General features: G+C 37.0%; 1 protein-coding gene, 1 long non-coding RNA gene and 1 pseudogene across 4 annotated transcripts, besides 5 other annotated features; 2 read left to right on the plus strand and 1 right to left on the minus strand.

Moving 5' to 3' along the window:
• TNFSF13B (TNF superfamily member 13b) lies at nucleotides 8,621-47,476 on the plus strand. 3 transcript variants are annotated; one of them, NM_006573.5, is made up of 6 exons: nucleotides 8,710-9,226; nucleotides 9,332-9,416; nucleotides 25,795-25,851; nucleotides 42,245-42,357; nucleotides 42,446-42,596; nucleotides 45,818-47,470. In NM_006573.5, the coding sequence occupies exons 1-6, from the start codon at nucleotides 8,888-8,890 to the stop codon at nucleotides 45,928-45,930; spliced, it is 858 nt and encodes a 285-aa protein (NP_006564.1). In that variant the 5' UTR covers nucleotides 8,710-8,887; the 3' UTR covers nucleotides 45,931-47,470. The 3 variants fall into 3 exon arrangements, with proteins under 3 accessions (NP_001139117.1, XP_047286011.1, NP_006564.1); NM_001145645.2 differs by lacking the exon at nucleotides 25,795-25,851 and having other exon boundaries at nucleotides 8,621-9,226; nucleotides 45,818-47,476; XM_047430055.1 differs by lacking the exons at nucleotides 42,446-42,596; nucleotides 45,818-47,470 and adding an exon at nucleotides 41,768-41,885 and having other exon boundaries at nucleotides 8,621-9,226; nucleotides 42,245-42,323.
• Nucleotides 8,746-9,175: an enhancer, noted in NCBI's record as "active region_7988". NCBI's record gives its function as "activates an Ori minimal core promoter by ATAC-STARR-seq in GM12878 lymphoblastoid cells {active_cell/tissue: GM12878}" and the evidence as "EXISTENCE:reporter gene assay evidence [ECO:0000049][PMID:35858748]".
• Nucleotides 9,127-9,635: an enhancer, noted in NCBI's record as "H3K4me1 hESC enhancer chr13:108922483-108922991 (GRCh37/hg19 assembly coordinates)". NCBI's record gives its function as "activates a minimal SCP1, AML or CMV promoter by ChIP-STARR-seq in primed H9 embryonic stem cells {active_cell/tissue: H9 hESC(primed)}" and the evidence as "EXISTENCE:reporter gene assay evidence [ECO:0000049][PMID:30033119]".
• Nucleotides 9,536-9,615: a silencer, noted in NCBI's record as "silent region_5496". NCBI's record gives its function as "represses an Ori minimal core promoter by ATAC-STARR-seq in GM12878 lymphoblastoid cells {active_cell/tissue: GM12878}" and the evidence as "EXISTENCE:reporter gene assay evidence [ECO:0000049][PMID:35858748]".
• On the minus strand, nucleotides 40,204-40,323 carry RNA5SP39 (RNA, 5S ribosomal pseudogene 39; annotated as a pseudogene).
• Nucleotides 65,611-66,243: an enhancer, noted in NCBI's record as "NANOG hESC enhancer chr13:108978967-108979599 (GRCh37/hg19 assembly coordinates)". NCBI's record gives its function as "activates a minimal SCP1, AML or CMV promoter by ChIP-STARR-seq in primed H9 embryonic stem cells {active_cell/tissue: H9 hESC(primed)}" and the evidence as "EXISTENCE:reporter gene assay evidence [ECO:0000049][PMID:30033119]".
• On the plus strand, nucleotides 67,021-104,273 carry LOC105370355 (uncharacterized). Its single transcript, XR_007063863.1, has 3 exons — nucleotides 67,021-67,271; nucleotides 74,374-74,564; nucleotides 104,211-104,273. It is a non-coding gene; the product is annotated as an uncharacterized LOC105370355 (long non-coding RNA).
• Nucleotides 74,376-74,545: an enhancer, noted in NCBI's record as "experimental_32209 CRE fragment used in MPRA reporter constructs". NCBI's record gives its function as "activates a minimal promoter by MPRAs in K562 erythroleukemia cells, with activity observed for both the introgressed and non-introgressed 13:108987817 variant alleles {active_cell/tissue: K562}" and the evidence as "EXISTENCE:reporter gene assay evidence [ECO:0000049][PMID:34662402]".
• Nucleotides 104,274-144,179: the final 39,906 nt, after the last annotated feature.

Raw genomic sequence — 144,179 nt, forward strand, 5'->3', positions numbered from 1 at the left:
TCAAATAACCAATTTTTAATTCTCTTTATTGTAAAGTTATTATTTATTTCATTAATCTCTTTTATATTTTTTACTCCAATCTTTAAGCTTAATTTGTTTTCACCTTTTAACTTGTTAGGGCTTTGTGACCTGTATGCTCAGATTATTTCTTTCCATTCTTCTTTTTAAAACATGCCATCAAAGATATGATTTTTCTCATAAAAATAGCTTTAAATGCATTTTACAAGATTTTATATACTTTATTTTCATCATATCCCAACAACTCTTTCTATATTCAGTAATACCATCAGACCTTACCTGGGTCGATTTTTCTCAGCATCCTTTCCTTCCTTCCTCCCGTCCTCCCTTCCTTTCTTTCTTTTCTTTCTCGGAGTCTCCCTCTGTAGCCCAGGCTGGAGTGCAGCGGCGCGATCTCTGTTCACTGCAAGCTCCGCCTCCCGCGTTCACACCATTCTCCTGCCTCAGCCTCCTGAGTAGCTGGGACTACAGGCGCCCGCCACCACGCCCGGCTAATTTTTTGTATTTTTTTAAATAGAGACGGGGTTTCACCATGTTAGCCAGGATGGTCTCGATCTCCTGACCTCGTGATCCGCCCAACTCGGCCTCCCAAAGTGCTGGGATTACAGGCGTGAGCCACCGCGCCCGACCTACTTGCTTATTTTTCTTTTCCAAAAAGCTACCCATACAGATTTTCTCAGCATTTTAACCTAGGACTTGATAAGCTAATTCAAACTGTAGTTTCAGCTCTTTCATAGATTAAGAAGCATTATTCTTTTCTCCTGTAAGTTTTTATGTCATTGCCTCTATTTAGTCTATATCCTCTCCCTCCTTTTATGTTCCCATTTTTCTTGCATGTGAGTTGCAAAACACTCTTGAGTTTTGAGATTTTACTTCTATTTGAGCCTGCAGGCCAGTAACTCAGTGCTCAAAAGTGACCATCCTTTTCTTCAATGCATGTATTAAATTATTTAATTGAAAACTATAGAGATATTTTTTAGTTCCTAAAAAGTTTCTTCAGTTGAATCTTAAGTCCTCTATTAGTTTTTAAAATTCAAGTTGTCTCCATCCCTTTGTGTTGTGTGTATGCTGGGATGTTCTGTGCTCTCCTTCTTTGATGGTTTATCTCTCCCTCTCTCTCTCTTTTTTTTAATTTTCATTGGAAGACGTTTATTTAGTCAGCATTTAACAGAGAATAGCAGAATCCATGAAGGACAAGTGTTCCAGGCACTAGAGATACAATAGGCTAGAAACCACACATTTCTGCACTCATGGAGCTGAACACTCTTAGTTTATCATTTCTTTCTGTACATATCTTCCCTACTTCCACCCTACCCTCTGCCATAATCTTTTTAAAATATATATATAAATGGCTTCATTTTCACATTTCACACAACCACAGCTGTGCATGCAAAAACACTGCAGTCTAGCCACTATTTATACGTCCAGCCACTTCTTGCATCTCTCCCGATATCCCAATTTCAAGCTTTCTCTCTTCAACACCTCCTGTGTTTGATTTGATGGCTCAGCTGGGGCAGTCTAGCCTCAGGAGGTGGGAAATCAAGTCCTGTCTAACCCTATGAGCCAGGATTGGACTAACAGGGAAACTTCTAGTCTACTCTGAGGCATTTGGGGGAGGCTTTTGTTTCTTGTGATCCCCTGATAGTCTCTCAGCTTTAGGGGCAGGGAGGACTAACCCCAAGCACTTACTCCCTTTGTGGGTACTCAGAGGCCCGGGAAACTTGGCATATTCCTGTGAGGCTGATGTTAGCCACTGCCTGGGGCCCACAGATTTCTGCTCAACCATTCTATCTAAGACCCATTGAGACTTGGGTCTCACATATAGTACTGCAAATACTCTCGAGAAATAAACCTCAAACATTATTTTTCTCTATCTAGGGCCAATTAGAGCAAAAAGCCCCTCGCTAACACCCAATTACCTCTAAGTTCTACTGCAATTTGGCTCAGAGAAGAAAGATAATTTACAGTTGTTAGTAAAGGAGAAGAAAGATGCATTCATGTTGCAGTTTTCTCAGAATACACTATATCTCTCTTACTTTTTCTTAGTTTGAAATTATTCCCTTCTTACACGGAGATGCACAAATTCTAATTTTGCATTTTTTTTTCTGAAAGAGTTGACTACGTTTTTTTGGTTCCACATAGAAAAGACAGATTCATTAAACACATCTTCACATAATAATAATTTTTCTTAAGATTCCTAACATATTAAAGAGCTTAAATTATTAAAAAATAGCTATATTAAAACTGGATGTAAGACTCTTTTTTTTTTTTTTTTTGAGATGGAGTCTTGCTCTGTCGCCCAGGCTGCAGTGCAGTGGCACAATCTCGGCTCACTGCAAGCTCCACCTCCCGGGTTCACGCCATTCTCCTGCCTCAGCCTCCCAAGTAGCTGGGACTACAGGCGCCCGCCACCGCGCCTGGCTAATTTTTTGTATTTTTAGTAGAGACGGGGTTCACCGTGGTCTCGATCTCCTGACCTCGTGATCCACCCGCCTCGGTCTCCCAAAGTGCTGGGATTACAGGCATGAGCCACCGCGCCCGGTCAAGACTCTTCTTAACAAATGAATTAGTTTTTCTAGCTTGTGGGTGTTGACCTTTTCTCTTTACACCGTAGTTTCAAAAAGTGGACATTTGGAAAATTTCTGAAAGAACATTTAAAACTCTCTTATACAAAGTTCTTTGGTTGTAAGAATACAATTCTTACAACTAGCAGAATTAGTATGTCTTTGGATCCTAATCAACTGCTAATCTAACTAGCAGATTTAGGATGTCTTTGGATGAATTAACACCTAATCTTGTCTCACATTGGCGTAAACAGTTAGGAAATAGTATGATCCAAATAACAAGCATGAAGAGTTGAGTAATCCAGCAGGACAATTATGTCCTTACAGAGCCAGGTTCCCTCCAGAATCCTGTTCTTGCCGTCACTGTTTCAGTCTGGGCCTGACGGCAGTTGCAGGATGGCAGTTCTCGGTGATCACAGACAGGCTTGTAATGTCTAGTGGAAGAAGAGCATCTCTTTCTTGTCAATCTCTTTAAGAATGAGGAACTCTTTCTTAGCAGTGCCCCCAGGAGACCACCTCACAACCAACTGTAAAAAGCCTCTCTCATTTGTCCCTCCTTAGCAATCAGTGGTGATGTAGATGGAGTCATCGTGAGTAGATTTCATGATTAGGACTTCCCTAAAGTGTGAGATTATGTCGGCATCCCACAGAGATAGATATCTAAACAAAGTCAGCGTCTAGATTTGGGGCAAGAAAGATTCTGTTAAGATGGCGAAGCAGAATTGGGCATACAGATGCTTCTGGCTTCAGAGCCTACACTCCTAAACCCATCCTCTTCTCAACATTCAATAAGCGAAATTTCAAATAAATCATTAAAATATTTGCAGTCCATTTAATTTTAATTTATTTGTTTTATTGATACAAAACAGATGCACATATTTTCAGAGTATATGTGATAATTTGATACATCATATAATATGAAAAGAACAATTCAGAGTAACTGGGAAGTTAATCACCTTCAATATTTATCCTTTTGTTTTGTGGGAACATTAAAATGATTCTCTTCTAGCTATTTTGAAATGTAGAACAGATTAATGCTAACTCTAGTTGCCCTACTAATCTATCAAGCATTAGGTTTTATTTTTTCTAACATAAATCAACCTCTCTTCATCCCTCCACCCTTCTTCCTACTCTTCCTGGCCTCTGGTAACCACCTATCTACTCTCTATATTCATAAGACCTACCTTTTTAGCTCCCACATATGAATGAGAACATGTGATATTTGTCTTTTTATGCTTGGCTTATTTCATTTAGCATTAGTGACCTCTAGCTGGTGAGAATGTGGAGAAAGGGAACGCTGGTGCACTGTTAGTGAGAATGTCAATGAGTACAGCCACTATGGAAAACAGTATGGAGGTTCCTCAAAAAACTGAAAACAGAACTACCATACTTAAGCAATTCTATCACTAGGTCTATATCCAAAAGAAAGCAATCAATGTATCCAAGAAATGGATCCAAGAAATGGATTCATTCATCCAATCAATGAATCATGTTGATTCAGCACTATTCACAATAGCCAAAATATGGACTCAACCTAAGTGCCCATCAATAGATGAATGAATTTTAAAAATGTGGTATAATACAGTGGCCTACTATTCAGCCATAAAAAGTAAAATCCTGTCATTTGTAGCCACCTGGATGAGCCTGGACGACATTATATTAAGTGAAATAAGCTAGGCACAGAGAGACAAATACTGTGTAATCTCACTTATATATGCAATCTTACAAAGTTGATTTTATTGAAGTAGAGAGTAGGAGAGTGGTTACCGGAGGTATTGGGGTGGAGGTTTGTCACCTGGTACAAAGTCAGGGTTAGATAGGAAGAACGATTTCCAGTGTTCCATTGTACAGTAGGGCGGCTATAGTTAACAATAATATATTATATATTTCAATAGAGCTAGAAGACAGGATTTTCAAAGTTCTCACCAGATAGAAATGATAAATGTCTAAGGTGATGGATATGCTAATTTTCCTAATTTGATCATTACACATTGTATACATATATCAAAACATGACACTGTATCTCATAAATATATATGTGTCAATTAAAAATTTTTTAAATTAAAAATTATATACAGTGATTAACATTTAGCCTTTCAAATCAAATTTAACTATATAATAACTTAACACACATACTCTCTCTCTCTCCATTATATATAATATATATATAAAATATATAATATATAAATATTTTATATATATATAATATTTCTACTGGAAAACAGCATATTTTCCTGAAATGCAATACTTAACCTATATCATAAATCTTCCATATTCTGAGTGCTTTAGGATACCAATTTTATCTAGATGTAATTTTAGGTACATTTACAGATCGAGTACATTCACAGATCTAGAAGAGCTGTTGTCGCCATGCTTGACTGGTCTAAATCCTTTTCCTCAAAGGATTTTGAGGAAAACACGCTTTTCCTCAAAGAAAAAGGGCAAAGGAGAGATTCCTCAAACCTGTAATTCTTTATAGCACTATTTAGCCAGAAATTTATAATTCATTTTTAAAAATATTTTTGAGGTTGTCAATGTAAGAACATAGTCAGAGAGTGAATGTTTATTTTCTGCTGTTTCTGACTCCCGGACAAACTCACAAGTTATATTCTTTTGAATCCTATCTGCCTATTTCTGAGTGGATAGAACAGTTTCGTCAGTCACAAAGTCCTAGTATCTCAGTTTGTTTATTGAATGACAGAAGAATGCTTTACACTTACATTGAGAAAAAGATGTGTGTAAAAAGCAGCTAAATACTGTCAATAAACACTGAATGTATAATAAGATCGCTGCACAATCTGTGGCTCAGATACAGTGGCCTTTTGTCCCTGAATAAACTTGTGATGTGGTGTATTATTCAATGAACGTGAACATGCTTCTTGTTTAACAGAATTTCTGTTAAATTATTGCCAAACCATTTCCTCTTCCGGAAACAGATTCTTGATTTATGGAGTAATGACTTCCTTTTGTTCATCTAATAAGAGATTCAAGAGTCATGAATGTCACTTCGTTTTCTACCTGTCTTTAGAGAAAATGCAGCTGTCAGATCCCTGTGGAGGATGTGCACATTGCCATCCCTGCTTGCTGTCCCTCTAGCCAGAGGGACATGATGGCTGCCCTTTGTGGAAGAAGAACTTGCCCATTTTATGCATGGCACGGCTCACTGCCGCAACAAACATCGGCACTGGTTTAAAAATGGCTGCGTGCAGGCTGGCCAGTGACTCTCTTTTGAGATGTTCAGGCATGAAAGTCTCTGCCCAACACAGTGACGAAGGCAGAGGGAATTCCCTAAAGCAGTCAAATCATTCCCTGTCTTCAGAATTTTCTCTGAGGGATATAGAGGGGAACGACTCACCAGAAGAGGGAGAATGTCCATGGATGGAGAGAAGCAGTGGCTACAGGAAACCCTGAGTGAAACGCAGAGAGAAATTGCTTTCTAGCACTGCGTTGCATCCTTTCATTTCTGCATGTATTTAAATCATAAGAATACACAAACACATCATCTAAAGGATCTCAATGACTTTCAGTAAGAAGGCCTTCATACAATTCCCATACGAATTCCATTTTTTATGGCAAGGTTACTCCGTATGACTCACCCTAATTGTTCTGGAACAAGAACTGACAGAAAAGAATTGGACTGTCATTCCTGATGCAAAAGGGTTTACAAACATCCTTCTAAAAGAAGACTTCCACCTGAGAAGGTTGATGGAGGACCTCTTGTCTACGTACCTGTTAGACTGGGGCACGGTCACCTTATTGTGGGAGTTATAGGTAAGAAAAATTAGAGAGCAGCTTATTTTGGGGGCCAGGATAATAACAAGTTATTTTTAAAAGGTCTTGGAAACTTGCAGATGCAAAGGGAAAAAAACAAAAAACAAAAAACAATCCTAATGGTAAAAACAAGTAAGTCTGACTGCGTCATTTTGTAGTAAGACAATGAGGAAATGGGAACTCGTCAGAGGGTAACTGGGTGGTGCCTGTAAAAGTGAAGATGTGCTTCTCCCTCAGCAGGCATTTGCTGGGAAACCCTTGCAGACGTTACAAGCACAGTTGTAGAAAATATCTATTAGAGCACTGTTTGTAACTGAAAAATGTTTCATTCATACTTTGAATGTAAAGAATAAAAGTGAATGAAAAAATGGAAGCATTGCACCGTGCTTTTGATTTACATTTCCCTGATCATTTAGTACAACCACCATGGAAAACAGTGTGGAGATTCCTTAAAGAACTAAAAGTAGAACTACCATTTGATCCAGCAATCCCACTACTGGGTATCTACCCAGAGGAAAAGAAGTTGTTATACGAAAAACATACTTGCACACACATGTTTATGGCAGCACAATTCACAACTGCAAAAATATAGAACCAGCCCAAATGCCCGTCAATCAATGAGTGGATAAAGAAACTATGATACATATATATGATGGAATACTACTCACCCATAAAAAGGAATGAATTAATGATGTTCGCATCAGCCTGGATGGGATTGGAGACAATTATTCTAAGTGAAGTAACTCAGGAATGGAAAACCAAACATTGTATGTTCTAACTCACAGTGGGAGCTAAATTACAAAGATGCAAAGACATAGGAATGATCTAATGGACTTTAGGGACTCAGGGGAAAGGGTGGGAGGGGGGTGAGGAATAAAAGACTAAAAAATGGGTTCAATGTGTACACTGCTCGGGTGATGGGTGCACCAAAATCTCACAAATCACCACTAAATAACTTAACCATGTAATCAAATACCACCTATTCCCCAAAAACCTGTGGAAATAATTTTTTTTTAAATGGAAGCATCCAAAATGTAATTTGTTTCCACATTCTTGTAAGCCTCATTATGTATCCCAGGGACAGTTAATATCGTCATACGAATTCACAGGTGAGGAAATGGAATCACAGAGAGATTATGTACTTTGCATAAGGAGAGCGAGGGTGAGGCAGGATTTGCAGTCTAGAAGCCTGGGTCTGGAGTTCTCCACTTTGCACTATATCATTTCTGTAAACTTCTTACTTAAGACTGTGTGGAAATGTAGAGTGAGACAGAACTAAAGCTCACTATTCTTAGTCCACAGGGGAGTAGTGACTACCCAGGGCTTGGTAAGTGCTCAGTAACGTTTGTTGAAAGATGAATCAATATTTCAATGCTGGGGCAAAGCAGTGAAAAACTGGGGAATGTCCAGGAACCAGCCATCAGGATAAGGCAGGACTAGAATGAATGCAACAGTCCTCACAGGTCCACCAAGTCAACAACAGAAAAATCCAAAGCTAAGGTGGCTCTTGTGTGATCAAGGACCTCTTGTACACCGACCTGTTAGGCTGTGGCACAGTCAACATGGGAGTTGTAGACAAGCTACTTGAGAGTGGTTAATGGTAGCAGTCAGGCATTTGGAGCTGGAGGCAAGGCTGATTCTCCTCAACTAGTATCATATTGAGCGGGGACTTAAAGCCTCAGAAGTCTGAGCAGAAAAGCTGAGACCAGGCTCCTTGGGACAGGCTGTTCATATGCATGATTGAGTTTCAGTGATGAGTCCCAGAAGGAAAAAGTTTATGCATGTTTTCCTTAAAAATATATTCACTTATATTTAGAGAATCCTTCAGATATCTAACCTAAATACGTCTGTAACATTTACTCTCATTCTTTTTATGACATTATTAGTATAATAATATGAATAATTCCCAGTGGACTTACTTCCACACTTCCTTCAAGGATTCTCCATTTTATTTCATAATTGAAGACTGTTAATAAATCACTCTCTAGCTAAGAACAATTCAATGCTAAAACACTTAGCTTATCTGACCTTCACATTAATTATTTTTATGACAGCAGCAGGAACTTTCAGCTGCTTTTCCCCCTTCCTTATGAAGCCATGTGGTCCCAAGCAGACAGAGTTCCCTTGCTACACTTAAGGGTGGGCTTCTCAGACCTGAGCATATCTTAAAAGCTTTCCCTTGACTGTGCCAATCCAAACTCCAAGTTTCCTCAGCAGATTTAAGGGGTTTTAAATCTACTTGAGCATGAGTGTTATGAGAAGACTTTGAAATTCTTACAAAAACTGAAAGTGAAATGAGGAAGACAGATTGAGCAATCCAATCGGAGGGTAAATGCCAGCAAACCTACTGTACAGTAGGGGTAGAGATGCAGAAAGGCAGAAAGGAGAAAATTCAGGATAACTCTCCTGAGGGGTGAGCCAAGCCCTGCCATGTAGTGCACGCAGGACATCAACAAACACAGATAACAGGAAATGATCCATTCCCTGTGGTCACTTATTCTAAAGGCCCCAACCTTCAAAGTTCAAGTAGTGATATGGATGACTCCACAGAAAGGGAGCAGTCACGCCTTACTTCTTGCCTTAAGAAAAGAGAAGAAATGAAACTGAAGGAGTGTGTTTCCATCCTCCCACGGAAGGAAAGCCCCTCTGTCCGATCCTCCAAAGACGGAAAGCTGCTGGCTGCAACCTTGCTGCTGGCACTGCTGTCTTGCTGCCTCACGGTGGTGTCTTTCTACCAGGTGGCCGCCCTGCAAGGGGACCTGGCCAGCCTCCGGGCAGAGCTGCAGGGCCACCACGCGGAGAAGCTGCCAGCAGGAGCAGGAGCCCCCAAGGCCGGCCTGGAGGAAGCTCCAGCTGTCACCGCGGGACTGAAAGTGAGTTTGCAGCAGCTGCAAGACGCAGGCAAGATCCTGCCTACACTGCTGCCTCTCCCTCGCCTCAGCTGTCTTTCTAATAACTTGAAGTTTTTCTGTTCATAGATCTTTGAACCACCAGCTCCAGGAGAAGGCAACTCCAGTCAGAACAGCAGAAATAAGCGTGCCGTTCAGGGTCCAGAAGAAACAGGTATGTTTTGGGCACAGACACTTTTAGGAGTCAGGGATTAGAGAATAACATCCAGTCTGGGGGAGCTGGAGGTGAGTATCCCCTCTATGAACCTATTAAATAGAGACTATGAAATTTGCCATCCAAAGCAGACATTGCTTTAGAGCAAAGCCCCAGCGCTGGCAAATGTAACAGGCTGCATGGGTGTGCTTTTTCCTCCAATGAGCAGATCGTGTGACTGGAAGCATTTCTCTGTGCGTGTGTAAGTATTTATCTGTGCATTAAGCATAGAGGAGATAAAAGGGCCATATGTGTTTCCTCAGGTAGATAATGCCCTCCCATGTGAGAAGCATTATTCATCACTCCAGAAAAATAAAAAAAAGCATTACATGTTAGAATTAGACTTTGCTTACTACCTGGGTCATAGAAAGTTAAAGACATCTGTTTTCTGAATGTACATTACATGTTGTGAAACCAGGTGAAGGTTGTAATGAAAGGCCCTGTATGTTGTACTTTAATTTTGTTTATTTGTTAAAAAGGTTATTTTACACACACACACACACACACGCACAGACACACACACAGATTTTAAAGCTTCTCTTTAAGGTACGCTTTTCCAGGGGATCCATGCATTTATCGTCTTCTTATAATCGTCCTTTACTGATTTCTGACTTTCTTCATGTTCTGCTCATTCCACGGAACTTTACAGAGTTGGTGGGGCCTACCAAAATGATCGATTCTAGTTCTTTCATTTGAAGGTGAAAAAAAGAATCTTTGTATACATTTATTAAAGTTATAATATAACAAATTCTTAATATTATTGTCCTTTTATTAAATATATTGAAAGAATATTTTTTGAGCACCTGGAACGTATCGTACAGCTATAGACCAGAATAGGCATTTTCAAACATACTATTTCGTTTAACCTTCACAGTGACGCTATGAAGTCCACAGAATACATGCAATAATTTATGTATATTTTCACTTCTGAAGAGAATTGCATAAGAAATGTAGTGAGAGATAGACCAGGGACCCTTCTATCACACACACACACACACACACACACACACACACACACACACACACGCATGAGGTACCCTGACTATAAACTTATTTTTTGACTATATGCTTTATTCATAAAAAATTGTTTCTTATTTTATAAAACCATAATTTTTGGTATCTGGTTATTGTATCTTTATACTAGTTATCAGGAATAACTGGGCTTAAACATTTTTAAATTAGGAAACATGCACATTTTTATTATTTTAACACATCAATTATTTTTATCGTCTGCATTTTATAGTCTATATTTCCTACATAATTGAAAATAATACGGAATATATACTATAATATTTTTTGTTTTGACTTATACAATAAGGATTTTTCCTATTTCTAAGTATTTTTCATATATCTGTATTAATTTATCTAACAATTGTTTTAAATGGTTATTTCCATTCTCTTTGCTATAATACAACATGCAAAAGTTTTGCACAGAACTCTTTTATTTCTGTGAAATTATATATTCAATATAAAATTCATATAGTGGAATATCTGAGCTAGGGAGAAGAAACATCTTCATCACCCTTGCTTCCGACTGCCATATTGTTTTCAAAATGAGTTATACATGCAATCAAAAATGTGGTGTACCGGTTCTCCACATTCTTGCTTGCATGTTATTTTTAAAGTGTATTTTGACTAGTTTAGTAGTTGTAAAACAATATCTCACATTTATTTTGATGTGTTGCTTGTTTACTAATATGAATAAACTTTCTGCATATTTTGATTATTTATAATTTTATCTTTTGCTAATTTTTATTTATAACTGTCTCCACTTGTCTGTCCCATGTTTTTATAATTTTGGATAAGCTCTTCCTAATTAGACATATTGATAATTGATCAAAATTTTGATGTAAATATTTTAACAGTTTTGCTTCTTTTTTTACTTGAACATTTTGCATTTCTCTATAGTAAAGTGATAATCTTTAAAAAATTTTCCCTAATATTAAAGCTAAAAATACATTTGTTCATGTTTTCTTAAGTAGTTGACTCCCTGCCACTTTGACTTTTTCATAGTTGAGTGTTTTGTTTTAACTCATTAGTCCTTCTGTTGTTTATTTTGATGAATCATCTCACATTGGCTTTAACTTCCCCCTCTCTCTTTTTTCCTTTCTAACTGGTATCTCAACCAAATGTATTAAATAGTTCTTTTTAACTCCTTGGTGTTGAAAAGCTTACTGTGTTTTATTAAGTTCCTCATAAGAGTTGAATCTATTTGAGACTCTTTTTTTTAATTGATTATTCTATTTATATGCTTTAAAGAATATTTTTAAGGTAATTTGTATTATAAGAGGCTTCAATAACTAGTAGGGTCAGGATCCTTCAATCTCCTTAACCTTCACTGCTAATATCCCCGTTTCTAAATATTAGTTTTAAAAATAAACTTTAACTTTACAATTAAAAAAAAAGATGTAGACTCATTTCAGCAGATTTAAGAAGAAAAGAATAATAGAGTAGGAAAGAAATAACTTCTTGGGTCACATTTTCCCAAAATTCTCCTATTAATACTTTTATGTATTTGTGTTTTAATGGCATCCAGGAATAGTATACTGATGAGAATCTTTCACCAAATAATTTGCAATTTGTAGATTCTAACAAAGTGAAAAAAAATTTGCCCAGATTTCCACAGCCCAGAAGTAGCTACTATTATTATTTCATGGTTTGCCCTAGACTTTTTAATAAACCTTAATACAGTGTGCATATAGGTATATATTGCACACAGTTGAGCCTTGAACAACACAAGTTTTAACAGCATGGATACACTTACAGGTGGATTTTTTTTTTCAATAAACCTATTGGAAAATTATCTGTAGATTTGTGATAATTTGAAAAAACTCATGGAAGAACTGTGTATCTTTGAAATGTTGAAAATATTAAGATTAATTAGCCATGTCATGAATGTATAAAATATATGTAGATACTGGTCTATTTTCTTATTACTATCATAAAATATACACAAAAGTTAAAAATTCTCAAAACATATGCATACAAACAGACTGTACATAGCGCCCTTTGTAGTCTAGAGAAATGGAAACAAACATAAACATGCAGTATTAAGTCATCACTGCATAAAATTAACTGTGGTACATACTGTACTACTGTAATAATTTCATAGCCACCTCCTGTTGCTACTGCAGTGAGCTCAAGTGCTGTGAGTATCTGCTTAAAACACCATGTGATGCTAATCATCTCTGCATGAGCCAGTTGTATCTCCAATCAGTTGGATATTGCAGTAAAAATGATTTCTCATGATTTGTGTGTATTTTTCTTCTTGTGTAATGCAATATCATAAACCTTGAATAACACCATGAGACCTATAGAAAATGCGATAGTGATGCTGGAAATGCTCCCAGGAAGCAAAGAAGAGTCATGACATTATAGTTGACCCTTGAACAACACAGGTTTGAACCGCGAGGGTCCCCTTGTATGTGGATTTTCTTCCACTTTCCACCCTTGAGATAGCAAGACCAACGCCTCCTTTCCCTCCTCCCCCTTAGCTTACTCAATGTGAAGAATGAAGAACTCTATAATGATCCACTTCCACTTAATGAATAGTAAATGCATTTTCTCTTCCTTATGATTTTTTAAAATAACATTTTCTTTTCTCTAGCTTATTTTATTGTAAGAATACACTACATAATACATATAATTTATGAAATGCGTATTGATTGAGTTTTTGTTATCAGAAAGGCTTCTGGTCAACAGTGGGCTGTTAGTAATTAAGATTTGGGAGTCAAAAGTTAAGCACAAAGTTTTGACTGCATGGGGTCAGTGACCCTAATTCCTGTGTTGTTCAAGGATCAACTGTATTTGTTCATATACATATGAACAATACATATGAACAATACATATATGAACAAATACATATATTTATACAAATATATGTACAAATATATACACATACAAATATATATATATATACATATATATACATACATAGTGTGCATATGTGTTATGTGTATATATTCAAATAGGACATAGTATACACACTCATAACTTTCACAAATCCAAGGTGGAAGATTTGAAGATAAGAATCTTAATGACATCATGTCTACTATTCCTTGTTAATAAAATTAGGAAATTCATTTGAATGTTGTTCTAGATACTATTCTTTGGTGGAGGGAAAGTTTATTTTATTTAGCATACTCCAAAATTAATGTTTATATTCCCAAAAAAGTTGTCTGTAACACAAGGACGTTTTTTAGTAGGAATTTTTTGGCATTGAGAAAATTCTATGCAGCTTTCTTTGATTTTTGTTTTCATTCAAGTTCTGATTTATTTTCAGTAAGACTCAAAACCTTAAGTTGTCCTTTTTACTTTTAAAGTGTTTATTTATGTTCATATTTATTAATTGTCTACATGTTTTAGAACCAAGTATTTTTATTGGAACTTCACACAAACTGTAGAAGAAGGGAGGGGAATTACCATCAGCCAACATGTCCCAATGATACTCTCTTCCAGGCATCCCATGGGTAAACAGTGGTTTTACTTAATGTTTTAATTTTAGAATTTAGTACTTTGGCTTTAGTTTTGTTTTTCTTAATTACTTTGTGTTTCAAACCAAAATCTCATTAAGCTTAATGTATTTCATAATATCATTTTTGATTGTAGTATAATAAACAGAAATGTGGGGAAATCCAGGATTAAAAAATTGCCAAATAGCTCATATTAGCCAAAAATTCACTTTTAAGCCCGTAACTGTGTTTGGAGATATTCCCAATTTAAAAATTAACTAAAACAATATGGCTTTGAAAATATTACGTAATAAAATTTATTTACAAATGGAATCATGAAGATCCACATTTTGAACATCACTTAACTATAATTTTATTAATTTTAAGAACCTAAAGATGAATGTCTTTAGAGTCTATCAAGAAAGTGAATTCTTTCAAATGGGTATCACTGACCTAAAAAGGTTCATTGTTAAAATTAGGTAACCATTGTATTTTCTTTCCTGTTAATTAATAACTATTAGAAATTTATGTGTTTTAGGATACAGAAAGACAAAATTATTTTTATTGATAATGTTTATTATAATTGTCTCAATTTTAATAATAAAATAATAGTAAAAATATGGACAATTCAAAGTAATGTAAAGCAAGAATAGAAAAAATTGTCCGTATTTCACCTTCCAAATAATTATCATGAGATTTTTGGTCAATCTACTTTAAGGTATATTTTTCTTCATTTTTAAGTGAGCTTGGGATTGTTTAAGAATTACACACAGCTTGCAAAGAATACAGTGTGTTGGCATGTACCCCTATCCAGCTTCCCTAATACTAACATCTTATATGAACATGGTATTTCATTACAAAAAGGAAACCAACATTAAGACTTAACTATTAGCTAAATTCTAGACTTAATTTGAATTTCACGAGTTTTTCTACTAATGATTTTATGTTTTAGGATCCATCAGGATATCACATTGTATTTAACATTTTTTAAATTAAAATTTTGAATGTAGCATATATAAACACCAAATATTATACCTTAAGTTTTCTATCGGATAAACCTTTCTAATTGCTAAAAGTGAAGATATCAATACTATTTTTGAGTCTTCTTTTTTGAAATCCAAAGTCCAACTCCTTTGCAAGGAAAGATGAGATGTTTGACAAGTCTGTAATGTCCAGTCTTTGCCCGGTTGGCATTTCTGGCTTAGCTGTGAGTTCCAGGCTGTAACATGAGTGTTGGAAGCGTGCAATGTAGAACTTGACCATCCAGCCCTTATCAAAATTAGGCTGACTTGAGCCTCTTACCCAGCAAGGGTGTGTTCCTTCGTGGAACAGAACCAGCTGGCTGCTGCTTAGGCGATCTTTGACCAGAGCTTTCCCTGAGAGTTATTTTTTCTTTCCCCCTGCTTCAATAGTGAGACTTTTCTTCAGTGTTGCAAGAACTGGCTTCTGTTCAACTTCTGGAAAAGCATTTAAAATTGAAAACGTTGACCTTCCAACCAAATCTTTGACCTGTTCTTGTTAAGCTTGAGATTTTGGGAAACGGAAGAGCTAGGAAACAAATCAGTCAACACAGCCAAATGTGATATTGTGTCTCTTTTACACAATCTTACATTATCGTGAGTTGAAGAGAAACAGAAAAATGATAGTACATATAGTTAATTAGCAAATTAAAATACAAAAAAATGGTAAATATGTTGAAAAAGTGAAAAGGTTAGGGCAGGTGAATGAGTATCAGGAATGTGAAGGGTGAGGAAGGGAAAGAAATGCGTTTTCATTTTGAATGGAGAGGCCAGGTTCATTAAGCCTTTTTATCTTTTCTTGAAAGCTCAATAATTCTTTATACTTTTGACTATTTTTTTTAACATTGCAGACATGGGTAGGTGATTTTTAAAATAAATTCAAAATGTTTATACCTGTGTTGTTTTTATTAGTAATTCCATATGAATGGAAAATGTTAGTTTTAATGCTTATTCTTTTTATAGATCAACTCCTACTTAAAAGAACTGCATTGAGCAGCTGCATTTTTGTTGTGGTGATATTTTTTTTTTAAAAGACATTCCCATTTCTGAAGAGTTAGAGAAACAGAAGGTTTCTCTTCAAATAGATTTATCACCCACTGTTTCTGCAAATATCTGAGGTAGGCACTCCATAATATACAGAGAAGAGGACAGCGAAGCTAACAATTATCAGGCGTGTTTCATGTGCAAACACTGTGTTGGGCTCTGGGAATGTATATCATTTACTTTCTCAACAACTCTGTTAGTTGGGCATTATTGTTTTCATTTTAGATGAGAAAGCTGCAACCCAGAGAATCAATTGCCTCTCTCAGCAAGCTAATTATTTAATAGTTGGAGAAGTTAAGCCAAATTGATGCAAAATTTAAAAGAACAATAAAATAGACAAGTTATTTACAATTCATAAAACACATCTAAATGATGACTTCAATCTATTTTCGCAGCAGTATGAAATGGATATTGCTATTCCCATTGTTACAGGACCCAACACTCACCCAAAGTTAACCTTTGGGTCGGGGGTTTCTGTACTATATTCCCTTCTGTGGTCGCCAGAGAAATGTTACAGGAAAGGAGTCCCGATCCAGACCCCCGGAGAGGGTTCTTGGATCTGACGCCAGAAAAAATTCGGGGCGAATCCACAGGGTAAAGTGAAAGCAAGTTTATTAGGAAAGTAAAGGAGTAAAAGAATGCCGAAACCATAGACAGAGCAGCCCTCAGGGCTGCTAGTTGCCCATTTTTATGGCTATTTCTTGATGATATGCTAAACAAGGGGTGGATTATTCATGCCTCCCCTTTTTAGACCATATAGTGTAACTTCCTGACATTGCCATGGCATCATGACGCTGGCGGGAGTGTAGCAGTGAGAACCACCAGAGGTCACTCCTCGCCATCTTGGTTTTGGTGGGTTTTGGCTGGCTTCTTTACTGCAGTCTGTTTTGTCAGCAACGCCTTTGTGACCTGTATTTTGTGCTGATCTCCTATCCCATCCTGTGACTTAGAATGCCTTAACCATCTGGGAATACAGCCCAGTAGGTCTCAGTTATTTTACCCAGCTCCTATCCAAGATGGAGGTTCTCTGGTTCACCTGCCTCTGACATCATTATACAGATTTAAAATGCTTCAAAATTAAGTGTCAAACTCATGGTTTGACAACTAATTGATAGGAGAGGTAAGGTTTGAATTCATTATCTATTGATTATAAATTCTGATTTTTTTCAATGATAATGGCTGTACATGCTTAATTTTCAAGTGTGCCACCAGATTTGAGAAAAAATATTGGGTCTGACAAGGCCCAGGGTATTACGATTAATGCCAGTGAGAGAGACATCAAGTTAAGGAATCAGAGAATGTTGTTAGTGGTAGAGATCACAGACTGCGAGATTATCTAGACAGTGGTCAAGAGAGCTGAAGTGGGTTTGAAGATGGAGCAGACTTGGGTAAGAGGACAGAATAACTGAGGTTATGAGGACAAGGTAGAAATAGGAAACAGAAATAATTCAAGAAAAGGCCTTGTTTTAGTAGGCATAGAGGCTTATCCCATACAAACATCTTTATATTATCCCTTTCCTCTTCTAAATTTGTAAATTTTTGCAAGTGCTGATCTGTTGAAGTGTTTTTGCAAATGCAAGCTTTCTTCCTACCCCCTCCTCTCCTCCTCCTCCCCTTCTCTTCCTCCTCCTCCCCTTCTCTTCCTCCTCCTCCCTTTCCTCCTCCTCCACTTCTCTTTCTCCTCCTCCTCTCCTCCTCTCCTCCTTTCCTCCTCCTCTTCCTCCTCCTCCCCTTCTCTTCCTCCTCCTCCTCCTTCTGATCAGGTTATTTGAGACAGGGAAGGGTAAGAGAAAAGGGAATAACTGCGCTGTGACAGCTCCTGACAGCAGCTATGAAGTCTCACTTTCAGGCCTTTTTCTCTTCTATCTGCCCCACTGGAGCCTCTGGAAATTACAAAATAAGACATTTTAGGAAAATGGTGCACAACTACTTACTTTAAAAATATTATAGAGTGCTACACTTCTGTGGATAGAGATTCAAAAATGTATTATTAAGGTTTTCTCTTGAGGAAAATGTTTCCTATATAACTGAGGGTTCAAAGCCTATTATGAGAGAGTCCACAATTCATGGAAATTGTTTTGTTTTATGGAACCCCTTTTCCCTCAAGCAATGACTTGATTTAACACATTTCATAAAGCTGGATTTAGTGACTGGTTTTTAAGAATTGTTTGGAAAAGTTGAGTGCTATTTTTTATGTAAATTGTTTCATATATTATTCCACGGATTTTTTTTTAAGTCTGCTGTAAATCAGACACTGAAAATTTGTGAATGGTTGTCCTTAATATCAAGTGATTCACAATCTAGGGAGAGAAACAGTTACAGAAACAATTGCGTGTATAGTAACATGTATTTCAATAGATGATATGCAAAGTATAGTGGGATCAAATATTTTGCTAGAAGTATTGTAGAAAAAGTTTGTATTTGATTTCAGTACTGAAGGATGAATGGAGTTCCACTGGATAGAAGGTAAAGTATATTTAGTAGGAGGGAACAGCAGACATACAGTCATGGAAGCATGGAAGATGACCTCTCATTCTGAGATGTGTTTAAGTACAACTGGGTTTGGGTGGGTGACACGCATGAGACTGTGAATGTTGGCTGGGCCGGGGCATGGAGGAACTGTTTTGTATTCCAGGGAGATGCAGTGAGTGAATTGTAAGCATTAGAATGAGAAGAACAAATTTGCACTTAGAAAGATAATTCAGGAGGAAATGCAAATGATGGGCTAGGAATTGTGAAAAAGAGGCACAACTTGGTAGGCTAATGGAATTGTCAAGAATGGTGAGGTAGGGATTCGAATTTAGGCTGCTATGCTCCTCATCTTCCTTCCTCTCTCTCTGTGTCCCTCCCAACATCACCCTCTGCATAGATTCATGAGCTGTTAATTTTGTCCGTGATGCTCCTATTGCTCCTCTTTTTTTCTGATTTTAGTTGAAGTGTCACCTCCCAGAGAAGCCTTCCTGATTGGATCAAATGCCCGGCCCGGGCACCAAGAATTAAAGTTGAAACTTTAATTCTGTCCGTGTGATGTTGAGTAATACCCATTTCTTCCACTGGATTGTAAACTCCCTGGGGGCAGGGATGGCGTCTGCTTTTTTTTTTTTTTTTTTGCTGTTCTTAGCACAACACCTGACGTAGATTAAGTCCTTAGTAAATTTGTTAAAATGAAATGAATGAGAGATGGAATCTAAATTGAAAAAAAGTTAAAAATTTAAACCATTCGAACTTGATTATTAGTTGAACTCCAAGATTGAGAAGGCAGAAATCAGGAATGTTTATAAAGTTTGTAGCTTGGGCAACTCAGAGGATAGTTATATATCCACTCAGAGAGAAAATAAGTATGCATGAGAAAGATAAAGCATTATATTTGAGACATGTTGAATCTGAAGTATCACTAAGGCATCCAAATGGAAAGGTCCAAGGGGAAAGTGAAGATTTAATTGCTGATTGGGGAATTCATTAGTAACTTCATACATTCAACTGTTTTTCTATTTTTGGCTTTATCTTCCTTGACATCAGGTTGGTTTACACGTGATATTGTGAAGCTACTGTTCTTCACTGGCAAGCTCCTGATATTCAGTGCGTTCCAAGAATATATTATTAATAAATTGAAATATTCTAACATAATTCAGTGAAGTCATGGAGAAACACAGATGATGATTCAAGTATAAAATTATCAATTTAAAATTAAAATATTAGATGAATAGTAAACTGAAGCAACATTAAGTCATGATAATGCTTTTTTTTTTTTTACTCTTAGTGCCTATGAGGCAATACAAAAGGCTTGCAATTTTACATCTCCTATATTGCTTTAAGCACAAAACATAGTTAAAATATGAGTGGATATGTGACAATGATCAATTAGTGCTTAAGATTCTGTCTATACAAACACACACACACGCAAGTTACAGAAAATTATCATTTGAGGCCGGGCGTGGTACCTCGGCCTCTAATGCCGAGGTATTTAGAGGTATTAGAGGTATTAGAGGTAATTAGAGGTAGCTCACACCTCTAATGCCAGCACTTCAGGAGGCTGAGGTAGGTGGATCACCTGAGGTCAGGAGTTCGAGACCAGCCTGACCAACACAGAGAAACCCTGTCTCTACTAAAAATACAAAATTAGCCAGGTGTGGTGGCACATGCCTGTAATCCCAGCTACTCAGAAGGCTGGGAGAATCATGTGAACCTGGGAGGCCGAGTTTGCAATGAGCCAAGATTGTGCCATTGCACTCCAGCCTGGGCAATAAGAGTAGAACTCTGTCTCAAAAAAAAAGAAAAAGAAAGAAAAGAAAATTATCATTTGAAGTATTTGTCATCATTCCATCAGCTGTGGTTTTTTCTATTCTATCAACTCCTTTCCAACACCCGCTTCCAAAAAATACCCAGCACCCCTTTCTTACTTTCTCAGGAACACTATAGTGCTATTATCTTTCTGAATTCTCCAAAATTAAAAACTATTGGTCACGACTTCAATTTTTCTTCACAATGTATCTTAGATGCTGCATTTACATAACTGCATTTGAGACCAAACCATCCTCACCCTATGTCTTTTCCCAGTAGATCACTGAGACCTTTGCTGCCACCCTCCCTTTACAGGAGCTCGCTTCACACACAGACAGGAACATGATTTTCCTCAAGTACAAGGTCTGTCAGGCAGACCCCTCCCAAGATTGAGAACTCTACTTATAAGAATTTCTAGTAGGCCAATATGTACTTCTCGATCTAGTTTTCTCAAAATTCAAAGTTCTCGACTTTTATTACTTTTTTAAGTAAGCAACCAAAGCAAACTGCTTATCGTTGGTCAACCTTATAAACTAGCTTCCCTCCTCTAAATTCATGTGTTTTAATTTCAGTGAAAATGTTAATTCAATACCATGCTTTCCCCATTTTCTTCATAAGTCTTTGTCAAATATTAGGTCAATATTGAGATCTTTAAGTGTTTTTTTTTTCTAGTTAACATTTTTCTGCCACTGATTATTTATTCAAAGCTAGTTCAAGAAAAATTAAACAGCTACATTTGTCATAACTTACGTTTACCAAATGATAAGTTTTGCAGAAATGAAAGTGAGGCATTGCCGTCCAAGATCCTCCTTCTTTAAAAACATATGGTGCAATAAATAAGATGACAGGAAAAAAACCACACAAAGAGATAAGGGAAGATGCAGGACTTACATCTCATCTGGAGGAGGCTTCTTGAATGAGATGAGTGAGAAGCACTATGAAGAATCTGTGGGTGCAGGTGATATGGATGGGATAATCGTAATGGGAATGCTCTGTGTGTAATGTTTTTCATGGGAGACACATATAATCTGCAGTAATTGCGTTATTTATGGTAGTTCATATTAGATTTAGCTTTGTTGAAATAATGAATAATAAACCAGTTTCAAGTTTTAATGGATTCAGTTCCAGTACAGAAAATAGTATAACAGATATTACCAATTCTCTAAACTTTCAAATCACTTTTTCTGATTAAATGGTATTTAGACATTATACTTCAAAAGGTGGCCTTTCAAACTGTAAAAATGTTTCCCATATGGTTAGTATTTAAATTACACTCTAATTGTGAAGTATTGAATTTTATTGTGTTAAATATTGATCAATAGCAAATTATTTTTGTCCTTAAATTCTTATTTTGGTAATTTTATTTTGTAAACATTTTGTGATCATTATAATATTTTGTTTTTAGAAATGTTTTATGTGAAGTTTATTATGATGAGTAAATTCTCTTATGCTGTAAAACGGCATTTTATAAGATTATGTATTTTACACATTATTACATCATAATCCCCAGAAATGTATATTCAGAAATGTGTCTCCATAGGCTCGGAAGGGTTTTAATGTATATTATTGCCTTGCTTAGTTAAAAGAAAAAACAATAACAAACATAAAAAAAACTATTCTTAACCTCTTGTGTAATTCCTTTCAATTGTAGTAGAGGGAGAGATGTGTGAAAGGCATTTGAGAACCAAACAATAATCAATTAATATGATAATTACTATCAAATTGTGTTTCTTATATTAAACTACGCATTTTCAAAACTCTTGTGGTTAGATATCTGTGTTACTGGAAGATATTAAAAATAATATTGCCATTTTTGCTCCTCTCTTTGTGAGGCAAATCTCTAGCTGAGCACTAATCTCCAGCCTAAGACCAGATCTATGTTGAATGAGAAAGAAAGTCTTAAAAGGCTGAATAGGAGATAAGTTGAAATAGCTGAAATAGTTGAAATTCGATAATAGCTATCAAATTTCCTAAAGCGAATTGCCTTGGAAAAGTCGAGTAACTTTGTCTGGAACAAGGACAATTATTCATTCTGCATCCCTAGGCAATTTCACCATTGTGCAAACATCAGAGCATACTTACACAACTTCAGTGGCTGTAATTTAAACCTCATTATTGAAACATCAATTTTATATCTTATTTTCTCTTCTGAAGAACAGTTCTTGAAAGAAACTTTTCTCTTTAAAGCACATTTTCTGCTAAATGTTAGATTTCTGCTACTACATGAGAGAATAGACCACTGTTTTTCAATGTGTAGGTTGTGACTAAGTTTTAATTGGGCTGTGGAGACTAAAAAGGAGACATATTCATGGTGTCAAGTCATTACTTATTAGGTAAACTTCTCTCTGACTACATAGAACATCTAAATCTGCCTTAGTTCATTCAAGGCTGTTATAACAAAATACCATAGACTGAGTGGCTTGTAAACAACAGAGACTTATTTCTCCCAGTTCAGGGGGCCGGAAGTCCAAGACCAAGATGCCTAAAGATTTCGGTATCTGATGAGGACTTGCTTCCTGGCTTGTAGATGATGCCTCCTCACTGGGTTCTCACGTGGGGAAAATAGGGCAAGCTAGCCCTTTGGGATCTCTTTTATAAGGATACTAATTCCATTCATGAGTGCTCTGCCCTCATGGCATAATCACCTCCCCAAAGTCTTCCTAATAGCATCACCTCAGCAGTTAGGTTTCAACATAGGAATTTGGGGGCAACACAGACATTCAGACCATAGCCGTCTCCTACTGAAGTTTTTGGGAAACAGAGAAAGGGTGACTTGAAATAGGAAGTCATGGCCGGGCGCAGTGGCTCACGTCTGTAATCCCAGCACTTTGGGAGGCGAGGTGGGCGGTTCACGAGGTCAGGAGATCGAGACCATCCTGGCTAACACGATGAAAGCCCGTCTCTATTAAAAATACAAAGAATTAGCCAGGCATGGTGGCGGGCACCTGTAGTCCCAGCTACTCGGGAGGCTGAGGCAGGAGAATGGCGTGAGCGCGGGAGGCGGAGCTTGCAGTGAGCTGAGATCGCGCCACTGCACTCCAGCCTGGGCGACAGAGCGAGACTCCGTCTCAAAAAATAAATAAATAAATAAATAAATGAATAAATAAACAAACAAACAAACAAACAAACAATAAAAAAAGACAAAAGAAATAGGAAGTCATACATTCTGTATTTCTTTAGCCTTTATCAGCTGCAGTTGGGCAGCATGTTTCCACGGTGTCCTTCCATGATGTTTTCTAAGTTATTTGCCTTGATATTATTAAGAACAATAATGCTAACACCACTACTGATACAAATAGTCAAGATTTATTTATTTTGCAGGTGTTATGCACTGAGTATAGCGCAAAGTGCTTCCCATGCATTGTGTCATTTACTCTTTACAATATACGTATAACAAAGGAAAGATGCAAAGTTTAAAAATCTGACTTTGACGTTCATCAACATCCTCCCTTGTTTTTGATGTGGAGGAAAGATGAGAGCTTTGTATGCTCTGATTGACCCTAGTGCCACTCAGAAACCTGTCAGGGTGCCTTGTGAATAATAATTACTTAAGAAGGATTTGTTGGAAAAATAAAAACTCTTTTAAAATAGGTTGAATGTGGCTACTACTGTACTACTATAGAGACTGTACGCTTGGGGCTTTAGCTGCCCCGGAGGCTTTGTTATTCCTTTCTTTCATGCTGTCCTCATTCACTACCATTCTTCCTGTTAGGATGCTTTTCCATACTTCCAGCAGAACAGAGTCTGCCATAGTGACTAACGAATCATGTTTTTCCTGGGGCACAGGCATGGATACCTTTCTTGTATAAGATTAATAAAAGAATCCTCAGAGTGGACCAAAATGCTCTGCTCCTATCAAAATATCTGAAAATTGACATAAAAATGTGTTAGAAAAGCTTTATAGTTATAAAGGAATTATAGTTTTTAACAATATATTTTCATCTTTAAATACCAAGAATTTCTTAACAGATTTTCTTATGTGACCACACCCTTTAATAGTATGTATTTATACAAACTCAAACTTATTTAGCTACTGCTATGTTATTTCAAGTTTTAAATACATTCATGTGTTGCTTAATAACAGGGATATAGTCTCAGGGATACATTCTGCATCCCTGGGCAATTTCATCATTGTGCAAACATCAGAGCATACTTACACAAACCTAGGTGGTGTAGCCTTCTACACAACTAGGCTCTGCAGTACAGACCATTGCTCCTAGGCTACCAACTTGTACAGCATGTTACTGTATTGAATATTGTAGGCAATTGTATAATAATGCAATGGTAAGTATTTGTGTATCTAAACATAGAAAAGGTATAGTAAAAACTTGGTATTATAAATAATCCCATTGAACCACCATCAGATATGCAGTTTCTCATTGACCTAAATATTATGCAGTGCATGACTGTATTAGAAATTTTTCAGCTAATCTCCATACAATCACCAACTAGTCACAGTAGAAGTTCCCTACTGTGTCAAGTTCATAAAATGTATACATTGAGAAGCATCTTTATAAAGTATTACTTTAACTCTTAGTAAAATATTTGGTAGATAAAAAACTACACTAATATTTTCTTAATCTAAAACATGCAAGCTTAGATTTCTGTTTCATATTTTTCACAGACATTTACTGCTTTATTGTATCTTCCCTACAGATCCAGCAGGTGTACTTAATTTGCTTTTGCCTAAAGGCATTTCTCCTTATTTAACACAATGTTATTTAGTTTCTTAAATATTGACTGGAATATTCTACATGTAATATGTGATGTGAATTGATGTTTTCAGGAAGCTTTACTAACTATATGCACTTGCATGGAAGTCTTCCATTTTATTTGTAAAAGATGTTCTATCTCTCTTTCTCTCTTTGGTCCAATATATTTTACCAAAAGCTTGACTTTGGATCCAGAGTGAAACAGGTGGGGTTGAAATTCTGGTCCCATCACTTTCTGTCTCTGATTCCTGAACAAGCTGTTTGCACTTTCCGAGCCTTAGTTTCCAATATCTAATTTTTAGGATTCTTGTGAGGGTAAAAGGAAGTGATATATACTGTCTTGGTACACTGTCTGCACTTAAATCTGTTCAATACGTATTAGCATTTTTTTTTTTACTTTCATAAGTGTCAGAAATAGTATTTTCTGTAGTAGTAGGTCATTATTTAATGTTAGATTTTTTAAAACCAAAGATTGTTTAGAATGTTCTTATAAGGTTAACTGTTTCATGTATTTGGTAGACTTGCAAAACAAATGATTAAACTTGCTTTCTCTTCAGCCATTTCTCAGAGCAAATTAGGTTAAACTGTAAGGGTGATATTATATTTTAACAGCACATAGAGCTTTTCTGAAATGTCATGAATTTCATATATATATATCATATATATAAATCAATGGGCAAATATAAAGTAACTTTAAGAATAATGTCATGCAATCAATGTAAAAAGTATAATTGATTTAGTGTTTCTGGAAGAGTGGGTTTCTAGCTTTGTGTTCTCAGTTTCTTTATTATTTCTACTCAAGTAACTAAAATGATAAATTTTTGCTTTTTAGTCACTCAAGACTGCTTGCAACTGATTGCAGACAGTGAAACACCAACTATACAAAAAGGTAATAAAATATAGCAAAGACTTGGAACCAAGCCAAATGTCCATCAATGATAGACTGGATTAAGAAAATGTGGCACATATACGCTATGGAATACTATGCAGCCATAAAAAATGATGAGTTCATGTCCTTTGTAGGGACATGGATGAAGCTGGAAACCATCATTCTCAGCAAGCTATCGCATGTTCTCACTCATAGGTGGGAACTGAACAATGAGAACACATGGATACAGGAAGGGGAACATCACACACCGGGGCCTGTTGTGGGGTGGGGGGAGGGGGGAGGGATAGCATTAGGAGATATACCTACTGTTAAATGACGAGTTAATGGGTGCAGCACACCAACATGGCACATGTATACATATGAAACTAACCTGCATGTTGTGCACATGTACCCTAAAACTTAAAGTATAATAAAAACAAATAAAATATCCCCAGTACTTTTTCCACTTAGAATTCAGTCCACTCCAAATATTTGTAAGTTTCAAGTCTAAAGACTGTATTTGAATTGCATGTAAAATCAATCAGCCATCTCAGAACTTCTTATAATCAGGTAAAAAATAATAAACCTACATTTATTCAAAATGACTTGGGAATAAATAATAATTAAGACCAAAGTAATAATCTAATAAGGAGAATGACCTTAGAGGCACGAATACTTAGAAATGTTAAATAATTAAACTACAATAAAATAAAAACCAATAATAAATCAAATTCCATTTTTATTATTTAGACAGCATTTTATCTTTAAGAATGACTCAAGACCATCTTCACAAATATGAATTCTCCTGTTATATTCAATTGTAAAAATCATAGAAAGAGGAAAATAAAACTGAACAGATTATTAAAAATCTGTATTTTTAAAATAAATTTCCAACATCAAATTATTGCTTGATAATTTACCGTTTTCTCACAGAGGTAGAATGTTTTACATTTTTCAGTTATTTGAAGCCTTTTTTAGTTTTAATTTTAGACAAGTTAAGTGTTTTCCATAATAATGGCCTGAAACCAGGTTTACAAAGAAACAACTTTTAATGTCATTTCCCAATATGTGTCACCTAGAATGTTAATCCAGAGAAATGGTCCTTGAAATAAGAGTTTCAGTGTCGTATAAGTTTGGAAACACAGCATCTTACATATTTTTCTTTGAGTCACAAGGCACATTAGCAAGTTATTGAATCTAAGTAGTCCTACTTTAAAAAATGTTTGTTTAACTTTGTTTCATCCAGTTTTTCACAAATTTTTGTGACTATGCTGCTTTATCATGTATCGACCTCTCTCTGAAAGCAAATGGGAATTGATGCTCTATAATAGCATTTGTTTATATAAGATAACTAGTGAACAAAAATGTACTAAAAAAGAACCATTCGTTCACTCACACATTCATTGATTCATTTAGTTTACATTTATTAATTAAGAATATACAATATTTTAATTACTGTATGTTTACTGGGTGTATCAGTGACTAAAATATGCACAAATGCTCCTTGGCTTACAATGGAGTTATGTCCTGATAAACCCATCCTAAGCTGAAAATAACGGGCCTTGAAAAAAGCAGTTAGGACATCTAACTTACCAAATATCATAGCTTAGTCTAGCCTACCATAAATGTGCTCAGAACACTTACATTAGTCTACAATTGGGCAAAATCATCTAACATGAAGCCCATTTTATAGTAAAGTATTGAGTAGCTCATGTTGTGTTTTGAATACTGGAATGAAGTATGATTTCTCCTGAATGTATGTGGCTTTCACACCTTTGTAAAGTTGAAGATTCTAAGCCAAACCATCGCAAGTCCATATGCATGGTTTTCTACTTTGAAAGAGCTTACCTCTTGATGAGGAGAAAACAAACGAAAGGCCCAACAACCCACAAATGAACAAGTAAAATGTAGATGAGACGAAATGCTGTGGAGGGCAGCAAAGCAGGCGGGGGCAGGAGAAAGTTTTGTGTTGTGAACGAACTACGAGTTCAGGAGTATCTGGAGGTTAGGCTAGGCGATGAGGAATGGGCAAAACAACACTAGCACAGATGATGAATGTGAGTTGGCACTGGTAATGATTCCCTGGCATGCTCTTTTCATCTGTGTTTTTTTCTGCGTGACTTTAATTGTCCTAAATGCAACACAAGTACTAAACTACTTGTAAATCTATTATTTATTGTTCAACATTTTCCTAAATCATGTTTGCAACTTTTAATAAGCAGCACACTGTTTCCTAAGAAGTAAAAGAAAGCCAGAAGATCTTAAGGGCCAAAGTTACAGTTTTTAAAAATTCTTTTGAAAAGGTTTACTTTACACATCTCTCCCCCACCCCCCAAAATGCTATAAATTGCACCAAATTATGCAGCTGCTATACTCCAATGTGCGTGTGAACTGGAGAGTATGCTGTGATCTTCCTGGAGTGGTGACTGCTTGCCACAGATCCAGGGGTGCTGAACTGGGGTGATTACCTGGGATGCTTGCTTGCAGTGCTCCAACCTTTAGGATGGACAGGTTGCCCTTGTGATGTCAGCAAACCCTTGACCAGTATATAAATGTGAGTGTGCATGGGCATTTAGCAGGCAGATTGCATTTAGCAGGTAGGTTGCATTTTGTTAAAAAAGGCTGTACTCACTAAAGCATTTTACTTGCACAGGTCCATAAGAAGACTTCTGGGAAAAGATAATAATATATTATTAATATTATTAGCATATTATATGTAATTATATATTATATAATATATAATGTATTATAATAATTATATATAATAATATATTATTATCTTCTGGGGAAAGAATTTATATATATAAATATTATTAGCATATTGTATATATTATCTTATTGTATTATACATAACATCAGGTCTTGAGATGAAATCATGTTATGTATTCCAGAGACATGGAGATTCAAAGGAGCGGGGCTACGTTCATCTGATATTTTGAGTTCCTATGCTTGCTCTGCCCCATACTTTTGTCCAGACAGTGAGGGCAGAGGTAAACTTCACAAAAGAGAAAAAGACAAGAGGGGTTTATCAGAGTGTAGTCTCATGTCTTTTCTGTTCATTTGTTTTTTTGAATTTTAATCTAGATTTTGAATAGGTAATGCATTCACACGTTGCAAAAAATAAAAAAGCATGAAGAGTGTGGATTGCTCCTTTTCCCATCTGTTCCTGCCCACACTCACCTCACTTTCAGTTTCCTACATAGACTTCAGACTCCCTCTATGTTAACACAAACAAATGCAAATGTAGCTCTGCTTCCCTCCTTTCTTATAGTAAACACTTAAAAACCATATTTTCAATACATATGATTTGAAAATGAGATTATAACCTGCATTCTTTACTTAACAATGTATATTGCAGACATTTTGATGCCTGTGTACAGAGATCCTCATATGAAAAAAAAAGCAGCATAGTATTCCATTGTATGAATTGAATGTATTTAACCAGTCTCCTACCAATAGACTTCTTGGTGTCCATCTTTTGCAATGCAGGTGCTTCGAAAAATAATTGTGTGCATCCGTAACTTCTCATATGTCAGCCTATGTGTGGGACAGATTTTGAATTTTGACAGTTATTGCTAAGTGGTCCTATAGGGGTTGTAAAGTGTTATGCTATCACTTGCAGCAAAAGAGCATCAGGTGAAAAATAGCATCTCTTAATTTGCTTTCTTTCAAGCCATTCTTTTGTATGTTTTAAGAACCATTTGTATTTCTGTCTTTACATTCTTCCAATTTTTCATGTCTATTTTTATTTTTTTCTGTGAGCCATCTGTTCATATTTTTTTCCATTTTTTCGTTGGACTTGGTCATTTTTAAACTGATTTCTGTGAGCACCTTATATCTCAAGCAGATTAATTCTTTATATTACTAATTGCAAGCATTTCCTCCCATACTGTCATTTGTCTTAATTTTGCATACTTTTTTTTTCTGTCAAATTTGTCAATTTTTTTAAAGGATTCTGGATTTGGGTTGTGATTAGAAAGACCTTTTACACTTAAACGTATTAAGGAAAGATCTCGTGTTCCTTCTGAAACCTTTATAGTTATTTTCTACCTTTAAATACTTTATCTATTTGCAATTTATCCTGGTATAAGATGTAAGGTATGAAACCAACTTAATTTTCCCCTGTGAGGGCATCACAGTCTTTTTTTAATCGCCCATCTTTTCCAGACTGCTTGAAGACATTAACTTTAACTTTTATTAAATTCCATGTTTAGTCTATGTTTTTTTCACTTTTTAAATACTTTTCTGTTATACCATATTGACTTAATGTCTATTTATGCACCCCAATAAAATGGCATTTTGGTTACTAGGGCTTTGTATTATTTTCTGGTAAATTTAATTCACTCATTTTTTCTTTTTACTTCTAGAATTTTTCTTTTTTTTCTATTAAATATAGGAACTGTAGAATCAGCTTACTTAGTTAAAAAGAAAAAGAAAAATACGTGCTATTTTTGTTGAATCTCATATTTATAAATTAAGAAAAATACCCTCATGATAACAGATGTACAGATCAAATCCAAGAACATGATATATATTTATATTTTTTTAGTCTCCTTTTTTTTCTTTTAGTATGTATTGAAATTTTCTTCAAGAAGTTCTTGCATATTTCTTATTAATATCATTACAAAGTGTTTTACCTTTTCAAATGCTATGATAAATAGAAACATTTTCTTTCATTATATTTTCCAGCTGGTTGTTCTTTTTGTGTATAAAAGCCTTGAATTCCATGATATATCTTTTCAATATTAAAGTTGAAATGTTTTCTTTTATTTTTGGATTGCATTTCCCTAGCATGACTTTGCCCAAAATTTTACTTTTAACTTCTCTGAAATAATTTTTCTGTGTTTCTCATGTATGCAAAACAGAGTTGCTCTTTGTTTTTTGATATCATCTTAAAATAATTTTCATTTATTGGGTGATATAAATCAATTTACATTTACTTATTTCAGAAATGTATTTGGCTTTTATTCATCATAATGTGCTATACTGTGTATTGTTTTTCATGTTAACAAAAGAGTTTCTATTTTATAGTTTTAAAGAGGTTGCTTACTATGTAGGCTATTTGCTTTGCTTTTTCTGTTAGCGTAGACTTCTAAATGCTAAATACTAGGGGTAGCTACCTTTTCAGTTATATCTTTTTATTGAAATTAAATTCATATAACATAAAATTAAATGCACAATTCATTGTAATGTAGTATTCACAATATTTTACAACCACCAACTCTCTCTAGCTCCAAAATATTTTCTTCAGCCCCAGAGAAAATCCTGTATCCATTAAGCAATCAGTTACCATTTCTCTGTCTCCCCATGCCCCTGTACCAGCAATCTGCTTTATGTCTCTGTGGATTCACCTATTTTAGATGGTTTATATAAAGGCAGTCACACAATACGTGACTTTTAGTGCCTGGCTTCTTTCACTTAGCATGATGTTTTGAGGTTCACCCACATTCTAGCATGTATTCATACTTCATGCCTCTGTATGAATGTATATCATTCTATTATAAGTAAGCCATAATTTCATTAAGGGTATTTGGTTTGTTTCCACCTTTTGGCTATTGTGAGTAGTGATCCTGTGAACATTTGCATAAAGTACTTCCTGAGTGCCTCTTTTCAATTATTTGGAGTATACATCGATGAATCGATGAGTAGAATTGCTGAGAAAATGTCAACCTGTTCTCTACAGTGCTGCAACATTTTGCCTTCCCCCCAGCAATGTACTAGTGTTCTAATTTTTCCACATCCTCACTGACACATCTTATTTTCAATGTTTTTATTAGTATTGCCTTCCTACTGGGTGTGAAGCCATATCTCTGTTATTTATTTGCATTTTCCTTATGACTGATGATGTTGAGCATCTTTTCATGTCCTTTTTGGTGTCTTCTTTGGAAAAATGTCTATTCAAGTACCTTGTCCATGTGTTTTAATTGGGTTGTTTGTCTTTTTGTTGTTGAGTTGTAAAACTTCCTTATATATTATGGATACAAGACCCTTATCAAATATCTGATTTGCAAGTATTTTCTCCTCTTTTGTGGATTATCTTTTTACTTTCTTGAGAATGTCATTTGAGGCACAAGAGTGTTGTACATCAGATAAATGAAGTAAAATTTATCTTTTTTTTGTTTCTTGTGATTTTAGTGTTATCATTGAAGAACTCATTGCCAAATTCAACATCATGATTCACCCATATGTTTTCTTCTAAGAGTCTTGTAGTTTTATGTCTTATATTTAGGTAATTAATCTATTTTAATTCATTTTTGTATATGGTGTGAAGCAGAGGTCCAAAATCATCTTTTAGCATGAGGATATCTAGTTGTCCCAACATCATTTGTTGAAGAAGATGATTTCTTCCACATTGAACGGTCTTGGCACACTTGTTAAAAATCAGTTGTACGTAGATGTATGGGTTTATTTCTGTACTCTCAAATTTATTTTGTTTCTTTATACACCTCGCCTTATGCTGGACCACTATACTATTTGGATTACTGTTATGTTATAGTAAATTTTGAAATTTAGGATAGTGAATCCTTCAATCTTGTTATTTATTTTTAAGATTGTTTTGGCTATTTGATACTCTTTTGCAATAACAAATGAATTGTAAGGCTGGCTTTTTCATTTTGGAGAACAAAAGGTCACTGAAATTTGTATATGGATTAGACTGAATCTGTACATAATACTGAGTATTACTGCCATCTTAAACTAAATCTATCAATCCATGAACACAAGATATCTTCTCTTTTATTTATATGTCCTATCATTTCTTATAGCAATCTTTTGTAGTGTTCAGTGTTAAAGTGTTTTATGTCCTTGGGTAAATTTACTTCTAGGTGTTATGTTCTTTTGAATGCTGTTTAGTCAGTTCAGTTTGCTATAACATATTACACTAGACTGAGTGGATTAAACAATAAAAATGTATTTCTCACACTTCTGGAGGCTGGAAAATTCAAGATTAAGGTGCCAACAGATTTGGTTTGTGAATGGTGGTCTTTTCATTGTGTTTTCACATGGCTGAGAACAGAGACAAAAGCAAGTTCTTGTGTCTTTTCTTATAAGGACATTAACCCATCCTGAAGGCTGTGCTACCACAGCCTAGTTATTTCCCAAAGGCACCACCCCCTAATACCATCACATTGGAAGTTAGAATTTCAACATATCAATTTTGGGTGACAGAAATATTCAATCCATAACGGATGCTACTGTAAATGGGATTCTTTTTTAAAATTTCCTTTTTAGATTATTCATTCCTGGTATATTGAAACACAACAGATTTTTGAGTGTTGATCTTGTACCCTGAAACTTAACTGAATTCATTGATTAGTTTTAGTAGATTTTTTTGTAAATTCATGGATTTTTTTTTTTTTTGAGATGGAGTTTTGCTCTGTTGCCCAAGCTGGAGTGTAATGGCATGATCTTAACTCACAGCAACATCTGCCTCCTGGGTTCAAGTGATTCTCGCACCTCAGCCTCCCGAGTAGCTGGGATTACAGGCGCCTGCCACCACACCCAGCTAATTTTTGTATTTTCAGTAGAAACAGGGTTTCACCATGTTGGCCAGACTGATCTCGAACTTCTGACCTCAAGAGATCTTCCTGCCTCAGCCTCCCAAAGTGTTAGTATTACAGGCGTGAGCCACCATGCCTGGCTGGAAATTTTCTGTATATAGAATTATGATATCTGCAAATAGAGATCGTTTTACTACTCTCCTTGCATTTGGATTTTTTTTTTAATTTCCAGCATATGTTGAATAGCAGTGGTAAATGCAGGCATAGTCTTGTTTCTGATGTTAGGATAATCTTGAGGATTATTACCTTTATATTCATGGTTGATTCTGGCCTGTAGTTTTTTGTGGTGTCTTTGTGTGGCATTGATATCAGTGTAACTCTAGACATACAGAACAAGTTAGGAATGGTTCCCTTCTCTTTTACTGTTTTTTGGAAGAGTTTGAGAAGATTGATGTTAATTTTTCTTTAAATGTCTAGTAAAATTCACCAGTAAAACCATCTAGTTATGAATTTTGAGGGAAGACTTGGATTAATTAAAACTCTACACTGGTTATAGGTCTGTTTAGGTTTTTTATTTATTTTTGAGTCAGTTTTGGTAGTTTGTGTGTTTCTAGGAATTTGTCCCATTTGTCTACATTATCTAATTTGTTGGAGTACAATTATTATAAATAATAAAAAGGTATAGACATTTTATTTCCAATGGGCCATTAATAATACCTCCATTTTCTTTAATGATTTTATTAATTGGAGTATTTTCTCTTTTATTGGTCAATGTAGCTCAATGATTGTCATTTTTGTTCATATTTTTCAAAAAACCAGTTTTCAGTGTTATTGTTTCGTCTTTTTCTGTTCTTTTTTTGAGATGGAGTCTCCGTCACCCAGCCTGGAGTGCAATGGTGCGATCTCGGCTCACTGCAACCTTTGCCTCCCAGGTTCAGGCGATTCTCCTGCCTCAGCCTCCCAAGTAGCTGGGACTACAGGCATGTGCCACCAAGCCTAGCTATTTTTATTTATTTATTTATTTTTTGTATTTTTAGTAGAGACTGGATTTCACCATGTTGGTCAGACTGGTCTCCAACTCCTTACCTCAAATGATTCACCCGCCTTGGCCTCTCAAAATGCTGGGATTGCATGTGAGCCACCGCACCCAGTCCTTTTTGTACTCTTTATTCCATCTACCTTCTTTATTATTACCTTCTTTATTATATTATCTGATCTTTATTATTTTCTTCCTTCTGTCAATTTTGGGCTTAGTTTCTTCTTCTATTTCTATTTCCTTAAGCTGAACTTAGGATATTATGTTGAGATCTTTTTTTAACATAGGCATTTACAGTTGTACATTTCTTTCTGAGTGCTACTTTCACTGCTTCCTATGAATATTGCTATGCTGTGTTTTTATTTTCAATCATCTCAAAGTATTTTCTATTTTCTTCTAGGATTTATTTATAGATCAATTTGTTGTTTAAGAATTTGTTCAATTTTCACTTATTTGTGAGTTTTCCAATTTTCCTTATGTTATTGAAGGTAGCTAAAATGAATGCTTAATAGAGAGCCATTTCAGATTGAAAAACATAAACAGGTTTCAAGGTCAAAGGATGAAAAACATATCTTTTTAAAATACAAGATATTTGTGGAATTCAAATATTTTAAAATTTAATGAGAATTATTTTGTTGCATAACATGGTCTATCTTGGTCGATGTTCATGTGCATTTGAAAATATGTGTTCTGCTGATTTTAGGTGGAGTGTTTTCTATGTGTCTGTTAGGTTCAGTTAGTTTACAGTGTTGTTCAAGTTCACTATTGCCTTATTGATCTCTTACCTAGATGGTCTAGCTATTATTTCAGGTGAGATACTGAAATCTTCAGCTGTTACTATAGAAATGTCTATTTCTCCTTTCGGTTCAGCCAATATCTGCTTATATCTTGAGGTTCTGTTGAGTGATGTTTATAATTATTAGGTATTCTTGATACATTGACTCTGTTATCAATATTTAATACTCTCTTTGTTTCATAAAAATTTTTGGCTTAACATGTATTTATTCTGATATCAGTATTAGCCATCCCTGTTATCTTTGGCTGCTATTTGCAAGGAGGCATATTTGTCATCCTTTAATCTTGAAACCTTGAAACACAAAAACCTGTTTGTGTTTTTGAATCTGAAGTGAGTCTCTGGTAGGCAGAATATAATTAGATCATGAGTTTGGGCTTTTAAAAAAATTATTTTACCAATCTCTGTATTTTAATTGCCAAATTTAAATTTAGCTCATTTATATTTAAAGTGATTACTGATAAGGAAAGAATTACTTATGTTGCTGTTTGTTCTTTTATAAGTTTTGTTCCTCAATTCCTTTATTACCTCTTTATTTTGTTTTTAATAGACTTTTATAAGTACATCATTTTGTTTTTCTCTTAATTTCTTTTTGTGCATTTTTAAAAGTCATTATCATAGTTGTTATTCTGGTGATCACAATAAACATCCTAAATTTATAACAATGTGGTTTGAATTGATAACAACTTAGCTTCTCTCTTATGTTGTTATTGTCACAAAATATACGCTTATACATTGTAAGCCCTTAACATAAATTAATAATTATTATTTTATGTATTTGCCTTTTAAATAGTATAGGAAACAAAAGGAGAAGTTAAAAACTAAAAATACACTTACAATGGCTTTTATATTTGCCTATGTATGTACCTTTACTTGTATTCTTTATTTCTTCATATGTCTTTCAATTCTCACTTAGTGCTTTTTGTTTTATTTCTATCTCCTTTAGCATTTCTCACAGGGTAAGTCTGCTACCAATGAACTCTCTCAGTTTTTCTTTATTTGAGAACATCTTAATTTTTCTTCACATTTTAAGGATATTTTCCCACATATAGAATACATGGTAGACAGTGTTTTTCATTCAGTACTTTAAATATGTAATTCCCCTGGCTTCTGGCCTCCATGGTTTTTGATGACAAATCAGCTATTAATCTTATTCAGCATATTTTATATTTGATGAATTGCCTCTCTTTCTGCTTTCAAGATCTCCTCCTTGTCATTATCTTTTAATAGCTTGATTTTAAGAAGTCTTGGTAGGAATCTTTTGTGTTTACCCTTCTTGGAGTTTACTGAATTTTCTTAGATGTGTACATTCATGACTTTCTTCAGCGTTGGAAAGAGTTTGGCCATTATTTCTCCAAATATTCTTTTTTCAAATTTTCTCTCTCTTCTCCTTCTGTAACTCTCATAATGCCTATGTTCATCTGCTTAATGTATCCTGGGGGTCTCTTATAATCTGTTCACTTTTCTTTTTTCTTTTTTATTTTAACTTTATTTTTAGAGCCATTTTAGATTCACAGAAAAATTGAAAGGAAGGTACAGAGATATCTCATAGACCTCATATTCCCTACGGATGCATATCCTCCCCCATTATCAAAATCCCCCACCAGAGTGATACATTTGTTACAACTGATAAACCTACACTAATATATCATTATCATCCAGAGTCCACAGTTTACATTAGGGTTCACCTTAATGTTTTACTTTCTATAGGTTAGCACAAATGCATAATGGCATGTATCCACCATTGTAGTATTAGAGTATTTTCACTGTCCTAAAAATTCTCTGTGCTTCACTCCAACTACCTTTCCCTTTCCACTGCTTATCCCCTGGAAATGGCATTTTTTAAATGTCTCTGTAGTTTTAACTTTGTTCCAGAGTGCCATGTTGTTGGAATTGCACAGTATGTAACATTTTTATTTTCACTTCTTTTTTTTAGTAATAGCAATTTAAGTTTCCTTCATGATATATCAGTGTAGGTTTATCAATTGTAATAAATGTATCACTCTGGTGGGGGATTTTGATAATGGGAGAGTATCTGTAGGGAGTATGAGGTCTATGAGATATCACTGTACCTTCCTCTCAGTTTTTCTGTGAATCTAAAATGGCTCTAAAAATGAAGTTAAAAAAGAATAACGAAAAGTGAACAGATTATAAGAGACCCCCCAGGATACATTAAACTGATGAACATATGCATTATGAGAGTCACAGAAGGAGAAGAGAGTTAAAATCTGAATAAATAATATTTGGAGAAATAATGGCCAAACTCTTTCCAATGTTGAAGAAAGTCATAAATTTACATATCTAAAAAGTTCAGTAAACTTCAAGGAGGGTAAAGACAAAAAGATTCCAAATCTTATTAAAATCAATTATAGTAAGTCTTGAAGTAGAGTAGTGTTAGTTCTCCCATTTTGTTCTTATCCTTTAATATTATGTTGGCATTTCTGTGTCTTTTGCTTCTCTATATATTCTTTAGACTCAGTTTGTTGATATTCAACTTGCTTTGATTTTGATTAAGATTGCATTGAGTCACCTGGGCACGGTAGCTCATGCCTGTAATCCCAGCACTTTGGGAGGCCAAGGCAGGATCACAAGGTCGGGAGTTTGAGACCAGCCTGGCCAATATGGTGAAACCCCTCTCTACTAAAAATACAAAACTTAGCCCGGCGTAGTGGCACTTGCCTGTAGTCGCAGCTACTCGGGAGGCTGAGGCAGGAGAATCACTCGAACCCCAGAGGCAGAGGTTGCAGTAAGCCAAGATGGCACCCCTGTCTCCAGCCTGGGCGACAGAGCAAGACTTGGGAAAAACAAACAAACAAACAAACAAAAAACAAACAAACAAACAAAACATTGCATTGAATCTACAGGAAGAACTGACATCTTGACAATATTGAGTCTTCCTATTCATAAACATGGAATAGCTCTCCATTTATTTAGTTCTTTAAATCTTTTACATATTTTGTTGGATTATTCCTCAGTATTTCATTTTTTGAGGTAATAATCTCAATGCCATTATGTTTTTAATTTCAAATTCCACTTGTTTATTACTGGTAGAAAAGTGTTAGATCACTGGTAGAAAAGTGATTCGCTATTGAGTATTAATCTTGTAATAATGACTTTATTCTTTTGGTCCGCTGAGTAGTTCATAATTTTCTCTTTCTTTGTATGCCTTGAAGTTTCTTCTTGAAAAGTGAACAGTTAGGCAGTTAGGATGTTACAATGTAGCAAATCTGGAAATCAAAATTACTCCCATCCTCAGGGTTTTCTGTTAATGGATGTGGACTGCAGTTGTTCACTTGTTTAGTAATTTTTCCAAAATACTTTTTTTTTTGTTTGCCTAGACTCTATTCCTTGTCCTGTGTGGACACAGGAGTCCTTCTTCTATTATCTCTTTTGTTGGCCTGGTAGAGATGATTTTATCGCTAATCCTCATCCTGACAGAGATTTCGTTAAACATTAAAAGTCAAAAAATAAAAATAAAAATCTCTCCTGGTATTTACAAACAGCCTCTGAACTGGGGTATTTCTTCAAACTTTCACTAGGCTGTCTGCAGTTAAACTTAGTCTTTACCTCCTGTTTGCAGAGAGCCCAGGTAGGTATGTGGATGTGCGTATGTGTGTGTGTGGATGTTGGAGGAATAAAGACAATATATAAAAATAAGTAAACATGTTCTCTATCACTTTAATAAGATTATTGCCAGAAAGAGATGATAAAATGCCTAAATAAAATGTTAAGAGACAGTAAGAATAGAGACCTACTAAGTATTTGTTTTATTTTCTAGGCTGACAATGCACCAGTGACATTTACTAAGAAGTGGGTCTTTAATTTTATACATATAAATTTAATGTAAAAAATCTAACAAATCAATCTAAATTATTATAAAATTTTAGTAAACAAATATCTCTAGCCAGAATGTAAACAAGTGGTTTTAGAAATTTGTATTTTACTTAAATTTAAGAGAATATACTACCTCTATGATGGAGGGCATTTCATTACCAAGAATTTCAGTAACTTGGTATTAAAATGCTTTTAAAAAAACAATTGAATACCTGTGATTAATTTTTACAGTACATTGCTATTTTGAATTATATTATGTTTAAATTTGAATTCATTAATTTAATAAATATTTGCTGCATGTCTACTGTGGGTCAGTCATGATGTTAAGCCCTGGGAAAATGACAGGGAACCAAACATAAATGGCCCTTTAGCTCAGAAAATTTAGTATCTCTCAAGTATATTATTTTTTTAAAAGCTCTCTTCCCTCCAAGCATCAAATGAATATCATTAAACTATGAAAGCAACTGCCTTGGTGAAGTCATCAGTTTGTGTTTTACAATAATGACAGTAACTGTATTAACTCTTCCTCATTTTTCAGCACTCCAAAAAGTGCTTTGCATACATTATGTCATTTAAACAAAATTAAAAACTATTTTATTATAATCTTTTCACTGAAATTATATCGTAAAAGAGGCGATGATGATTTTGCATTTGTAATTTGTCATTGAGGTGATCTTGTGTTAACTATTACTATACAAGAGGGCTTTTCTTTTAAGGAAAATATTCCCTTCTTTGGGAAAAGCCAATTAGACCTGCCCATATCAAGGCACATTCACCCTTGGTGAGAGACAGTGACAGAGGTGGCTCCTGGGAGTGAGCAAGAAGCACAGGCCGACAAGAACATGTGCTGAAGAAGACCTGGGAAGTTTCTTGATCCACCCATAGATCCTCCATCCTTCCTCTGCACTCTCCCTGACATCTTTCCTCCCTCTGTCTATGGTAATAGGAACTCAAAGATCTGACTAGGGAAATGTTATTTATTTCAACTTGAATTTACAATGTAATTTGCTTGGTTATCACCTAGGATTCTTACTCCTTAGAAACAATCAGAAATATGTGGTTCTTATTTTATATTCTTCCCTCCATAATCTTATTTGGAATGGGAATATAAATTAGTGTAGCCATTATGAAAAATAGTACACAAGTTTCTTTAAAAATTAAAAATAAAATACCATATGATCCAGCAATCCCACTACCAAGTATATATCCAAAGAAAATGAAATCAGTGTGTCAAAGAGATATCTCTCATCCAGGTACTAACCATGCCCAACTCTGCTTAGCTCCTGAGGTCAGACAAGATAGGGTGCATTCGGAGTGGTGTGACCATAGAAGAGATAACTGTACTTCAATGTTTATTGCAGAATTATTCACAATAGCCAAGATATTAAATCAACCTAAGTGTCCATCTGCAGATGAATGGATGAGGAAAATGTGCAATATATACACAGTGGAATACTATTCAGCATAAAAATAAGGAAACCCTGTTGTTTGCAGTAACATGGATGAACTTGGGGGACATTATAACAAGTGAAATAAGCACAGAAAGACAAATACTACATGATCTGACATATATGTGGAATCTAAAAAAAGTCAAATTCAAAGAAGTAGAGAGTAGAATGGTGTTGACCAGTGGCTGGGGTGGCGGGGGTGGAGGTGAAAAGACGTTGGTCAAAGATTACGAAATTTCAGTTAGACTGGAGGAATACGTTCAAGAGATCTCGTGTACAACATGGTGACTACAGTTAATGAAAATGTATTTTTGAAAAATGCTAAATGAGTAGATATTGTGTTCTCACCACAAAAATGACAACTGTACGAGGTAACATATATTTTAATTTACTTGACTCAGTCATTGCACAATGCCTATATATTTCAAGACATCATGTTGTACATGACAAATATGTACAATTTTATCTGTCAATTAAAACATAAGATCAAAAAAGAATTTTATTTGGAAAAAGTTTAAATATGTTTGGTTTGCCTTGGAAACACTATGTGAAGAAGGCATGTACACTTGGCAGTTGTATTTACAGAATGTGAACACACTGTTAGCTACCACATCATCCTGTGCCCCTCATGAAAACCCACAGGAAAAAATATTCTTTAATCTCAATTCTAGAAATATTGTTATCTTCTTGGGCTTCTAGCCTATTGTCTGTTGTGGATTCTGAATTTTATTATCAATTTTGTTTTCATTTTTGCTATGATCAGGATGAAATTTGGAGACAGGTATGGTTCACCATTACCAATTATATAGGGACATTTAAAGTATGATTTTAGACTAACTTCTATAGCTCTATTTTACTATTTTATCCTTATATTACAGTCCCTCAATCTTCTTTTTATTCATTTTACATCATTTAATTTATACTCCCCAAATTTCCCAATCTCCAGCCTTAGGGCTCACCCTTTATTCAACACACCCATGAGAAATCCAGGGAATGTAAAGTATGAATTCACAGGAAAGGAATGTCTCTGCTCTCTTAATGGGTTTTGATGTCTGAACGCACCTACAGATTCTGGCTCAGCAATGTAGTCCCCCCATGTGCCTACTCACTGATGGCTACTGTCTTCTCTCTGTCCCTTTCATCTCACCCTTGAGCACAGTGGTCTCCTTGTCACTACCCAAGTGACTTTTGATGGGTAATGGAGGAGAATTATCACTGAACTGAACAGAAGCCATTGAAACTCAAATATCATAGATGGTTGTTACAAAGTTCCTTGACCGTTCTTAGTAAAGGTTGTGTCTTAGTCACTTTCTTCTTTCTTCCGTAGGCTCCCTTCTGTTGCCACATTTGGGCCAAGGAATGGAGAGATTTCTTCGTCTGGAAACATTTTGCCAAACTCTTCAGATACTCTTTCCTCTCTGGGAATCAAAGGAAAATCTCTACTAGTGTGTTATTCAGAGAAATTTTGTCCACTCTTTGCTTCAAACTCTCTTATCCAGATCAGCCTTTATTATGAAATAGCCGAAATATAGACCAATAAAGGGAAAACCCAGACATTCATATAAAGGGTTAGCTCTCAGGTTCTTGTATCTGATATATTAACCCAGGTTAACATATAAGTGATGGCAAAGAATCCAGTGCAGTAATGTGACTTGTATTCCTTTTTCCTTTTTTTTCTTTCTTTCTTTCTTTTTTTTTTAGGATGGAATTATCTTCTAAGTTTCAGAGGTAGCTTAACAACTAAATGGAGGTGAAAACTGCTTTTCTTGGTTTCTTTCCTTATAAATGATTCTCTTCATTGCAGGATCTTACACATTTGTTCCATGGCTTCTCAGCTTTAAAAGGGGAAGTGCCCTAGAAGAAAAAGAGAATAAAATATTGGTCAAAGAAACTGGTTACTTTTTTATATATGGTCAGGTAGGTTGAAACCCTAATTCTGGTTTTACTGTTCAAAGCCTCCCATTTTGTGTTCATTTCTGACACAGTTTTTTGGTTTGTTTCTTAGGTTTTATATACTGATAAGACCTACGCCATGGGACATCTAATTCAGAGGAAGAAGGTCCATGTCTTTGGGGATGAATTGAGTCTGGTGACTTTGTTTCGATGTATTCAAAATATGCCTGAAACACTACCCAATAATTCCTGCTATTCAGCTGGTAAATATTAGTTCTCACACCCTGCTAATTGTGAAATGAAGAGACTTTGACGAAAAATCTGAGCTGCAAAATGCAAAAATGAAAGGATGGTGCCCTAAAATACAAATAGACAGAAAGACATTCCTCAATATATTGTGTTTTTTAAATCTTGAATAATAAGCTAGTCTGTTTTAATTGAGAAAGATGGAATTATTACTAATAGTTTTACCATTTTTATATACATTTAGAAAGGGTAGTAATTTCATAGCAACTTCTACCTTGTACATAATACATGGTACATAGTACTTCTACATAGTAACTTCTACATTGAGAAAAAATTCTAATGTATTTTCTTCAACACTTAATAACAACAATAATAATATCTGACAAGGATAGAGTGATTACCACTTGCCAGGCACTCTTTTCTGCATGTTATATATGCTTGCTTATTTAATCTTCGCATTTAAGGGAGTTAGGATCTAGGCACAGAGAAGTAACATAACTTGTCCCAGGTTACACAGCTAATTTTTAGACTTGGTTTAAACCAGCCAGTCTGGCTCCGCACCGGGAGCAACCAAAACTCTTCTTGCATGCTGTGGAAGAAATGCCCCTGGCCAGGCTTGAGGGTAAGGGAAAGTTGTACAATGGCTTCTTTCTAAATACAGGTGACATCTTGTGTCAGTGGACACCAGACAGGAGAAATGCCCCTGGCCAGGTTTGAGGGTAAGGGAAAGTTGTACAATGGCTTCTTTCTAAATAGCCACAAGTATTGACAATTCAGATGACATCTTGTGTCAGTGGACACCAGACAGGTGACTTAGGAATGCGAAAGTGTAGGCGCAAACCTACCTTTGCACCCAGGAGCAGTGAGAGGCAGAGAGCACGGCAGATCTTGTAAACTTTAGGTCTGTTTCAGCTGTAATTGCCAACATTTCCTTCATTTTATTTTTCAAGGGTGATTTAAAATTAATCCAGGCTGGTTTTGCAGAAAAATATTTACCTTAAACACATTTATTTTCTCTGTTGATTTTGTAAAAATCCAGAACCCTGAGGAATGGCTTCAGTTCCAGATGGTTACCGTGAATGACCGTGTGACACACAGGAACGGAGGCTGGCTATGCATTTTGAAAAACTGTATTTCAAAGGCATTTACAAACAAATGCCCAATAAGTCAGTTAGAAACTAAGGAAAATAGTTTCTAATAATGGAAATGATGTCATTCTGGATCTGCAGCCACAGATAGCATTGGTGGGGAGATGAGGAAGTTTATAAAATTAGAATTCCCTAACTTTCATAAAGAGATGTTTCCCTTCACCCAGTGCTGACTAGTAGTTTGGAGTTGCAAAATATTTATAAATGGTGAGACTACTCCAATCTGTTATTTATTTATATTTATTAGTACTAAAAATTTTACAAGTAACTCTTTAAAACGTTTTTCTAATCATCTGCTCCTCTAACACTTACTTGCTGTTAGAGGACTCTGCTAGATTTCTTAAGGTGTCTTACTTTTTAAGAATAATTCACCGGACTTTAAAAATATTTTTCATTACTAGTAGCTTACTGTTGTATATGAGTACCATCCTCTAGTAAGTTTCAGGTTTGCAATTTTAATCTGTTTTAGGGCAAATTTATTTAAAGCCATTTAAAACCACACATTAGAGTATATATAAGTACATAAAATGTTTCCATAGCAACCTGAAAAGATGTAAATGGCCAACTTAAGAAACCCAACATAATACCAAAGAACCACTTATATACCTAAAGCTGAATCTTATTATTTATTGTATTAATAAAATGTTTATTAGAAAAATTATACCTGATTGCTGTAATCTGGAAGAATTGAAGTAGCCGATAATTTAGTGTTAAAATGTTAAATGGACTCTATAGTTGTTCACACCCACCTAATCCTTAGAGTTAATATTACTTAATGCTTTGTGAGCTATGGTCTTTGTCAAAATGTTAGGTCATTTCCAATCTCTATGAAAATGACAAGTCTGTTCAACAAATAAATCTCAATCTTTTTATTCTTACTACTTAAGGTAGTCCTCAAAGGCTTTGTCAATTCTAGAAAGTGTACACATAACCTTTAATAAGTCCTGAAAAACTTTCTTTTGCTTGTATTCTGTCTTTGCCCATTACAAAAAAGCATACCCAGTGGGGATGGAAATTCTGTCATCCTTGATCACTACTGTGTGTTTGTCTAGAAGGGTGGCTGGTACATAGTAAATGTTCAATAAATAAACTCCCCCTGGCTGCTGCCTGAGCAAATTTGCATGCTTTGGGCTTTAGGTTAGAATAGACATGAACATACATGTGTTTATGTAGGTACATTTTCACTATGCTAATGAAACAATGAAACTATTCTAAAAATAGCCACAAGTATTGACAATTCAGATGACAGTTTTAATGTTTGTTAGTTTCTTTATTTCTTCTCTTCCCCCATTTCCTCCTCTTTCTTCTTCATATTTTTGTTTTGAAGTGGGGTAAATAATTACCTGATACATTGAGTGTAGTCCCTGAATGTATTTTGTATTACTAATTCACAGATGCATTTGTCCTTGTAAATTAGTTGCACACAGATTTATTAGTCATTTTTGAAGAGTTAATTACACTGTTGTTTTTGATTATAAAGACAAACATGGTCATCTAAGAAAACAAAATATAAGAGGTTGTGAAAAGTAATCCAGATAATGCTTAAATCCATAGTCGGGACTCTCAAGAAAAACTATATTAATGAATGTGGTATGTTAAGAAATGGTGTTTTCTTCAGTTTTTAATATTTATGCTTTTCATTTGTATGTTTAAAACTATAATTAGGAATATCTAGTATATATATGTGTGTGTAATTTTTCACATTTTTATTTAACATTATTATAAAAACTTTCCCTGTCAACAAAATTAAACAAAACTCATCACTAATAATTTAATATTCTATCAAGGGATGTTCCATGATTTACCTAATTGTTTAAAAAGTTATATATTGGGCTTCTTTTGGGGAAGTCCATTTTTTAATGAGTAGGTGATAAATGCATACATATCTGTTGTAACTCCTTTTGCTTATTTCTTCTAAATTTTTTTTTAGGCTAAGATAATTGCAATGGTTTAGAAGTCCGTTGGTGTATTTTGAAGTGTGAATGCCTATGTTAACATTTTTTTTTTACAGAACAAAATAGTTTTATTTAAGATTCTTTTCTTTTCTGTTGTATAACCACTTATAGTTCTTGTAAATCATTTTTTCCCAGGCATTGCAAAACTGGAAGAAGGAGATGAACTCCAACTTGCAATACCAAGAGAAAATGCACAAATATCACTGGATGGAGATGTCACATTTTTTGGTGCATTGAAACTGCTGTGACCTACTTACACCATGTCTGTAGCTATTTTCCTCCCTTTCTCTGTACCTCTAAGAAGAAAGAATCTAACTGAAAATACCAAAAAAAAAAAAAAAAAAAAAAAAAAAAAAAGTAGTTACCATTGCCTTTTCTGTGAGCTATTTGTTTTGGTTTGCTGAAACTAGTCCAAAACAGGAAATTTAACAGACAGCCACAGCCAAAGAGTGTCATGTGAATTACAAGAAATAGAGCCCATTTAGGGAAAGATAGAACTAGAAAGGCTTTTCATTATAATTCCATGTTGAACAATTGAGTCATAGCTTCTTATCTTGGAGGAAGGACACAATTCAAAGGGGCAGTAAGGATTTTGTAAAACGTGGCATCCATAATTTACTATGGAGCAAGTGCCCACATCTCTAGGACATTAAGACATTTATGAGAAATCTCAGGATTCATCTTCTGTTTTTATGTTAAATGCACTCCCTCCTTTTCAGTTAACATTATAAAAAGTAAAAAATGAAAATTTTAGAAATCTTGCATTAGACACATGAAAAAATAACTAAAAGTTTAAATTTAAATATGAAACAATTTTGCTGAAAATAGTATCCATATACTATTTAAGTCTTTTATGGTTATTTCAAGTATACAATTTCTATCTGTAATGTAATATATTACCCACACATTTTTTTCACAGGAGAGAGAGAATATCCTCATTTGTTTATGCTCATGTGTATTTTCTATAGTGAATTTCAGAAACTTTTAATATCAGGTAATTTCAATTTATGCCTATAAAGCATTGATTGAAAAATAACTAGAATTGTGCATATATAACACATAATCTCCAACAGAAGTTACTGAATACATTCATACTAATGTAATGTAATTTCCCTTTATTTCTTGCTCTTCTGTTTCAAACTGCTGCTATTGTAGTTTACATATCCCAACCTTTAAAAATATTCCTCTTATTAGCTTTATATTCACTTTATAGAAGTTGAGTTTTAATTAAAATTCTTGGCATCCTGAAGTATGTCACATAGCATGTGCTCCTTATAAATATGTTGATATCTCAGAAGACAGCATCCCGGTTTTCATTTTATAAAGTACCATACTTAAGAATGCTGTAATACTTATCTTTTATAACATGTTTCCTTCGCTTTGCTTGTCTTTTATGTCATCAGTTTTAACTGTTTACTTCATTTAACAGTTTACATCATTCAACAGTTTACTTCATTAAACAGTAGGTGGAAAAATAGATGCCAGTCTATGAAAATCTTCCCATCTATATCAAAATACTTTTCAAGGATATACTTTTCAAAACAAACGATTTAAATTTTATGTTTAAAATATAAACTTTAGATTTAAACTTTATTTAAATATCTGGTTCCTATGATTTTGACTTCAGTAAGTTCAAATAAAATATATTTTGCAATTCATTTTTACATTATAATTTAAAAAGAAGAAGCGATAAGTGGAGTCAGTTTCAATGCTAGGTGGGGTGGTTAATGATTTTTCTGGTGTTGCTGCTAATGTGGATTAACAAATAAAAACATTCATTGCCTTTTGCCTCATTGTCTGACTGAGTTTGTCTAGCAACACCCACCTTTTGAATTCTCGCTGTATAATTAAATGTTATTTTTAAAATCAGGTGAAACATGATAAATTAATTTGTGTTAGGATATGATAGTTTGGAAATGTGAGTATGTTCCATATCTGAAAAAGAATCTGTTCACATCTGTATCTGTCTAACTACCTAATTTTAAACTTTTTAGAACCGACATCAATTATGTTATTACCTTTAGAGTTGAATTTATCCAACAGTACAGTATATTTTGTGAGATTTTTAGTACAATATTAAGTATATATTATTGGTATAATATCAAGTATTTATATATTACTTATAATATTAAGTAGATGTATAACTGAGAAAAGCTAATAGCAGGCCAAGCATTCTTCTCCTAAGGAGCTGACTATGAGGTGGTGAAATTCCACCAGGACAAGCATCTTGTAGGGATCACGAAAGGCATCATTGAGGGCAATCTTGTTGGCAGCAACCTCATTACATCTTGGGCCCGACCCCCACTCTGCTGTAATTAGAAGGTTGTATTAGTCTGTTTTCACACTGCTGATAAAGGCTTACTCAAGATTGGGTAATTTATAGAGAAAAAAGGTTTAATGGACTCACAGATCCACATAGCTGGGGAGGCCTCATAATCACAGTAGAAGGCAAAAGGCACATCTTACATGGTGGCAGGCAAAGAGTGAATGAGAGCCAAGTGGAGGAGGAAACCCCTTATAAAACCATCAGATCTCATGAGACTTATCACTACCACAGGACAATATGGGGGAAACGGTCCCCATGATTCAATTATCTCCCACCAGGTCCCTCCCACAACACATGGGAATTATGGGAGCTACAATTCAAGATGGGATTTGGGTGGGGACACAGCCAAACCACATCAAAGGTGCAGTGGAGAATTCATAATCCTCACCATTTGAGGTTTGATGATGGTGATGAAGACAACAGGTGGGATTATAGATATAAGAGAAGGGAGGAAATTCTTTACCGTTGAGTTAATCACTTTACATGTTTTTAAAACTTTTTGACTTTTTGTTTTGAAGTAATTTCAGACTTTTAAAAATATGGGAAAGAAAAGTGTAATGAAACCCCTTATATTCTTCACTTATATTCCTAGTGTTAACATCTTACAGCACAAGGGTAAAAGTCAAGACACTAACATTAATACAGCAACTAATGCACAGACCCTTTGAAGACTGACCACATGCTAAGTTATAAAGCAAGATTCAGCACATTTTAAATAGTTGGCTTTATAACAATTACAGTTCCTCTACAGCATCATTAGTAAAAGAAATTGGTGATTAAAAAGTAAGGAAAATATGCACGTGGAAATTAAAGTGGAGAGAAATTACTTCTAAATAATTTATGGCTTAAACAGAAAGCATATGGAAATTAGAAAATGTTTACAACTAGATGACAAAATACTTCACAAGAAACCCTGGGGTGTAGGAAAATCAGTGCATACATAGAGTTTATAAACTTAAATGCTTATATTATATAAGAAAAATGACTGAAAGTTATGAACTAAGCACCAACAGCAAGAAAAAAACAAAAGCAAGACAAAACAAAAGCAAGGTAAAAACAAAATAAACAAAAAAACCTAAGCCAAAGGAATAGAAGAAAGCAATTAAGGATAAGAGCAGAAATTCAGAAACTGGAAAAGGCAGGTAATTAAAAAGGTCAATAAGACCAAAAAATTTATATAGAGGTAAATAAATATAAATATAGACATAAACAAACGTAATGATACTTTTATCATAAAAATAAAGTATTTTTATTTTATCATATTTAAACCTCAAAGTTTCTTGTGAAATATTTCATTATCAATATTTTCAAACAAAAATACAGCAAGCCAGCATAAACAATATTAGAATTGAATATGGGGAGAAAAGTATAGATGCCAAAGAGAAAAATGAAAAAAAAAACGTTTTGTCAAAAAACTTCAGCAAATTAGATGAGAGACAAATTCCTAGATAAATATAAATTGACAAAACTGATCAGTATAAAAGAGACAAAAATGAATCCGTTAGAGACGTTGAAGTAGTTTACAATTTACACATACAAAAATGGTCAGGCCAAGATGGGAAAATTTTCTCAAATATTCAAGGGGTAGACTACTTCTATATTATGTAAATTATTTTAGAGAACAAGAAAAAGAGAATACTCCCAAGTTCAACTTGTATTTTCCTCTATAATCTTGATACCAAAACATTCTGAAGGCAGAATTACAAGTAAAAATTACAAGCCAATCTTACTCATAAATATGTCTTAAAACATTAGCGAATTGAACTCAGCAGTGTATTTAAAAAGAGCATGCATAATAACCATGTTAGATTTGATCCATATGCGAAAATTTATATTAATAACAGATGTAAGTGATTATAACAAAATATTAAAGGAGAATATCATATGATCACCTCAGTAAATCCAAGAAAGAAAGAACAATTCAATATTTATCTATGGTAAACACTTTTAGCAAAGTGAGAATAAAGAAAACTTTAAAAATCTTGTGAACTTGGCAACCAGAACAAGATAATTATCCCTGGATTATTATTACCACTTCTATATTATACTGAAGGGTCTAGACATTTTAACATTTATTCAAATAATATTTATTGAATGTCTAATATTTACGAGGCAATATTCCTGGTAATTATTTAGTGGGAAGGGGGCAAAAAAAAAAAAAAAAAAAGCAGAACATATGGTTTGCTAGATGGTAACAAATACTATGGAGTCCAATCAAGTAGCAGACATAAGGCATTACTGGAAGAAGATGTGGTGCATACTTTAATAACAATCACGAATATTTATTAGGTATTTATATTGTGTGAGAGACTCTTCTAGGTGTTAATTTATTTCAATTTTCCAGCAACTCCAAAATATCAAGCCACTATTAATTTCCTTATTTCATAGATGAGAGTTATTTCATAAACTCAGTTTATTTCATAGACTTATTTCATAAACTCAGAGTCTACATAAATTGGCTGTTTGCTGTAAATGGCAAGGCAAGATGTGAACTCAGGTCCTTTATTTGTAAGTCCTTCAACCTCAGCACTATGTCATACAGCCTTCAGTCAGGGAAGGCCTCACTGAAGAAGGGCATGGAGAGGGTAATGTAAGTGATATGGTTTTGCTGTGTCCCCACCCAAATCTCATCTTGAATTCCCATGTGTTGTGGTAGATAATTGAATGAGAGACAATTGAATCATGGAGGTGGGTCTTTCCCATGCTGTTCTTGTGATAGTGAATTAGTCTCTCGAGACCTGATTATTTTAAAAAGAGGAGTTCCTCTGCACACACTCTCTCTCTCTTTGCCTGCTGCCATCCATGTAAGACGTAACTTGCTCCTCTTTGCCTTCTGCCATGATTGTGAGGCTTCCTCAGCCATGTGGAACTGTAAGTCTAATTAAAACCCTTTCTTTTGTAAATTGCCCAGTCTTGCGTATGTCTTTATCAGCAGCATGAAAACGGACTAATACAGTAAGATTTATGGGGAAGAGTATTTGAGAGAGAGGAAATGGAAAGCAAAATCCCTTCAGTGTGTTTGTGGAGCACAGTGGTCCCAGGATGCCTGGACAGCAGTGATCCATGGAGAAAGTAGAAGATGAAGCTAGAGAGTTAAGGAGGGGAGGGCACTGAGCCTGCAAGAACTTGCTGTGCATTGGGAGGGAATTGCTTTTAGTCTGAGTGAGAAAAGAAACCCTAGAAATTTCTGAGCAGAGAAGTGATGTGATCTGACTTACTTGTAAAAGAACCACTTTGGATTCTGTACTGTTTAGTCTACACGGGAGAATGGGTGAAAGCAGGAGACTAACAGGGGTCTGTAGCCATAATCCAGGCAAGGAATCATGGTAGCTTTGACTAGAGTGGCCGAATTGTGTGTTCTGTGTTGAATGAAATATTCAAGGATAATATCACATGATCACTTCAGCAGATCCAGGAGGCAAAAAGTACAATTTAATATTTACTTACGGTAAACACTTTCAACAAAGCGGGAATGAATAAAACTTTTTAAATCTAATAAAATTTGCAACCAGGAAAAGATAATTATCACTGGATGATTATTACCACTTCTACATTTTCCCCAAATATTTGCTCAAGTCCCAACTCCTGGTACCTGTAAAGGTGACCTTATTTGGAAATAAGGCCTTTGCAGATGTAGTTAAGATGTAACTTAAGTGAAGTCATACTGGAGTAGGGTGGGCCCCTAAATCTAATGTCTGTTGTTTTCATAACAGGAGGAGAAGAAACAGAGACATGCACACAGGGAGAAGGCCATGTGAGTATTAAGGCAGAGATGAGAGAGGTGCTTTTACCAGCCAAGAAACACCAAGGATTGCTGGCAACAACCAAATGCTAAAAGAGGCAAGGAAAGATTCTCACCTAGATCTTTCTGAGTAAGCAAAGACCTCCCGATACCTTGGCCTCAGACTTCTACCTTCCAGAACAGTGAGAAGTACTTGTTTTCAACCACCCAGTTTGTGACACTTTGTTATGGCAGGTCTAATAATCGAACACAGATGTTGACACTGAGAATATTGAAAAAGGTCATATTCTGTATATCTTTAAAAGTGTAACCCACAATATTTGTTTATTCTCTAAACATGGGAGCGGGAAGATAAAAAGAGAGGCATGAAGGATCACTCCCAAGTTTTAGCCAGAGCAACATGAATGATGATGAATATCCCCTAACAGGATGAGGAAGACTAGAAGAAGCAGCTTCAGAGTGGGCAGGAAGGGAGTTCAATTTTGAACATATTAAATTCTAGTTGAAAGGTGAACACCGAAACGGAGATGCTGTCTACGAAGTTAGGACTAGAAACCCTGTATGAGATCACCAGGGGTATAAGACCAAAGAGCAGAGAAGACAGTGAAAGAATGGATTCTGAATGTCAACATTCAGGAGTCCATGAGATGAGGAGGAACAAGCAAGGAAGACTAAAAAGAAATTACAATTAAGAGAGTAAAAACCAGGAGGCCTGAAGCCAAGTCAAAAGAAAAAATCATAAGGGAAGTTTCATTCAGCCTGTTAGTGCTGTTAAATTGCACGAAAGAGGGCGGGGAGGGCATGGTCAGGGAGCAGACTGCAATTGGCATGAGGCCAGGAAACACCCAGATGGGAAAGTGGCCTATATACAAATACTTGATTATATGATTTGGCTGTGTCCCCACCCAAATCTCATCCTGAACTGTAGTTCCCACAATCCTCATGTGTCCTGGGAAAGACTTGGTGGGAGATACTTGAATCATGGGGCTGGTTATCCTCATGCTGTTCTCGTGATAGTGAGTGAGTTCTCACGAGATCTGTTGGTTTTTAAAGGGGCTTCCCTCTTTTGCTTGGCACTTCTCCTTGCTGGTGCCATGTGAAGAAGGACGTATTTTCTTCCCCTTCCACCATGATTATAAGTTTCCTGAGGCCTTCTCAGCCATGCTGAATGCTGAATCCATTAAACCTCTTTCCTTTATAAATTACCCAGTCTCGGGTGCGTCTTTATTGGCAGCTTGAGAACAGACTAATACACTTGAGGATGAGGGTGCAACCTCATTAGAGACCTGCCTTACACTAGGGCCACAGAGATAAGTTGTGAGAGGTGGTCAGGTTCTGTATGCATTTTGAAGGTAAAAGAATCTATCTTCTAACATGAGGTGTGAGATTCACTCTCAAGTTTTTGGACTCATCAACTGAAAAGGCATTATTCACTGAGTTGGGGAAGGTAAGAATTGGAGAAGAAAAAAACATAGATTGTTCTAGCAGGTTTAATTTGGAGATGCCTGTTAGCCATCTGTTGGGCAAACAGTATTTGGCCATGGATACTGGGATTGTTTCTTTTTTCCTTTTACAATCAATACTCCTATACGCATTCTTGTACTTGTCTCCTCGTGTGAATATTTAATTCATTCCAGTTCTCATAACTCCTGGGAACATGGTAGAATGGCACAGCCTTGTCACTGAATGGGGCCATGTGACTATTTCTGACTAACCCGTTGTGAATTGAGCCCTATAGAATACTTCTTTCTCTCTGATCCATGATCAAAAAATTTCAAAACAGCGTATGTTGTTCCATCAGCCTAGATCCCTCAGAAACTATATTGAGCAGAGAACTCCCTCACCCGGCCACTTGCTCTGTGAGATTCATGATGGAAAGGCAATGTGAACAACAAATAAATTTCTATTGTCCAAAGTCACTGATATTATAGGCATGTTTGTTTCTGCAGTGTAATTGAGCCCATCTTGACTGATACTTTCCAGAATTAATTTTATCGTGCCATCTCATTCAACCTCCTACGACTCCCATAAAAAAAAACGCAGCCAGGGCATAGAGCCCATGTATTAATTTCCCCTTAGATAGCCCATTGCCATGCTCTTCTTTGACAACCTTGACATTATCTTCCATATCAGATACTGCTGATCTGAGCTTTGTTCTCAGTGCCCTTGGGCACTGTGTTCTCCTGGTCAGACTATACCCCTCCTCCTCAGGGACAGCTTTATCTGCCCATGCCCTGCTGCCTGAATGAACCAAATTACAGAGAAACTCATCCTGTCTTAGGTGTAATAATTCCCTGACTTCCACTGTAGCCACACACATACAAACAAAATGTACAATTAGAAAGGAATGTTTGAAGAAACAGCTGGCTTCTTGGCATGCCACCTGTGCCCAAGGACCCACACTCAGAAAGCCTCTGTGCTTACTTTAATGCTCCACTGTTGCCATCTTGGAAATCTTAATCATTTTTGAGCAAGGGTGCTGATATGGTTTGACTGTGTCCCCACCCAAATTTCATCTTGAAATGTAACTTCCACAATTCCCACATTTTGTGGGAGGAACCCAGGGGGAGGTGATTGAATTATGGTGGCAGGTCTCTCCTGGGCTGTTCTCCTGATAGTGAATGAATCTCATGAGATCTGGTGGTTTTAAAAAGGGAAGTTTCCCCGCATGAGCTCTATTCTCTTATCTGCCGCATGTGAGACATGCCTTTCACCTTCTGTCATGATTGTGAGGCCTCCCCAGCCATGCGGAACTGTGAGTGTATTAAACTTCTTTCTTTTGTAAATTGCCCAGTCTCGGGTATGTCTTCATCAGAAGTGTGAAAACAGACTAATACGGGCACCTACACTTTTATTTAGTGCTGGGCCCTGAAAATTAGGTAGCAGTTCTATTAGAAGATATTAGAGAGAAGGAGTAGAGGATAAGTTAAGAGCCTCATGTCTTGTGCCAAAAGTCTAGCATTCAAATCCTAATTTGCTTCCTAATTTTATAACATTAGTAACACTGAATTTGTGAAAAAAATGCACATGTAAAAACACTCAGAATAGTACCTTGCATATTATATGTGCTAAATACTTTTGCTTAAAAGATACACATGCCTATACCCACATACACAGACATAACAGGAGGAATTTGAATTTGAATTCAAAAGAAGGAAAGAGAAGTGTACTGTCTGGTTTCATTTTAGCAATGAAAACCAATGTGGAAGCTAAATTGGCCGGAAACTGAGGAATATCTGGTTTTGTTATCTTGTATTGTTGTTTTGTTTTAAGATATCTTGGGTAGACAGGGAAAAAAATGAGAGAGAGAGAGAGAGAAGGCAGAGCAGCACCCTGGAATTTAGAACACCGCTCTGCTCCATCCATCAGGTCATAGAATGACACCCAGCAGTGCGAATGAGAAACAAAACAGCTCTGACTATATCCCACCCCAGAGGCTACATATTTCCAAGATGTAGACAACTGGGGCAAAGACTTCAGCATGAGAGCAGAAGGCTGCCCTAAATTTAACCTTGCAGGAGTGAAAGGGAGCCAGGATTCAGGAATCGGGTGGCAGCAGCAAGAAAACAGAATAAAAGGGAGATGGATGAGGAAGAAAATGTGCAGGAGGAAGATCATTTCTGGGGCCTGGGCGTGACCATATGGGACCACCCTGGAGGTGTTAGCTGGGGACGAGTAGGGAAGACAGGGCTGTTTGGTCTTCACCCCTCAGGACACTCACACCCCCACCCCACAGCCTCCCTTTACAATGATAAGAAGCTGGTGAACCCTCACAGGGGTTTTTCCAAGGGAGGGAGTATATGGTGGAGGCTCCCGCTTGCCCATGGAACAGGAGACACTGTATGGAAAGCACCACATAAGGAAGGATGGTGTAGAGAGTTTGTGAGAATAAAAACACAGCCACGATTGTATTTGCATTTCAGATAAGACTATTGCATAATACATGGCAATCTGACTGTCTTGGAAATTAAGACAAATTGTTTTAATTTTTTCTCAAGCATAAGCCCCAGAATTGACAATGCTTCTAGATAAGAGTCCAAAAATCACAGCGAAAGTGAATAAGATGTTTCTAAAATAACAAACCGCCTAATGAGGAATCCCCTCTACCCCTCTGGAATGTCATCACCCAGTTTCAGAGTGGACATCGCCAGAGGTGACAACTTATCATTGTATTTAAAATCTGTGTCTCATGTACATAACTAAGATGTGGTTTGTACACTCAAAGCCCCATCTCACCACGTTCTAGGAAAGGAAAGCTAGTTCAAAGTAAGTTCCATTTAACCTACATTATCTGAGTGGATACAAGACAAAGAGGTAAGTTCCAACCACTCATGAGTTTGAGAGGCTGTAGTCATTTTCATTTATGACACTGACTAATTGGAATTGTAGTGATTGCTTGAGTGTTAACTCCAGGACGGTACTTGATAGCTCACCTCTGCAAAAGTGTGGTGAAAGGGACCCTACATTTCTCAAGATGAATTACACTTGGTGACTTTTCTGCAGGAAGAGGGGCCAACAAACACTGCTGATTACCTGCTCCATTGCCAACACATTCTATTTCAATAACCACAGTTGGTGCAGTGATAAACAAAAGAAGGCTCTTGCCTTCAAAAAGTTGCATCACGCATTTGTTAAGCCATGTTTGCAAGCCATCTTAGATAATCTCATGCCCATTACTAAATGCCTCAGCAAATGCCACCACTTGTGTTTCCAAAGTAGACTCTTCTTGTTATTTTTACAAATTAAAGAATTAGAAAAACAATGCAGGCATAAGGACTTTACATATGGATAGTTTATGGTAATTTTGTCCACATATTATAACTACAAATTAAGGCAATATGTAGTAAATAATTCTTTATAGATAGGCAGTAAATTTTAGTTTATAAGAAGACAATGAGCAGAGTGGTTTATTGATTACATCGATGGAAAAGAGGTTGCATGTTTGAGATCAGGGTCCCAGGCTTTCTGTTAAATAGTCTTTTTTAAAAAAAAATTATAAGTTTTCATCAAATCAGTGACAAATTCTGCAATATTTAAATAATTTAATGAATGGCAGAATAATCTATTTTTCAGAAGTTTTTTTTTTACATCAACTTTTAAACTATTTATGACACTTCTGTTGAATATATTGCAGATAATGGTTATCTGTTTTTTTCTTTCCAACTTTTAGGTTCAGTGGCTGCATATGCAGGTTTATTGCATGGGGAAATTTCATGTCGCACAGGTTTGGGGTATGGATTATTTCATCACCCAGGTAATGAGCATAGCACCCAATAGGTATTTTTTCAATCCTTACCCTCTTCCCTACATCCACGCTCAAGTAAGCCCTAATGTCTATTGTTCCCTTCTTTGTGTCCACGTGTACTCAATGTTTAGCTCCCACAAATAAGCGAGAACATGTAATATATAGTTTTTTGTTCTTGCATTAGTTTGCTTAGGATAATGGCCTCCAGCTTCATCTATGTTGCTGCAAAGGACATGATTTCATTTTTTATGGCTGTGTAGTATTCCATGGTGTGTATGTACCATATTTCCTTTTTTTTCTTTTCTTTTCTTATTTTTTTGTTGTTTTGAAATGGAGTCTCATACTGTTGCCAGGGCTGGAGTGCAGTGGCGCGATCTTGGCTCACTGCAACCTCTGCCTCCCGGGTTCAAGCAATTCTCCTGCCTCAGCCTATTGAGTAGGTGGGATTACAGGTACCCGCCACCATGCCCAGCTAATTTTTTCTATTTTTAGTAGAGATGGGGTTTCACCATGTTGGCCAGGCTGGTCTCAAGCTCCTGACCTCGTGATGCACCCGTCTCAGCCTCCCAGAGTGCTGGCATTACGTGCATGAGCCACCGTGCCTGGCCCCCATATTTTCTTTATTTAACCTACTGTGGATGGTCATCTAGGTTGATTTCATGTCTTTGCTATTGTGAATAGTGCTGTAATGAACATATGTATGCATGTGTCTTTATGGTAGAATGATTTATATTCCTTTGGGTGTATATCTAGTGATGGAATTGCTGGGTGGAATGGTAGTTCTGTGTTAAGTTCTTTGAGAAATCTCCAAACTGCTTTACACAGTAGCTGAATTAATTTACATTCTTACTAGCAGTGTATAAGCATCCCTTTTCTCCTCAATCTCACCAGCATCTATTGTTTTTTGACTTTTTAGTAATAGCCTTTCTGACTGGTATGAGATGGTATTGCAGCAGGACAAGCCTCAGACAAAACCCCTCAGACACCAAGTTAAAGAAGGAAGGGCTTTATTCAGCCGGGAACTTCGGCAAAACTCACGTCTCCAACAACTGAGCTCCCCGAGTGAGCAATTCCTGTCTCTTTTAAGGGCATCTGTTATTTCTTGACTTTTTAATGTTAGCCATTCTGACTGGTGTGAGATGGTATCCCATTGTCGATTTGATTTGTATTTCTTGATCAGTGATGTCCAACTTTTTTTCATATGCCTTTTGGCCGCATGTATGTCTTCTTTTGAGAAGTATCTATTTATGTTGCACTGTGGTTTGAAAGTGTGGCCGGTATGATTTGATTTTTTGTTTTTAATTTGTTGAGGATTGCTTTATGGTAGAGCATGAGGTCAATTTTAGAGTATGTGCCATGTGCAGATAAGAAGAATGTATATTCTGTTTTGTTTGGTGTAGTGCTCTGTAGATGTCTACTAGGACAATTTGCTCAAATGTTTAGATCCTGAATATTTTTATTAATTTTCTGCCTTGAACATCCACCTAATATTATCAGTGGGCTGTTGAAGTTTCCCACTATTATTGTGTGGTTATCTAAGTTTCTTCATAGGTCTCTATGAATTGTTTTGTGAATCTGGGTGCTCCAGTGTTGGATGCATACATACTTAGGATAGTTAAGTCTTCTTCTTGAATTGAACTCTTTATCATTATGTGATGCCCCTCTTTGTCCTTTCTGATAGTTGTTGGTTTGAAGCCTTTTTGGTTTGAAATAAGAATAGCAACCCCTGCTCTTTTTTGTTGTTGTTGTTTTCCATTTGGTTGATAGATCTTTCCCCAACCCATACTTTGAGCCTATGGGTGTCATTGCATGTGGAATGGGCATCTTGAAGACAGCATACAGTTAGGTCTTGCTTCTTTATCCAATTGCCACTCTGTGCCTTTTAAATGAGGTGTTTAGCATGTTTACATTCACAGTGAATATTGATGTGTGTGCATTTGATCCTGTCACTGTGTTGTCAGCTGGTTGGTATGTAGAATTGATTGTGTAGTTACTTTATAGTGTCGATGTACTTAAGTGTGTTTTTATGATGGCTCTGATCAGTCTTTATTTCCATGGTTAGCACTCCTGCAAGGACCACTTGTAAGGCAGGTCTGGTGGTAACGAATTCCCGTAGCATTTATTTATCTGAAAAGGTAAATAATCATTTAAGGTAGATGAATAGAAGACATGACCAATAGTAGAGAGTAGTATATAAAACCCTGATTAAAAAAAAATGATTTCAAAACCTAGAATCCAGCTTTTTTTTTTTCTAAGTAATTTTTAAAGGTAAATTTGACCTAAACTTGTATTAGTCCATTCTTGCATTGCTATGGAGAAATACATGAGGCCGGGCGCGGTGGCTCACGCCTGTAATCCCAGCACTTTGGGAGGCCAAGGTGGGTGGATCACGAGGTCAGGAGATGGAGACCATCTTGGCTAACACAGTGAAACCCCATCTCTACTAAAAATACAAAAACTTAGCTGGGCGTGGTGGCAGGGGCCTGTAGTCCCAGCTACTCAGGAGGCTGAGGCAGGAGAATGGTGTGAACCCGGAAAGCGGGGCTTGCAGTGAGCTGAGATTGCACCACTGCACGCCAGCCTGGGTGACAGAGCGAGACTCTGTCATTAAAAAAAAAAAAAGAAATACATGATACTGAGTAATTTGTAAAGAAAAGAGGTTTAATTGGCTCATGGTTCTGCAGGCTGTACAGGAAGCATGGTGGCGTCTGCTTCTGGGGGAGCCTCAGGGCACTTTTATTCAAAGCAGAAGGTAAATAAGGAGCAGGCATCTTCCATGGCAGAAGCAAGTGTTGGGAAGGGGCGGTGGTGCTACACACTTTTAAACAACCAGATCTCTTCTGAAAACTTACTATCATGAGCACAGCATCAAGGGGATGGTGCTGAAACATTTATGAGAAACATCTCCTGATCCAGTCACCTCCTACCATGCCCCACTTCCAATATTAGAGGTTCAAATTTGACACAAGATTTGGTGAGGACACAGATCCAAACCATATCAAGACTCTTACTTTTTCTGAAATAATATAGCAAGTAAATGTTTTGACTTTGAGCCTAAAGGTTATGCTCAACCTACTGTATTATGTTTCTCCGTCAATTTCTAGCACTGTATTATTAAGAAGGGAAAATGTTGTTCTCTTATGTTAGAAATAACATTTGAAACTGAAAATAAGACTTTCACTTTAGAATCAATTGATATATTGCATTCAGAATGGGTCACAAATGTGGAAGTGTTTTCAGACTCTGGGACGTGTCTATGAGATAATGACCTGACAGTGAAATTACAGAAACTGTTCAAATAATGAAATGTAAAGACTTAAAAATTTCTCTTCAAAAGGAAGGACATCCCCCTCTCAAATAAAGAATGCAAAAAAAGAGAAAAAAGAAGGAAGGGAATAGTTTCAATATTTAAAGAGCAGTAACATGAGAAGATGAAATTAGAATCAATTGATAGAATGTACCGATTTTAAGACTTTCTTGAGATACAATACACATGCTGTAAAATTTTCCTATTTTAAATGTAAAATTAAATGACTTTAATATGTTTACAAAGTTGTGCAAGAAGTTACAGAATTTAGTTAAAAATATTACGAACTTGATATTAGAATCCTGGGAAGAGAGGACTTAAAGGAATATGCAAAAGAAAGAAAGGAAGGGAGAAAGAGAGAAGGAGAGAGGGAGAGAGGGAGAAAGAAAGAAAAGAAAAGAAAAGTAGGTTGAGAAAAGTTTTGATGTGCTCTTTGAGAGAACATGTCAATTTTAATATCTTTTCAATCTTAGAATATATTTAGATTTACAAAAAGTTACAAAATTTTGCTGATAGTACCTATAATTCCTCACCCAGTTTCTCCTATTTTTAATACATTACTCACAAAATATTTGTCACAGCTAAGAAACAATGATACATTGTTATTAACTAAATGCCATACTCTATTTGGATTTTAATAGTCTTTCCACTTATGTTCTTTTTCTGGTCCTGAGTCTAGTCACCTGTACCTCATTGCATTAACAGACATGTCTCCTTAACATCCCCTGGTCTCTGACAGTTTCTAGTCTTTCCTTGTTTTTCATACCTTGACAGCCTTAAGGAGTATTGGGTGTTTTATAGAGTGACTCTCAGTTTGGGTTTATCTGATATTTTTCTTATGGTTAGAAGGCGGTTATATGTCTTTTGGAAAATAATATCTTACATATTTCATCAAGTCAGGGTACATGATCACCTGGCCAGATAGTATTTGCCAAATTCCCAAGAGATTACTTTGAAATTCAGATTTTTTTTTTTAGTCATGAAACTATTTAACTGTACATGCCACATTAATTTGGAAACAAACCCACAAAATATTCAGGTTAGACAATGTAGCCTATTCCTTCCTTTACAGTGATGTACATGTGTATCACCACTAGAGGGAAGCACTTGAACAACTAAAGTGTACAGTCTGGGTTATTCTTAAACGCAATTAAATTGATGATAGACAAACACCAAAATTTATAAAACCATGAACTGAAAGAATATTAAGAGACCAAACAGATACTTTAAGTGTTTCTTAAAACCATATGCCATGCCTAATGAAAGTTTACGACATGGCAGCTTCTACTTTTTCCTATTTGTTGGAACCCATGGTTCCAGTTCAGTTCCAAATCAGTTGTGTACCTGAGGACTTTGACACACTTACAATCTCCAGACCTTGGGGGCAAAGAGAAGGGATGATGGCAGATAGCAGCTGTAGAGAGGGAGGTTAGAGGGCAAGGTCTACCCTAAATTGGTTCAGTCTTTATAAGAATTTCTTTCCATTTTTGACTTTAAACAGCTCCTCCTCAAATTAGCCTGGATTTCCCAGGAAACGGTTACTGGGATTTTTCCTCCGTCTGACATAATTTTTTCTGGTTCTTCAATGTCTTGACTTCCTAATCCTTTTCTAGATTATGAACACTTTTTTATCTTCAGCCCAAAATATGCACATCCTTGACTGATGTACAATGAGATACACCTGCCCTTTAACTATTGTTTTTATTGATGTATCCTGACACCTACACATAGCACATACTTGTCTCCTTCTGTTTATGTTTTTAGGCTATTTATGTGTCAGTCACTGCTCTAACACAATTTCATCTATTATCTAATTTAATTTTTAAAAATTAATTTCTTAAAACTAGTCAACTTTAGTTTTTTAGAGAAGTTTGTGGTTTATAGAAAAATTGAGCAGAAAGCACAGGGTTTCCACATACTCCCTGTTTCCTAACCCCACCGTTTCCCCATTGATGAAATCTTGCATTAGTTTGGTACATTTGCTACAATTAATGAACATTTTTATGCTTATTGAAAAACGTTGATGTGTTAACTCAAGTCCATAGTTTGCATTAAGAATCACTTTGTGTTGTACAGTTCTGTGAGATTTGACAAGTGCATGAAGTTCTGCATCCACCATTACAGTAATACAGAATATTATCGCTGCCCTAGATAGCCCCTGAGCTCTACCTCATCATCCTCTCTCCTCGCATTCAAACCCATGGCAATCGTTGATATGTTACCACCTCCATCATTTTGCTTTTTTCAGGATGTCATACAGTCGCAATAATTGTATGTAGCCTTTTCAGATTGTCTTCTTTCACTTAGCAATCTTCACTTAATGTTCCTCCATGTCTTTTCATGGTTCGATATCTCATTTCTTTTTATTGCCAAGTAGTATTCCATTGTGTGCATAATCCACAATTTGTTTATCCATTCACCTGTTGAAGGACATCTTGGTTGCTTCTAATTTTCAGCAATTATGAATAAAGCTGCTGTAAAAGTAGGATTTTGTGTGGATGTAAGTTTTTGACTTATTTGGACAAATAACCTCATACTGTGTAGCACGACTGCTGGATCAGATGGCCAGACTACAGTTAGCTTTGCAAGAAACTGCCAACTTGCCTTCCAAAGTAGCTGTTATCATTTTGCATTCCCACAAGCAAGGAATGAGAGTTTCCATTGCTCCACATGTTCACCGGCCTTTAATATTGTTGTTTCAGATTTAAGACATTCTAACAGGTGAAGAGAAGTGTTTTATTGTTGTTTTAATTTGCAATTCTCTAGTGACATATGATGTTAGCATCTTTCATATGCTTTTCTGCCATCTGTATATCTTCTTTGGTGAGATACCAGTTTAGATCTTTTACCCACTTTTTCATTGAGTTGTTTTCTTAGTGTTAAGTTTTAAGAATTCTTTGTATATTTTGGAGGCAAGTTCTTTGTCAGATATGAGTTTTGCAGACTTTTTTCCTCATCCATGACTTTTTATTATTTAAATCTAATTTGATTTTTGTAACAACTCATGGGGCAGATGCTGTTATTAACTGTATTTTACAGATGAGGAAATAGTGCCATAGAGAAGTTATATATCTTGCCCAAGGTCTCAAAAACTAGTGTGAAGTGTATCTAGAATGCAGAGCCAGGCAATCTGAGTGCAGTTTGTTAAGCTTTCTGCTTCATCACCCTTGTCCTAAGCACTCATTACATTTGCATCACAGGCCGCTCATACTCAGCTGAGACCAGTTATGATCATGAGCCCCTGATATTGGTCTGTTTTTCATTTGTGTTACTCTGGACACTAATGCTTACTTAGAAATGCAAGAAAAAAGAAGAGCTATGGGCTAGCAATAGTAAATGTTTAAGAACAGATTTTAAATACTGTAAAATCAGATATAGCCTTTAAAATGTTTGATTGAGACCAACAGGAGGTGATTTTTTACTGTCAGTGACTAATGAGATGGTTTTTTAAAGAATCACATTTTAAAATCTGCTGTAACTTTCACATAGAAAAGAATTTTAGCCTTTTCTTTTGTGGAAGGGAAAATGAAACTTCAGGAGTGAGATCTAGTGTGCAACTATCCTCATTTTAATCACTTTGGCCTAGATATGTTCCACGGAAAGAGAAATAGTGTTCCGTAGTTTGCTTAATCAAAGGACACCCACAGAAGAAAAGGTGTATGGGTGACATCGTGGGTGCCTCACCAACGGAGCCAATCTTTCTCAAAATGTGCTGAGATCACCAACACCTTCTAATATCAAACTATCAAACTGAATGACTTCTTTCAGGCCTTCCCTAGCTTAAATTCGGAAACTTTTCATGATGTTCAGAATCTTCTTACTATTCTTAGGTATACATTAATTTCCAATGCATCTAAGTCTAATATAGTGATAACCATTTAACTATTGATCTGTCTGCCTCTCATCAACTCATCTTTCCATCTGTCCGCCCACCAATCCATCCATCTGTATGCCATCTGGAGCCTCCCTGCCTTTCAGAAATTGCGTACCTTTTCCGGAATCTAATTCCATGGTCCCTAACATCCCAGCGCTCTACCTCATCATGCTTCCTTTTGCTTCTATTTTTCCTTGTCGTAACACTCTTTCCTTCTCCTATTGTAGCCTGGATGCAGGGCTTAATCTCACTCATCAAGTTATATTTCAAATCCACCATTCTTAAGCATTTTGTGATTTCTTTCTTTTTTTTTTTTTGAAAATTCAGAGGATCATGAGGGTTCATGACATTCCCAGATGACAATCACCTCTACGGACTTGTGGCCCACATCTCCCTGGCTTCTTTCCTCACTTTACCTCTCTTCTTTTCCCATTGCCTCCATAGTCTCCAGGGTATCAAGGCAATCACTGGTCTTTTGCTTTGCAGGATATGCTTTTCACCGTATCCTGCCCTCTCTGAGTCTCACCAGCCAACATTTACTTACATTTTTTTTCCCACCAAAATATTTTTGTGTTTCTAGCAGTGGTTCTGGGAGGAAAATATTCATACTTACACACACACACACACACACACACACACACACACACACTCCAGTAAGCAAATATCATTGTTGACACTTTCATATCACCATGAATTTGATATATTAGACAGTTTATCACTTATGGCTACCCTATTTTGCCTTGAAGTGGCACATTTACATCCTGAGAGCTATTATTTCTCTTACAGGAAGAAAAACAGCAAATATGTAAATTGACATCTAAATAAGCTTTGCTTTCCTTAAATAGTTTCCTGGTCTTGCCCAGGAGTCTGTGCTGAAGCTCTGGGTGCAAAGCTCACTAAGTGGCCTTGGGCTGCTCTTCCCTTATTCTTTTCCCCCTGAGCTTTCTTATCCATAAATCTGAATGAAATTCCAATCTTTGTTCCTTACAGAACTGCATAGAGATCCAAAAACAATGTCTGCATAGTGTTTTAAAACTGTCAAATGCTAAGCAAACATAAATTCTTGTATTTGTTCTCAAAAATTAATTAAATAAATGAAATAATGATTATATAACATATTCAATGAAGAAAACATCTCCCAATTCTAAAAGTGCTTTTAAATTTCTCATTTTCACGTATTATACAATATGAAACACTTCTAGGCACTCAGAGATTGTGAATCGTTTTTGTTCTGCTGTGGCTGTGAGTTGTTTAAAACAGGAAGTAGTTTCCACATAGGGCTATAGCAAGGGGGTGGAGGGTGAGAAGCAAAGACTTATTTACCTAAGAAGACAAAGCAAGGACACTGCAGTGGCAGCCTCTGCGTGTCACCCTTTGGTGAGCCTCCTGACTGGATCTCGGCGGTGGGCCCTCACCACTCTGCCAAGTTTCATAGTGTGCTCTGAAGCTTAACGCTTAGTACCAGTTAATCTAATTCCTTAGCCACTCATCAAATTAATTTTAGAATAGCTGGGTTCAGTAAAGCTTTTGAGTTGGGGATACAAAGATGGTGAGGACAAGGTCCCCACTTCCAGGCAATTTGAACTGAGTCCCTCACTTCAAGTCCGTCACCTCTCTTCTCACCTCTTTGGAAATGCAGAGCATACCCTGCTGTCTTTATCCTCCTATTATTATTCACACCAATTAGGAGAAATTTGAGGCCAGAAACTGATGATCCTTTAACTACAGAAATATTCATTAATTGGCAGCTTGCTGGCGAATTGGCTTTGTGAGCTCCATTATAGGGAATTTCCCATGTTTTACATCAATGATAGCATTCATAATAATTCAAATAGGAAGAAAAAATGCTTGCCTTAATGCCACTCCTTGTTTTCTTGATTGCCCTCATTGTCGTGAGTTGCTTGTAAAATCAGCTAATAAGATTGTGTTATGTTTATACTGTGTTGTATGGTATATGTATTCATCTGCGAAGACTGCCATGACAAAATACCACAAACTGGATGGCTTAACTAAAACAGACCTATTATCTTTTTCTTTTTCTTTTCTTTTTTTTTCTTTTTCTTGAAACAGAGTCTCACTCTGTTTCCCAGGCTGGAGTGCAGTGGCAAGATCTTGGTTCAATGCAACCTCCACCTCCCAGGTTCAAGCAATTCTCATGCCACAGCCTCCTGAGTAGCTGGGATTATAGGCACCTGCCACCACGCCTGGCTGATTTTGTATTTTTAGTAGAGACAGGGTTTCACCATGTTGGCCAGCCTGGTCTCAAACTCTTAGCCTCAAGTGATCCACCTGCCTCAGCCTCCCAAAGTGCTGGGATTACAGGTGTGAGCCACCATGCTCAGCCAGAGACTTATTTTCTCATGGTTCCGGAAGCCAGATATCTGAACGCAAGGAGTCACCAGGGTTTGTTTTTTTCTGAGACCTCTCTCCTTGGCTTGCAGATTGCTCTCCTCCTGCTGTGTTCACAAAAGGCTTTTTCTCTGTGCTGCGTCTCTGCTGTCTCTTTCTCAACATTAATCCTATTAGACTAGTGCCCAATCTTATCACCTTTAACCGAAATTACCTCTTTAAAGGTTGTGGCACCAAATATTATCATATTGAGGTTTACAGCTTCAAATACGGATGGGGGCACAATTCAGCCCACAGCAATATATCCATCCGTGTGGGTTTCTGCTGCATACACTCCGGGGGTTCTGCTTCTGCTTACAACCTCCAGGGATTTATTTCCTGGCTCCCAATGTCAACCTTGAATATCAGGAGTTTGCAGCCACCACTGTGGTTTTATTTAGTGATCTATTATGGATCTACTATCCATTAATTCTTAAATTCTTTGAAGCTCTTTATACTGTCAGCTAGTGTTTCCTCTTGGGTAATAAGTTTGACATGTTGTTTTTTTCTAGAGGAAAATGGTGGCTAGGAGGCAGGACTAAATTGCAACTCCCACTTGGATGGAAAAAGCAGCATGTGGAGACTCACATCGCGAACTTTTGCTCCAAGAACTACCACAGGAAAATACCAAGAGAGCCAAGAGAATCCACAGACACTTTGAAGGAAGCAGATTGCTCCTGCAGGCTCCAGGAGGCAGCCCCCAAACTGTGAGTACCCAAAGTGTGAAAGTATACAAGGGGGCCCGTCCATCCCCAAACATGCACCCTCACTGGGGATCCTGACGGTCCAGATCACGGAAGAAGGATTTGGCCTTCCCTAAAGCTGAGACAATTTAGAGAGCTGAGTGAAATACAAAGGTAGAAGAATCAGCAGAAAGCACCCTGTGGGCTCTCTCGGTACCCAGGGAAGCCATTTCTGACTTTTTCTCTCAGAGGTCTTTGGGGAGGGCTGCAAGAAGAACTGGGAAAAGACCACAGGGAGAAGGAAACTTCCAGCTGAATTTTGTAACAATTTCAATGGAACGCAAAGTTTCCTGGACAGAACTCAGGGAAGGGGGTGAATCAGGAGTGCAGACAAAGCACAGAAGCTGCAGTAGGTGGGGAGGCACAAGATCTGAAAGCCCTGCTTGCTTTCACAGCCAGGAGGCTGGTAGCCTGAGGCAAGTTGTCAGCCCTGCTCACCCACTGTCTGGAAACAAACTCCCTGCTGTTGAGGGGAGCACAGTAGGAATGAGACTGGCCCTTGAGTTGCATGGGGAGCTGGGTGAGGGGTGTAATTGCCAACTTTCCCCACTTCCCTGACAACCTGCATGACATAGAAGAGGCAGGCAGAATCCCCCTGGGAGCATAACTCCATTGGCCTGAGGAACCATGCCCCCATCCCCCAGAGCAGCCACAGCAAGCCCCGGTCAAGGAGAGTCTGAGCTCAGGCAGGCCTAACCCTGCTCCCACCTGTTGGTCTTTCTCTACCTGCCCTGGTAACCAAAGACAAAAGACTTATTCTCTTGGGAGCTCTAGGGCCCCACCCACTGCCTGATCCACCCTATACTATCACAGCTGATGCTCTCTTGAAGGCAACACCTCCTGGCAAGAGGTCAACCAGCACAAAAATAGTGCAATAAACAAAACTACAACTCACAGTGTCCATTTCATTCCCCTGCCACCTCCACCAGAGCAGGCACTGCTATTCCCAGCTGAGAGACATGAAGACAGTTCACATTACAGGACTCTGTGCAGACACCCCCTAGTACCAGCCTAGAGCCCGGTAGCTCCTCTGGGTGGTTAGATCAAAAAGAGGCATATCAATTACTACAGTTCAACACGCAGGAAGCCACATCCCTAGGAAAGGGGGAGAGCACTACATCAAGGGAGCACCGTGGCCTGGCGCAATTGCTCATGGCTGTAATCCCAGCACTTTGGGAGGCCGAGGTGGGCGGATCATGAGGTCAGGAGATCAAGATCATCCTGGCTAACACGGTGAAACCCCATCTCTACTAAAAAAAAAAAAATTACAAAAAATTAGCCGGGTGTGGTGGGGGGCACTGTAGTCCCAGCTACTCAGGAGGCTGAGGCAGGAGAATGGCATGAACCCAGGAGGCGGAGCTTGCAGTGAGCAAGATCGCGCCACTGCACTCCAGCCTGGGGGATGGAGCAAGACTCTATCTCAAAAAAAAAAAAAAAAAAAAAAAAAAAAGAGAAAAAGGGAGCACCCTGTTGGACAAAGAAATCTGAACAGTAGCTATTGAGCTCCAGATCTTCCCTCTGACGTAGCCTACCCAAATGAGACGAAACCAGAAAAACAATTCTGGGAATATGATGAAACAAGTTCTTTACCACCCCCAAAAGATCACACTAGCTCATCAGCATTGAATCCAAACCAAGAAGAAATCGCTGAATTGTCAGAAAAAGAATTCAGAAGATCGAGTATTAAGCTAATCAAAAAGGCACCAGAGAAAGGTGAAGTCCAACTTAATGAAATCAAAGAAAGGATACAAGATGTGAAGGGAAAAATCTTCAGTGAAATTGAGAGCATAAATAAAAGGAATCACAACTTCTGGAAATAAAGGGCATGCTTAGAGAAATGCAAAATGCACTGGAAGCACTCAGCAATAGAATCAAACAAACAGAATAAAGAACTGCAGAGCTCGAAGACCAGGTTTTTAAATTAACCCAATCCAACAAAGACAAAATAAAAAAGAACTTTAAAACATGAACGAAGCCTCTAAGAAATTTGAGATTATGTAAAACAACCAGACCTAAGAATAATTGGTGTTCCTGAGGAAGAAGAGAAATGTGAAAGTTCGAAAAACGTATTTTCCTTGAATAATCAAGGAAAACTTTGTCAGCTGGGATAGAGATCTAGACATCCAAATACAATAAGCTCAAAGAATACCTGGTAAATTTATTGCAAAAAGATCACTGCCTAGGTACATAGTCGTCAGCTTATCTAAAGTCAAGATGAAGGAAAGAATCTTAAGAGCTGTGAGACAAAAGCAACAGGTAACCTATAAAGGAAAATCTATCAGATTAACAGTGGATTTATCAGCAGTAACCTTACAGGTTAGAAGGGATTGGGGCCCTATCTTCAGCCTCCTCAAACAAAACAATTATCAGCCAAGAATTTTGTTTCCAGGAAAACTAAACTTCATAAATGAAGGAAAGATACAGTCTTTTTCAGACAAAAAAATGCTGAGAGAATTCACCACTACCAAGCCAACACAACAGGAACTACTAAAAGGAGTCCTAAATCTTGAAACAAATCCTCAAAATACATGAAAATAGAACCTCCTTAAAGCATTAATCTCACAGGACCTATAAAAAAAACACAATAAAAAATAATAAAAAACTCCCAAGGTGTTCAGGCAACAAATAGCACGATGAATAGAACAGTACCTCACATCTCAATACCAACATTGAATGTAAATGGTCTAAAATGCTCCATTTAAAAGATACAGAATAGCAGAATGGATAAGAACTCACCAACCAAGTATCCGCTGTCTTCAGTATCTGCTGTCACCTGACACATAAGGACTCACATAAACTTAAGGTAAAGGGGTGAAAAATGATATTCCATGCAAATGGACACCAAAGCGAGCAGGAGTAGCCACTCTTGTAACACAAAAAAAAAAACAAACTTTAAAGCAACAGCATTTAAAAAAGACAAAGAGGGAGGATAATACAATGATAAAAGAACTAGTCCAACAGGAAAATATCACCATCCTAAATATATGCACCTAACACTGGAGCTCCCAAATTTATAAAACAATTACTACTAGACCTAAGAAATGAGATAGACAACAACGCAATAATAGTGGGGGACTCCAATACTCCACTGACAGAACTACACAGGCCATCAAGGCAGAAAGTCAACAAAGAAACAATGTATTTATACTATACCCAAGAACAAATGGACTTAACAGATATTTACAGAACATTCTACTCAACAACTGCAGAATATACATTCTGTTCATCAGCGCATGGAACATTCTCCAAGCTAGACCATATCATAGGCCACAAAACAAGTCTCAATACATTTAAGAAAATTAAAACTACATCAAGTACTCTCTCAGAACACAGTGGAATAAAATTGGAAATAACTCCCAAAGTAACCTTCAAAACCATGCAAATAAATGGAAATTAACCTGCTCCTGAATGATCATTGGGTCAACAATGAAATCAAGATAAAGATTAAAAAATTCTTTGAACTAAATGGTAATAGTAACACAACCTAGTAAAACCCCTGGGATACAGCAAATGCGGTGTTAAGAGTAAAGCTTATAGCCTTAAATGCCTACATCAAAAAAAGCACAAATAGACAATATAAGGTCACACCCCGAGGAACTAGAGAAATAAGAACAAACCAAACCCAAATCCAGCAGAAGAAAATAGATAACAAAGATTAGAGCAGAACTGAATGAAATTAAAACCAAACAAAACAAAAAATACCAAAGATACATGAAACAAAAGGCTGGTTCTCTTTATGAATGAAATTGATAGACCATTAGTGAGATTAACAAGTAAAGAAGAGAGGAAATCCAAATATGCTCAATTAGAAATGAAATGGGAGATATTGCAACCAATACCACAGAAATACAAAAGATTATTCAGGGGTATTATGAACAGCTGTGTGTGCATAAACTAGGAAACCTAGAGGAGATGAATAAATTCCTGGACATATACTACCCTCCTAGATTAAACCAGGAAGAAATAGAAAGTCTGAACAGACCAACAGCAAGCAGCGAGATTGAAATGGTAATTTTAAAAATTGCCAACAAAAAAAGTCCAAGATCAGATAGATTCACAGCTGAATTCTATCAGACATTCAAAGATTAATTGGTGCCAATTCTATTGACACTATTCCCAAGATAGAAAAAGAGGAAATCCTCCCTAAATCATTCTATAAAGCCAGTATCACCCCAATACCAAAACCAGGAGAGGACATAATAAAAAAAGAAAACTACAGACCAGCATCCCTGATGAACATAGATGCAAAAATCCTTAACAAATTACTAGCTAACTGAATCCAACAGTATATCAAAAAGATAATCCACCATGATCAAATGGGTTTCATACGAGGGATGAAGGGATGGTTTAACATACAGAAATCAATAAATGTAATACACCACATAAACATAATTAAAAACTCAAATCACATGATTATCTCAGTAGATGCAGACAAAGCATTTGACAAGATCCAGCATCACTTTATAATTAAAACCCTCAGTAAAATTGGCATAGAAGCGACATACCTTAATGTAATAAAAGCCGTCTATGACAAACCCCAGCCAACATCATACTGAATGGGGAAAAGTTGAAATCATTCCCCCTGAGAACTGGAACAAGACGAGGATGCTCACTGTCACCACTTCTATTCAACACAGCACTGGAAGTCCTAGCCAGAAAAATCAGACAAGAGAAAGAGGAAGTCAAACTGTTGCTGTTTGCTGATGATGTGATTGTGTACCTGGAAAACCCTAAAGACTCATCCAAAAAGCTCCTAGAACTGATAAGTGAATTCAGCAAAGTTTCAATATAACAAAATCAATGTACACCGATCAATAGCTCTACTATACATCGACAGTGACCAAGCTGAGAATCAAATCAAGAACTCAACTCCTTTTACAATGGCTGCAAAAAAAAGTAATAAAATAAAATAAAATACTTAGTAGTACAACTAACCAAGGAGGTGAAATGCCTCTACAAGGAAAACTATAAAACACTGCTGAAAGAAATTGTAGATGACACAAACAAATGAAAATACATCCCATGCTTATGGATGGATAGAATCAATATTGTGAAAAAGACCTTACTGCCAAAAGCAATCTACAAATTCAATGCAATTTCCATCAAAATACCACCACCATTCTTCACAGAACTAGAAAAAACAATCCTAAAATTCATATGGAACCAAAAAGGAGCCCACATAGCCAAAGCAAGACTAAGCAAAAAGAACAAATCTGGAGGCATCACATTACCTGACTTCAAACTATACTGTAAGGCCATGGTCACCAAAACAGCATAGTATTAGTATAAAAATAGGCACAGAGACCAATGGAACACAATAGAGAACCCAGAAATAGAGCCAAATACTTACAGCTAACTGATCTTTGACAAAGCAAACAAAAACATAAAGTGGGGAAAAGACACCCTATTCAACAAATGGTACTGGGATAATTGGCAAGCCACATGTAGAAGAATGAAACTGGATCCTCATAGCTCACCTTATGCAAAAATCAACTCAAGATGGATGAAGGTCTTAAACCTAAGACCTGAAACCATAAAAATTTTAGAATATAACAACAGAAAAATCCTTATAGACATTGGCTTAGGCAAAGACTTCATGACCAAGAATCCAAAAAGCAAATGCAACAAAAACAAAGATAAATAGCTGGGACTTAAGCTAAAAGGCTTCTGCACAACAAAAGAAACAATCAGCAGAGTAAACAGAAAACCTACAGAGGGGGAGAAAATCTTTGCAATCTATATATCTGAAAAAGGAATCATATCCAGAATCTACAATGAATTAAAAGGAATAAGCAAGAAAAAAACATAAGCAAGAAAAAAACAAACAATCCCATCAAAAAGTGGGCTAAGGACATGAACAGACAATTCTCAAAAGAAGATATAAAAATAGGCAACAAACATTTGAAAAAATGTGCAACATAACTAATGATCAGGGAAATGCAAATCAAAACCACAATATGATGCCACTTTATTCCTACAAGAATAGCCATAATCCAAAAGTAAAAATAAAAATAAATAGATGTTGGCATAGATGTGGAGAAAAGGGAACACTTTTACACCGTTGGTGGGACAACCACTATGGAAAACAATGTGGAGATTCCTTAAAGAACTAAAAGTAGAACTACCGTTTGATCCAGCCATCCCACCATGAGTATCCAGAGGAAAAGAAGTCATTATATGAGAAAAATACTGGCACAGGCATGTTTATAGCAGCACAATTCACAACTGCAAAAATATAGAACCAGCCCAAATGCACATCAATCAATGAGTGGATAAAGAAATTGTGGTATATATATACCATGGAATACTACTTAGCCATGAAAATGAAATAATGACATTCATGGAAACCTGAATGGAATTGGAGACCATTATTCTAAGTGAAGTAACTCAGGCATGGAAAACCAAATATTGTATGTTCTCACTCATGAGTGGGAGCTAAGCTATGAGGATGCAAAGGCATAGAATGATACAATGAACTTTGAGGACTTGAGGGAAAAGGTGGGAGGGAGAGTGAGGGATATAAAAGTACAAATTGGGTACAGTGTATACTGCTGGGGTGATGCATGCACCAAAATCTCAGAAATCAGCACTGAAGAACTTACTCATGTAAACAAACACCACCTGTTTCCCAAAAACCTATGGAAATAAAAAATAAAATAAAGTATGTTTTATTTAGAGAAAAAAATAGTTTGACAGGTTGTTTTCTTCCAAAGATGATAAGCTTAACATTGGAGGGTATAGATCTTGATGCTGGACTTAGATGCTCACTAATTTAAGGAATCACCATCAACAAAGAAGGAAAGAGAGAGAAAAGACTTGGGAAATGGGTTTGGTGGTTGGTGGAGGAGGCATGGGAGTTATCTTGAATATTCAAAGTGCGGTCTTTAAGAAGCAGCATTAGCTTTTTCTGTTCTGTATCTACTAGGCTCCAGTTGAGGCATTTTTTTTTTTTTTTGGACAAGGGGGATGTTTTTCTAGGAAGTATAGATGAAGTGTAACCGGCTACCTTACCATTAGTCAGAGCATTCTGGTGACATCAGCATTTCCCTCACTAAATATGCTGCAGAGCCCTATCTACCTTCTCAACATTAACACCCAGCAACCAGGAGAGGAGAGAGGCCTGGGGAAGACAGCCACCACCAAGTACACAAAGGTTGAAAGAGGACGTTTGTGGGAAGTAGACATTTGTGAATGTGGATTTAGAAGATTTTTCCCTGTGATGAGCTGAGTCATGGGTGAGAGCTGGAGAAAACAGAGGTAAGGCACATGATTTCAAGTGGTTTGATGGCAAAAGGTAACATATTTCAACTGATTTGATGATGAAGGAAGCGGGAGCGGTAGCTGGAGGGGCATCTCTGGCACATTAACAGGCTGAAATCATGAGCCAGAGAAGGGGTTTGAAGATGGAGAAGAGGGAGGCAACGTGGGGTCCTGGAGGGCTGGAAGGGTGTGGACAGGCAGTGTGAGGACTGCTCTAGCTGAGGCAGGCTGGAAAAATCTCAAGATGGTGCAGAGGTCAAATGTAGTGAAGAAAAGTACAATGATGCCTGAGACTATTTCCTTTGTAAGGTGTGCTAGATAAGTTTACTGACTGCACAGAGTGTGCTGGATTCAGGGCTAAATGCTCTCATCCTCTTTCGTCTCCTTCTTCCTCATGGAAATTTGCCTCAGATCTCTGTGTTGCTGTCCAGGAATAACTTGTGCCATGTGCAGTTTGATTTCTGTTGCCAGCAGTGAGTCCCTTCTCCTCTCTCTCTCCACCCTTTTTCCAGCAACACAGGCAGCCCAGGGGCTGAGCAGGTCCTCCTACCTGATCCATCGCTCTGTCTGCAAGCTCTCCTGTCACAAGTGAGTGGCTGACAGCCTCCAGAAAACACCAGTCAGTTACACTGTGATGTGCAGTCTGGCCAGGGCTCAGTGGAGAAGCCCACACTCATTTATCCATCACTGAATGTTGGTTGTGCCTCAGGAAACAGTCTGGTTGCCAGATACAGACTGGCCAAGAAAATGGACGTGATTAGTCCTCTTTTGGTCCGTATAATGTGAAGACGGTCATGTGAGCTAATGTGTGCTGAGCAAAGGGAGGATTTGGATTCTTTTGCTTTATCGGTCAATCCTCTTCTCCCATCAAATCAATGTGGAAATCAACAGAGTCCCAATGGCCTTCTTTGGTAAAGCCCTTGATAGTTCTATTTTTTAAGCAGTTTAATAAAGATCACAATGAATGAGATTGCAGGTAATTAATGATTTAGTGAACTGTTTGCAGTACTATTGAACATGAGCTGCAGAAATTATGAAATGGTAGGTTGGTCCTTCCCTACCTCTCTCCAACACCCCCGTCCCATCACCTGAAAACCCTCACTCTGCTGTCTGTGAGCCAGTACGAGAGTTTGAGAGATAGATTTTCAGAGCCTCATTTTCTGCCCTTTGAATGGCGAAAAAGCATTTTCTTTAAATTGAATACTTGCAAGCCTCATCTCATTGAAGTTTTTGGATGAGAAGCTCCGGTTAAGCTTAAATTATTATGGCCTTCACATTGTTTCCTAAACCAACTGCTTTAACTCAGGGTGGAAAATGCATCTACATTTCTTTTTCTTTCTTTCCATTTCTAATTAGATTTTGAGTTTAATAATGAATTAAGTTTAATAGGTCCTGAGCCCTAGAGGCAGCCTTTTTGAATTTCGCTTACTTTTGTTTGAACTGGAGTAGCCATGCATCACCAGGAGTAAACGAATTCATCTGTATTGTGAATTGTATTAATAAAAAACCATGGAAATGGTAGAATTTTAATGATTAGATTACTATTATCTAGAAATATTATAACTTTAATGATTGTGTTATTTTATTTATCTTAAAGTCTCAAATCATCATTTTCTTTTAAATTAATGCACCAGACCAAAACAATGTGATGAATCAGGGAATATTTGATATTTTAAGGACCATCCACATTTTACACTTTAACTAGAAAAAGCTTTCTGTAAATCTTCACCCACACACTTTTCTTTGAACTTACCAGCTATGAATTTATAATTGCGGAGAAGCATGTATATGTATCTAAAATGGCAGTTGGGGTGGAATAATTTGTATTTGATTTTGATTAATTTCAATTGGACACCAGTATTTTTGCTTATATAGGAAATTACTTTCTTGGCCATGAAGATTTTGCACATCTCTCTAATTGGAGTCCCTTAACCCTTCCTCTGAAATGGCACAGGGCTTTACTTTTACATATTCGGTGTATCTTATGTGCTTGAAGAGCAGCTTTCTATCCTGACAGCAGCGTGGGAGCTAGAGTCCAAGGAAACTGGTTTGAATTCCAACTGCGCTCATTTTAGATCTGCATACTTGAGCAAGTGCTTAAATTTCCTGGGTCTCAGTTTCCTGATCTGTGAAACAGGGATGCTAATTTATAGGAGGGTTGGTGTGCAAATGAGAGACAAGCTGATAAAACACGGAGTTCGCTTCCTGCCCACAGTGGTCAGGCAATTATTTTGCCGATGCGTCTGCCTCTGTCACTAGACAGGTGCTGATCAGGGTAAAGGCTATTTCTGTCTCGTTCACTTTTCTGTCCTCATTCCTTAGCACAGTGTTTTACTTACAGAAGAGATCAGTTCATGTTTCTTGATTGAGAAAATTAAATAAAGCCCATCATAAACTCTAACAAGAAAATCCAAAAAGGTGTGAAATTCCTACTTTCTTGCCCTACACCAATTTCTTTCTATATGTGATGCTAGTTTGTAAATAGATGAAGGCACTTACATTACACATTAGCTAAGGTCTTATCTAGAGGGTAAAATAATTTTCACATCTCAAGTAAACAGAGAGAGTTGAAATGGCCACAAAGAATTTGTTGTGCATTCTATGTTGTTTCCTATATCCATAATTCTCATTGTGTCAACACAGTGGTTCAAAAGAGCTTGTCAATAAGCTTAGTAAATACTCCACATAAGTTACAATTCAGATAACAAAAAGTTTGATGTAAAGGTGCTATTTTTTCATTTCTCATGAGTAGTCATTGTGAGAGATTGTGTCTTCTGTTTAAAATGTAAGACTTATTTTCTAATACCATGCCTGTATGAATTTAATAAGTACAATTATTTCTCCCATGCCGGTTCTTGGATTCAAACATCATAGAACATGACTAATTAATGAAGTAATGTAATTGGCTACATGTTTTAATTAAGAAGCTTGGGGCACATGCACTTTGCTTTTTTTCCCCCATCTATAGTTTATATATTTTTTCCTTTGGAGATGTATGATAAGGATGAGAGTTGCCTGTCAGAATGAGAGTTGGAGAACTTCTGCTTACAGAAGTCAATATTAAGTGTCTACTAAAATCGACTAGATCTCTACCAGACAAAGCTTCAGAATAAAATAAGTGATAATAACTACAAAAGCTGGACATGAACAAAAGCCGCAACCAGGATGCCCTGGAGGGTGAAGAGAAGCAGACAAATCCCCAGGGGAGAGCAGGCTTGCTCAGAGAAGGGGAGGTAGAAACTCCTTAAGTTATGTGGGAGGGTGGCAGGGGGGCTGAGGCTGGAAAATTACCTGTTGGGTGCAATGTTCACTATTGGGGTGATGAGTACTCTCCAAGCTCAGACTTCAATATATCCGTGTAACAAAACTGAACTTGGACATATTTCCTAAATCTATACAATTTTTTTGAAAAAGAAACTCCCTAGGTAATTTTTCTTTGGGGGTTGTGGGGCACATGTGAAAAAAATCTAGCATCTTTCTGCTAGATAAATAAGAAACCAGAAAAGAGCTATTGAAGAAACTAGGAAATTCTCAAAGGAAACAACCCAAGAATGGATGTCCAAAATCAACGTACCCACAGCTCTGACTGACCCCCGAAACATGCATAGGAAGAATAAACTCAAAGTATATCAGCTAAGGACAAAATATCTGGACTGAGACCAGAACTGCTGCCCAAGAAACTGAGTTTTCAGTTCATACCAGCTAACAAAATTTTATATAATTACTGAAATATATAAATCCACATACCAAAACTGTAGATGCTTTTGTATGTAACTATTACATGTATACAAAAAGAAATAATGAAGGTATGAGGATCATTTAAGTTATAATACTAATTTAAGTATAATTGTAAAAGCCGTATCATTTTGTCTTTTTAGATTTTCATTGCTAGTTGTTGGTAGATTTAAAATTTGTGAAACCATCTTTATTTCTCTCTGTATATGTATTTTTTGATTTATTTATGATTAGCATAATTGTAAAAAACATTTAAGCTTTGCTCACTCTCTTAGATTTTGAAGAGCGCTTCAGTATTTTGTATTGGCATATCCAATCATTTACTTCATCACTTAATAAATTAAACCTTTCCTGAGATAGATATACATCTGCTGGAAATGGGCCTAAATGAAATTGGCAACTCACATGTGTCATATCATTTTTTACGCACTTCAGTAGTTACTAACAATTAGAGGTAGGCAGCCCACCCCTGCCCCAGCAAACTGTCTACCAGGAGGTGCACTGCAAAGACGAGTATTGCAATCTGCATACAGACATAAAACCAATTCTCCATCCTTTTGTGTACTTTGGTAAGTAGTATGTATGAAAGACTTACTCGGGTGCAAATTCAAAAAGTTCTGAAGGTAGAATATACCAAATTGTTTGAAGTTTTTTAGGCCAAAGGATTAACCAAAGGTTTAGACCTCTGGCACCATTTTAGAAGATTAATCTGCTCACTCAACAGGCGTTATACACTTATCAGATGAGCCAAGAGGGGTACATAACTATCCTCAGCAATCATATATCAAGTACACCACTCATTTCTCCGATGAAATACTATTTGTACCATCCCTTATGTTAATTAATAATTTCTAGTACGCATACAGATTGAGTTATTACAAGGGCTTCTATGGCCCTTTAGATGGAATCCTGGCTTGGTCTTTCTCTCACCTATTATCCATAGACTATGGATAATAGTCCATAGTTTATTGTCCATGGCTGACATGTGATCAAAGGTCTTCCTCTTCTGACAAGCAAAAGCAGGAGGTGGAAGGGCAAAGAAAAAGTAAAAGTAGGAGCCTTCACTTTCCCAGTTAAAAATAAGAGAAAACGTTACCGACCACCCCACCCTCATTGTCTCAGAGCACTTTGTCCAGAAAACTTGTATATTCTTTCTCTGTCTTTTCTAAAGATAGGTAAATATTTTTAAAAGCTAACGTGGCCAATTTCACAACCTGGAAGTGTCTTTCTCAAAGACCTAGGAGCCATAGCTTGGAAATGTAAACAACAAGGAAGATGACGACCCTGTCTCTCATTTGCTGTGGGAGGGTAGGAACTTCATTTAGGTGGGCACCTTGTTCCAGGTTGTTAAACTGCTTCCAGTCATAAAGATAAGAGAGTTTATTTTTCCTTTATATAGAGCTAATTAAGTAACATAGATGGTCACCCCAAATACCAGGTGATTTAAATGAATTACGTGTAATAAATGCTACCACCGAGCCCTCTTACTTGAAGACTAATGGTTGTTATGCTGGAGAGTATGTAGGTTGTGTATCCGTGACTATACAAAAGGGTGAGGTTTCTTTCTGTCCTTGCAATCTCTTAGCAGATCACCTGTCACATGCATCACTTTCTCAATTAATGCTCATTCAATGATAAAACCATTTTTTTTTTCTCTACTAACTTTGTGGAGAGGATTTCTCGGTTGGATTCAATTCTGGTTTTTATATTCCCCAACAAAGGCTAAAGCTTGGGGAACTACGTGATTTATTTGTTATTTTTATTGCATCATGAAGATGACAAGATTTGTTCCTAGAACATTTTTTCTTTGTTTGTAGAAATACAATTTATTTTCTAGTGGAGTGGGTGAGCAAATTAACCCTCTCATCTCTGGTGGAATACTGTAACTCAGTTGCCTCTTTCAGTCACTGTTGAGATCTCCTATCAATCTAATGGTTTTCTCTAGCTGAGCCTTAAGGCCTTTCAGTTCATCCCAATGTGTCCATAGGTGATTTGATCAATAGTGTTTAGTCAAGTGTAAACTGGGCCCCAAGACAATTTAGTCAAAATAATAACATACACATATATTCTCTGAATAGTGACTCTTCTGGTGTGTCACTAGAGTTTGTAGCTCTGTATTTAAACAATTTCTTCAAATTTCAGATCTTTATCAGTATCTTCAATTTCTTTTTCAAAAAAGAAATTTAAAAAACGGATTTAACTTTATTTTTCTAGACTGTAGTAGAGAAATAAAATTATCCACCTCTCAGAAAAACACCCACAACACTAACTGCCCAGAGATTCAGACTTCCCAGTGTTTGGGCATCTGAGTATTTTTCACATTTTTGTTATTGCAAAGAGAACAAAGCAGCAATAAATGAATATACATTAAAAAATACTTTTAGAAGGAATAAATAGAAATCACTCCCTCCAAATTCTTACTAGCACCTACATATTTTTAAAAAATCATTTTTACAAACACTGTACTTTAAAAAAACAACACCATTTGAAGAATATTCATTTTCAATTAGGTTTTATGTTGAACATCTTACTATCAGTTCAATTCCAATAAGCCAAATTGCTTTCACTAAATTGCTTTCAGCCTAATCATATGCTATTTCTTAATCCAGTGCTTCTTGTAACTAGCATCAATTAATTGGAGTAATCTTAAAGAATTCATTTTCATTATTGGAGTAATCATAAAGAGTTCTTTTTCACTAGAGAGGTTGTATTTTAGGATAAATTAATCATTTGCTTGGGATTTATAAGAAAAGAAATTTAGGATTTAAGAACAATTTTCGGATTGCAGGACATTCCCTATATTCTGTTGCTTGTTTAAGAAGTTTAAGCCCTTAGCAGCGCCTGAACAAACAATGGGCCCTTAGGCCAAACATCAGTGACAGTAAAATGTTACTGAGCAGAAATCTAACTTCCAGTATTACAACATTGTAGCAAAGATAACTTTTTCTGAGAAGAGGGATGGGGTACAATAAAAGGGAAGTAATTATTTGTTTAAACTAATTGTGAGCTCTGATGACCTTTGACAATTATCTCTCAACTAATTTTAATATTAGAAGAAATCCTTGAGCATTGGTCTTGAACTTCACTCACCCAAATTCCAATTGCTTAAAAAATTAATATACTTTTTTATGTGGCTTAATTTTTAACAAAGAGCAACTGAAGGCAGGAGAACATTTGGCTTCAATCGCATCCTGATTCTTAATTTTGAACACAAAAGGCTGCTTTATTTCTCTTCAGTGATTACCACTAGATGGGGCAAGCCAGCAGTGACTCTTCCGACTCCTAAGTAGCCCATAATAGAAAGCTTCTTTCTCAGGAACTGCAGTCATCTCAAACACTCATATAATATATTAATTGTCTCTTTAAAAAGAGAAGATGGTAATGTAATTGTGATTAAGCCTAGCCTCATGTTCTACCTGTTTTGTGTTTTGGGTAGCCCTGGGCGGGGTCACTGTTCCTTCCCTTTCCTGACACACTTGTTTCTTCTAAGGAACTGAAGGAAATCACCAGGACTTTGAGGTGGTTGATTTCAGTAGAGCAAGAGATAATGTAAGTGCTGATGATTTTGGAAACCAAGGAGTATAGGAGGGCATGTAATATTGGTATCTTAATATTTTATCTTAAAGGCCAAAGAAGGGAGACCTGAGCTTTCAAAACTCTCTAAGACGAAGATCAATTTCGATATCTTGTCCTTGTTACCTAGGAGAGAAAAGGAAAAATGGAAGCATAGAGGAAGGAACTGAGATTTTGTCTGACAATGTAGAAACAAAAACTGACTTTGCCTTGCTTTTGCTATGACTAAGAACTTCCTGGGCCGCAACAGTCTGAAAAAAAAATACTGTGTACCTTGAGATAAGCCAAGAGATAACAGATCATTCTTACTGGTTCTGATACCTAAAATAATAAAACCTTGACTATTTTGCATAAATATGGACTTCATGACAAAAAATTTTATTCCCGATTTTTTACATATTGATATCTGAATACATATTATGAACTTTGTGAATATCATAACTGCACGAGAAATTGCTTTTTCCTGAAAGTGTAGACTACTATAAACTTACTAAACATTGTGATTTGCAACTGTTAAAAATATTTATGTTTTATATTTGTTGAGCCAGGTTTTCTGAAGTCTGACTCCCCTAGAACTCCTTGCAAATAAAACCTTTTCTTTTCTAAGTGACTCTGTCTCTGAGTCTTCCTTTGACAACATTTTCAACACATACACTGCATGCGAAGATGTTTGATAAAGAAGAAATCTTGCTTTCAGAAATAACAATCAGATTTGATGTAACCCTCAGGTTAGACAGTTTTTCCTTTGATTTATTTAAGCAACATCTTTTTAGAATCTTTTTATCGTTACTTCCAATCAAAAAGCAGAGACCACAGCCTATAATTCTGGAGTATTTTCAGCCTGGCACATTTTGCTAGGCAACTTCCAATATGCTTTCTCTTCTTTTTTGGTAACAGAAGTTTATGCCAGGTTAATTACTTCTCAGAAGGTTACATTGCTCAGTGTCCCACCCTGAAGATGGATGTGGCTATTTGATATACTTATAGGCAACAGAAGGTAATGGAAAATGTGAACAGTTTTGGTGAAACTTCCCTAAAAGTTATCTAGCTCCTGTTCTTTACTGTTTTCTTCTTTGCCCATTACCATTTCCTGTTAGCTGGAATAGCATCATACCTGGTGCTGGAGTAATAGTTTTGATTTATGAGATGAATTTGGAAAAGATAACCATGCACAACTGAGACAAAATAGAACTTGGCTCTCTGAGGATATTGTAGAACAGTAAACCAGCTGTGGATATACCCTCCCTGAATTCCATGAGAAAGAATGAATTGAATTAATTTCATTAATTTCTATCTTGTATAAATCACTGTTTCTTTGTTGTTGTTTGTTTGTTTGTTTGTTTTTTGAAACACTTTGTCTCCCAGGCTGGAGTGCACTGGCACATTCTGGGCTCACTGCAACCTCCACCACCTGGGTTCAAGCCATTCTCCTGCCTCAGCCTTCCGAGTAGCTGGAATTACAGGCATGCTCCACTACACCTGGTTAATTTTTGTATTTTTAGTAGAGACAGGGTTTCACTATGTTGGCCAGGCTGGACTAGAACTCCTGACCTCAAGTGACTCGCCCACCTCGGCCTCCCAAAGTGCTGGGATTACAGGCATGAGCCACTGTGCCCAGCCCATTTCAGGCATTTTATGAGTTGCATTTTGTCCCTCCGAAAATGATCTGGTCAAGGTCTTACCCCACTACCTCAGGATGTGCTCTTCTTTGGAGATGGGGTCTTTACTGAAGTAACCAAGTTAATGTGAGGTCGTTAGTGTAAGCCCCAATCCAAAAAGACTGGTTCTTTATAGAAGGAGAATTTGGACACAGGTGCACACACTGGGAGAATGCCAGGTAAACATGGAAACAGCTCTCTACAAGCCAAGAAGAAAGGCCTGAGACAGAGCCTTCCCACACAGCCCTCAAAAGGAACCACCTTGACACCTCAATCTTGGATTTCTAGCCTCAAGAACTCTGATATAATACATCTCTGTAGTTTAAGCAGCCCAGTCCATACTTTCTTATGGCAGCCCTAGAAAAGTAATACAGGGCCTGAGTATCAATAAGCATTTTTCAGGAATCATTCTAAGTGCTTCAAGTTGAGAAGATTTAACACATGAAATGGAGGTTAGAAAACTGTCAGAATGCCTGGGAAAGTAAACAGAAAGGAAAATGGCTGCTGGTTTCAGGAAGTCAAGAATCGCAGGAACACATGGCTGGCTGATGATCTCAGCGACCTGCGGACCAACGCAGGTGATCTGCAGGAACCTCCTTGGAAGCGGCAGCTTCCCGCACTCCATATCCACCGGCTGTGGAAGCTCACACATCTGCCTGCTCCTGATGGAAGCATAGAGGCTGCCACTCCTCTTCCTGATTCTGATGCCTGAGTGGGTGCCTCCTGGTGGTGCAGTCTAAGTTAAAATCCTGCTGGCAACCGGAAAATGTAGGTTTCAGGGTTTCAGCCCCTGTAAATACAAGGGAGAATATAGAAGTGGGCAGAAGTATTCCTGTGATGGAAATAGGAAATCCACCGCAGCCTCCGTTACTCATAAATACAGCTAATGAAACTTAGTAAACATTTTACATCTACGAAAAACTCTGTGTTCCCTTTCTCACTATGTGACCCTTTGGCAGTATTTACAAAGTATAACTGTGAAGTCGGTTTCAAAAGTATGCTTCATATCCTCCAGTTCCATGGGCAGGCTTTGTAATCAGCCAAACGGGATCAAACCCAGATCCTTAATTTACCAGCTGCATGACTTGGGAGACTCACTTAAGCTAGGTGTACCACCGTATCTGTAAAATGGGACTACTAACAGTATATATCTTCAATAATTGTGAGGACTGAATGACATGAAATATGTGGAATAATTTTCAGTGTGGTCCATCCTAAGTGCTCCATAAATGTTGGATCTTTGTGTTATTGCTGTGATTTACTTCATGCCTTTGGTGTGAATTTAGTTGTTTATGTATCAGCCTGTCCGCTGAGACTGTTGAGCTCTCCTAAGGTCGGGAGTCTTACGTTTTATATTTTATCCCAGTGAGTGGTAGGCAGTGTATTATTCTCAAGACACTGAGGTGGTTCTTATCTAATATCTGTAATTCTAAAAGTTTTCAAGGTTTTTAAATTAATTCAACCAACCATTCTTTCAACAATTTTGAGGTTAAAACTTCTAACATATCCTTGATCACCTCAATTCTGGTATTTCTATATTCCTGTACAAAAAGAAATGTACAGACAGTGTGGTGAAACTTTACAAAAGATTAAGTGTTGGGATGGGGAAGCGGGGACATAAGTAATAAGAGGGCTTAAATCTGCCTGGAAAAGGTGTTTATTCATTATGTCCTCATATGATATGTTAAGGAGTTCAACCTTACTGGGAGGCAATGGGAATTAAATAAGGGATTTATTGTGAATGATAAAGTGATATTATTACTTTTACTTTTTTAAATTATACTTTAAGTTTTAGGGTACATGTGCACAACGTGCAGGTTTGTTACATAGGTATACATTTACTTTTAAGATTACATTGGAATCACTGCCATAGATGGTTTGTCGGAGTGAGAGAGGAAAAGAAAATTAGTTAAGAGGGCTTGAACTTTGGCAGTCATGGAGAGAGAGGGGAGAAGCGAATGGGCTGTGCAGATGCTGAGCAGGCAGAGCTGACAGGAAGGATGGCCCTTGTGCAGGTGCGGCAGACCCGGTGACTCAGAAAGAAGTGTGAAAGGGAGGCGTGTAACTCAGAGGGAGAGAGCAGCCTCGGTGTGGTTGACCTTCGTGGGGGCAGCTTCAATCCTGCAGGAGCACAAGGCTGATTGCTGGAGATCAATAAATGCGGAAGATAAGATAGTGGGGGTGTTGAGCAGATTTCACTTCATTCAGTAAGTTTACCTGCAAAAGGAAGAAGAGAGAAAAGGCAGCAGTAGCATGAAAATGTGTCGATTTTGTCAATTGGAGCATTCTGTATATTCTGTTCAATTGATGGCGCTTTATTTTACTGCTTAACTATAAAAGCCATTGACTGCATGATTAAGTACATAATGCCAATAAAAATGACCTTCCATCCTGTTGTTTTTTAATCACCAAATGACTCCCTGGCTGTCAGTAATAATGAATTCATACACACCAACAATAACAAAATGTTTATTTAGGACAGGACCTCACGTGAGGCCAGCCTTCCTAAGGAAGTGAACAGTTACCTGCTTTAAGGAACTGTTTGCAAATGGACCTCCTGTCTTATCTCTCACAGACCAAAAACTCCTTTTCAAACAAAAAACCTGGGCATATTTTGCCAGCAACAAATCCGGGAAAATATCTTAGTAGGAACTGGGAAACACTGCATTAGAATCTGAACCCTTCAGTAGCTCGAAGTCACCATGCTTTCTTTTTTTTCTTTATAGTACAATTTGTTTTTCAGAAGAGTTTTACATTTACAGAAAAAAAGAGAAAATAATATAGTTTTTATATACTCTGTACCATATGTTACAAATACTAAAGCAATGTTGATATATTATTATGAACCATATTTCTTTTTTTTATTATTATACTTTAAGTTCTAGGGTACATGTGCACAACGTGCAGGTTTGTTACATAGGTGTACACATGCCATGTTGGTGTGCTGCACCCATCAACTCGTCATTTACTTTAGGTATTTCTCCTAATGCTATCCCTCCCCCAGTCCCCCATCCCCCGACAGGCCCCGGTGTGTGATGTTCCCCGCCCTGTGTCCAAGTGTTCTCATTGTTCAGTTCCCAACTATGAGTGAGAACATGCAGTGTTTGGTTTTCTGTCCTTGTGATAGTTTGCTCAGAATGATGGATTATGAACCATATTTCATCTTTTACTCGGGTTTCCTTGGTTTTTACCTGTTATCCTTTTTCTGTTCCAGGATCCCATTCAGGATACCACATGGCATCTGGGTGTCTGTCCCTTTAGGCTCCTTGTGGCTGTGCCAGTTTCTCAGATGTTCCTTGCTCCTTGTGTGCAATGACTTTGATAGTTTTGAGGAGTACTGCTCAGGGATTTTGCAGGATGCCTGCTATTGGGATTTGTCTGATGTTTTTCTCATGAGAAGAGTGGGATGAGGAGTTACTGGGGGGAAGACCACAGAGTAAAAGTCGCATTGTTATCACATCCTATGCAGTGGAGATATTATCAACATGATTTTTAACCCTTAATGTTGGCCTTGAGCACCAGGAAGGAAGTCACTAAGTGCAGCCCACACCAAGGAATGCGAAGTTAGGCTTCACCTCTTTGCAGGGGTTGGGGGCGGGTATCTACATAAATTATGGGAAATTTTACTGTATGAGAGATTTGTCTCTTCTCTCATATTTATTAATTTATTCAACCATTTATATCTTTTGAATCCGTGGATGTTTATATTTGGGTTATAATCCGACATTACTTAATGCTCAAAGTGTTTCAGCTTTGGCCTTTGTTGATACTTTCAGCTGGCTCCTGTACTCTTCTGACATGTCCTATTACCCTGACACTTTCTTTTCTTTTCTTTTTTAACACTTTGTTACTTTCTGCTCATAGTTTATATGGGTGTATATGTCTCTCTCTCTCTCTCTCTCTCTCTCTCTCTGTGTGTGTGTGTGTGTGTGTGTGTGTGTGGTTAAGGGGAAACTGTCTAGGCTTGTACTTGGGGCTCTTTAATACCCTTCCGTATTTTTTGTCCATCTGATATCTCTCACACCGAGAATATGTTTCTGTCTATCATTCATCTCTCATAGTTTCCACTTTATGAACAAGTTGATGTGTTACTTGGTGCATAAGTATGAATACCTTCTATATATTAATGTGAAATATTTAAAATGATTAAATGGTGTTTAATTTGTCCCACTGAATGTTTTTACTCAAATTCTCTTCTGGGTGCTGTCAGGACCACCATCCCGATTTTCTCATTGATTCTATTTGCCTTGTGCATTTTGTAGACCCTTTAGTCTTTCTGAGTCACTTTGTTTTGGGTGTGTCTCTTGCGTGTAGCGTGTGGTTGGCTCTTGCCTTGTGAGCCGAGTTGAAAATGTGGATATGGTGGATATGATTGGTTTCAGCTCTGACATATTACTATTGTTGAACTTGCTGTGTTTTCTATTATGTCATTTTTCTGAAGGCATAGTATTAGTGTGGTTTTATTTGTTTTCGCTGGTGACCTATACAGTGTTTTGGAGGATGTGTAAAGTGATAATAGTTAAGTGATTGTCAGCCACCAAGAAATTCCCCACCACTATTTCTTTTTAACATTTATCATTCTTTTCTTGTTCTCAAAAAGCTATAAAAAGGCAAACGCCCTTAGGATGTCCAGAATGGCTATGATTTGTCATGTCCTTTTGGCAAACGTATTAATAAGGCTTTTAATAAAGAAATGAAAATGTATCTGACATTTTCAAAAAGCCAGTCAAGATTCAGAGTGTTATTTATACCTTAGCAGTCAATTCCCTCAATATTCATATAAAAATTTAATGAAATTACAATTAAAATCCAGCAGAGTGTACCCAATTTAGAACTGAATAAAATGATCTTAAAATGCATATGAAAATTCAAAACTTTGGGAATAGCCATGACAATGCTTTTTAAAACATATTTAACAGATGTCAGCAAATACTGCAAAGCCACTGGAGTCAACTTAATACGGCATTGGGATAGATAAATAGATTAGTTTAACCAAGTAGTACACCAAATAGTTTTAACCAAATAGAAGCAAGGACCAAAGCCCAGTATACATGAGATAAAATATTAGACAAAAAACTGTATTCTAGTTCAGTGGCAAAAGGTAGCTTAATTTTTTTTTTTTTAGACGGAGTCTCTGTCACCTAGGCTGGAGTGAAGTGGTGAGATCTCAGCTCACTGCAACCTCCACCTCCTGGGTTCAAGCAATTCTCCTGCCCCAGCCTCCCGAATAGATGGGATTACAGGCATGTGCCACCACGACTGGCTAATTTTTTTGTATTTTTAGTAGAGTCGGGGTTTCACCATGTTGGCCAGGCTGGTCTCGAACTCCTGACCTAAAGTGATCCACCTGCCTCGGCCTCCCAAAATGCTGGGAATACAGGCATGAGCCACCGCACCCGGCAAGGGTAGCTTATTTAAAAAGTGGTGCTGGCACAATGACTTTCTACATAAAGGGGAATATTTAAAATCTCAGGCAGGAGTGAAGCATCCCATCAGTGGTCCCACGTGTCTGGGTGGTTGGCAAGAACAGAGTGCTAGGGGATAGGCTGGTGAGTGAGGTGGCTTTTTGACTGTGAACATCTTTGCATGTCACATAAGGAGTGTAAATTCAACCTTATGGGGAAAACGGGGAGCCACTTTTTTTCTATTTGGCTGAAGGATGACAATTGTCTATATGTTTTAGGAAAAAGTTGGCAGAAATACAAAGACTTTGTTGAAGGGGAGAAAAGTAAAAGTGCTGAAGGTAGCTAGGACGAGAGAGCTTGGGGAAGCAAGGCATGGAAAGACAGAGGGTTCTAAGAACCTGTGAAGAGCTCTGATTCTTGAGGAGGCAAAACTTGAGGTCAGGCATGGCCTGCTTGATCATCTGCCCAGAGCCACTCATGCCCACCATGTGCGTTGCAGATATTAATACGTTCCCGGCCTCATGTTCTTTCCTCTCTTGCTGTACAGTTATAGTAGGCAAAATGTGCTGTTTGTTTAGCTATCTGTCGTTTTTCTCTCACACCATCGTCCTCCTCTTTCTCAGCTCCTGGCACCAGTGTTCATCATGTGGACCTTCCATCCTCTTTATGGTAATCTGGTTCACGGTCATCAGCTCTGCAGTTTAATACTCACTCAAGGGAAACTGGAGATCTGTAGCTCAAAATGCAACCCAGAGTGTTCCCAAGTTGATGGAGTAGTCAACAGGGAGCGGCACCAGGGGAGGGGCTGCGTTTCCGGGTGTGCCGTGTCCCTCAGCTGCTGCTTGCCTAATGCAGCAGGTGGAGCTCACTTGGGCCACAGCAGACGTACCGCTGTTCGACAAGGATGACTGGGGAGTAAATCTTCTTAAAAACACACGCTAGATTAGCTGTAAAGTCTAATGAAACTGTGTAATGCAACATGTCTTTATTGAAACACAAAACATAGATAAGCCTGAATGCAAGAGTGAATATAAATGTCTTCACGTTACATGAGGATTTCTGTTTTACGTTTTACAAGCTCTCCATTGACTTGGAAGGTCCAGGAAGCAGTGCCTTGCTTTTTTTTTTTTTTTTCCTGAGGCTGTCTGTTATTATGGTTTCTATTGTTATGATTGTATATTATTCTTACATTAGTTTATGTGGTAAATATTTAGTGCCAGGTATTCCAAGAGGAATATTTATTCTCATTTTATTCTTCATTCTCAAAATCATTTTATTTTCAGAACAATCCTTATTTTATCAACTAGGGCTCTGCGATTTCAGCAAGATTAAATAATTTTCCCAAAGTCACACAACTAGGAAGTGAAAAATATGTAATTTAACTCAAGTGTATATGATTCAGAGGAACTGCAGCCTCCCCACACTGTATTTCTTCCTGAATAGGGCCAAACAACTAATTTGAATAGAGAGAAGTGAAGGATGTTTTGGGATATTTTGGCAATGTATTTTGCCTTTACTACAGTTTGTCTTTGTGCCTATAATCTTTTCTTTCTTTTCTTTTCTTTTCTTTTCTTTTCTTTTTCTTTTTTTTTTCTGAGACAGAGTCTTGCTCCGTCACTCAGGCTGGAGTGCAGTGGCGCGATTTCGGCTCACTGCAGCCTCTACCTCCGGAGTTCAAGCAATTCTCCTGCCTCAGCCTCCCGAGTAGCTGGGATTACAGGCATGCCCCACCATGCCCAGCTGATTTTTGTATTTTTAGTAGGGATGGGGTTTCACCATGTTGGGCAGGCTGGTCTCAAACTCCTGACCTCAGGTGATCCACCTGCCACAGCTTCCCAAAGTACTGGGATTACAGGTATGAGCCACTGTGCCCAGCCTCTGTGCCTATAATCTTAATTTAATTGGATAATGCAACCCATCATTTTAATGTGAGCACTGAATTTAAAGAGGATGAAGCTGGTTTTTTATCGTTTCCTTATACTCTTACTGACCAGGTTCAGAATCTGATAGTCACTAGATGTTATTTAGGACAAGTTATATAAGTTTTCTAAAGCTCAGTGTACTCATGTTCCAGATATTAAGTAAAAATAGATGTAAACATATCTAGAGAATAATAACCAGCAAATAAGCCATATCTCCTTCCTGTCTATCACACTATCCCCCTCACATCTCTAGTGCTTTAGACCCATAAAAGTTTACGCTTTAAATTTTAAATAAAACTCCTGTAGTGAGGATAGTGTTTAACCCAAAGGATACATATCTCATAGTGTAATTTTACTATTATGTTAAACAAAGAAAAAAATAATTTTGTGTTTTAGGATCTTCTTGGAATACTCTCAAATCTCAGTAAATTCATGGCTGTTTCTTTAAAATGCGCTCTGAAAATATAAGTTTTGGCTAGCATTCATGGGCAAAGTTAGGCATGAAAAAAAAAGGGAAGAAGTGTTTGGAATGGAAAGAACAAGACCAGCACACAAAGAAGTTCAGACAATTAAAAATTTTGAAATGAAAACATACAAACTTCATGAGAAAATAATGGAAAATAAATCACTAAATAACCATTTTGATAGAAAGCTTTGAATGTTGGGAATACTTAACATTGCCATTTTTATTCTCATCATGTTAATAATATTTTTTTAATCCATTTGGTTTGCTATAAATCCAAGCATCACTATGAATTATCTAAGCTGGAGAAGCTAAAGTTGGAGCAAAAATAAAGAATGACCTTCAATACTAAAGAGCAGAAGCTGGCTGCTTTCACTGTTAAAGATGACAGAACAAGAAGAGAGTCACAGAGAATGTGGTGTTCAAGTTCTATTTTCCCTGAAAGTAACAGATGTGGATTGTGACTGTTTGCTGAGGGAAATTGTGCAATTTTTTCTCTAGAGAGTTTGGTATGGCTTTGCCAGAAGACAATGTATTACCCGACTATCACAATTCATCCCCTTGCCTGCGGGAAATATAATTCTTTATTTGAGAGCTCGAATTATCTTCTATTTTGTTTCAAAGAATCTGGAATTCTATGACCACCATAGAAAAAAGAATGTCATTCATTTCTGGAATTTGTTACACTGGAAATATAACTCAAAGTCTTTGCCAAGAGTTCCTTTTTCTGAGCTAATCCTCTGATGGCCATTACATTTAAAGTCAAAATACAGCCTTTAACTTCTCACTGGAGACTCTCAGAGGTCTCTCAGCTGAGGAAGGCACTTATGTCCAAAGTGATATACACAAATGGTCAAAACTATGTAATGTCAATGAAGACAAATTGTTGGAAGTACCTGAAATATTTTGAAACTTGATGTACAGAAAATAGGGTAGTAAAAAATGTCCTGTCATTGAACTAGGTAATTGAAGAATCACTGAGTGGAAGCCTGCACAGAAAGAAAGACAGGAAGATGAATTTAGCTTTCCTCTTCATCAATATAATATTGACAGAATAACTAACGGTATAGCTCTTGTATGAAAAATTGTAAGTAAGGCTGACAGATATACTGGTGAGGTCTGTTCACTTGCTTTGTTCTAATGGGTTTATTTTGGGGACCCATCAGCTTCTATTTAAAATATTAAATAGAAAATTGACACACAGTAGTTTGTTCTAAAAGCTTTACATATCTCACTCCATCAATGATCATTTTTTTTGAGTACATGCAAGACAAATGTCAGACTCACAATATTCAAAGATGGGGAAGATGTGGGGCCTCTTTTCAATAAACTGTCAGTCTTCAAGGTTGCTGGAGTCCATCTCTGCAGGGGGAAACTGGGTAGATATTAGTTAAATATTAATCTACCTCTTTACCGTGCATGGCCAGCAACTAGGGCGTAATTCCTGCAGTACTGTTTGGCTCCCCGACACATTTACATTATTTTTATTTTTATTTTTACCTTTTCTACAGATGAAACCAGAGAAGGGGTCATGCAGATGGTAATAGCCATCCAAGGAGGGCGATGACCCCTTGTTAGTATTTAACCCATCTTCTGAACAACAGGCAGTGTGGTACTCACGAGATCACCAAACATTTTCTTCAATCTGAGGAATGGTTGCAGCCTAGGGCTCTCAGTAGTGAGGAACTGTATTGTGCTTTTTCATTTTATAAGAATGCTATGTTAGCCATCAGAGCTGTCACCGTACATTCACATGTCCAATATCCATGTCGGAGAAGCTGGTATTTCTGTTTCTGACCAACAAATGATATTTAAGGGAACTTCATTTATAAGAACATTGATCCATGCACTACTTTGCTGCATATGCTTTTGATATATAAACAGATCATGACTCAGACATGCAAAGGGGCATTTAGTTTATGTCTCCATAGGCTAAGTTAGCTGATCCATGCATTGATTTCAATATGAAAATCAACTTTGTTTCTTTGTTCATTTATTTAATTGAATTTACTTCCTTGATATGCTCTTTTAGTGTTGCATGTGCAAAACCATAATCTTATGCCTTGCTGCCCAGATCGCAATCTTTGAAGACTCATCCTTGAAGCACTGTGCAGAATTGTGAAGCAGATTTTAATTGGTGGGCTATTATGTTCTGGGTCCTGTTCTAGTTTTGGGAGATGCAGTAAGGAACAAAACATACAAAAATCTCTGCTCAGGGAGCTTACATTTCAATGGAAGGGATAGATAATAAACAAAACACACAGCACACGCAATAGTGGCAAGCACTTAGGAGGAAATGTTTAAAATGGAGCAGGCATATGAAACGTCAGAGCTGGGGAGAGGAGTGGGTGTTGACATTGAGGTAGCATGGCCAGAGAAAACATCACACAGAGGGTGACTTTTGGGTGAAAACTGAAGGAAACGAGGGAGCTATGCATGCAGCTAAAAGGAATGAGGGCAGAAAGGAAGCAGGAAGTAGAAGAGCATTGGGGTGTGGGTGGCCGGCATGTCTGGAGAGCTAGAGAGAGGCCAGTGCACCTGGAGTGCAGAAAACGAGGAGGAGGCTGAAAAGTAAAGAGGTCAGGCAATAGGGAGCCTTGTAGAGCCTGGCTTTTACTCTGACATGGGAGTCTCTTGTGGAGTTTTTCACATAGGAGGGATAAGGTATGATGTATGCTTTAACAGGTTCATCCTGACTGCTGTGTTGAGAATATACTACAGAGAAGCCATGGTAGAATCGGGCAGAAAGTTAGAGCAATACCTAAGGGGAGAGCTCATGGTGGCTTTGATAAAGGAGTTGACCATGAAGATAATAAGAAAACACAGGATGATGTGCTGCTGTAAGGAATAAGGAGGTGAGAGGAAGAGAAGACTCAGGAAAATAGAGTTGCTGTTACTTGAGTTTGGGAAGATTGTGAGATGAGATCATGTGGGTAGGGATATGTAAATTTGCTTTAGGGCGTAAGTTTTTGGTGCTAGTATGATTCCAAATGTGGGGATCAGTGGACAGGTGGATATATATTTTCTGGAGTTTGGGGAAAAATCTGAGCTTCAGATATAAATATGAAACTTGTCAACAAACAGGTAATAATTAAAGATATGATACTGAGTGACTAGAGAATTAGTAATAATTTTTTTTTTTAAAGCCCCGTGGGAACAGGCAGAGGGGCAGGACTGGAGCAGAGGCTTGGTCAACGTTTGAGGTTCCTATTAGGTCTGTGGTGTTTACTAGATGTCAGAGGAATTCCAGTCCCACTTTTGGGAGCAGCTTCCATTCAATGCTCACAATGAATCACCTGACTTCGTTAAAGTTCAAACTTGAGTCTAAATATTAAAGAACCATAAAATCCAAGTCTTTAGTGTGTAAAGAGGAGAAGGGTTGAAGTAGGCAAAAATGAGGTGTTTAGTCATTAGTAATTCTGCTGATACAAATATTGTTATAAAATTAAGTATATATTTATGTATATTAAAATATTAAATTAATATTGAATATATATTTAAAATTTTAAAATTATAGGCATTGACAGAATTTTGGCTAAATTTCTCAAAACAGTCTCAGAATAAGCAGAAGTTATCATTCTTTGGCCCTGAAGAAAGTCAACAAGGAAAATGCCTTGAGCATCCCCAAGAAGCTATTGACGTGACCTTTGCTCTTGACCTGTCTGCTTTTGCTTTGACTGGCCCACTTTCACCTCTCAGTAGCCATTGCTTTGATTATGCTTTGCCTTCAGGATCATACTGGTAAAGCATGTTTCATCTTCTGTTACAATTCTTCAAAGAAATTCTTCAGGATCTTGATCCCCCTTGTTTAAAATTTCCATTGAAAGCTCTGTTCTTGTCTGCCGCTGATCTGGATGCAAAAATTTTGGTCATTAGGTGGAAAATTTTCTCAACTTTAATTTTTCAGAAAGAATTGTGAAAGCTGAACCAGGTGAGATGTCGGTGGCATTGGCTTGTGTTTCTGCTGCTAATCGTCAGTCCTCTTCAATTTGGGTAAAACAATAACATTTTTTCTTTGCAAATTGATGTGAATGGCCTGCCCATGCAGGCTTCGTCTTCAATATCATCTTGTCCCTTATTAAAATGAGTTGTCCATGTATAAACTGCTGATTTCTTTGGGACATTGTCCCCATAAACTTTTCATAAAGCATCAGTGATAGCACCATTTTTCCAGAAGCTTCCTCATAAATTTGACATTTGTCCTTGCTTCAATTTGAGCAGAAGTTATGTTCCTCTGATAGAGGATCTTTTCAAAGTGCTTTCTTCTTAGTACTTCAAACTAGATCCTGTTCAGACATATAACAAAGTAGTGCAAGTTTTATTTTAGTACAAAAAAGTTTTGAAATCCATGCATATTTTTTTCATCATACACATTTTTCATGAGCCTTTTGAACACTTTTTGTGTATGTATATATATTTTTTAGACATATATGTATTAAACTAAAATTGACTATTCATCAGTATTATACCTGGCATCTTGAAATTATCAATAATCAATGATTGTAAGGACATACATTTGATTCTTAAAATTATTTACCATTGTAGCATATTACTTAGAATTATTGTTAATATCTTATATCTTAAGCATTTTTCTTATAGATCTCAAAATATTATTAACATCTTAAAATGCATTATCAATATTCATATCAAATAAGGTATTTTGGCTGTAACTCGACGTGAGCATCTCCTTATGTATTTCATATATTGAGATTTTGTAGTTGAAATATAATTATACACTGTATTTATTATTGCAAAAGTCAAATGCGATAATTTGTGATGATGGTAATTTATGTATAAAATAATTAGGAACTTTCATGTAACTAACAAATACACATAGAGATTGAAAAGTGATAGCAAAAGTAACTGCAAGTGCATTAGGTAGATATTGCTGGAATGATCGTTGTGTAATTTATAAGTGGATATAAATCAAAAATTATTTAAATTAAAACTTAAATAATATTTAAGGCAGGATAATAAAGATTAGATAATATCACAAATCCAAACTTTGAAGAAATATAAATGGTATTTATAACATAAAACAACATAAATTTTAAAAGCTGTATTTTTTAAAATTCTTAATTAAATGCTGACTTGACCTTTAATTTTTCTAAATAAAAATCCTATTTGGGCATTCTTGACATCTTGTAAAAGTGAAGTAAAAGTAGAATATCCACTTGGTGTCTTCAAAATTTAAAATAAAGAATATATCCAATACCACATAAATAACATCAGTGATTATCAATGAAAAATACGTAGATTAAAAATCATGGAAAGCGTATTGGAGAGAAATAGGGTACTCGGATATCGCAAAGGTGCAGTACACTGATTGTAGCAGACATCCAATAGCTAAGTGTGCAGAAGGGATTATTCCTGTGGTTCCATGTAAAACCTTTAAAATGAAGCCACTCAAAATGTTAAGAGTAAAATGTTTATACTTTAAAAAGTTGATGTATTAGATTTATTCCTATATTGAGAGGTTAATGCTATGATGACATTAGTCTTTGGTGGAATAATGATTTTAAGACTCGGCCATTAAGAATCTGGATAAAATATTATTTGAGTGTCTTTTTCTCTATGTATTAATTCATTCATATATATTTACATAAATTGTTTCTCTGTCTCTGTGTCCATGTTTCTAGCAATCAGTCTTTGAAACATAATGTAATGTTTTTCAGCACTTCAGATTTTTCACTGCTGAATCCAGGCTGCAGGTGCTTCTTTTTCTCTAACTTTTATTTTCCTTATTTTCCCCACAATTGATAATTTTATTTTGTTCTTAATTGTTTTATTCATTACAGACTAGATTACCAACTAGATGGAAAAGTGGCTTTTTTTTTTTTTTTAACAGGGAAAAAGGACCTAGAAAGCACTCAAAAAATACTTTCTTGTTAAGTGATACTAATTTTATAGTCATTTCTTTCTTCTCTTGCTGGAAATAGTCATGGTCCTAATTTTAGACTATAGAATTTAAAGAGAGATGAGACTATTGAAAGTACTTTCGTGATTTAAATTTTCAAAAGTGTATCTTAGTGACTACTTATTGACTTTACCATAAAGATATATTTGTCAACTCCATTAGGATTTAGTTATTTGCCAAAAACAAAAAAAATTTTAAAGAAGAGAGAAGAAAAGCAATTCCATTATTAGAATCTCCATAATGGTATCATCTTTTAACTATATTTTGACTACCACCTCCTGTATTTAGAGAGCGTGATGCTAAAAATACCATCTGGGACAACTGGGTTGTAGACTGCAGAAACTACAGCTGTTCTGGGGGTAAACGTTGATCAATGCCATCTGCATGCCAGTTGTTAATTACTACCATAGCAAAGCTTTTCTTTTTCTTTTTAAAAAATGGAAATAAGGCCACAGCATTAGACCTTTCACGCAGCATGGAATTTCTTTCTAAAAATCCTCAGAGTATGGTAACGTAGCGTAATGAATTATATAAATGATGTGTTTGAATACAGTACCACTAGAGGAATTGACAGCAAAAAGCCAAATATATGTAGCTTAATTCCATAAACTGCTGGAGATAGATACGAAATCTGCAAGACAGGAGAAAATCTTCATTAGGTTTATAAATTGCATTTACTAAATAGTAAAATACTTATGGCCAACACAAGTGATGATCCTTCAAATTCAGCCTTATCGATTTGGCCTGGGTCCTGAGTCCAGGAGTTGTGCTAGGCACTCACACATCATAATCTCATTTTAACCTTTTGTAGGTGTAGGGAATAATGCTCACCCAGGACAAAGTACTTGCCCCAAATCACCCATTGATTCTTGTAGATTCACAATATAAAATTAAAAGTTAAAATTGGAAAATCAATTCACAAGGAGTGGAAACTAACAAAGGACAATGGAGGTGAAGGAAATGTACATGGGGTGGTCTACAAATCCATCCACACTATCAAAAGACTCCCAGGGCATACCCTCCCAACAGTAGGTCAGAAATCTCACCTTCATTCCAGAATGGCAGCACATTAAAATGAAAAGACTGTGATTTTAGAATCACAAATGGACTGGCATTACTATTTTTAACCTCTAAGTGGAGGTGACAATGACATCCTCTGTAGCACATTATTCAGAAACTGTTTTTATAACTATGAAGGTATATTCTTAGCAGGCATTTCAACAACTTAAAAAATTAAGAACAATAACACTCTTTACAGAGTGCCCATATATTTTCCCTAAATTAATTCCTGCTAATGCTATTTTGCTGAGATGTTAATGAATTCTGCTAAGGTGAAGGTGCAATATAGAATGGCACAGTGGCAAGAATTTTCACTGAGAGCTCATGACTTCTCTTGTGTTGTCTCTAACTTTAATGGACTTTGGGATAATGATGACAAACATGACAAACATGAAGAAATAGAAAAACAAATCACAAAAATGGGTCTTACAGTGAAAAACAAAGCTCATCATTCATAGGTAATCAACGGTTGAGCTATAATGAAGTCTGGGTAGAGGTCGCCACTCTCACTGTCCACCCTCCCGTATGAGGACAAAAGTGACCTGGTGAGACATAATGACCTTAAGTCGTGAGACTTGACCCCAGTCCCCGCTTTATGTCTACTAACTGCACAACCCAGCCTTTCTGCTGAAGTTTCTTACTCTGTTAGAAGGAAGATAATATAATTTGTCTGACTACTTCTCAAGGACACTGTGAAGGTCAAATGAAGGAGTAAGGGTGTGAGAAAGAACTCTGTGAGCTCTGAGGGGTGATGTGATAGGAAGGCTTTCCTCCCTGGCTACACACTGGAATCATCTCGGGGGAGGTAAAATTGCCAATGCCAGGGCCACACTCAAGAACAATTCAATCATAATCTTTGGGAATAAGACCCAGGCATTAATGCATTAATGTTTATTTAAAGAAGCTCAGTGGCTTCTCTTTGGTAGCCTAGGTTGAGACCCACAGGATTATGGGGATGTTAAGAATACTGCTAAATGCACAATGTGCTTGCTGTCTTCCTCATTCTGAAATTCCCCACGCAGCCTCTATGGCAAGCCTGCTGAGCCCAGAAAGCCACAGTTTAGCGCCTTCATTACTCACACCCAGTGCTGTAGACCTCCCTCCTATAGATGGGCTACTGTGAGTGATAGCTGCTAGCTGTGTGCTCACTAGCTATGTGCTAATACAATCCTACAGTTAGATTAGAAAATAGTATGGACTAAATGACAATTTGAGACCTAAGGAAATGAGATAAAAAGAATTAATGGCATGATATTATGAGGACAAACACCAATACAGAACACATTTCCCCCCAAGATACAGAGTAGCTAAATACAAATTATCTAAATAATGAAATATTTCCAAACCATGGTAGAAATAGTCATTTATTCAATTATACAGGAACATCTCAAGTTGAATTGTTTTTAAATAGGAGAAGTGTTTTTAAATGATATTCCCAAATTAGAGTGGAGATATTTGTGATAAATTCAAATGTAGAATTTAGAAACAGATGTGAACTTGCTGATTATAATTATGCTCATTCTAAGGTGAGGAAATTATTCTCTGGATGGATATGGCAAGCTATCTTCATTGGATTAGATGCTTCAAATTTTTATTTCCTGTATTTTTTTGAAGTGTTTATTCACCTAATCCTTGAAGGTCCACATGATCCAAGAATCTTTTAAGAAATGTGCTTGATAAAGACCAATTTATTTTTTCAGAGTCAGCCAACAGTTTCTTACTCCTCAATGGAACAATTAACCGTCAGCGGCCCCATCATACCTCACAGAATTTTAACAATACCATTTCACAGGCAATCTGAATCTCTCCAAAAAGCAATCTTCACTCCAACTTGGCTTTTTCCCTGTCATGGCTTATCAATTCCAGCAACAGTATTCATGGAACGTGTGTATGTAGCATAAACTCCAGGAAAGAAGGTTGTCAATTTTAAGATATCAATTGAGCAGAGGTCTATCATTAATCTTTGAATCTTATTTTGGAGAAGATTGGACCACACGGCAATTATAGTGGTGACTGCTGAGTGCTTGAGACATTGTTTATACATGTCCCATTTAAGAAAAAGCAAGCAGGCTTATGAGCTATGATAAGCCCATCATATATCTTATACCTGCTTGTCAGCCACACGCCTGACAATTCCTCTTTGCTCTGAAACAATCAGATGACAACTTAGTTGGAAATTATTTAGATAATCCAGATTCCAACGATTGAAGAAGGCTCTGTTTCTGAGTCCTGAGTTGTTGTTTTTGTTGTCTAATTATTGTTATTACGATGAGTAAACTGATCCTTTCACAGCACTGATAATATAATTCCCAGGGAAGCTTAGGAAAATGAATGAATTGGAACATCTAGCTTTTATACATCCTGTGGGAGCACGAACAGGAGGAAGATATTTTTTCCAGGAATTAGTCTGAAAATGTAAAGAGTTAATGCAATTAATTTCTGCTCAACAACAAAATGGTTAGCCACCTTCTCGGGAAGAAGGCAAGGTCAAGAAAATCTGAAACAGAATGAAGCTGACTTCAAGCAGGATCAAAGCCAGCAACGATGTGGGGAAGTAGACAGGTGGGAGCATCGGCGGAGGCACATGTGAGCTTCCAGACGTGCTGGAGTGACCAGGTCAAGGCGTTGGCCATGTGTTAGCAAATCTTGCAGCTGCCAAGCTCAGTGCAGGGTGACAGCACCAGTTGCTTAGCATGACGTGGGGAAAAGATCCAGGCTGAGAGAGGAAACAGGTGCAGGATGGCTCAGGACAAGGGTGGGACGAATGAGTGTCTGTTGTTTGACCGCCATCAGGTCTCTTTGGTATTGTTTCCAGAGTCAAAGGTAGAGCACAGAAAGGAATCAGAATTATTTTATTTTTATTTACTTAACTTCTGTATCCACTGTACTGAAATATTTGCAGAAAATGGATATGTGTTTATGCACCAATGAATATTTTAGCCTATGTGCTAATACAATGCTACAGTTCCATAAAGGGATCCAGGAAATGTTTAATGAACTGCCTCAACATCACTTAAAAGCTCATTCAGGTCAGTGTTTGGGTTTGAATCCCGGCACACCGCTTTCCAGATGTCTGACAATTCCTTCACCTTTCTCTGCCTCAGTTTCCTCCTATGGACCATGGGGATTGTTCTAGTCACTACTTGATTCCACTGTTGGGAGGATTAAATACATTTATTCTTGATAAAAACACTAAAACACTAAAAAATAGCAGCTATTATTTTCTCAAAAGTCTTTTACACAAGTAGTCTAAATATACATCCTGGTGAAACCACTGAATTTGTTAAGGTTTTTTGCATCCTGACTGGCTGTGTTGAGTGAATTAGCTTGGAGGCAGAGGTATGATTCTCAGAGCAAACTTCAATTAATGAATTGAATTCATCTAGTTACCAGGAATACAGCAAAAAAATTGAAAAGCTTGAAGTAATTTTTTAAATATAATCAAGAGACTGTCAATTTGTATGTATGTCTTAAGAAACAAATAGAGCAGAAGCAATTTAAAAAAACATGAGGTCCTGTTCCATCATTTTCCACTTGGTTTACTGCCCAAAGCAGCAAGTTCTTTATGTAATTGAAGAAAAACATGTATGTACATGAAAACGCACAACTTATAGGTGTACAGGGTGCATTTCTGTAAAGTGAGCCCTTTTATGTAGCCACTGCCTGCATCAAGCTGCAGAGATGTGATGTCCAATGCATGTGGTTGTTTAGCATTTACCATGCAGTTACCAAAACTGGCTATTTTTATTTATTGTATAACTTTTAAGCATACTTGAAACAACTTTAGCATGTGAATTTACTTTTTATCTATAAAATTTATAAAATCTAAGTACAGATCAAGAACTTCTGTTGAAAAATTAACATCTGAATTCAGATGAATTGTAAATGTAAAATACGTAACTGATTGGAAAGACTTAGTACCAGGAATGTAAAATAACTCAATAAATTCTGTATTTATTCCATGTTAGGTTAAATAAAATATAATGAAAGTATGATCTGTATCCTTTTACATTTTAAAAATGTGGCTACCGCTAACCATTTCATCACATGTAGCTTCTATTCTATTAATTTTCATCCAGAATATTCCTACCCTGATGACTACTTTGTGCCTGTACCTAGCAGTAGTGGGAGTCTTCTTAGTACTCTTTAATTTCCCATGGTTTGAGAATACCACCATTTATTTATTTACTCATTCTACTGGTCATTTGGATTATTTTCTTTTTTTTTTTCTTTTTCTGCAATTTGGCTCAAGAAACCAGGCTTTTCTAACCCTTCAGAACCCTACTTTGTATGGAATCTCTCTATTCCTAACATTGTTGCATGTGGTGTCTCCAATTCTTTCTCGAGGTCATTTTTTTTTTTCTTATACAGTGTAGTTAAATGCAGTCTACTGGACCAGCATACACTTTAAATTTTTTTATTTTCATAGATCTTAAGAGGTACAAATGCTGTTTTCCAACCTTTCCTCTAGATTCACGGCAACAGAGGCTCTACTCTTAGAAATGCTTTCTCGTTGCGTCACATGTACTTCCTGCAGTCTACCCTGCAAAATTGTTTGCTGGCTACTACACCCCATTTCAACGCCAAGACCACATATTTTAGGTTTTTGTTACAGCAGTAGCTCAAGTCAAGGTACCAATTTCTATTTCAGTCAGAGTGTATGATCTGCCAAAAAAAAATTACCCAGAATCTCAGCTTAACATAACCACAGTTTATTTCTTGCGCATGTCCCCTACTGACTTCATAGTGGGTAGCTACTGCTATTCACACATCAGTCATTCATGAACCCAAATTTTCTTCAAATGCCTTAACCATTCCAAACTTCTCAGTATCTGAATGGATCATCTGCATTCAGGCAACAAAGGAAGATAGACTTGAGGGGAGAAGAACAGTGTGGCTCTGAAACACAAACATGGTCTGGTGGAATATCCCAGGAAAAAAAGCATAGCATGGGTGATATCCATCCCAGCCCTTCTCCTCTGCAAAGTCCTTTTCAATTTCCTTTGGTGCCATCTTAGTTAAATTCTTCTGATCTCCAACATTGGAAATTATCATGTATCATCTTTAATAATGTATTTTCCTCATTTTCAGGGGAATCATTATAAATTGTACACTATACCTCCTATATAGATAATCTACATTGCTTATCTTTTCATGTCATTTTTCTTTTTTTCTCTTTTATTGTTCAATTCATATGCACCTTCCAATTAAAGTTTTGTGAGTTTTGTTGTTGCTTCCTGTTCTTTGACTTGTTTTCCTGGGCCAATTTGTTTTTCTTTGGACTTTCCTTTTCCTATTACAGAAGTTCTTAAATGACTTAGGTTTCTTGATTGCTCACGTTTAAGAAACAATGACAGAGAAGCTGAATAGGAATTCTGTATGTGTTGGTTAGCCTGTGACCTGGCAGAGTGCACTCTGTGATGATTGGAAATGAGCCAGCCAGTGAGCTGGAGCACCCTTGAATGTGAAAATAAGTCAGCTTTATGCTAAGATTTCAAAGCCATCTCCAATTTCCTTGTGTCCCCCTGAACACATCTTCAGAGAATACCCCCAGGAGTTATTTATAGTTGTTTTGTTTTGCTTATGTTTTAGGTGTTACCTGGGCACACATGATGCTTGAGAGGTGGTTTTAGAGAGAGGATATGGACCACGTTCTCCCATCCTGTCTCTTTTCATACTTAAAATCTCTCCTGGGCTCTGCCCAGCAGGTGGGCTCCTGCCTCTACTCTCTAAGACTAATTTTCAGCCTAATTTGTCGATAGAGAACTCTGTCTACTTTCTGTCTTCCAAGTACAGTTGACCCTTGAACAACAGAAGTTTGAACTTCACATATCCATTTATGCTCAGATTTTCTTCTGCTTCTGCTATCCCTGAGATGTCAAGACTAACTCCTCCTCTTCTTCCTTCTCAGTCTTCTCAATGCGAAGATGATGAGAATGGAGACTTTTATGATGATCCACTTCCACTTAATGAATAGTGAGTGTATTTTCTCTTCCTTATTTTCTTAATAACTTTATTTTCTCTAGGTTACTTAATTGTAAAAATACAGCATGTAATACATATAACATACAAACTATGTGTTAACCTACCATTTATGTTATCAGTAATGTTTCCAGTCAGCACTAGGCTATTAGTAGTTAAGTTTTGGGGAAGCCAAAACTCACACGTGGTTTTTCAACTACGTAGCAGTCATCAGCCCTAACCCCCGAGTTCAAGGGTCAACTGTACTTATTTCCAATCACCATCTGATGGCTCGTACATATCTTTTACTTTTTATATGCTTGTAGACTTTTTTCTTTATTTTCAATTACATATATCAGATTTGGGAAAGGAGAGAATATTCTTAATCTATCATTTGAACAGGAGTTCCTGGTTGTTACACTTAAATTGATCCAAGAGAGGGTATTTCTTTTTCTGGAGGCCAATTGAATGGTGAAATGGAGTTGCAAAGCATTTGGCAGCATATTGATTTCACTGGACTATTTAAGGTAAGTGTGTCGGACAGGAGTTCCCTGCTATATTCTGGGGATTTTCAGACTCATTGCAAGATCTAATTGATGGAAGAGCCAGGAATCTGCTTTATTTTTCTCTCACAGAGCTCAGTATTAGTTTTGTATCAAAAGTGTCATTGTCATTTTGTTTTTATAGATTTGTTTTTCTTTCCCACTCTCTCTTCCCCTCTCCCCTTCTCAAAGCATCACAAGACATTTCTTCTTGATACATTGATTATATGGAATTCTCCAAAATTTTAATGATTAAAAGGTGACCCAAATTTTAATTGATGGTTTAATATAAATTGCTATCAAATAACAAATAGATAGGGAGTATTTACTTAACAAGATATGAAATTTTGTTTTATGTATTCTATGCGAGAAAATATATTTTGGTGTTAGCTCTTCTAGCTAGTGCTTATTGGATGCTAGACAGTTGATTAAGGGTTTTACATGAATTATCTTGTTTAATCCTCTCAATAGTCTTATAAAATAAAAATAGTATTAACTCCATTGTAAAGATGGTAAAATTGAGTACTGAAGAGTTTAAGTTGTTTATCTAATGTCTCGTGGCTAACCAATATCAAAAGCAAGATTGAAAAACAGGAATTCTGAATCAAAGTCTTAACAGCGAAACACTCCACAGTTAATGCACATGTTCTTCCACTTTGGTCATTTCATACCGTCATTATGATTTCTGCCATGTCCACACCGCACCAAGCTGTGTCTTCATGGTCTTTGGCCGTATTTATGTCCTGCCAATTCTATTGTTTATGTAATATTGGCCTTTTAATGCATTTGCTTTTCTATTTCACTTAAATTCATTTTTTTCAAAAAACCCTTATATTTCAAACACAAAAGGAAAACCCTCGTTGTTTTCTGTGTTGTACCAGAGTAGTAGTGTGGTGTAAGTGTGAGTGTGCAGTGTATAGTCTGAAGTGTGACAGAAAGACCCTGACAGACATGATTAAAGGAGTGAAATTTTATTAGCCAAAGATTAGAAATTTTATTAAATGTTAAACCAAACAAAAGACAACTCAGCATATTCACAAATGAAGGTACACCAACTTGCTGGCCCTCACAAAATGTCCCGGGGCCTATGAGGATTCTGTCAGGCATTAGAATCTCAGATTTTCTATCCTGGTCAGTCTGATTCCCATGACTGTTTTAACATCCAATTTAGACTTAATCCTCACCATTATTTCATGATTTTAAAGAGAACTGAAGTGGGAAAAACTTCACTTTGCAATAAAGTGATACTGAACGTCCTATGTGGCTATCACCTACATCAGTTGGGGTATAACCTGTCTTCGACACTTACACTTTGGGAAACTCCACTCAGTGACACAGCTCCTAAATCAATGAAAGTTTTGTTACTAAACCTTCGGCCAGTTTAATTAAGATGCTCTAATTCTTGTTGTAGAGCTCTTTCACCTCCCTGGTTAGCTTTATTCCCAGATACTTTATTTTGTGTGTGTGGCTATTGTGAATGGGATTGTGTTCTTGATTTGGCTCTGAGCTTGGACGTTATTGGTGTACAGAAATGCTACTAATTTTTGTGCATTGGTTTTGTATCGTGAAACATTACTGAAGTTGTTTATCAGTTCTAGAAGCCCTTGGGCAAAGTCTATGGGATTTTCTATGTATAGATTCATATTGTCTGCAAAGAGAGATAGTTTGGCTTTCTCTCTTCCTATTGGATGTGATTTATTTCTTTCTCTTGCCGGATTGCTCTGGCTAGCACTTCCAGTACTACACTGAATAGGAGTGGCAAGAGTGGGCGTCCTTGTCTTGTTCTAGTTCTCAAGGGAAATGCTTCCAACTTTTGCCTGTTCAGTATGATGTTGGCTGTGGGTTTGTCATAGATCAATCTTATTATTTTGAGTATGTTTCTCCAATGCCTAAATTCCTGAGGGTTTTTAACAGGAAGGGATATTGAACTTTATCAAAGGCCTTTTCTGCATCTATCAAGATGATTGTGTGATTTTTGTTGCTAATTCTACTTATGTGGTGAATGAATCACATTTATTGATTTGCAAATGTTAAACCAACCTTGCATCCCAGAAATAAAGCCTACTTGATCATAGTTCATTAAATTTTTTGATGTGGTGCTGGATTCAGTTTGCTAGCCTTTTGGTTGAGGATTTTTATCAACTAAGATTCCCATCAACAGTGAACTGGGTAAAGATGTGGTACATATATACCACAAATCATGTCCTTTACAGCAACATGGATGTGCTGGAGGCCATTATCCTAAGCAAATTAATGCAAGAACAGAAAAACAAGTACCATTATGTTCTCAGTTATAAGTGGGAGCAAAATATTGAATACACAAGGTTGCAAATATGAGAACAATAGATACTGGGGACTGCTTGATAGGAGAAGGTGGGAGGGAGGAATGGGTTAGAGGCTACCTATAAGGTACTATGCTCACTATCTTGGTGATGGAATCATTTGTACACTAAGCCTCAGCAACATTCAATTTACCCATGTAACAAACCTGCATATGTACCCCTGAACATAAAATAAAAGTAGAAAAAATAAAATTTAGAAATTCTTAATAAATAAAAAAGGAAGTGAGTAGAAGTGTAAAAAAAAAGAGAACTGGTGTAATAAAAGGAAGAAGCAAGAACCCACATGCTATTTGCGTAAGATGGCTATGTTGTCTAGGAGACAATAAAGTTTGGTAAAGTATTTTATTTAAAACAAAGATACTCTAGCAAGCTGGTTAGGTTATCAAGTTCTTTCCTAATATCAGAAAAGTAATATTGACTGTTTTATGTGGTTCTATGAGTTTTAACACATATTAGATTTGTGTGAAAACCACAATAAGGATAAAGAACAGTTCCATCACCCCCTAAAACTTACTGATGCTGCTCCTTTGCAGACAAACTTCCCCTTACTCAAATGCCTGGCAATGACGAGCCTGTTCCTTTTCCCTTTAGTTTTTCGTTTTCCAGAGTGTCATATAAATAAAACCCTACAGTATGTAACATTTTGAGACTGAATTATTTCATTGGATGTATGTCTTTGAGATTCATCTACATTGTTGAATGTCTCTGTAGTTAATTCATTTTTATTGCTGAATAGTATTCCATCCTATGGATGTACTACTGTCTGTCTATCCATTCAGTAATTTGAGGACTGGAGAACATTTGGTTGTTTGTGTGTGTGTGTGTGTGTGTGTGTGTGTGTGTGTGTGTGTTTTGGTCCAGTATGAATAGAAAGGTTATTAACATAGATATAATTTGGCTCTGTGTCCCTCCCCAAATCTCACCTTGAATTGTAATGATCCCCACATGTCAAGAGTAGCAACAGGTGGAGGTAATTGGATCATGGGGGCAGTTTCCCCCAAGCTGTTCTTGTGATAATGAGTGAGTCTCATGAGATCTGATGGTTTTATAAGCACCTGGCATTTCTCTTGATGGCATTCATCCTCTCTCCTGCAGTCCTGTGAAGAGGTGCCTTCCACGATGATTGTAAGTTTCCTGAGGCCTCCCCAGCCATGCAGAACTGTGAGTCAATTAAACCTCTTTTCTTTATAAATTACCCAGTCTTGGACATTTCTTTATAGCAGTGTGAGAACAGACTAATACACTCATCACAAGTTTTTGTGTGAATATAATTTTTAATTTCTTTAGAATAAATCCCTAACAGTAGTATTCTGGTCATAAAGTCAGTGTATATTAACTTTTTAAAGAAACTTGCAAACAGTTTTTCAGAGAGTGGCTCTGTCATTTTTTTTATTCCCAGGAGGGAATTGTAGCTATGCATGTCAGGAGAGAATCTGACACTAATGATGATATTCCACATGCAGAGATTCAGAGATTAAGGTGACTCTTCCAGTGAAGACAGATGAAAGCCATTTGGCATTGTACCTTTGTTGATCTAAACTAACAAAGGACATAGGGCTGTGTGTGTGTGTGGGTGTACACATACATCTATAGGCATGAATGAGGCAAAAAGCCACTGACTTATAGCTCAGGAAACCTAAAGTCAAGTTTTTGTTTTTACCCTGTAGAACTAAAGTGTGTAAAGTTTCAAGTTTTAACTAAAAATCGTCCTAAAAGACCACCAATGTTAAACAAGTGTTTCATGTATAGTAGACGTGTCTTTAAGCAATAAAAATTCCAAGAGCTGAATAAAGAAAAAAAAGGGGGGGTGGTATGAGGATTCCAGCTGCTCTGCATCACCAGCATTTGGGTTTGTCATTGATTATTTCTTCATTCCCTTAACATTTTAGCCATTCCAATAGATTTGTAGTGTTATCTTCTTATAATTTTATTATTTATTTAGTTGTTATTATTACTTTAATTTATTTTTTGTTAAAATGTAGGTGTGTATATTTATGGGGTACAGGAGATATTTTGATGCAGGCATACAATGCGTAATAATCACATCAGCATAAATAGAGTATCCATCACCTCAAGCATTTATCATTTCTTTGTGTTACAAACATGTAAGTTATGCTCCGTTATTTTTAAATTATTGTTGACTGTAATCACCCTGTTGTGCTTATCAAATACTAGATCTTATTCTTATCCAATTAACTATTTTTTTTACCTATTAATCATCCCCACTTCTGCCTCTCCCAATACCCTTCACAGCTTCTGATAACCATCGTTCTACTCTCTATCTCCATGAGTTTAATTGTTTTAAATTTTAGCTCCCACAAATGAGTGAGAACATGCAAACGTTGTCTTTCTGTCCTTGTCTTATTTCTCCTAACATAATGTCCTCCAGTTCAATCCATGTTGTTGCAAATGACAGGATCTCATTCTGTGTTATAAAATATGTATCACATTTTCTTTATCCACTCATCTGTTGCTGAACATGTAGGTTGCTTCCAAATATTAGCTATTGTGAACAGTGCTGCAATAAACATGGGAGTGGAGATATCTCTTTGACATACTGATTTAATTATTAACAGTGGAATTGATGATCATATGGTAGTTCTATTTTTAGTTTTTTGATGAACCTCCCTACTCTTCTCCACAGTGGTTCTACTAATTTACATTCCCACCAATAATGTACGAGGGATCTCTTTTCTCCATGTCATTGCCAGCATTTGTTATTGCTTCTCTTTTGGATATAAGCCATTTTAACTGGAGGGAGATGATAGCTCATTGTACTTTTGATTTGCATTTCTCTGATGATCAATGATCTTGAGCAAGTTTTCATATGCTTGTTTGCCATTTGAATGTCTTCCTTTGAGAAATATCTATTCAGATCTTTTAGCCACTTTAAAATCAGGTTATTAGATTTTTTTCCTGTAGAGTTGTTTGAGCTTCTTATGTATTGTGATCATTAATCCCATGTCAGATGGATAGCTTACAAATGTTTTCTCCCATTCTGTGGTTTATCTCTTTATTTTGTGGATTGTTTCCTTTGCTGTGCAGACCCTTTTCAACCTGTGATTCCATTTGTTCATTTTTGCTTTGGTTGCCTGTGGTGTTGAAGTACTATTCAAGAAATGTTTGCCCAGACCAATGTCCTGGAGAGTTTCCCCAATCTTTAATTTTAGTAATTTCTGAGTTTCAGGTTTTAGATTTAAGTCTTTATTCTATTTTGATTTGATATTTGTATATGGTGAGAGATAGGAGTCTAGTTTCATTCTTCTGTGTATGAATAGGCAGCTTTCCCAGCACAGTTTATTGAAGAGACTTCTTTCCCCATTGTGTGTTCTTGGAAGCTTTGTCAAAAATGAATTCACTATAAATGTATGGATTTTATGGATTTCTGATGGTTGCTATATTCCGTTCCATAACTTTATATGTTTTTAATGACAGCGCCATGTTGTTTTTGTTACTATAGCTCTGCAGTATAATCTGAAGTCAGGAAATGTGATTCCTCCAGTTTTGTTCTTTTTGCTCAGAATGGCTTTGGCTATTCTGGGTCTTTTGTGATTCCATATAAATTTTATGATTTTTTTCTATTTTGATGAAGAAGGTCATTAGAATTTTAATAGGAATTGCATTTAATTTTGTAGATTGCTTTGGGTAGTATGAACATTTTAATGATATTGATTTATCCAATTCTTGAACATGGAATATCTTTCCATTTTTTTGTGTTCTCTTTAATTTCTTGCATCAATGTTTAGTAGTTTTCTTGTATAGAGCTTTCACTTTTTTGGTTAAGTTTATTCCTAGCTATCTTATTTTATTTGTAGTTATTGTGAATGGAATTACTTTCGAGATGTCTTTTTTTAGATTGTTCACTGTTGGCACATAGAAATGCCACTGATTTATGTATGTTGATTTTGTATCCTGAGACTTTATTAAATTTATCAGTTCTAAGAGTTTCTTGGTGGTTTCTTTAGGTTTTTTTGAATATAAGATCATATCATGATTGGAAAACCCTAAAGACTTCACCAAAAGATAATTCGACTTTTTCCTTTCCAATTTGGATGCTCTTTATTTCTTTCTCTTGTCTGATTGCTCTAGCTAGGACTTCCAGTACTATGTTTAATAACAGTGGTTATAGTGTACACTGTTGCTGTATTTCAGATCTTAGAGGAAACGCTTTCAGTTTTTCCCAGTTCAGTATGATACTAGTTGTGGATCTGTCATATGTGGCTTTTATTCTGCTGAGGTATATCCCTATTATACCCAGTTTTTTGAGTGTTTTCATCATAAAGGGATGTTGAATTTTATCAAGTGCTTTTTTAGTATTAATTAAAATGATCATATGGTTTTTGTCCTTCATTCTGTTGATATGATGTATCATATTGATTGATTACATATGTTGAACAGTTCTTGCCTCCTTGGGGTAAATAAATCCCACTGCATCATGATGAATGATATTTCTAATGTGTTGGTAAATTAAATTTGATAGTATTTTGTTGGGGATTTTTGCATCAATGTTCATCAGGGATGTTGCCCTATAGTTTTATTTTTTTAATATGTCTATATCTGGTTTTGTTATCAGGGTGATATTAGCCTGGTAGAATGAGTTTGGAAGTAATCCCTCCTATTCTATTTTTTGGAATAGTTTGAGTAGGATTAGTATTACATCTTTTGGTAAAATTCACCAGTGAAACCATTGGGTCCCTGTCTGTTTTGCTGGGAGACTGTTCATTATAACTTTTATCTCATTACTTGCAATTGGTCTATTTAGATTTTGAATTTCTTCATTGTTTGATCTTGGTAGGTTGTATGTATCTAGGAATTTATCCGTTTCTTACAGGCCTTCCAATTTATTCGTGTGTAGTTGCACATAATATTCTCTAATGCCCATAGTAGTCTTTTGAATTTCTACTGTATCAATTGTAATGTCTCCTTCTGCATAGCTGATTTAATTTATTTGGGTCTTCTCTCTTTTTTTCTGTCTGGATAAATATTTGTCAGTTTTGTTTATCTTTTCAAAAAACAAACTCATTTTATTGATCTTTTGTATTGTTTTCCTTATTTCACTTTTATTTATTTCTGCTTTGATCATTAGTATTTCTTTTATTCTATTAATTTTGGCTTCGGCTTCCTCTTGCTTTTCTAATTCTTTAAGTTGCATCATTAAGTTGTTTATTTGAAAGATTTCTAGTTTTTTTAAATGAAGCCACTTATTGCTATTAAATTTCCTCTTAGTACTGCTTTCACTGTATTCTGTAGATTTTGGTATGTTGTGATTCCATTTTCACTTTTTCAAGAAATACTTTAATATCCTTCTTAATTTCTTCAGTTATCCACTCATTATTCAGGTGCATATTATATAATTTTCATGTGTTTGCATAATTTCCAGAGTTTCTCTTGTTATTGATTTCTAGTTTTTTATTACCTGTGGTCAGAGATAATATTTGATAAGATTTCAATTTTTAGATTTTTAAAATATTTTTCATGACCTAACATATGGTATATCTTTGAGAATGATCCATGCACTTAAGAGAAGAATGTGCATCCTGCAACAGTTAGATAGAATGTTCTGTAAGTATCTATTAGGTCCATTTGTTCTATACTGCAGATTAAGTCTGATTTTTGTTGTTGTTGATTTTCTCTCTGGATGATATGGAGAGTGCTGAAAGTGGGGTGTTTATGCCTCAAGCTCTTACTGTATTAGGGTGTATATCTTTCTTTAGCTATAATAGTACTTGCATTATATATCTGGGTGTTCCAGTGTTCCAGTGTTTGGGTGCATATATATTAACAATTGTTATAGCCTCTTGCCGAATTGACCCTTTTAACATTATATAATGACCCTCTTTGTCTCTTTTTATAGTTTTTGTCTTAAACTCTATTTTATCTGATATAAGCATAGTTATTGCTGCTGATTTTTGGTTAACATTGGCATGGAATATCTTTTTCTATCCCTTTATTTTCAGTCTCTATGTGTCTTTATAGGTGAAGTCAGTTTCTCTTAGGAAACAGATTGTTGGGTCTTTTTTTTCGATCCATTCAACCCATTTAATGTCTTTTTGGTCCATTTACAGCCAATGATATTGTTAAGTAAGAATGAACTATTGCAATTTTAGTATTTGTTTTTGGTTGTTTTGTGATCTTCTCTTCCTTCCTTCTTGTCTTCCTTTTTGTGAAGGTGATTTTCTCTAGTGGTATGTTTTAATTTCTTGCTTTTTATTTTTTTGTGTATCTGTTGTGTCTATTTTTTTATTTAAAGTTACCATGAAGCTTACATATAACATCTTATAACTCATTATATTAAACTGATGACATCTTAACGCTGACTGCAAAAACAAACAAGCAAAGAGAAAACTAATAAAAACTCTATCCTTCACTTCATCCATTTTTGTTTGTTTTTTTTTTTTTTTTTTTTTTTTTTTTTAAGACAGAGTCTTGCTCTGTCATCCAGGCTGGAGCACAGTGGCGCAATCTCGGCTTACTACAACCTCCACCTCCCGGGTTCAAGCGATTCTTCTGCCTCAGCCTCCCGAGTAGCTGAGACTGCAGGCATGCACCACCACTCCCAGGTAATTTTTGTATTTTTAGTAGAGATGGAGTTTCACCATATTGGCCAGGCTGGTCTTGAACTCCTAACTTCGTGATCCACCTGCCTCAGCTTCTCAAAGTGCTGGGATTACAGGCATGAGACACCATGCCTGGCCTCACTTCATCCACTCTCTATTTTGTTGTTTCTATTTATATCTTACTAAATGTCTTGAAAAGTTGTTGTAGTTATTATTTTTGATAGGTTTATCTTTTAGTCTTTCCTCTCAATATATGGGTAGTTTACATACCATAATTACAATGTTAAAATATTCTGTGTTTGTCTGTATACTTCCTATAACCAGTGAGTTTTGTACCTTCAAATAATTTCCTATTGCTTGTTAATGTCCTTTCTTGCAGATTGAAGAACTCTCTTTAGCATTTCTTATAGGACAGGTTTGGTGTTGATGAAATCTCTCAGCTTTTTTTGGTCTGGAAAAGTCATTATTTGTCCTTCACATTTGAAGGATATTTTTGCCAGATATACATTTTAGGAAGCAAAATTACTTTCGTCAGCACTTTAAATGTTGTATCACTCTCTCCTGGTCTGTAAGATTTCCACTGAGAAGTCTGCTGATGGACATATTGGAGCTCCATCATATGTGATTCGTTTCTTTTCTCATGCTGCTTTTAGAATGCTTTATTTATCCTTGATCTTTGGGAATTTTATTATTGTCTTGAGATAGTTTATTTGGATTAAATCTCTTGGTTTTCTATAACCCTATACTTCAATATTTATTTTTCTTTAGATTTGAAAAGTTTTCTGTTATTATCCTTTTGAATAAACTTTCTACCCCATCTCTCTTTGTACCTCCTCTTTAAGGCCAATAACCTTCAGATTTGCCGTGTTGAGACTATTTTCTAGATCTTGTAAGCGTGTTTCATTCTTTTAAAGTATTTTTTCTTTTGACTGTGTGTGACTCCTCTGGCTGTGTATTTTCAAATAGCCTGTCTTCAAGCTCACTAATTCTTTCTTCTGCTTGATCACTTCTGCTGTTGAGAGAGACTCTCAGGTATTCGTCTGTATGTCAATCGAATTTGTCAGCTCCAGAATTTGTGCTTGATTTAAAAAAAATTTCAATCTTTTTGTTAAATTTATCTGATAGTATTCTCAATTCATTCTCTGTGTTATCTTGAATTTCACAAGCTTTCTCAAAAGAGCTATCTTGAATTTTCTGTCTGAAAGTCATTATCTCTGTCACTCTGGGATTGTTCGCTGGTGCCTTATTTAGTTTGTCTGGTGAGGTCATGTTTTCCTGGGTGGTCTTGATACTTGTGGATGTTTGTTGATGTCTCAGCATTAAGGAGTTAGGTATTTATTTAGTCTTCATACTCTTGGCTTGTTTGTAACTGTCTGTCTTGGGAAGGCATTTCAAGTATTCAAAGAAAATTGAGTGTTGTGATCTAAATCTTTGGTCGCTGCAGCTATATCTGCATTTGGGGGTACCTGAAGCCCAGTAACCCTGTGGCTCTTGCTGCCTCATAGAGGTAATGCCTTGGTGGACTAGGGCAAGATCTGAAATAATTACCTGGATTATCAGGCAGAGACTCTTGTTTTTTTCCCCTTATTTTCCCCCAAACAAAGGGAATCTCTTTCTCCTTGCTGAGCTGCCTGGAGCTGGGAGAGGGATATCACAAGCATTCCTGTTGCCCCCACTGTGACTCTGCTGGGTCATACATGAAGAAAGTACAGCACTGGGTCTTGCCCAAGGCCCATGGCAAACACAGCCTGGCTACTGTCAATATTCACTCAAGGCCCAAGGGTTATTCCGTCAGCAGGTGGAAAATCCAGCCATGCCTGTCCTTTCCTTCAGGACAGCAAGCTTCCCACGGGCCCAGGGCAGTTCCAGGAATGCTGTGTTGCAGACAGGGTCTGGAGTCAGGAACTTTAGGAATCTCCTTGCTGTTTTATTCTCCTATGGTTGAGTTTGCACCCAGGGCACAAGACTGTCCTTCCCACTCTTCCCTATCCTTTCCTCAAGCAGATGGAGTCCCTCCGCATGGCTGCCACCACCCCAGGCCTTTGGCAAATACTACCTGGCTACCACCAATATTCATTCAAGGCCCAAAGTCTCTTCAGTCAGCTTGTGGTGGATGCTGTCAGGCCTAGGCCTCTCTCTCCAGGTCAGTGGGCTCCCCTCTGGCCCAGGGCAGGTCCAGAAATGCCATCCAGGAGTCAAGTCTTAGAATCAGCGACCGCAGGAGCCTACTTGTTGCTTTACCCTACTGTGCCCAAGGTGGTACCCAAGCTGCAAGACAAAGACCCCTTTATTATTCCCTCTCCTTTTCTTCAAGCAGACGGAATCTCTCTTGATAGCCACCAGAACTGGGCATGTGGCTGGGTGCAGTGGCTCATGCCTGTAATCTCAGCACTTTGGGAGGTCGAGGCAGATGGATCACCTGAGGTCAGGAGTTTGAGACCAGCCTGGTCAACATGGTGAAACCCCGTCTCTACTAAAAATACAAAAATTTAGCTGGACTTGATGGCAGGTACCTGTAATTCCAGCTACTCAGGAGGCTGAGGCAGGAGAATTGCTTGAATCCAGGAGGTGGAGGCTGAAGTGAGCCGAGATTGTGCCACTGCACTCCAGTCTGGATGACAGAGTGAGACTCCATCTCATAAAATAAAATAAAATAAAATAAAATAAAATAAAAATAACTGGACATGTGCTGGCTTACACCTGAAGTCAGCACAACAATGGGTCTCACCTAAGGCCTCTGGCAAGTACTATCTGGCTACTGTTTATGTTTATTGAAGGCCCAAGGGTTCTTTAGTCAGTAGGTGATAGAGCCTACCGGTACTGGATCCTTCCCTTCAAGGCAGCAGGTTCACTTTTGGACCAGGGTGTGTCTAGAAATGTCATCCAGGGGCTAGGACCTGAAATGGGGACCACAGGACTCTGCCTGGTGCCCTATTCTACTGTGGCTGAGCTGGTATCCAAGTTGTAAGGCAAAGGCCCCTTTATTCTCCCCTGACCTCCCCTGAAGCTGGGGGAAGGCGTCTCTCCTGGAGCTGCAAGCTGTGCTGTCTGGGGTTGGGGGATGGATGATGCAAGCCAGATAGTACTTGCCACAAGCCTTTGGTAAGACCCAGTGATGTGTTGGCTTCAAGTGTAACCCAGCGCATGCCTAGTTTTGGCGGCTATTGAGAGAGACTCCTTCTGCTTGAAGAAAGGGGAGGGAACAATAAAGGAGACTTTGTCTTGCAAAATGCTTGGCTGCCCTGGCTGGCATCTCACTAGGTTGCAAACACCCTAAGTCCACTGGCTCTGAGCCCAGCACAGCACTAGGACTTGCCCAGGAATTGCAGTTTTTGTAGCCTAAACTGCCGTTTGTTTATTTAGTACCTCAGAGTACTTTAGCCTGTGGTGGTGGTGCTATCTGGAACTCAGGTTCAGACTGCTGGGACAGATGAATCCCCAATGACTAGGGCTGGTCTAAATACTCCTTCTGTTGGCACTGGCGGAATTCCGTCCTGACGTGCTTTCCACTGTGACAGGCATCACTGAGTTCAGATGCAAAGTCCCACAGTCACTGTGCTATCCCTTCCCCGACTACATAGATTCTCTCTCCATGCCACGTGGCTGCTACCAGGGGATGGGAGAGGAGAGGTGTTGATAATCCAAGATCATCTTTTCTTTCCTACCCTCTTCAGTGCCTCTTGCTTTGCAGTGATGTTAAAACAAGGCACTATGATTGCTCATCTGATGTTTGATTCCTCTGAACATGCTTTCTTGCATGCATAGTTACTCAATTTGGGGTTCCTGTGAGAGGGACAGTCGCTGGAGGGTCTTATTCAGCTATCTTGCTCCACCTCTTCTTACAATTTGAACTATCACTTACCTAATGGCTAGAACTATTGAGACTTTTTGCACATGTTTATGTATTCATTGGAAAAGTGCCTGTTCAGATCTTTTCTCATTTTTACTGGATTGTCTGTTTTCTTACTCCTGACGTTAGCAAGTTTTTTCAACACTCTAAATAAAGTCATTTGCTACATTTGCATTTTGTAAATATTTTCTCCTTATCTATAGTTTGTATTTCCATTCATTTAACCACATCTTTCAGAAAGCAAATATTTTCAGTTTCAATGAAGTTTTATTTTTTCTTTTATCTATTACAGTTTTGGTGTTATATTTAGGAATTCTTTGCCTAACACAAAGTCATGAAGTTTTTCTCTATTTATTCTTTTAAAAAATCAATTTTACCTTTTTAATTATTTCTATTATATATTTTGAGTTAATATTTTGTGTAAGGTGTGAGGTTTATATTGAGGTTCATTTTGTTTGTTTGCACATAGATGTCCAGTTTTTCCATTGCCATTTGTTGAAAAGATTATCCTTCCTCCATTGAATCTCCTGGATCTCTATTTTGTTTCATTGATCTATGTGCCTGTTCCTTCACCAATACCATAGTCTTACTTATTGTAGCTTACAATGATAGTTGTAACTGAGTAGTGTGAGTCTTCCATTTTCTTCTTTTTTTGCTCAAATTGTTTTGGCTATCACAGTTGCTTTTTATTTTTTTGTAAAATTTTAGAATCAATTTGTCCATACCTACAAAACAACTCAAGAGCTCAGATCTTCATTTGTGCTTTGATCTGCAATGACCTTTTCTCAATAACAACTATCTTATTATCCCAAATTTCCAAATGGAGACTCCAGCTTAAATCACAGCCTTTCTTTGGGCTGCCAATATCTTGTATTGAGAAATATCTAATATTTATCTAGAAATATCCTAATGACTAACATTTAGTAAGTTCTACCTGAGAGGGCAGGCCTTCTCCCAAAGTGACTCAGTATTTGGCACTCAGGTGTCTGAGTGTGGCTTTTCAACCTTAGCTTTGCCTGTTTCCTAAAAGGTTTAGAGAGAAGAGTAGTTGAAACTTTTTTTTTTTTTAACTTTTATGTTCAGGGGTACATATGCAGGTTTGTTATATAGGTAAACTTGTGTCATGTGGGATTTTTGTACAGATTATTTTGTCAGCCAGGTACTAAGACTAGTACCCAATAGTTATTTTTTCTGATCCTCTCCCTCATTACACCCTTCACCCTTCAATAGGCCCAGGGTGTGTTGTTCCCCTCTATGTGTCCACGTGTCCTCATCGTTTAGCTCCCACTTATAAGCAAGAACATACAGTAATTAGTTTGCTAAGGATAATGGCCTCCAGCTCTATCCATGTTCCTGCAAAGGACATGATCTTATTCTTTTTTATGGCTGCATAGTGTTCCATGGTGTGTATGTACCACAGTTTTTTTCACCCAATCTGCCGTTGATGGATATTTAGGTTGATTCTGTGTCTTTGGTATTGTGAATAGTGCTGAAATGAACATACACATGCATGTGTCTTCATGGTAGAATGATTTATATTCCATTGGGTATATACCCAATAATGGGATTGCTGGGTCAAATAGTAGTCCTGCTTTTAGCTCTTTGAGGAATTGCCAACTGTAAATGGTTGAACTAATTTACACTACCACCAACACTGTATAACCATTCCCTTTTTCTGCAACCTTGCCAGCATCTGTTATTTTTTTGACTTTTTAACAATAGCCATTTTGACTGGCGTGAGATGATATCTAATTGTAGTTTTGATTTGCATTTCTTAAACAATCTGTGATATTGTGCTTTTTTATATGCTTGTTGGATGCATGCACGTCTTCTTTTGAAAAGTGTCTGTTCATGTCCTTTGCCTAATTTTAATGGGGTTTTTTTTTCTTGTAAATTTCCTTAAGCTTCTTGTAGATACTGGATACCAGATCTTTGTCAGATGCATAGTTTGCAAATATTTTATCCCATTCTGTAGGTTGTCTGTTTACTCTGTTGATGGTGTCTTTTGTTCTGCAGGAGATGTATAGTTCAATTAGGTTCTACTTGCCAATTTTTGTTTTCATCGCAATTGCTTTTGGAGTGTTTGTCATGAAATCTTTGCTAGGCCCTATGTCCAGACTAGTATTTCCTAGGTTTTCTTTCAGAGTTTTAATAGTTTTAGGTTTTATATTTAAGTCTTTAATCCATCTTGATTTGCTTTTTGAATACGGTGAAAAAAGAGGTCCAGTTTCAATCTTCTGTATATGACTAGTCAGTTATTCCAGCACCATTTATTGAATAGGGAGTCCTTTACCCATTTTTTGTTATTATCAGCTTTCAAGATCAGATGGTTGTAGGTCTGTGACCTTATATCTGGGCTGTCTATTCTGTTCCATTGGTCTATGTGTCTGTTTTTGTCCTAGAACCATGCTGTTCTTCTTACTGTAGTCCTGTAGTGGAGTTTAAAGTTGGGTAACATAATGTCTCCAGCTTTATTACGTTTACTTAGGATTGCCTTGGCTATTTGCGCTCTGTTTTGGTTCTATATGAATTTTAAAATAGTTTTTTCTAGTTCTGTGAAGAATGTCATTGGTAATTTGATAGTAATTGCATTGAATCTATAAATTACTTTGGGCAGTGTGGGATTTTAATGCTATTAATTCTTAAAAATGACAAAGGGGATGTTACCACTGACCCCACAGAAATACAAATAACCATCAGACACTACTATGAACACCTCTATGCACACAAACTACAGAACCTAGAAGAGATGAATAAATTCCTCAACACATACAACCTCTGAAGACTGAACCAAGAAGAAATTGATTCCCTGAAAAGACCAATGATGCACCCTGAAATTAAATCAGTAGTAAATAGCCTACCAGCCAAAAAAAAAAAAGCCAAGAACCAGGCAGATTCACAGCCAGATTCTACCAGATATACAAAGAAGAGCTAGTACCGTTTCTACTGAAACTGCTCCCAAAAAATTGAGAAAAGATTCTTCTTTCCCAACTCTTTCTATGAGGCCAGCATCATCCTGATACCAAAACCTGGCAGAGACAGAACAAATAAAAAGAAAACTTCAGGCCAATATTTGTGAAGAACATTAATAAAAAAATTCCTCAACAAAATACTTGCAAACTGAATCCAGCCAGCACATCAACAATCTAATCCACCATGATCAAGTAGGCTTTATCCTTGGGAAACAAGATTGGTTCAACATATGCAAATCAATAAATGTGATGCATCACACAAAGAGAACTAAAGACAAAACTACATGATTATCTCAATAGACATAGAAAAGGCTTTCAATAAAATTCAAAATTCCTTCATGTTAAGAACTCTCAATAAACTAGGTATTCAAGGAACATACCTCAAAATAATAAGCGCCATCTATGACAAACCCACAGACAACATCATACTGAATGAGCAAAATCTGGAAGCATTTCCCTTGAAACCCAGTACAAGACAAGGGTGTCCTCTGTCAACACTCATATTCAACGTACTATTGGAAGTTCTGGCCAGGCCAATCAGCAAGAAAAAGAAATAAAGACATCTAATTAGGAACAGAAGAAGTCAAATGATTGCTGTTTGCTGATGACATGATTCTATATCTAGAAAACCTCATTGTCTTATCCCAAAAGCTCCTTCAGCTAATAAACAACTTCAGCAAAGTTTCAGGATACAAAATCAATATACAAAAATCACTAGCATTTCTATACACCAAGAACAGCCAAGCCTAGAGCCAAATCAGAAACGCAATCCCATTCACAACTGCCACAAAAAGAATAAAATACCTAAGAATACAGCTAAGTAGGAAGTTGAAGGATGTCTACAGTAGGAATTACAAAACACTGCTTAAAGAAATCAGAGATGACACAAACAATAGTTGAAACTATTAATATAAATCACGTCTTAAATTTACTATGAATTTTAGTTATCTGGGTATCAACGTCTATTTTAGTAAATTTTTTTTGGTTTTTGTTTTTTGTTGTTTTTTTTTTTGAGACAGAGTCTCACTCTGTCAACCAGGCTAGAGTGCAGTGACACAATGTCAGCTCACTGCAACCTCTGCCTCCGGGGTTCAAGCGATTCTCCCGTCTCAGCCTCCCAAGTAGCTGGGACTACAGGCATGAGCCACCACACTTGGCTAGTCTTTTGTATTTTCAGTAGAGACGGGGTTTCGCCATGTTGACCAGACTGGTCTCGTGTCAAATTCCTGACCTCAGGTGATCCACCAAACTCAGCCTCCCAAAGTGCTGGGATTACAGGCTTGAGCCACCGCACCCAGCCTATTTTAGTAATTTTTAAAGAATAATTGTTTAACTAATGACGTTATTAAGTCTGAGGAATCAGTGTTGAGGATTTTTGTTTTTGTTGTTCTTTTTAAGTAGTTCTTATAGTCACACTTGAAATATAGCAAATGGATATTTTGACCAGGAATTCCAAGCTTGTGGATGTAGGAGATAGTATGTCAACAACCAGTTCAACTTTATTTAAACCAATAAAATATGATATCTGTGTTTTTCAAGTTCAGTTTTATTTATTTTTTGTTTATGCTTCTATGGGGATTAGCTCATTATGATTACTTGTTGATGAGTTAAGCATCCCCCCACCTCCTGTTCTACACATCAATCACATACATATTAAGGAAAAAAAAAAATGTGATAACCAAATTTTGTAAATACATCATATTCTATTCACACACTCTTTTTTTTTTTTTTTTTTTTTTTTTTTGAGAACGGAGTCTCTCTGTGTCGCCCAGGCTGGAGTGCAGTGGCACAATCTTGGCTCACTGCAATCTCCGCCTCCCGGGTTCATGCCATTCTCTTGCCTCAGCCTCCCGAGTAGCTGGGACTACAGGCTCCCACCACCATGCCCGGCTAATTTTTTGTATTTTTTTTTTTTAGTAGAGATGGGGTTTCACCATGTTAGCCAGGATGGTCTCGATCTCCTGACCTCATGATCCACCCGCCTCGGCCTCCCAAAGTGCTGGGATTACAGGCGTGAGACACCGCACCTGGCCCATATTCACACATCCTAAAGTTGGATTGGGAACAATTTTACCTTCATTTTCAAGTAACCATATTAGTGTGCTAAAGGCTCTATTTTAGTACGATCTAGGACCAGGTATTTCTGAGAAGCGCCACTTACTAGAAAATCCCCATGGAGTATCTGGTTGTCCTCTTTTTCATGCTTGGATACACAGTCATGTTTGCTTGAAAAGATGCAAGGCCAACATAGGAATCATTTATCTCTAGATTTCATCTGAAGCTCCTCTTGTTGGGGCTCCGGGACTTGTGCCTCCTGGGCTGAGTTGCTAAGGCTATGAACAAAAGTGTCTTTTTATACTGCTGAACTGGATTGTTTCCGCTGCAATTACTTTAAAGGGAGGACAATTTCACTTCCAGTGAACTACAGGGGCTAGATGATATGAGTCAGAAAATTGGATGTAAAATGCACACCATTTTATGTCCCCAAGGACCACATGCTCCTCTAAAATTTTCTGTCTTGGAATCTTTATTGTCTAATTTGCTAAGTGTATATCATGGGTATTTTAACTAAGTCATAGCCTATTAACTGACAATAGAAGAGTTTATATTTTAAGAATTTGAAAGACTTTACACAGTTTCATTTAGGTTTGTAGTTCAGTTAAATCAGGTTTTCTCAGCTGTGGGAGTACTGACATTTTGGGTGGATAGTTCTTTGCGTTGGTTGGGGGCAGGGGGCTATCCTATATGTTGTAGGATGTTTAACAGCATCCCTGGCCTCTACCCACCAGACGTCTGCAACTCTTTCCCTCTATCTCCAGTCAGAACAATCACAAATATCTCCAGACACTGTTACCTGACGCTGGGGAGTCGGAAAGCTAAACCGTCCCTAGCCGAGAACTACTGAGTTAGAAAACGGTAGCAGTAAGTAGCAATGTGTTTGCAGTGTTTGTGACTTCAAGTTTGGAAATAAAGTCTTAATTTAAAGACCAAAAAAAATTACATTTTGGAAAACTTGTGTTAAAGCCTTCACAGTGAAGGTGAGCTATAAAATGCATTGGCATTTATATTAAATGGATGTATTAAAATAGTCCGATGTTACAAATTTCCCAAGTCCCCAATATCTCTTTTCAAGCACGGATGACATAAAATCATAAGTTGCACATATGTGTCAAATTCACTTACTTTTGTGATTTAATTTTGCCATAAAATATTTACTTTTCCTTTATAGACAAGTTTATTCTTCTGGCTGTTGGATATTTGTATTTTATGCTGAACTCAATGGATTATAATAGAGCAGCTATTTGTGGAATCGTGTGAAAATATTCATGGCATTTTATTTTAGAATCACACATCTTCGTATTTAGTGCTGCAATTTTATGCAATTCACTTATGAAATGAATATGTTTTTCCTGTTTTTTAAAACTCATTTTCGTCCTTCTAAGTACCTCAGCAGGAGGTCTTTAATAGCTGTAATGTACTATTTTTCTGTTTGACTTTGCTTGTCTCTCTACAGAAGGCTAGTAACTAGTCATCTAATGCTACCTCCTCTTCTCTCTATTGTGTGGTATGTGAAGTCAGACTGATTTTTCTTAGATTTAAAATGGAGGATAGAATTATTCTCTTGAGACAGTAACTCTAAATTTTTTTCATTCATATGAGGACTATTTAAGACTCAAGGATATGAATGAAAGGAAGTAGCATGATTTGTTACAGGGTAATTTTTTATTAGGAAGTAAAACATTTTAAACAATAACATTTACATCACATAATTTAATATTTATACTCCCAGATAAATAAACCTCAGGTAATTCAGAAGTAGTAAGGAATGTTTCCACAATTTCAAAAAGTATTTGTTATTGTAACATAATTATATGTAAAATATAAACATTTTAGTTTGTTCTTTTTAATAACCACTTATTAAAATGTTAAGGAGATCTGGTATTAAAATAAAACATTTATTATACTGAAAATCCAGCTGAAAATGGTCACTTCTTCCTTTGGAAAGCATTGTTTACACAATTGTAAATAACATAATGACAGTCTAAAATAGCCTTTGCAACTAGAAATGTAATCCATCTTTCTCCCATCTTTGCGAAGGTGACTTTCACCACTGTATTTAGACACAGACTAGCTAGGTACTGCAAGGGATTACATGTATGTATGTATGTATGTATGTATGTATGTATTTAGAGATAGAGTTTCACTCTTGTTGCCCAGTCTGGAGTGCAAAACTAAACAAAGTACACACCCAAGAAAATAACATGATTTTTAATTCCTCTTTAGCTTGAAAGAGTAGTAGTAACTTCATTCTTTCTGTATGCGTATAAAGCTCAACAGAGAAGTCTGTTCTAGGACCAGGAGTCATGAGACACAGTGGTGAGGTGGCTAACTTTGAAGCCCATGACCCAGGGAGGCATCAAACCATAAGAGATTGGAGTGGGATGGTTTCTGGGGAAGCACTGCTGGCCAGTTTTGGGAGTAGGGGTAACCAGGAATTTTCAAAGTTTTCTGTTTATTTTCAGCACACTTTAAAATACTACTAGTTTTCATGTAATACCCGAAGGGATTAGCAGACACGAGCAAAACTAACCCGGTGCCCAGGGATGACAGCACACTCACTTACCTTATGTAAGCTCTTAAAGCACCCATAAGGCACCCTAAATACACCATTCTGTTACTTGCCTTTCAGCGCTCAGCAGTTTCAGTGGAACTGTTTCCTGCCTTCTAAATGTTCTGTCATTGACGCCCATGACAAAATTCATGAACGCCCCAGGAGACACGGTCATTCCCAGCCTCATGCCCCTGAGCTCCCAGCCCACAGCATCAACTCCAGGCTGGCCTCATGAGTTACTCAGCTGAACGCTTGCAGATACTGTTCTGTATCAGGTGAGCAATGATATTTGCTCGCCCACTGAGCCCTGTGAAGAGGCTCCAAGCCCTTCATCTCATCAAGGGGCAGTGAACATGGATCAGTCCATGGGACAGTGCTCCCTGCCCCATCCCTGCACGTGGCAGTCATTACCAATCCATTGGCACAACAGTCCCAGTGAGTGCTCGGACTTAGTCCTCCCTCACACATGGCAGACATTACCAATTAACACACTATTCCCAGTGAGTGCTCGGACTGAGTCCTCCCTCACACGTGGCAGACATTACCAACTAACACACTATTCTCAGTGAGTGCTTGGACTGAGTCCTTCATCAAATAGCCCATAGGAAGCCACTGCTAATTTATTAAGTTAGGACTATGGTTGAAAGCTTTATACCATCCTTATTCTGATTCTCTCTTTGTCACTGTGAAGTGGTGTCATCTTTGGCTAACTGCACCTATTGATCTTGACTTTTTCATCTGTAAAATAAAAAGGGACTTATTTTTCAATTCTACCATAATTAGCCTGACTGAAAGAAGGAAGGTGGAATATATAAAATCTGATACTTTTTCCAATTTATTATTCTATCATGAAAAACATATGATATTAGGTTGCCTGCAAGAATTTGAACACTTCACTTGCTTATTATGACTTATATGTTAGCAGGTTACTTTATTATAGTTATTGAGAAACATTTATAACAATTCTATTTACAAAAGAAACCTAGATTATTACCCAGAAATTATTTTTCAGTGGTGATCAAGAATTCTGTAAGTTAAAGTCAAGTAACAGTACAATAAAATGTCTTTTTTCTTAAAGAACACCTTTTTTCCAGCATTTTTTCTAAAAAGTTTCATGTCTTTGTAATTAACTATAGGTTCCAATTAAACCATTTTTAGCACTCAGTATTCACATGAGAACAATTCGACCCAAATTCACTTAACATATGGAGCTGCGGCTGTTACAGAAAAACGAGCTGAAGAAATCTCTGATGTTCTCCCAAGTCCCAGGTGTAGTCACTAAAACACCAAACTGAGGGTTTCAGTCAGCTTCCAGTGATACAGTATTAAAAGAACTACCATTGCTAGCAATTTGATTATGTAATAAACATTCTCTTTGGAAATGGCTAGATTTTTGGAGGAAGGGGCAGAACTGTACTTATGAGGCATGAGATCACAGTACTTAACAGCTATAGCCTCTGGAGACAGCTGTCTTGGTGAAGGCACTTGTGTGACCTTGTGTGACCTCGGGAGGTTATAGGACATCTTTATACCTTGCTTCTGCATGTGTGAAGAAGGGGTTGCCCTAGGGCACCATGTGCTTGTGTGGCTAACTTGGCTACTATATGCACAATGCTGGGGATGCTGTCTGTTAACTAGTATTGGTCCACTACATGTAAACCATGATCCTTAACAAAGAAAAGTGTTCCAGGTTGTCAGGTGTCCCTGCTGTGAACAAATGCTCAGGAAGCAGCTACAGCGTTCAGAGTTGTTGCCTGTCAGATATGATGAGGTCACAAGCTGGTTCAACAGTGGCCTTGGGGTCAGAAAACAAGACTGTGCTGTCAGGGATTTGGACATCCTGAAGCAGGTCAGTGATGATGAAGCCCATCAACCTTCCGTTCCCCTTGAGGATTTTAGGCTCTCAGCCCCAGAGCCTCCCACAGTGCTGAGGACTGGGAGCCAAGGAGATGCCGGCTTTTGGAGACCTGCTTTTGTGTTTCTGGGCTCTCTCAGGTGAGGTCTTCGCTTCCTCACTCACCAGTCAGGAGTGTGCAAAATGGGCCTGTCTCATCTGTCCATGACAGGGCTTGGCACCTCCTCCAAAGTACCACTGAGTTCATGGCACCATCGCCAGGCACCATTCAGGACCACTCTAATGATGCCTGGTCTCTGGGACAAGTCCTTCACTGCTGCGATTGTCTTCAGGTCCAGGGCCTTCTCCTGAGTTCTGCGTTGTCAGGTGAAAGTGGAGATCTTGGCTTATAAGTGGGGACCCAAACCTTGGCCACCCCAATACTCAGGCTACACACCAGACCAATGAAAATTAGAATATCTGGCATTGAACCAGCACATCAGGATTATTTTAACTTCTCAGGTTTATCTGAAGAGCAGTCATGGCTGAAGACCACTTCTGCTCCCCCAGGTGTGATCCCAGGCCCCTGTCACCTGGGAGCTTGTTAGACCTGCAGACTCTCAGGCCCATCCCACGATACTGAATCAGAATCCACATTTTCATAGGCTCCTCTGATGATTTGTAGGCATATTAAGGTTTGAGAAACTGTGGTTTAGAAATTACACTGTAATTTAATAGTTCTTGGCCTGCCCTCACATTCAATCATTCCGCAGTGTTAAAAACAAATTTCTGGCTTTCCCATCAGCTTTGATGGGCCTGGAGTGAAGTATGGCATAGATTTCAAAATGCTCCTCCCAAGGCTAAGTAAGAACCACTACAACTAAACTGTGCTACGTCTTTGTACTTTACATCCTTATAAACAGGTATGATTAGTAAGATTGCATTTAGAAAACAACAGGTTCAAAAAGAAACTTTGAAAACACAAAGAAATATTTTTTACCTTAGACTTCAACCAAGGGCTTCATTTCAAGCCTCAGAGCTGTCTCTTTCTACATTTTAAATCGTGATTAATTACTACCTCACTCAATAATTTATGCTGGACAATACTTAATGAGTTCTGACTTTTGGCTACAATATATACTTTTAGGGAAATGTATCACATAGTTTTTATTTTTCCTGTGCCAAGTAATGATATTGATAGGTTCCCTAATTTGAGGCTCTAAAATAAATGTTTCTTTTACCTAACAGGAAAATAAATTCACTTAAAATTCTGGTTTATTCAGTACAACCCTAAAGAGAAATTGCACCGGACAGGGTTAAATAGGTAAAGAAGACTTTATTCAAGACTGCTACAATTGACCTAGTACAGTGGCTTCAGCTTACAATATCATCTACGCAGGAGGCTGAGGCAGGAGGATCCTTTGAGGTCAGAACTTTGAGACCAGCTTGAGCAATGTAGTGAGACTCTGTCTCTAACAAAATTAACAAGAAAAATATTTAACCAGGTGTGGTGATGCATGCACACCTGTAATCCCAGCTGCTAGGGAAGCTGAGCCAGGAGGATCCCTTGAGCCCAGGAGTTCAAGGCTGCAGTGAGCTGTGATAACACTGCTGCACTCCAGCCTGGGCAGCAGAGCAAGACTCCTTCTCTTAAAAAAAAAAAAGACTATTATAAGAGGGAAGAGAGAGATTGAACTGAACTCTGCTGAAACAAAAGATGGAGAGTTTCTTTTGTTAAATTTTTTGAGTCGGAGTCTTGCTTTGTCCCCCAGGCTGGAGTGCAATGGTGTGATCTCGGCTCACTGCAACCTAAGATGGAGAGTTTCTAAGCACTAGAGTGAGCCAGTAGACAGCTGTTGGGAACCTCATGGTCAATGTGATTAGGCCATCCATGTTTAATTGTAAGATAGGCCTGTACTGTCCCACAGAGACTGTGAGATCGGGCCCCCTCTTCCTTGATTATTACATTTCAAAGGGATGGCTCCTAGGTCTTTGAGAAAGACATTTCCGAGTTTTAAAGCTGGCAAAAAGCTTTCAAAGAGATTGACATATATTTTCAGGTAGGCAAAAAGGTCAACTTTCTGTGAGTGGTTTGATCTTTGGGCTCTTTTTTAGTTCCTGTTGGTGCACAGTAGTAATAGGTCCAGTCTAGGACTCGAGCCCTGACAGGAGACTTAGCCACCCTCCTCTGCTTCTCTTCTTTTTCCATGGAGAGCTGTCATTGGTGGTGGTCTGAGCTCTTTGGTACACTGGTGATGGACTGGTTACACAATTTAAATTCAGCTTAGCAGAAAGGAGAGACTATGTTTAGGCCTTAAAACTAAATTATATCCTCCATTTCTATTGGAACCAAGTATCAGGCACTTCAGTAATGAATGTTAAAGAGAAACTTTTCTATTTTCCATTTTTCTTCATGTATATCATTTTTGGGAACCATGCAGGAGGAAGACCTGATCCTTAGAAAGAAATTCTCACACTTCTAGGAGCATACATTTATTACTGTTCAATACATTTCAAACACTATAGTCACCATTTAATAAGAAACTAGATTGCAGTGTCAACTGAACAGTAAACTGAAGGGGAAATGAGTTAAGGAATTGGCCACAGTGAGTTTAGTCTCTTCTCCCCAGAAGCCCAGCTGGGAGCAAGAGCAATTAGCCTCTTTCAAATGTTCCCTCTAAGGACACCAGTGACTTTTATTTGATTCACTTCATCATGATTATCAGTCATTTTACTTCACCTACTGTTGACTAACTGCTACCCCTTCTCTATATTTTGGGGACTCACCCACATCTTCAAATATAGGAATTTGAAAACCTTCTACATCCCTTTCTTTCTATAGTACCAGCATCCGATCAATTACCCAACGCTGATGACTTCTTATTAAAATTACGTGACACATAATATCCTATCCTCCCCTTTTCATCTTCACTAGCACCAGCTTAAACTACGCCTGCCTTTTCTCTATCCTGAGCCATCCATCAGCCTCCTAAATGGCTCCATGTCCCACTCTCTCATTGATGTGTCTCACATTATCCACAGACCAATTCTCCTAATGTAAGAACAGTTTTACAAGATGTAGCCTAAAGGGAAACTTGGGGAGGGGGTAAAAGGCACATGGGATCTCTTCATATTATTTCTTTTTTTATTTTAATTATACTTTAAGTTCTGGGATACGTGTGCAGAACGTGCAGGTTTGTTACATAACTATACACGTGCCATGGCGGTTTGCTGCACCCATCAATCCATCATCTACATTAGGTATTTGCCCCATTGCTCTCCCTCCCCTAGCCTCCCCACTACAGACCCTGGTGTGTGATGTTGCCCTCCCTGTGTCCATGTGTTTTCATTGTTCAACTCCCACTTATGAGTGAGAACATGAGGTGTTTGGTTTTCTGTTCCTGTGTTAGTTTGCTGAGAATGATGGTTTCCAGCTTCATCCATGTCCCTGCAAAGGACGTGAATTCTCAAAATTAAATGTGAATCAACAATTATCTAAAAATTAAAAAGTTTAACTGAAAAAACCCCAGCAACCCCCCTTTTCTTGTCAGATTATAAAATATTTTCCTGAGTTTGCACATCCTTTTCTAAACTGGTCTCTTGCCTTTTGTCCAGCCTCACTTCCTGGTACATGTTGTCATCATACTTTTTATTTAGCCATATGGAACTACTTATAGATACCAGAATCTTCCACTTTCTCTCACACTATTGTCTTTGTAGATGATGTTCCCTTTGGTCTGGGTGTCCTCTGCAACCTGTTAAGTGAAAAGCTCCTTTTTATTCCACAAATCTCTTCTTAGTTGCTGCTTTCATGAGGCCTTTCTAGATGGCCCCAAGCTAACCACAATGTTTCACATTTAAAAGTGCATAGCAATTGGTATATACCCTGCTTGGGCAAATGCTTATTATACACTAACGGGTTTTTGCATATCTCCCTACTTACTAGACTGTAGGCCCCTGGTTCAAAAGGGGTTCCCATGCGGCCTACAGTCTAGAAAGTAGGGAGATATTAAAAAACCATTTAGTATATAATAAGCATTTGCCCCAAACAGAGGTGTATACTCGTTGCTATACAGTTTTAAAGCTGAAAATTTTAGGAGTCTATTTATCTCTGTATTTCTAGTTGCTGAGATAAAATGGATCTCAATAAGTATTTGTTACATAAATGCATGAATCCTTTCTCTTGCTTTGACTGACAGACGCAATTTAAAATGTATTAATGTCCCCAAATGTCACTGAAATATTTATTATAATATTTCTGATGCTTCTTGTCCACTCTGAGAATTATGTGAAAGTTTGGGAAAAAGAAACAATCTTTTGTGCTTAAGATGAAAACTTATTGAAGATTAAAAGGTTGAAAAAATATTATACAATCAGACTGCATCTTTCATTCTAAACACCTAAGTCAAATAAATAAGTAATTAAACCATTTTCATGAATATTTTATTGAAAAAGATGAAAACCATATGCTTTTTAGAGTTTCCATCTTTCACTTAGCTGAAAAATTTTCATATGGAATAATGAAAAGTAAACCAATTTATTTGTAAGTTGTACAAGAGTTAGTGATCAAGGTATTGAGAATTAAATACAAAGAGTGGCAGACAGGCGCGGTGGCTCACACCTGTAATCCCAGCACTTTGGGAGGCCGAGGTGGGCGGATCACGAGGTCAGGAGATAGAGACCATCCTGGCTAACACGGTGAAATCCCGTCTCTACTAAAAATACAAAAAATTAGCCAGGCTTGGTGGGGGGCGCCTGTAGTCCCAGCTGCTAGGGAGGCTGAGGCAGGAGAATGGCGTGAACCCAGGAGGCGGAGCTTGCAGTGAACCGAGATCTTGCCACTGCACTCCAGCCTGGGCCACAGAGCGAGACTCTGTCTCAAAAAAAAAAAAAAAAAAAAAAAAAAAAGTGGCTATGCAAATTACCTTAAAGCATATTTAAGGCATTTAGCAGTATTAAGGAATGTAAGAATATAAGATTTTCACCGTGGATGAAAAAGGACGTGGCCTCTGAATGTGGATATTCAGTTAGTGACTCCAGGAGATGGGCATGGCATGTGGACCAAAGCCTTGAAGCCCACCCATCACCCAACTCCCCTTGTTGTAATGGCTTCCGTGAGACCTCATCTATGACGAAAGGCTGACAACTGGGGAGCCCAGGCATCTCATCCACTTAGTAGGCGTATTTTCATGAAAGTTTGAATTTCAACATTGTTTGTATGCTGGACCATGACGACTTCTCGGTGCAATAATAATAACATTAATGAGCCTACAAAAATGAAAACCACACCTGGAATTAGATGATTACACCAGCTTAACACCACCCTTACATCACACTTTCTGAGTGTTCAAAAAAGCTTGATTTCTTATCACAAAACTTTTCACAATTCTGATGAGCAGATAACTAATGTGAGGTTTCTACTGAGCAACTAAAATAATGAAAGTGAAATTGAGCAGCTTAAATTAAATCAAATTTTTCCCATCACTTTTACTCATTACCATATTGTCCACATACCAGGATATATGATTACAGTTGTTTTCTTCTTTTTCTTCTTAACTTGGACATTTAGAATGAATTATATCATGCATTAAATTGATATTTTACAACTGAATACTTTGGCTTTTAGAACACATAATTTAATTCAAATTAGTTTATATACAATAATGGCTTTATTTAAACTAATGAAACCCTTATATATGTTTTTAATATAACTTAAAGCCAAACATAATAGCCTAATTTTGTCAGGTTATTACAATAAGTCATTAAAACGAATATAAATGTAACACATTCTTTTTAAACATTATAACTAATTCCTTACAGGATATATCTGAGTGATAAACAATTTGATGTATTCCCTATTTATATAAGAGTAATTTCTTATAAACTATTAAAATTATTGGTGGATGTTATTTGCAAGAATGAATTAACTTCTTCTGAGGACAGTGGCATACATATATCTTTAAAAGATGCCTGATTGACAAAACTTCATGAAATTATGTTTGATGGAAGAAATTATTTATTAATGTACATACTATATGTATAATACACACACACACACACAACACACACACACACACACATCCCTGCGCCATCAGTTCAATGAAGCATGGTGGGTGGATGGTGCTGAGTGTTGGATAATTAGAATAGCTGGTGATCTGAAAAATTAAAACAGATTGTCGTCAGCTGAGCTACATGTTTTTATTTGCATGCTAGTTAAAAGAAAAACTAGTCAAAATGTCTCGTAAAATAATCTGGAAAGTGTTTTGGGAGCTTGATATTCTGAGATAGATTAAGGATTTATTAAAATACTGAAAAAGTTAAAATTGCTATTCAATATTGCAAAAGATGAAAAATGACTATTGGATAATTGTAAAATAGGCATAATATTGACCCTTTCATATATCTGTAGCTTTTTTCAAACTCTTTAATGCATCTGAGTCAGTTTCCTCATCTTTAAAATGGGATAATCAAACTTCAACACCAGAGACAGGCCTCACTTTCAGGGACTCTCCCCACTTGGCAGAGAAAATCTCTCCATCCCATGTTCTGTATCTTTTGGATTTCTATTATTACACTTAATATTATTAATATTATGCCCACTCAACACACACACATACACACACACACACACACACCAAACCCCTCCCCCCCCACACACACATAGGCACACACTGAATTTAAGTGTTTTCAAGGAAAGTGTATTTATTGCATTAAACAAGGAGACTAAACATATTTTTGATATCATCCAGTCTCTTTCTGAATAATAAGTATTGGTTCCTTAGGAAAATTACGTATATTAAGTGAAATCCTTGACGCAAATGTATCAAATGATGCTTGACACAATTTAGTGCTCCGTAAATTTAGTGTTTCTATTTTAGTTTCCAAATGGTGCAAAATAACCAAATCTCAGATTCACAAGATTTCAGGCTATGCAAAATTCTCCAAGCCAGACTCAGAGGCATTATGGGCATAAAAAAGTGAAATGCAAAAATGTGAGAAGGAGGAGAAGCAGAGCTTCAGACTCCATGGGAGTTTATGGATGTGTCAGTCCGCAAGGTAGTGCTTGGCCCAGAGAAAGTGTTAAATTCATTTCACGAATATCACCAGCATCATCATCGCCCGCCTCATCTTCACCGTTGTCTGGTCTGTAACCACCATTAACCTACCAATAGATACCTATGAAAGACACAGAAAAGTAAACACCCTTTATCACCATGGAGAACTGAGCTGTCAACTCAGAGACAGAATCTGGGAAGAATTAATTTTAATTATAGGGTCTGTGGTGGGGGCTGGAGAAAAACTAAGAAGACATGTTGGCTTCTCTTCAGGAATCAGACAATATCTGAGAAAAGGTAGGAAGATATTTTCTGTTATTTGCAACATTTATTTGTGACTCAGACACCTGACAAGGAGATAATTAAGTGTTTTTTTCAGGCCCAGCAATAAAGTCAGAGATAATGTAAATCTTTAAAAATAATGCAGAAAATTTAGAGCCCAACTGGCAGTGTTACGGTGCACTCTGAGGGATGTAGGACCCCCAAATAACATCTGCAAGGCACAGACAGGCAAAATCTTGGTAACAGTGATGGCTGTGAATCTCTGTTTGCTTGTTCTCCTATCTATTCCCCGTGCCAGTGGGTGTGGAGGGCTGTGTGGGTTGTGAGGCAAGAAGACACTGTGAGAGAAAATCATAGCCTGTTGCATGTTGGACCTGGGAATCAGACTGAGGGCTTTGCACACCAATCTGCTTTTCAGCAGCAGATATGAGAAGACTCAACCATGATTAGGCAGAACATCAGGGCCAAAAACTAATTTTTTATCCTAACATATGTCAAACATTATGCCTTGTTCAAGGCTGAGTTCTGAAATCTCCTGCACGCACATACACACACACAGCAAATGGGATCTAGAAAGAAGTACTACAGTGTAAGTGCAGACAACATAGAAGAGTAAATTTATGATGAATATACAAATGTTCTGACTTTTGCTCCAGAGATTACAAACTTTTATACACGAGTCAAAGGATATTGTCAAGGACTGAATGATAATTGGCACTGCAGGAAATGATGGCAACCTGGAGTCCACCTACTCTGTTTTAAAGTGAAACTGGAAACCAGCCCCACTGCTTGTTGCTGGGTGGGAAAATGATCCCAGTACCAGTCAGTCAAATTTTTTAAGTAACGCTGAATCTCTAAATTTTTATGGGTACCATCCCAATATTTGTAGCATTGTGTGTGCCAAACCAAACATGTCTGTGGGCCCTATGTGCCCCAGGAGAGCCAATATGTTACCTCCTTGGTGCACTGAATGAGAACGCATTAAATAGTGAAGTCTGCAAATGTTAGAAACACAAAGGTTTAATTACCATAAATGTAATATTTTACACTGGCACTTTGTCAGATCCGGTAATACAGTTTTAATAAAGTCGGAGCTAGAGTTGGCTCAAAGTGGTCAGGTTATATGAAATCTTCCAGGTGTAAGCCGGAAGGAGGCAAAATACAAATAAGTAAACAAAAAAGTAACAGAACTATACATTTAAGAAATTAGGGCACGATCAAGTTTATTTTGGAAATGCAAGTTTAGCTCATCACCAGGACATCATAAGTGATATAAAATAAACTTTTTGACAGCAAAAAAAGCAGGTAGTAAAATTCCATATTCATTCTTTTTTTTTGAATATTAAGTAGGAATGATGCTTTTAAGGATACTATCATAAGAATGAAAAGAAAATCCATGGAATGCAAGAAAATATTTGCAAGTGATATATCAGATAAAAACCCAGAATGTACATGGAATCTTACAACTCAACGACATAATGAAAAATAACCCAATAAAAACGTGGCCAAATAATTTGAGTAGGCATTTCTCCAAAGGAGATATACAAGTGGTGAATAAGTATTTGATGACTTAAATTAGTCGTCAAATAAATGCAATCCAAACCATAATGAGATACCACTTCATACCCACTAGGATGGATGAAATTAAAAAGGCAGCCAACAAAAAGTGTTAGAAGAAAGGGCAAAAATGGAAACCCTCATATATTGCTGGTGGGAATGTAGAATTCAGCCACTTTGGTAAACAGTTTGGTAGTTTCTCGAAAAGTTAAACAATAAGTTACTATATGACCCAGAAATTCTACTTCTAGGTATATACCCAAGAAAATCGAAAAACTTTGTTTACCCAAAACGTATACACAAATGTTCATAGCAGCAATATTCATAATAGCAGTATTCATAAACCCAAATGTTCATCAATAAATGAATGAATAAATAAAATATGGTATATACATACAAGGCAATATTTTTCAACCATAAAAAGAAACAGAAGTGCTGATACCTGCTATAACATGGATGAACTTTGAAAAAAATTATACTAAGCGAAAGAAGCCATACAAAAAATCAGTTACTTATTGCACGATTCCATTTACATGAATCTGGATATAAAATATTCAGAATAGGTAAATTCATAGAGATAAGAATGGGATTGGTGATTCCTGGGGGCTAGAGGGGAGACGAATGGGGAGTGACTGTTAAGGGGATAGAGTTCCTTTTTGGTGTGATGGCAATGTTCTAAACTTAGATCGTGGTAATTTTTGCACAACTATGAATGTACTAAAGCCAACAGAACTGTACACTTTAAAACGATGCATTTTGTGTATGTAAATCATATCTCAAAAACAAATTACAAAAAAAAATTAGGAACAGAAAGATTCTTCTGAAATGGTACAGACTCACAATAGGTTTTCATTTTCTTCTCTTACCAAGCCCCCACTAAAATGATAGAAGAAGGAAAATAACACAGATAAGGTGTTACAGGTGTGGCCCACAAACCGTACTGATGATAGACATGATTTTTTAAATGAGAAGATCATCTCCTAATGTCACGCACTCCCCCACATTGCAAACCCTGGAGGTCCTGGCAGTAGTGGCCCACATTCTCACGTGGATGCTGTGGCTGGGGCTTAGTGGGCTGTGTGGCAGCCACGCCTTCAGGTGGAAGCCTGTGCTCTCTAGCGCACTTCAGTCCCTTTCAATTCCTAGGCTGGTCACCCAGTCCATGTCACTCATTAGCTTTACTTGCTTTGTCACATATGTTTATGACTTCTGGCATGAAAGCACAATCCTAGAATGAGTGAGAAGCATGTCTGACAAGAGTAAGCAGCAATTTCTGGAAGTCTGGATGTGGTTAGAGGAGATGTACCTAGTGAAGTGGAGATGAGGAAGCTGCAGTCCAGAGCAGCAGCTCTCAGAATTGTTCATTCTTTAGAAACAAACACACGAAAATCACCTTTTAAAATCTCACTTGGAGGCACCACCCCCAGAGATCAGAATTCAGTTAGGTCCAGGATAGGGTCAGAGAATGTGGATTTCTATCAGCCTCCTCCATGAGGCAGATGCTTGACCTGCAGAACACACATGGACCAATGCAGGTGTAGAGTATGTAGGAGGTGGTCATGGCAGACGAGGGAGACAGCCGCAGAACCCCAAGAGAACACTGGGCCTGAAAACCAGCATTTACAAAAGAGTGCTGGAGAGAGGCTTGAAGCAGAAGACGGGAGGAGTGAATGTTGGGAAGTTGTTTTTAGATGAGCTAACACAATCCTCCCATATCTCCCGGCACCAAAGTGCCCACCCACCAGGCAAAAAATTGCATGGGTCTTTCCTCTAGAACTTTGATCTGGACCAAGATGCTCACATGACAGCCCTCCAAGTTACTTTCCTACTTCCTGAATCATTACCCTAAAATAAGGCTGCTAGTTGACAAGACTTGACCATACAAACAGAGCTTACAGGCAGCTTTTATTTTTTCCATCTCAAACATAACTGAACCATTGAGACCTCCTTATATTTAGTGACATCCTTGTGATGTAAAAGATACAAAGATTAACAACTAGAACAACTGATCACAGAAGCATCCAAAGATAGATGAAACTCAAAGGGTAAAACGGTGTCTACTGAGATATTCAAGAAAACAGTTCATCCATAAAATAGGAACAAGATACTTAAAAAAATGAAAGCAAAAAATACACTCAGACAATTAAAACCATGATTTAAGAAATTTTAGAATATTTAATCACTGGTAGGAATTTAAAAATCAAAGAAATAGCCTAGAAAGTGGAACAAGAATCAATGGGAATGAAAAATATGAGTGGAAACAAGAGATATGCAAGATTATTCCAAGAAATTGAAATTCAACTATTTCTAACTAATAAAAATTATTGAAAGAAAGAATGGAGAAAGTGGATGGGGAAATGGTCAAAAAATCTAACAAAATTATTTTCCTAGAGTCAATGGCCAGGGGTCTATAGATGAAATAAGCTTAACAAATCTCCAGCGAAATGATTGAGAACAGATGCGTGGTAAGTATGCCATTGTAATAATTGAGAACAACAAATATAAAGAGAAGTTCCTAAAATTTCCAGAATAATAATCACCACAAAAGGATAAGAATCAGAAAGGCATCAGACCCTCCAGAAATCACAAGAAGAACTGCAAGTCAGAGGATTTATGTCTATAGAATTTTAAGTCATACAATTTTTAACTTAGAATTTTGTTGCAGCAAGACTTTCGGTGAAGTAAAAATAAATAAAAAATTTGGATTACAAGGAATCAGAAAATTTATTTCTACTTATCTTTTTGTTATGGTGTTCTCTATGAAAATAAATGATAGTTCCAAAAAATGGAATCGATAATTGAATTCAAGCACGAGTAAAACATCTTAGAGTAATAATGTAGGAACATAAAACAAAAACAGATGGGGAGTAGACACAGATACTTTAGAAAGTAGCGGGAGCACAGAACACTCCAGCAGAAAGTTAGAGTGAAAAAGGGCAATGTGAGGTGAGATTTTTGACACTGTATTTGGAATATCTAATAAACAGTAAAGGCAGATGATACCAGGGAGAAAAAGTAACCAAGCTTGGAAGATATCATAGTTATAGAAATAAAGATTGTTTTGGAGAAACAAACAATTGTATACACAGTAACTAAAGATGAAAACTCTCTTCATAGATAGATGATGATACATAGATAGACAGATGAAAGATAGACAAACAGATGATACATACAAACAGATGATAGATGTAGATAGATAGGTGAATAGATAGATAGATAGATACATAGATACATAGATAAAATAGACAAACAGATGACAGATAAATAGACAAGCAGACAAACGGGTGATAGGTAGACAAACTGATCATTGATAAATAGATAAATAGACAAACATGATAGACGACAGATAGATAATAGATAGATGATAGATAAATAGATGATAGATACATGATAGATAGACAGACAGAAAAATAGATTTCTTAAATAATATTCAGATCTGCAATTCTACAACTTGGGATTTTTTTCTGCAGAGACATAATTTCCAACTTTGTAATGCCATTCAATTTACTGAGCTAAGTATTGAATTGTAGATTGTCAGCAGTAAGGTATTTTTGAAGGAAAAGGTTATCATATAGAAAGTGAATTGTCCTTTCTTTAAGAGACCTTGTTTTTCTTTAGTTTTATATTTCTCATCTTTCCAGATAATGAGAAATTTTGTCCATAACATTTTTGATTTTTATGACATCACCAGATTTTTTTCACTGCCTCTTCTCAGGAGACCAGCTAGCCAATTTAACAATGTGAAAACCCAACTTCTAGTTGAAAGGTATTCATACAGCTTCAGTCATATAATAAAAGGTCATGGTTTAAAATGTTGGTTACTACCAATTTGGTCAGTTCAATAGAACAATGGTAGAACTGACTTTAAAAATATCCTGTTGTTAAATTGCTTAGCACTGTGATGAGCAGTAACCTCATTGTATTACTGATTTCTCATATCTAAATTTTACATTAATGTCACGTTTTCTTAGTCATAGAAAAGTTTAGATCAGTTGAGCTTTATGTTTAGGATGCATGCATACCACATTTGTGTGTACAGCATCAAAGAAGAAGAATTATAATAATTCAAAGATATTAAATACACATTCAAATGGCTAAGGAGTTGAGTTTTCAGTAATCAGAAAATCTGGGATGAAATTTGCCTAATTGGTAGTCATTTGTTTATACTTGTAAAAAAATATTGTAAATATAAAGTGACATGCATTAGAGTCAGAAAGAAGATCTGGCCAAGAATATACTGATGCAATTTTAGTAAAGTAATTTTTTAGAATTTCTTCTGTTTCTCTTCCAACTAGAGTTACACACACACACACACACACACACACACACACACACACGTGTTTTCATGTTTAGGAGCTTTGTGAGGTCACACTATGCATATTATTCTATAATTTTAGGTAAATTCAGCAGTGACAAACACACCAACACTATAAAAACAAGGCCCCATAACACCTGCCTCATCCTAGAATCTTACAAAATATCACATTGTCCAACAGAAATGCCACCAGTTTGTAACCTCTGCTATATAATGAGAGATCAAGTTTGACTCTATAAAAATTTACAACCTGTCTATAGAAAGTACATGAGACAAAGTAAACAGACAGGTGAGATTTCTATATCTAACATATGGCCAATCAGAAAAGGTAAACAACCTTTCCACTAAAAAATGCTGAAAATGTGCTGGATAATAATTTCAAACATCTTCTTAAATGCATGACTGAAAAGATAAGTAAATAAGGAAAGTTCTTAATTATCAAAATTCGGCAAGAACAGAAATCCAGAAGTATAAGCCAGCATCGATCCTGCCAGCTGCCCAGGAGCCAGGAGGGAGGAGGGGCAGAGCCTCTGATGTTGGCAGGAGGGCAGATGAATGAAGGACTCTACAGGGAGCAGGACCCCAGAGGGCCAGTTGCTCAGGAAGGGTGGGTGTGGAGATGTCCACAACTGAGCACCTACTCACGAAGGGTCCTGACTTGCCCTGGGAAAAACTCATCCCAGACATTTCCCCCTGACTGCATCTGCAAGTACAGGTTGCTCCTCCCGTTGCAGTAGGGCCTGGATCCACACCACCTGTGTGCTTTTAAATTCGTTTTCCTGAGGAGCATACATTGAGCTCATTTTACGGAGGTTGATTTGGCAAAAGCAATTAAAATGAAAAATGTATCTTTGAGCCAGGAATTCCACTTCTAGATTTATCTATTCACATAGGTGCACACACAAGACAATGTCTTCAATGATGTTTTTAAAAGTGAAAAACAAAGAAAAGAAACAACTATATGCCCACCAATAAGGGTATATGACAATTATTTTAAACAGTAATAAATAATAAGCCACTAATAAAAAACAACTAAAATAATCAAAATAAAATATGACTGCAGCTATCATTGAACAATTTTTAACATCTTTGAATAGATCAAGATAAATGATGGAAGTCACTGTGTTCCTTGTCCCCCATTCCGATTTCTGTTATCTGAGAAAGATGCACTGAAAATTACACTCCATTTAGGAAGATAATTCTGGAGAAAACATGCCTGTAGCCTAAAAAAGTGGAAGTGAGGAATAAAACAGTACAAATAAGTAGAATGTTGAGGGCAGAAATCAACAAAATTCAATAGTTTTTATAAATGTAGCTGATATAAATCTCAATCCACAAACTCAGATCAGCAAGGTATATATATTTATAAAACTTGGGTATCCAAAAGTTTTGACTCTGAGCAGAAAATAGAAAATTCAACTTTGCTTATTTTCAGGCCCTGAAAGGTATGAACATCCAGGGCCGTACTGAATATCAGGCAGTGGGAAGCCATTCTCCTTGGACCGCCCAAACCACGGCGACCACACTTCTTTCAGGCCCACGTGTGCCCGTGCCATGCTAGCCTGCTGGGTGACACTGGGGACCTGCATTCTTGCCTCTGCAGGTGCACAGTTGGAATTTCCAATGGGAGTCTTGCTGCCTGAAGGAGCTCCCAGAATCACCTCAAGTCCCATAGCTCATTCAAGGAGGTCTAGAAGCAGCAGAGCCCCTCAGCCAAGAGACCCTGCTCTCAGGGCCCTGCTCTAATCCCCCACCTCCCCTTCTTGGTGTCCTAGGATTTACCCCCATCCCTTTCCTGGCTCCCAGGACTTTTCTCCTGCACAGACCCTCCAGAAAACCCAGGGTAATCTCTACAGGGGGTGTAGGCTTTTACAAAAGACAGGGAGAGACAGACTGCTTTCATCCCAGCCAAAAACCCCAGAGGAGTTGGGGGTGGAGGAGGGATTTCTAAAAGAATTACAAATCCTGGCTACTTGCTTGAAATGAGAAGGAGAAAATTCCGGGAAGTACAGAAACAATGTACTATTTCAGTAACGTATCTTGGCCACATAAAGAAAGAGGATTTAAGCATGTCCAAATTAAACCGTAATGAAAATGCTTACGGCAAGAAAGCATCAGAGAAAACAGAGACTTGTTGTCTAGTTTAAAATCAAATTTTAAATAAAGTTGTGACATCAAATTCAAAGAGAAAGGCAAACAGGTCTTTGGAAGCTATGAAAGCAAACGAACACAGACAGTTTAAAACCTGCAGCTTAGCAGTGTTGCTTCTCTGAATACAAAGGTGCCTGGTCCACGATCTCTGTTCTGAAGGGTCTGACACAGAAGACACAACACCCAAGAAAGGAGCACAGGAGTTCTCCAGTCTGCTTATTCAGCCCTCGGGGAAGCTGTCCTTGCAGCAGCTAGAGATGTCCTGGCTCTCACAGTGAGATCACTTGCTCAAACAGATCAAATTCACCAAGATGCCACTGCAAATAGACATCGTTCCCTTCAGAATCCTGGCTAAATAGAGAGCAGGTGGTAGTGGCTATCGTCTTCTAAATCAAGTTCATTTTCAAGAAGAGCAATCGTGTTTATCCTTGCATTTTCCCTACATTGTAAAATGTTAACTGGAATATATAAGATGATTTTCTTTCACATTTCACCATCCTGATTAACATTTGCTAGTAAACAAACCAACAAAATGTATAAATGCATTACTGGGAGATAATGAATGAAAATATCTCTTAGAGTTTTGTTGTGAGAAGAAACAGAAAACTGGGTTGGTTGTTGGAGATGGAAAAACTACAAGTACAGATTTGTGGTTTTTTGTTTGTTTTATTTTTGCCCCTTTGGGGGAGTTGATGTGTAAGCGAACGGGCATGATACCATAGAAGAGGAAATGATGAAGCAAAAGAGGGAGGCAAGAATTTCTAGTCCCATCTTTGAGGAGAGGAGAGGGAGTAATTCCCAGTGGGTTCCTGGAGTAGTTGGCCTTAGCCAGGATCACGTTGGTTCATGTAGGAACCGGAGGATGCAGAAGGTGAACACTGTTGCTGGACATTGACGGAGGACATCATGGGGTCCAAGAAGTCTTCTAATTTCTCTTTGTGAATGGCAAGCAAGAGCATCAGATGCCTCCCAGCACTTCCATAGATGCCATTGCTTCTCGTTTTGTGTGAGTTACTTCTGAAAAACTCCTTTCTCCTACATCTTTAACCTCTTTCTCTCCATTGACTTCTTCTCTTCCATTTAATGGCATTTTTTAAGTTTGCCCAATCTTAAACAATAACAACAATTCTCCAAATTTTCTCCACTTTGGCTACTGTCATTCAACAAATTCTTACTAAACAGCTGCTGTTTGCCAGATCCTGAGCTGATGCTAGGAATCAGAGACAAATACAAGGAGATTCTGTTCCTTGGGAGCACTAACCAGCTACAAGGCATGTCCTCTCTTTCTCCCTTCATAGAGAGGAATCCAAGGATAGTTGTTTATAATTTCTGTCTCCATTTTCTCACTTCTCATTCTATCTTCTGCTTATTGCAATTTGTTTCCTGCCTCAGGAATTCACTGAGATTCTTCTAGGGTCCAGTGATCTCAATGACAAATCAATCCCTGAGTCATTTTCATGCCATATTGAATGTTGTGTGCACACTCTATGGGAAACCTCAATGATTTCCACCTCCCAACATTCACATTCTTCTGTAACCCACTCCCTTAACTGCAGAAACTGTGACTTGCTTATAACCAACAGAATATGGCAATGGTGATGGGATGTCTCTCCCACAGTTATGTTAGAATATGTAAGACTCCATTTGGCAGACTGGAGTGAGAGATTCTCTTTGTTGGCTTGATAAAGTAAGCAGACATGGAGAGGAAGGCCACGAAACAAGAAACTGTGGGGTTCCTCTAGGACCTAACTAACAGTGGCTCCAGCCAACACTTACCAAAAAGTGGGGCCATTCAGTCATATAGACACAAGGAACAATTAGGCTGGTGTAAAAGGAATTGTGGTTTTGCC

Source organism: Homo sapiens, chromosome 13 (genome assembly GCF_000001405.40).
Source record: "Homo sapiens chromosome 13, GRCh38.p14 Primary Assembly".
Classification (NCBI taxonomy): domain Eukaryota; kingdom Metazoa; phylum Chordata; class Mammalia; order Primates; family Hominidae; genus Homo; species Homo sapiens.

Bases quoted from the DNA above. Each gene is read 5' to 3' on its own strand.
- TNFSF13B (NM_006573.5), top strand. From the start codon at position 8,888: ATGGATGACTCCACAGAAAGGGAGCAGTCACGCCTTACTTCTTGCCTT. The intron at 9,417-25,794 runs GTATGTTTTGGG...TTTGCTTTTTAG, and splicing joins TCAGGGTCCAGAAGAAACAG to TCACTCAAGACTGCTTGCAA. The intron at 42,597-45,817 runs GTAAATATTAGT...ATTTTTTCCCAG, and splicing joins TAATTCCTGCTATTCAGCTG to GCATTGCAAAACTGGAAGAA.